At 39.2% G+C, this 144,179-nt stretch overlaps 2 protein-coding genes and 1 pseudogene across 6 annotated transcripts; 1 reads left to right on the forward strand and 2 right to left on the reverse strand.

The window, feature by feature from the left end:
* Positions 1-2,652: 2,652 nt before the first annotated feature.
* Positions 2,653-40,894, reverse strand: KCTD9 (potassium channel tetramerization domain containing 9). Its single transcript, XM_026007908.2, has 12 exons — positions 40,653-40,894; positions 31,033-31,154; positions 27,873-27,916; positions 24,316-24,412; positions 23,599-23,657; positions 23,272-23,400; positions 19,175-19,242; positions 18,986-19,081; positions 18,129-18,278; positions 7,439-7,544; positions 6,557-6,690; positions 2,653-4,557 (listed from the first exon to the last, which is right to left on the reverse strand). Exons 1-12 carry the CDS (start codon positions 40,698-40,700, stop codon positions 4,441-4,443), a joined length of 1,170 nt encoding a protein of 389 aa, XP_025863693.1. The 5' UTR covers positions 40,701-40,894; the 3' UTR covers positions 2,653-4,440.
* Positions 40,895-41,396: 502 nt separating this feature from the next.
* On the forward strand, positions 41,397-92,525 carry CDCA2 (cell division cycle associated 2). Of its 5 annotated transcripts, none has more exons than XM_026007907.2 (15): positions 41,397-41,550; positions 42,290-42,356; positions 42,446-42,625; positions 43,942-44,096; positions 56,379-56,529; positions 58,057-58,253; positions 60,060-60,144; positions 65,814-66,022; positions 68,264-68,348; positions 68,773-69,026; positions 73,175-73,253; positions 74,510-74,598; positions 75,726-75,863; positions 86,833-87,004; positions 89,651-92,525. In XM_026007907.2, the coding sequence occupies exons 2-15, from the start codon at positions 42,290-42,292 to the stop codon at positions 90,892-90,894; spliced, it is 3,105 nt and encodes a 1,034-aa protein (XP_025863692.1). In that variant the 5' UTR covers positions 41,397-41,550; the 3' UTR covers positions 90,895-92,525. The 5 variants fall into 5 exon arrangements, with proteins under 5 accessions (XP_025863692.1, XP_072575607.1, XP_072575606.1 ...); XM_072719506.1 differs by having other exon boundaries at positions 73,175-73,223; XM_072719505.1 differs by having other exon boundaries at positions 41,438-41,550; positions 42,452-42,625.
* Positions 49,398-49,881, reverse strand: LOC112926729 (large ribosomal subunit protein uL15-like; annotated as a pseudogene).
* Positions 92,526-144,179: the final 51,654 nt, after the last annotated feature.

Genomic DNA, 144,179 nt, shown 5'->3' on the forward strand with positions numbered 1-144,179 from the left:
CATGTGACTAAGACCAACCTCACTTATTATAACAGTCCTGCCAAATTTGGATAATGATATTATTATCGTTGCTATCGTTATCCAAATTTTAGAGATGTGTGTTCCAACCCAGTGGCTAACCCTTAGGATACTTTATTTACACAGTATGAACATTTACAAAGCAAGGAGAGAACCATTCATTACTCTTTATTACATTTATTTGAATACATGATTGTCTTCCCCTAATTTACCCCTGGTTTGTACTCATGATAGTCAAGGGTATTTGACTATCGTGACTACATTTTATTATCTTGTTTAAACACCTGTTAAATCCCTAGCATTGGGGATCCCTGGGTGGCGCAGCGGTTTGGCACCTGCCTTTGGCCCAGGGCACGACCCTGGAGACCCAGGATCGAATCCCACATCGGGCTCCCGGTGCATGGGGCCTGCTTCTCCCTCTGCCTGTGTCTCTGCCTCTCTCTCTCTCTGATTATCATGAATAAATAAAATCTTTAAAAAAAATAAATCCCTAGCATTTAGTCAGCATTGGATAAGTGTAAGTTTGAGCAAATGAATAAAGACCTTTACACCAGATTAGGTTTAATGCTTCCTCTATTTCTGCATCAAAGATGTTTTATCTGACATAGAATTAAACCTTCCTGTACAAATGTCTGTGAGGGCTGTTACATTAGCTAAGTAGTAAAATGGTTTAAAATAATTGGATATTTGCTCATTTTAGAGCTAGGATTGGCAAGTTCTCCTCTGGTAGAATCTAAACCAATCAGTCATTGCCCAATGTTTTCTGGAACAATTACATTTTCAAGGATGTCAGCATAAAGAGCCAGGCTGCCCTGCTTTACCCAGCCATTTCTGTGGAGGTTGTCAGAGTCTCATGATAGGGTGAAGGGGATAAGCCTTCAAGTATAATTGCAAACAGAGGGGAGTTTAAAAATATTAAGTGATGTATTTCATTTAAATTATTATTTCCTTAGACAATGATTTAAGTGCCATTCTGACATGAGCGTTATCTCACTATAATACAAAGGTAATGAGAAGCTTTTTCAAGAGTGCATTAGTTTGAACAGTGTTCAAATCGTCCAACTGACCTCCTATTTGCTGAAAGAGGTGCACCTCTAACAGTGTTGCTTAAGCAGATGTGGCCTTTGGTCAGGACTAAGGAAATGGGAGTTAAGACTTCTGACCCTTATAGTCAGCTTAAGCACTTTTCTTTGGATAAGCATCTGTGGATATCTTGTAGGTTATTTCTCCCAGTTGGTATTTCATTTTTGAAACATGTTTTGAAATTTTGGGATGAACACAGCCACATGGTGTATAAACATTCAATATGCTTTATGCCAAATCTGTGTTGTATACTTAGGTCACATAGCTCTCAAGGGCAAAGGCCAGATTTATTTTCTACAGTATCAAATAAGAGACTAAACATGCAATTAATGGAATTTTGATAGTGACAAACTTTGAACCTTTTTATAGTTCCAAGGATAGATCCATTTGTCATGAAGCTTAATTTAGTAAGCTGGGTTTAAGTAATTGGATTTTATAATTGTCATAATTTTTTATTAATTTAGAGACGTCCAGACCTTAAAGTGTATGGCTTTAGAGGGAAAATGGTTTCATTTTCAACATTAAAAGAAACACCTCAAAATTATAAGTGCTACAATAATGACTTCGTAATCTTGATGAGTGATGGATGCAAACCTCTTTTTTGCCCTAATGTAAAATCTCAGCAGGAAGAATGTGTGATGAACTCCTGCTGACATATTTAAAGGTTGTGAAAGGCTTTCAGAGAATTAATCCTTGAATAAGACGCTTTATACAGAAAATAATGTAACCACTTTTCTTTGTAGAGGTGTACTTTTTAATTTTAAAGATAACACCTCCTTGGAAATTTAATGAAATTCTAGGGCTTTTCATTAAACATGATTTGAAGTTGACATGGGGGTAGATTTACAGTATAAGTCACCAATTCATAAAATGAGCAACTGGAGAAAATATTCCAGGTCCTGATTTATGATAGTAACCTTCATAAGAAAATGAATTTGCAACATTTCCTACTAAAATTTTTTTGAAATTGTATTTGAAAGAACTAGATTATATTACAAAATACTATGTATGGCTCTCAACAATTACACGAGTACTGAATTTTATCCATGTAGGTAAACTAATTTAGGTTTCAAACCCTTTCCTAGTCCCCCACCTCCAACTGTATTTTTATCTGTGTGTACACACGTTCCATCAGTAGGTTTAATTTACAGTATTTACTATTTTGAAACTCCTCTGTCAAAATTCTCTCCTAGGCGTCAGGTGAAAATGTTTTGGGGACAATGTACTTAACTAACCTAATAAAGCTAACCTATAACGTTCATCAGCTAAAGAGTAACACAAATTAAATGAATTATTGGAAGGCAGTCTTGTTTTCTCAGAATTAATGAAATTTCTTTGTGCTGTTAACATGGTAGATTTTAAAAAGAGGGTCACAAAATAATCATGCTTTCAGAAGCAAGGTTACTTTAATGGCACTTTCAGAGATGAATCCATTATACTGATATGTTGCATTTTCTTTTCCACCCAGACTCTTGGGGCTGAACATATGTTGAAGAAATGTAAGCAAAATACAGTAAAGTGCTGATTTTCAAAAGTACGACAAGAAACTCCTTTTCAACATTTCACATCATTTATTAATGCAGTATACATTAGATCCAAAATCTGCAGTGTCTAAGCATACCATGTTTAGATCTTTCAGATTCTTCTGCAGTTTTAGGTTATGTATATGGAGGTACCCTTAAGTGGATGAAAACACATTCTATAATTATTGAAAATATAGTACAGAGTGAAATGATTTAAATATAATTTAGGCACATATTGATTATGAAAATAGATATCTCTCAATACAATACTTCTCTGTCTTGGTAAAAATAATAAAGCAAAGAAAATAATTCATTTCTGAAGTTGCTTTCCCTCACCTGTAAAGGTCCGATCGCCCACTATGCATATTGTACCCTTTACTGTTCAGGAAAGCTTTGCATATGTATATATAGAAGAATAAGCTACGTAAATATTGAAGACATGTCATTCTCCCAAAGGAGACAAAGTAGTTCTTAATGATTCATTGCTTCAATTTGATGAGTCTGTAGAATTCAGAACCTATTTGGACACAGCTTATATCCCTGCTCTTGGGGTAGACATAAGGACATGGGTCACTGGTAAGGAATACAGGCCCTATCTCTGTTACCATAGAGATCAGGACTCAAGAAAATCAGGCTAGAATTCATTTAAACAAAACCAGAAAATAGAAGTCAAAGATCCACAGGTGCTGACTGATTGGTATTACATCTTGAACCAACCAAATGCCTTTATTCTTATTTAAGTTTTTTGGTGGCTATAAACTGTCAGTTTAAAATCCCCTCATTCCCCATTGTAGGGTTTTAGCTGCAGTTACGTTCATGTCCAGAAGATGACTGCCAGATTCATTTGTATTTTATAGCCTGGATTGCAGTGGACTGGGATTTATTAATACCTATTTCTAAGTTTAAGCTATCTGGCATTTGAATTAAATTAACATTAATAATGCACCTACGGTTTTTGGTCTTGACATATCTTCCTATGCATGTTTTGACTGTACAGGAGGAAACAAGGCTAGTAGTGTAAAGTGATAAAATTGCTTGGTCTGGCGTTGAGTGGAACTTGCTTAGAATGAAATTCTAAGGATGCTCATTTAAAAGCTGTAGCAACAGGTATATTCTTTGTCCATCTGAAGAGTTCCACCTTAACTTGAGCTGACAATGAGGTCTTTCCTTTCACTCTGTCCCAATCAGTAAGAACTGAGGATTTAATTTAGCTACTGCTTTGTTCTAAAAAATAAACATTATAAAAATGAACCTGAAAAGAGAGCCTTGGGGAGTCTGATCTCACCATATTAACACGGCGTGACAGGTATTTAAAGTAGGGGAGCGCATCACTAAAGCTATTAATAAACCTGAACTTGTCAATATTTTCATAAAGTTTAACAATTTAAATATCCATACTGCATCTAGAGATTCAATAAATATAATTGCATATGTTGTGCTTTTCATAAATTAAAATCCTCAAAATACATTTCAAACCAAGATGGTATTTCCATATCATGCCTATATAAAAGCAAATATAATAGATCCTATTCCTGGTCATAAAGCCAGGCAAATCCCCCTACCTCCACTCAAAAGGCAGCAAGCTAATCTAGCTTCCCTATATCTATTACATGAGTGCTTCTCTGTTAAAATCAGAATGTGGAAAAAAGTTACTTTTTTCCTTTATGCACCGCTGAGAACAAGCATAATCCTCTAAATGTTTTGTTTTGTTTTTCCCTTACAGTGTTATTTCTTCTAGACAACTGAGTGGGTGGAGAAAAAAAGTGATAAGGAAAACATTTTGCATCTTGGGCTTCTTCCTCTAGCCCTGAAATTCTCATCTGACACTTTGTGACATATGTAGTGGTGTTAGCATCTCTTCAAATATAGCTCCCTTCACGTTGGAACCTCTCAGGTTGGCTTCTTGAAGATCACACCCAGACAGATCACAATTCTGCAGACAAAAACAATATTCATGAAAATAAGATGGAGGTTTAGGGCCTTTTTCTGTTCCCTCTAAAAATGATTCCTGGGGCACACGAAACTCACGTTATCATGAAAATCAGTTATTTCTGGAAAACTTCTGTTTTAGGAAAAAAGTCAGATTTTCTTCTACTGGATTTGCTTTCTCTAGGTGATACTCAGGCTGACTGTCACAAATATAGACAAAGGTTCAAGAGGAAGTGTGTCTCTCCCATTCGTACATTTTAAAATCAGTCATTTAAAACCCAGAATGGACTCCAATGTAGTAAATATTATCTATGCAAATTTACTGTATTTCATGAACAATAACAAAAGGCATGAACAAGGCTGGGAAACACTATTAAAAAAATCTGAATGAAAGAGATTTTACTTCCTAAATTAAATTATGAAATAGATTTTGCCATTCCTCAACTCGAATATTTCTAAAGCAGGGAAGTGCCTTTTTTTTTTTAACACCCAAATTACATGCACAATTCAATGAGTTTTAGCAAATGTATACAACAAACAGTTACTACCACCACAATTCGAAGCTGCTTTTAAATTTCTCAGGATCACAGACAGAGTGGCAGATGAGACCGATTTTGGATAGTCCCTGGGGATGGTAGGCGAATACACATAACCTTTTAGGACAGAATGTTACCAGCTTACTTCAACAGGGAACCTGATTAGTCTTTGCAATCAGTTGCAACCAGGAAGACTTTTGGTGTTTATCCACATTGGCTACATGGTAACTAAAACCAAGGGCGGGGGGAGAATCATCTTTGGTGACAGTACCAAATAATAAAAAATTAAATAACTGTGCTTATAATGGGTTTATACTTTTGGCCTTAGGCTGGTTCTTTTTGCTTTTAAGTTTAATGGGGCCTGCCACTCTTGCTAAGATCTATCAAGAGAACAGGCAAAACATTAAAAGAAAAAAAATCTATAACAGGCCTAAAATTAACCTAGACCTACTATTCTCTCCAATCCAACCTAGGCCAGATTTTCTTGGATAGGGCTATTCTGTTCAATATGATTGTAAGAGCCACATTTGGCTACTTAATTTTAAATGAATTTAAATAAAACTTTAAAAATCAATTTCTCAGTTGCACTGGCCATATTTCAAGTATTCAACAGGCATAGTGCTGATTACTACTATACAAAACAGATTTTTTTTTAAAAAAAGATTTTATTTGTTTATTCATGACGGACAGAGAGAGAGAGAGGCAGAGACAGGCAGAGGGAGAAGCAGGCTCCATGCCGGGAGCCTGACGCGGAACTTGATCCCGGGACTCCAGGATCACGCCCTGGGCCAAAGGCAGGCACTAAACTGCTGAGCCACCAGGGATCCCCTACAAAACAGATTTAGAACGTGTCTAGCCTCACAGAAAATGCTAGTGGACAGCACTGAGAGACCTATCAATAGCACGTGACTATACTAGCTACACTGCAAATCAAGACAACATATAGAATTCTGATGAAGGAGATGCACAGACAAAATTAAAATCTGAGGTTGAGATTCAAAAAGAACATAATTCCCACTTAGAACAGGCTTTCTCAGAACCTGGTTTCAAACCTGTATATCCTTTAAATCTCTCAAGTAGTTAAAAAAAAAAAAAAAAAACCTGGCCCCATTTAATTGTTTGGAATTAAAACTTACAAAAACCACAATAAATCAGATTTATAAAGCACCCATCAAACTGAGCTACTTGAAGGAGACCCAAAGAAAAGAGGGGAAATCAACTTAGAGTGAATGTCAGATGAATCTTCAAATCTGAAACTGGCATCTCTGACTTGTGTAACAGAATCCTGCTCTGGGATTCCAATTTGTTTAAAGAAGCAATCGATAAGAAAACATCCCTCCAGCTGTGCTGGCAGGCCACTTGGCAGTTTGTACCAGCCAACTACTTTGTTTATAATTTCAATAAATTTTGCATGAGATGCTCAGTAACTGTAGATCAACAAAAACTCTTTAGCAATTAGTGACTCACCTCTAAATCAGTTCCCGCCAGAGTTGCTCCTCTGAGGTTACAGTTCTTCAACTTGGCATTTTTTAAGGTGGCAACTCTCAGGTTAATTCCTGTCATTTGACTTCCTTCCATATCCACACCTTTCAGATTAGCACCTAAAGTTAACATACACGGGGAGTAGGTGAACTTAAAGATATTTATAGTCATCTACCTTCAAAAAACCACAAGATGACTTAATGGAGGTGACTGATGACAGGCTCCTTTAACTTTTGGAAAGAACTCTGTGAACCATAAATCTCAGTCTCTCAACCAACTTCTACATAGAAAGAGTTCATTGTTAAAAAACTGCTTGCTTATATTCTGAATTAAGAGTGTTTTAAGCTATATTTTGAAGGAGGAATTTAATTCGGTCTTAAGATAAACAGCACTTTTATAATAACCCCTGAAAGTTTATGATAAGGAAGGTAAGTATCCTGTATTCTAAACATACACATAAATGAAGTGACCAGTTCACTGACACAACAGAGCAATCGGAATTCATAAATATAACAGTAAATCTAACAATGATAAAAACTGCCTGGCTTTCTGCAAACTGAAATTCATTTTAGTCAGTTTAAGAGTATGCTGTTTAGTTTCAAAGTTTGGAGATGTTGATATGTAATTCTCCAACTAAAGCCTTAGCCTTATTCAATATTAGAGGCTGGATTTCCCCTGCCTTCTTGCCTAGCACATGACTGAGATCAAGACAAATTTACTCCTTTGCTAATTTTCCCAGTATGAGGACAGAAGAAATCTATATCCCCCTACAGTGATCATGACTTTCCCAAAACAATTATTTCACTGAGCCTTTTACTTCATGGTATGTTTTCACGTTAGAAAACGTACTTATAGGTAGAAGCTCACCTTCTAAATTGGCTTTAAGACCAGAAGGATCTTCAAAATTACACAGTTTCAGAGATGCTCCTTCTGCATTAGAACAGAGCATCTTGACTCCCTGGAGGTTTGCACACTGGCAAGAAAAAGAGAAGTCCATATTGTAACATTCAGAATTTTGTTTGGAAAAGAAAAAAATGGCTCAAGTAGTAAAATAAAAACCAGACAAGGAGTGGAAGCTCGGTTTCATACACTTACCATCAATTATTTTCTGTTTATAATGAAGATCTTTCCAACTAGACTCAATAAGAACTGAGAACTACTTCAAGAAAAAGTTCTTTTAAAAAAGCAGTTTTAAAAGAAACAGCAGCCCAATTAACAATAGCATGTCCATTTTACACAAAACTTAAGAGTTTAGATAAAACAAATGGAGAGTCAGACTATGACATCCTATTTCTATTTAGCCCTGGGTGTGACAATGTGAGAGCTGAAATGTATGAATAAGAAAAGCATAAACTTGTCAAGGGTAGGGATTTCTCTTCCTTATTTCTGTAGGAATCAACCAAATTCTTGATATTCAATCCTATTACTATCTTCATGTCAAAGGTCAGAATACTAAGGCCAGTAGTTCACAGCATCATCTGGCTACAAAATGCTACAAGTTGTTTGCTGGGTCTTTCTGTACCAATCACTAGTACACAACATTGTCAACTTTGAACACCCAAATTACAGTGCAATATACAAAGAGGAAAAAACTAAAAAATATATTTTAGAATTTTAAATTATGTTAATATATCTCAGAGAATTCTAAAATCCTAAGGCTGATCAAGTTATGTTATTGCCATATCTAACAAACACAATCCAGTTTTATATGTGCAATTTCATTCACCCTACAGTTATTTCTATCGAAAGGGAGATAAGCTACAGATCAAATCACAGACAACTGAGAAATGCACATGTACTTTCCACTTCTGCCTTTGCAATTACACAAGGTAGCACAGAAACTCAGACTCAGAGGTAAGATAAATGAGGACCTGGAAGGACCAAAATAACTAAAAGACAACTGTGTTTCAAATACTTGAAAATATTAACAAGACAGGAAGCTGATAATATGAAAATAAATGTCTTGTGTTCTCTGTGTTGTGAACCCAGGTAAAATAGACTGTAACTATCATCAAAAGTTCCCAAGGTGACACACAGGGGCAGTGCCCCCCAGTTAGGTGTGACTGCAGCACCAGCAAACAGACTGGGGCCAGGTATCTAGTCTGACCCATCTATAAACCCAACATGGCTCCCCACTGGCCCTTCACAGTACAGGGACCAAATCCTGCCCACAACAAGAAAATGCACTGAAGTAGCCAACTGGACTGAAAGAAAAGGCAGCTTAGCCACACCAGCAGGGCACATGCAACACATAGGAGACACCTCTGCCTGAAGTGCCAGGTTCTGGTGAACAAAGGATACTGAACTACAGGGCACTACAGGACTTCTTCATAAGGCCACTACTTTTAAGAGCAGGAGACAGGGGTGCTTGGGTGGCTCGGTTGGTTAAGCATCTGCCTTTGGCTCAGATCATGATTCCAGGGTCCCAGGATTGAGCCCCATGTCAGACTCCCTGCTCTGCAGGAAACCTACTTCCTCCTCTCTCTGCCCCTGCTCATGTGCTCTTTCTTTCTCTCTCTCTCACTCTCTCAAATAAATAAAAATTAAAAAACAAAAACGAAAACAAAACAAAACCAAAAACACAGAGGACAGAGCTGACTCTAATACAGATACAGAGAGTTAGACAAAATGAAGAAACAGAAAAATATGTCCCAAGTGAAAGGATAGGACAAAATCACAGCAAAAGAGCTAAATGAGATGGAGACAAGCTATATGCCTGATAGAGAAGTCAAAACAATGATCAAAAAGATATTTACTGGATTTGAGAAGATCTCAGTGAGACTCTTTTCTTTCTCAGTGAGACTCTTAACGAAGAGATAGAAAGTATAGAAGAATCAATCACAGATGAAGAAATGAAATTAAAAATACACAAGAGGGAATAAATAATAGACTAGAGGAAGCAGAAATACAGATCAGTGAGCTGGAGGACAAAGTAATGGAAAGCAACCAAGATGAACAGCAAAAAGAAAAAATAAAAAAACGCAACTAGATTAAGGGAACTCAGTGACATCAAGTGTAGTAATACGTATTACACAGATCTCAGAGAAGAAACGGGCAGAAAAGATCGAGGAGGCACAGAGACCTCAACAGAATCAACCCATGGACATCCACACCAAGACCAAAAAGTAGTGATAAAGAGAGAATTTAAAAGTAGCAAGAAAAAAGGAAACAGTTACATAAAAGGGAAACCAGGTAAAGTAATCTGCTGAATTTTTAGCAGACATGGGCAGCCAGAAGGGAGTGGCATGACATATTCAAAGTGCTGAAAGGAAAAAAACCTGAAACCAATTCTACTCTACCCAGCAAGGCTATCATTCAGAATAGAAGGAGAGATAAAAAGTTTCTCAGACAAACAAAAGTTAAAGCAGTTCATCACCATAAACCAGTTTTACAAGACATGTTAAAGGCGATTCTTTGAATGGAAAGGACATAATCAGGAGTAAAAAATTAGAAAACGTAAATACAAATATAATAAAAGCAGCAGATGAATCACTTATAAAAACCAGTATGGTGATTTAAAGCACCAAAACTCAGGTGATTCACAAAAATAAAAGGATATAAAGTATGACACCATATACATAAAATTGAGTGTTGGGATGGGGCATGGGTGAGTAAAAATTTAGTGCATTCAAAATGGGTTCAAACCTAAGCAACCATCAACTTTATATAGATACCAATACACATAAGATGTTATATATGAACCTAAAGGCAATCACAAATCAAAAAACCTGTCATGGATATGCAAAAAATAAAGAAAAAGAAATCCAAGTAAATCACTAAAGAAAGCAATCAAACCACAAGGGAAGAGAGCAAGAGAAAAAAGAAACAAAAAAGAACCCCAAAATCAACCATAAATAGGTAACAAGATGATATTAAGTACATACATATCAATAACTACTTTGAATGTAAATACACTAAATGCTCCCATCAAAAGATACAGGCTGGGGCACTTGGGTGGCTCAGTTGGTTGAGTGTCCAATACTTGGCTTTGGCTCAAGTCACAATCTGGGATTGAGCCCAGCTTTGGGCTCCCCTGTTCAGTGTGGAGTCTGCTTGAGGATTCTGTCTCCCACTCTCTCTGCCCCTCCCCCCACTCATTCACACTCTAATAAATCTTAAAAAAAAAAAAAAAAAAAGATACAGGCTGACTGGATAAAAAAGCAAGAACCACCTACATGCTGCCTACAAGAGATGGATTTCAGACCTAAAGATACATGCAGATTGAAAGTGGAGGGATGGAGAGGTGGCAAGGTGGTACACTTGGTTAAGCACCCAACTTTTTTTTTAAATTTTGTTTATTTATTCATAAGAAACACAGAGAAAGAGGGAGAGACATAGGCAGAGGGAGAAGCAGGCTCCTCGCAGGGAGCCTGATGCAGGACTCGATCCCTGGACTGGGATCATGCCTTGAGCTAAAGGCAGATGCTCAACTGATGAGCCACCCAGGAATCCCAAGCATCCAACTCTTAATTTTGGCTCATGTCATGATCTCAGGGTCCTGGGATTGAACCCTGTGTTGGACACTACACTCAGCAGGGAGTCAGTTTAAGGATTCTCTCCCCCCCCCACCCTTCCCTCCTGCTCTCTAAAACATACCTTACCAAAAAAGAGAGAGAGAAAGAGAGATGGGGGGGGGGGGGGGGCACCTGGGTGGCTCAGTCAGTTAAGTGTCTGCCTTTAGCTCAGGTCATGATCCCAGGGTCCTGGGATTGAGCCCCGCATCAGGCTCCCTGCTCAGCAGGGAGTCTGCTTCTCCCTCTGCCTCTTCCCCTCCCCTAACTTGTGCTCATTCTTTCTAATTAAAAAAATTATTTTAGAACATTCCCCCCCAAACAGTGGAATATACATTCTTTCCAAGTGCAATGAGAATAGATCATATGTTAGGCCACAAAAAAGTCTCAACAAATTCAAAAATATTGAAATCATATCATGCAACTTTTCTGATAATGGTATGAAACTAGAAAAAAGTAGAAAGAACACAAATACCTGGAGATTAAATAACATGCTACCAAACAGTAGGTTAACTAAGAACTCAAAGAGGGAATTAAAAACATACATGGAGAAAAACAAAATGAAAATACAATGGTCCAAAATCTTTGGGATGCAGCAAAAGCTGTTCTTAGGGGGAAGATATAGGCCCTACCTCAAGAAGAAAAAGCTCAAACAACCTAACCTTACACCTAAAGGAAGTGGAAAAAGAAGAATAAACAAAGCCCAAAGCCAGTAAAAGAAAGGAATAGTAACACTAAGACAGAAATAAATGAAATACAGACTAAAAGAGCAACAGAACAGATCAATGAAACTACGATCTCATTCTTAGAAAGGTTCAACAAAATTGATAAACCTTTAGCCAGACTCATAAAGAAAAAGAAAAGAGGACTTGAATAAAATAAAAAATGAAAGAGGAGAAATAAAAACTGACATCACAGAAATACTAAGGATTGTAAGAGAATATTATGAAAAATTATGTGCCAACAAATGGGACAACCTAGAAGAAATGAATAAATTCCTACAAATATATAACCTCCCAAAACGGAATCAGGAAGAAGAAGAAGAAAAAAAAAAACCTGAACAGATTGACTAGTAGTAATGAAATTGAGTAAGTAATTGAAAAACTCCCATCAAACAAAAAGCCAGGACCATATGGCTTCACAAGTGAATTCTACTAAACATTAAATAACAGTTAAGACCTATTCTTTTCAAACTATTCCAAAAACTGAAAGAGGAAAGAAAGACTCCAAATTCCTGCTATGAGGCTAGCATTACTATCCTGATACCAAAACTAGATAAAGAGACTACAAAAAAACCAAAAGCCAGAAGCCAATATCTCTGATGAACATAAATGCAAAAAGTCTTCAACATTACAGCAGCAAACCAAATCCAACAACACACTTATAAAACTGAATTCACCATGATCAAGTGGAATTTATTCCTGGCACACAAAAATACAAATAATATTTGCAAATCAACCAATATTAACAAGAGAAAAGATAGCCATATGACCAATTAAATAGATGCAGAAAAAGCATTTAGCAAGCACAATATTTATTTATGATCTCTCAACAAAGTAGGTTTAGAGGAACATAACTCAGCATATAAAAGGCCATACATGAAAATGTCACTCACAGCTAACATCATCCTTACTGGGGAAAAAACTGAGAGATTTTCCTCTAAGATCAGGAACAACACAAGGATGTCCACTCAAACCACTTTCATTTTCATTCTGGAAGTGCTAGCCATAGCAATCAAAGAAGAAAAAGAAATAAAAGGAATTTAAGCTGGTAAGGAATTTAAGCTGGTAAGAAGGTAAGGAAGGATATTTGCAGACAATGTGATACTCTATATAGAAAACTCAGGAGTCCACCCCCCCACCAAAAAAATAATAAAACTGGTAACTGAATTCAGTAAAGTCTCAGAATACAAAAATTTATACAGAAATCTGTTGTTTTTCTATACATTAATATCGAAGTAGTAAAGAGAATAGTAACAATCCTACTTATACAACTGCACCAAAAAGAATAAAATATCTAGGAATAAGCTTAATCAAGGAGATGACAGACCTGTACCCTGAAAACTATAAAACTGATGAAAGAAACTAAAAATGACATAAATAGATATTCCAAGCTCATGAATTGGGAGAAACAATATTGTTAAAATGTTCCTATTACTCAAAGCAATCTAGAGATTTAATGCAATCCCAATCAAAATACCAATAGCAGTTTCCATAGAACTAGAATAATCTTAAAATTTATATGGAAACATAAAAGACCCTGAATAGCCATAGCAGTTTTGAAAAAGAACAACAAAACCCTAGGTATCACATTCCCAGATTTCAAGATATACTACAGAGCTCTAGTAATCAAAATAGTATGATACTGACACAAAAACAGACACACAGATCTACAGAACAGAGTCCAGAAATAGGCCCATGCTTTTATTGTTGATTATGACAAGGGAGAGACGCCTGGGTGGCTCAGTTGGTTAAGCGTCTTACACTGGATTTCAGCTCAGGTCATGACCTCGGGGTCCTGAGATCAAGCCCCATGTCAGGCTCCATTGGTAATGGAGCCTGCTAAAGATTCTCTCTTTTCTTCTCCCTCTGCCCCTCCCTCCCTAAACAATCTATGACAAAGGAGGCAAGAATATACAATGGGAAAAAGACAGTCTCTCCAACAAATGGGAAACAACAAATGGGAAAACTGGACAACTTCATGCAAAAGGATGAAACTGGACCACTTTCCTATACCATACACAAAAATAAACTCAAAATGGATTAAAGACCTACATGTGATACCTGAAATCATAAAAATGCTAGAAGAGAAAACAGGCAGTGGTTTCTTAGATCTCAGCCATAAAAACATTTTTCTAAATAAATCTCCTTTGGCAAGGGAAACAAAAACAAAATTAAATTATTGAGGATACATAAAAATAAACTTCTGCACAGCAAAGGAAATAACAAAACAAAAGACACCCTACTGAATGGGAGAAGATATTTGCAAATAACATATCCAATAAGGGGTTAGTATACAAAATATATAAAGAACTTATACAACTCAACACCAAAACAACAAATAATCCAGTTAAAAAATGGACAGAAGACATGAACAGACATTTCTCCAAAGAAGACATCCAATATCCAACAGACACATGAAAAGATGCTCAACATCACTAATTATTAGGGAAATGCAAATCAAAACCATAATGAGATATCACCTCACACCTGTCAGAATGGCTAAAATAAAAAACATAAGAAATAACAAGTGTTGGTGAGGATGTGAAGAAAAAGGAACTCTCATGTACTGTTGGTGGGAAAACTGGTGAGCCACTGCGGAAAGCCACTGTGGTTCCTCAAAACATTAAAAATTATCATATGATCCAGCAATCTACTGACTAGGTATCTACTGAAAGAAAACAAAAATACTAATTCAAAAAGATATATACGTACCCCTAGGTTTATAGCAGCATTATTTACACAGCAAAGATATGGAAGCACCCAAGTGTCCATCAATAAATGAATGGATAAAGAAGATGTGGTATACACACACACACACACACACCACACTAATGTTAGCCACAAAATAGAGTGAAATCTTGTCATTTGTATCAAGAATGGAGGCAGAGGACATAATGCTAACTGAAACATATCAGAGAAAGAAAAATACCATATGATTTCATTCACATGTGGAATTTAAGAAATAAACAAATGGATGACATAGGTGAAGGGGATTAAGAGTAAACTTATCATGAAAAGGCGCCTGGGTGGCTGTCAGTTAGGCGTCCAACTTTGGTTGTTTTCGCTCAGGTCATGACCTCAGAGTCATGAGACTTAACCCTGCACTGGCTCCATCCTCAATGTGGAGTCTGCTTGAGATTCTTAACCTCCCTCTCCCTCCCCCTTTGTTTCTCACACCTGGTGCTCTCTCTCTTGCAAATAAATAAATAAAATCTAAAAAAAAAATACACTTATGATACTAATAAAACCAATATAACACTGTATGTTAACTATACTTAAAAACAGGGAAACAGCAGAAGTGGATGGGAGTATAGATTAGACCAGCTGATTTGGATGAATGGGTGATTGATACATGGGGGATTTTTTAAAAAACTAATGTTTGTTGCTTTAAATCTAATAACCACAACAACACAAGAAAATTCTAAGATTATTATAAGTACAGCTCTATACTGAAGGCTATACACTACGGAATCTCACAAACAGATTTGTAAGAAATTCAGTGAAGTTTTCTATCTTAACTACAGAACATATTTCACACTCTATCCATCAATGGTAAAGCAGGTCATCAACCCTAAAGATACAGAATTCAGCTACTCAGTAAACGAGCATTGCATCTCGAAGAGTTCTGCTATCTTACTGTATCAAGGGGCAAAGGGTTTTGATGAAAGTAGTTCAATTATTGCCATTATTTTTAAAGTATGATAAATGGCATTACGATTATGTCTTAAAAATGGTCTTTATCTTCTTTAAAAAAGATTTTATTTATTTGAAAAAAAGAGCAAGAGCACAAGTCAGGGAGAGGGGCAGTGGGAGGGAGAAGCAGACTCCTCGTTGAGCTGGGAGCATGCCCTGAGGCTTGATTCCAGGACCTTGAGTCCTGAGCCCAAGGCAGACACTGAACTGATTGAGCCCAAATGGTTTTAACTTTAAGAGATAAACAAAATGTTTATAGGTGAAATAATGAGTGGCTTCAAAATAATGTGAAAAGAGGTGCAGACAAAATTGTCTATGTGCTGATAATCTCTGTTGAAGCTGAGTAACGGAAGTAACAAGGGGGACTCATATTATTCTATTTTTGTATGTTTGTCATTTTCCACACGAAAAAGTCATTAAAAAAAGAAATAAGGAAGAGAAAACACATGCTATAGACTCAAGCTCCAACTATGCTAACAAACTAACCTTTCTGGGCTTGGGCAAATCTCTAGGTTTAAGTTTCTCAGTCAACCACACAACAGGATCACACTTGATGACCTTGCCAGCTCTTACCACGTATAAGTCTTGAATGAGAATGTGCAACGGATATGTAACAGCTAAATTATTACACCAGCTTCTACGCAGCAAGCTGAAGTCACTGATGGCACACAGAGCACGTAGAAGAAACACTTTAAAGCATGCTGACAGAATAGATAATGTGGCATGGACTTCTTAATAGGGACAGCAACTGACATCACCTTAGCTGGTAACAGAATTGCATGGTTCCTATGGAAAGACCTCACAGCCCATGAGGGATACATTGGGTGAGAAGTCCAAAAAGAGTGGTGGAAGCATTAGGTACATCTTGCATGGCAGAGTGCTTAGCACACATCATATTGTGTGGATACGACAGCTACTCATTAGCAATCATCCTCAAATGCCAAGGACAACTGACAATTAGTTTTGACTTCACAGCCTATACACCCTGGGCAATGACTCTCCCAACATGAGCCATTTCTATCATTAGTAATTAAACTTAATTCTATAGCACTTCAGCTTACCAATTATACACTATGGGTAGAACAAGTATTTACAGGTAAGAAAATTATTGTTCAGGTTTGGAGTACTACTACAATTCACAGAATTTAAAACCAGCTGAATTGAATGACCCAATCTGTCTTTTTATCTTTTTGTTCATTTGTTTTGTCCTTAACAAAAGCCACACAAGTGGTCTCTCAACATTTCACTATTTAAAGAGTAGGTCCTTCAAACCCTTTCTTTGTGCTGCTAGTCTTTTGCCTATTTTGCTACCAATGTGGTCCTTCCTCATAAGATGGGTCAAGGAGAGTTGAAATACTGGGAATGTATATTGGCAGATTTTGTTATAGATTTGATATTATAAACTTCATGGTAAAATAGGTTACAAGTAAGGAATACAACTAAAATGATAAAACTCAATGAATATTTATTCAATGACTACTAAAAGCAAGGTACTGGGGTGCCTGGGTGGCTCAGTTGGTTAAGTGTCTGACTTCGGCTTAGGTCATGATCCCAGAGTCCTGGGATGGATCCCTGAGTCGGACTCCACACTCAGCATGAAGTCTGCTTCTCCTCCTCCATTTGCTCCTCCCCCACTCATGTTCACTCTCTCTCTCAAATAAATAAAAGCTTAAAAAAAAAAAAGGCAAGGTACTATATTAGATGTTATTAATTCAAAAGACATATAGGGGGCAGCCCGGGTGGCTCAGCCCAGTGTGTGATCCTGGAGACCCAGGATCGAGTCCCACATCAGGCTCCCTGCATGGAACCTGCTTCTCCCTCTGCCTGTGTCTCTGCCTCTGTCTCTCTCATGAATGAATAAAATCTTTAAAAACAAAAAAAACCATATAGGGCTTTGGTATTAAGGAAATTAAAGTTATTAGAAGTTGGTAGATTTCACTGTTGTTTCTGCATCCATTCTCTAATCCCAAATTAGCACAGGCAATTGTTGTGTGTGTGTGTGTGTGTGTATGTGTATATATATAACAATTTTGTTTATATATATATTTGACTGCACAGAGGTCAGTGCCCCTAGCCCCAGCGCTGTGCAAGGGTCAACTGCATATACATACATATACATACATACATGTAAACACACACATGTGTATACATGTAGAGAGAAGGAGAGCCACTAGGATGCTGACTTACACAGATTGACACACATGTTTATTTCACAATATCTCTGCCAAATACCTTTAGAGCAGTAACATTTCTCTACTTCAGAAATGAAGTTGAACAGATTTCCAAGGTCTTTTTTAAGCTTTACCCTCCTAATTCACTGAAAATATAAGTCCTGATAAAGTACAAAATATTGAAGAGATGAAGATGTAGTGTCAAGATTTCTTAATAGTTGCTAATCTTTCACATCTCCACTTATTGAAGGATATCAAAATTACAAAACCAACACATTTCACTTTCAGAGCCTTGGGGTTTATCAACTTAATAAATTATCTGTTTTCAAGAAAAAGCTCTAGTGAGAACGAGATCGTTTCTGCTTGTTGAGACTGTTCAACAGACTGAACATTTAATTCTCTTATAACAAAAAATGAACACTTAATTCTCGTATAACAACAACAACAAAATGATTCTTACATCAAGCACTGATCCAGAGAGATCAGCTCGTTCAAGATTTGCACAGCAGAGATTAGCATGTGCAAGATTGCAGCGGCTCAAATTGGCCATTTTGAAGTTAATGTATCGAAGGTCCAAACGAGAAAGATCAGCACCACTGAAATTTAAACCCTAAAATTAAAAAAAGACAAACTGTCACAAACTATAAGCCATCTGTTATTATTACATTTAATTACTATAGCTAACCACCAAGTTTCTTAGATGCAATTAGAAGGTCAGTCTTTTGGAGCTTATTAGAAAACATGATCTGATAAAACCAGCGTCCTTAATGAGTTCTTAGTAAAAGAAATTCTAAACATAACATTAGACTCCAGCCTCATTTATGACCATACCTCATTTATGTGCAGAAATTTCTAAAGAGCAATCTCTCTTGGCCATGTATGTATTGATAGTTATTATTTAAATCTTTATTTTTATATATTTTATAAATATTCAATAATACAAGGTAGCTTTATTCTTACAAAGTGAATACTGTGGTTTTTAAAATCTTTAGTGCTATAATACATAAAAGTATCTGCCACTAACTGGCCATACAGAATAACTGTACCAACAACTGACTTTATATTTTAATTGCTGCAATTTTGATGCACTATTCAAACACAGCTACATAACACATATTAGATAATATAAAAGGCTATTATATCTCTTTTTTCGCTAACCATTCTGGAAATAAATCAATGCTATAAACCATAACTAAATTCTATCTTATTTTGAAAAAGGAATATAAGGCAACAATAAAAAAAATCCTACAAGAATGTAAAACTTTACTCACAGCTTTGCTGATACAAATAACTCATGTAAAAGCCTGCTTTAATTACCTGGCAACGCAATTCTGATTTGGTTGGAGTGGCTAGAAGAAATCGGACAAATTCCTTTCGAGATATTGGCGAATGATCCTCTGGTGGTTGAGAATTCTTAAAGAAGATATTAAGAAATCAGTGGAGTGAGCATTTTGGGAAACAGCTACAATAACTAAACACTGGTTAATGTAAAAAAGAAAGCCTTACCTTTATTGCCACTTCCAGGTGTTCAATCAATGAGTCAATTCCAAAAAATCTGGCTTCTTCTAACACACCTATCATAATAAAAATGATGTGACTTTTATAGAAAACTATTCATTTTAATTCTTTATAAAATTCTTTGTTAAATCCTCACAATACAAGTGAAATTCAAAAAGCAATCAATACAGAAGATATTTTAAAATATTCTGTATACATGTATAAGACACAATTTTTTTCTAAATAGTTTACATTCAGCAAAAGAAAAATATAGAAACCTAAACAGATTAGAATGAAAACCTTCTATATTTCAAAATTTTCTGAAAATCACTTTAAAAAGACCACAAGCAAAAACTAATTTCCCCAGTTCCTAAAATAACTGAAAAACATCTGATTGTAAATCTAATAATAAATGATCAGTTTACCTCATCTTAACATTTCATTGACTTCTTCAGAGAAGCAGATCTGAATGAGTTTGTCACAATTATCTTTTACTTACTGAATCAGAAAATTATAGAAATAAAAGTAAATAAACATTTCAAAATAAAATGCAACAGAATGACTCAGAAACCTCTTAAGGTGAATTAAAAAAAAAAAGGATTTCTAATGATAAAAGGGATTTTATATATGATTTGGTTTTCTTGGTAAAAAAAAAATCTGCACATTCTCTAGATGACTTGGTATGCATACTTATTTTCTTATATCTGTTAAATGTCTTCATCAGGGTATTTGGGAAGAAATTTGGAATCCATTTTCTTTCAAATGAAGACATCATTCATTCAGTTAGCTGAATTTTTTAATAAGTTAAAAAAGGACTCAGCAATTACAAAGAAAATAAAAGACATAACCTCTCCCTTCAAATAGTTCCAAGCTAATAAGGGTAACTATAGGTAGATATGGGAAGCTCAGCAGTTATCTGGGAAGATGATGGTCTTCTCAGGGAAAGACCAATTCCATCTCTAATATTCCAGTTGCAAAACAAAGGTCATCTAATGAACAGCACACTACTCAGGTAGGTGCTCTGGCACACTTTCCAGTCCACGCCAGAGTGGCCTCATCTTTGGATTCCTCATTAAGGGGTAGCCATATTTCATATCTGTCCCTGGTAGAAACCCACCATAAAAAGGGGTTTCTAGCTGGCTTCACTCTCCTTGTGTCAAGATCTTCAGAGTCAATCAGAACCTCCAAGGAATGTAGTAAGGATTTTTTTCTACTTCTGGGTTCAGAACCAAACCTTAACTTCCAGAAAGCCTTATTAATAGAAAAGGCATCTATGAGGGACAGATGAGAAAAGGAAGTAATATTTAGCATATTTTGTCAGCACCAGTAAGAAATAGATTTGAATCCCAGTTCTGCCCCTTACTTCCTTTTTTGTCTTAAACTATTTATTCTTTCTATTAAAGCTTCCGTTCACATTTGTGAAATGGAAGTATTACCACTTCACAAAGTTAACAGAAGTATTAAAAGATATATGCATATCTGGTATGATGTTTGGCACTTGATAGGTCCTCAATAAATGATTATCACGATCATTATTAAACTGTATGTTTTCTGATAAATATTTAAGACCATTCTCTTTTTACTGTATCAAACTGGGGTTTCAGAAGATTTATGTGAACTTCAAGGAAATAAATATTAAAATTCTAGAAAAGTTCTCAAGTTAGAGAATAATTGAAGTGAGATTTAGCTACAAGGTTGGGAAAGATGATTTAAAATGGGAAAAAAAAAAGGGGGCTCCTGGGTGGCTCAGTTGGTTAAGCATCTGCCTTTGGATCAGCTCGTGATCTCAGGGTCCTGGGATGGAGCCAGCTGCGAGTCTGGTTCTTTCTCCTCCCCCCCCCCTTTGCCCCTCTCCCCTGCTCGTGCTCTCTCTCTCAAATAAATAAAATCTTAAAAATAATAAGTCAGAAAGAGAAGGTTTTAAAGATAAATGAAAGCAGAAAAGGAAGACATGATTCATTGGAAAAAGTGAAGGTCATTAAAGGCAGAAATCAAAAGAAATAATGAAAGTAAGCAACATTCATTTGGGGAATATAAATAATAGTGAAAGGGAATAGAGGGGAAGGGAGAAGAAATGGGTAGGAAATATCAGAAAGGGAAACAGAACATGAGAGACTCCTAACTATGGGAAACGAACTAGGGGTGGTGGAAGGGGAGGAGGGCAGGGGATGGGGGTGACTGGGTGGCGGGCACTTAGGGGGGCACTTGATGGGATGAGCACTGGGTGTTATTCTGTATGTTGGCAAATTGAACACCAATAAAAAATAAATTTATTATTAAAAAAAGAAAGTAAGCAACAAATATATTTGCTGATAAAAGCACAAATTAGGAAGAGTAAGAAATAAAGTCATTTAAATAAATAGAAGGGAGGCAAATAAGTCAGTAGATTATTGGTAGATTATTGAAAGCATATAATTACCTGGGGCAATCTGTAGCTATTATATAGAGTTTGGATAGATTTTGTACTAATTAGAAGTAAAGCTTTATAAAATGAATTCAGTACAGAGCTCTGCTTGCTGAACAACTGAATAAATACAAGTAATGGCTGAGAAACCTGAAAAACAAAAAAGCATAGCTTGGCAAAAGCCTGTAGTGCTAAAGTCTGGGATAGTATGAGTATGTATTTCTGTTATTTCCCTAGGCAGGGAGGATATGAAACGCTATTAGTGATACAAAGAAAAATTAAACTGGGAAGCACTGAAGGAGCCCATAGGACATCTACAGTGAGGTTAAATGTCCTCAGAAGAAAAGAGTAGCCACTAGAGTATAGGCAGCAGAGTGATCTAGCTGCTGAAAAGCAAAAGACTGTGTAAGAGAAGACCATTGCTTCTTTCTGTGTGTGTTTTTTTTTTTTAAAGATTTTATTTATTTATTCATAAGAGACACAGAGAGAGAGAGAGAGGCAGAGAGACACAGGAGAGGGAGAAACAGGCTCCATGCAGGGAGCCCAACCTGGGACTCGATCCCGGGTCTCCAGGATCATGCTCTGGGCTGAAGGCGGCGCTAATCCACTACTGAGCCACCTGGGCTGCCCCATTGCTTATTTTTCTAATGATAGTTTCTGTAGAATGACTAAAATAAAAATAGGTTATACAGGGTTTTAAGCAACAGTCGCAGGTAAAAAATAAGAAAGTAACAAGAATTTGTTATGACTAGGTATTGAGCTAGATGAAAGATCAACTAAGATTATTTTTTTGCAATGGGTAAGCTTTAAAGGCAATATAGACTTTAACACAGCAACAACAAAAGTTACTGAGTATTATCTATTATACTCCAGAGACTGCAAGTTAGCCCCTTCCCCTACTACCACCCCAGGCTGAGTCTGATGTTTGGCATGTAGGATTTTCAAAATCAGAAGATTCCACATAAAATTTTAGATTTCCAGCTTTTCTTTAAAAATCAAGGCTCTGACCCCCTATGTCCACATCTCCAGATAGCAACAATCTGTCGAATGTGCACTCAAGATCACCACATGCCCCACCACTCATCAAGTTTGGTCACATAGAGGCCCACCACGAGCTTTGAATATGTATCTACTACTTTATAAGAGCTCTGGTTGACATCATCTTTTTTTTTTTTTTTTTGACATCATCTCCATGATGTGAAATCCCTATGATGTAATCAGAGATTTTAATAATTTTCAAAGGAGACTCAGAAAGGCTTTCCCCAAGTTAAAATTCTAGTAAGTTGTAGAACTGAATTTCTAATCTAGCCTTATGATTCTGAAGTATAATTTCCCCTTCTGATCACTCTACTCTCAATATAATGCGAAGGTTCATAATTTGAACTCAAGTCACAATTCAATTAAAAACAACAAAATCCTTTAAAGTACCTCATGATAAAATCTAAATCTATTTAGAATCTGAAATCATAATTTATGGTTAGACATATACTCATATACCCAAAGACTGTCTATCTGTGCCTATATGACTGTGCCTATATCTATTTCTATACCTATATAAACTCACATGTGTAAAAAAATTTAGTTTTAAAAGTGGAAAAGCTATACTTTCACTTTATGAAAATATACTATGTTACTAAGTAAATGAAAACAAAATAAAAATCCTAACGTTACAAAAATGTGAGGAATCATATTAAAAACTCACCCAATAAATTAATGCCATCATTTACAATGAGCTGTCCATGACGCAGGTAGTTCAAAATGGGTTCAAAGTACTCAGGACTTCGGTCAATTAAGAAAGCTCCTCTATGATCTTGCTTATTTCCCCAGACACCTGTGTCACCATTACAGCGAAGAGAACCCCCCATAAATGAAAAACAAAGTTAGAAATTTAGGAAGAAAAATTGTATAACATACTAGTTTTTTGCTCATGTAAAAATTATTGATATCATTAAAAAGTACAGGACAAGAGTTAAGTCAATATAACTACAAACAGGTTACACAAAATGTGAAAACAATGTGTTGCACTCACCTTTGTCCTTAAACATGTGGGCCAGCATACTGTCAGGTTCTTTATTCACTAAAGTGCTCCTAAGAATTCAGGGAAAAAAATTGATTTCTCCATTTGTCTTTATAAACAAACATATTTAAGTCAAGAGTATACTCGATCCCAGCTGCTCTCTCAAAAAGATGCATGCTATAACCTGGTAGGAGTGACGCTGGGAAACAAAAACGTGCAATAAGTTGCCATTTATCAAAATCCCTTCTAATCTGGCACTTCCTTTGATTCAAATATTGTTTTACATTCCTTTAACTTAAATGCTAATCTAACCTTCTAGCAAGCTATATCACAATATGCTGACCTAAACTTACATTGTTCTTATCTTTAACATAAGCAGTTGTAGTTGCTACAAATTTCAGTACCATTAATTTTTACTTGCGTTGCACGTCTATTACCTGACATCTAAAAAACATGTTCTAAAACCTTAAAGTACTTATGCTGATACTTATACTGATACTTATACTGATACTTATCAAGCATGTTCATGCTTTTTGTGCTTTCTCTGGAATGACCTGTTAATCATTTTTCTACTCTTTAAAAAAACTTTCTAAAAAATGGTTCAAGATCAGACAGTTCATTTAAGCAGTACTGGAGTATCTTCCAAGGGAATTGGCAAAACTGAAGGAAATAACAAATACTACGTAGTGCCCCTAACACACACATGTGCCCACTCTCACATGCACCTACCGTGTAGTTGTAAAGTACCGCCCTCCAACATTTAATGTCAGCCAGTCTGTGTGAGATCCTGACAACCCTTCAGGTAGTTTAGAATCTGTCTGAGGATCTAGAAATGATATGTAGAAAATAATAAAGAAATTAAGATTAGAGAATTGGGGAAGATGGCAATAAGCATAATTTTTTACACTTAAAAACACACATAAAAGTATACCAGAGCTACTAGAGACCAATTGATAGCATTTAAAACAACACTGATAAGGCATTCCTACCAACACTGACGGGCAGAAGAGCAACGTGGTATAAGCATCTTTGAAGGAAGAAGCTGAGAGAAACAACAGAGTATATGATGAACCTAAGAATCCCAAAGTATTTCATGCTCACTTCAAAGCTCAGAAAGTATATTTGAGAACAGGAGACTGAAAGTGGAAGGGGTATGTCCACTCCAATGGTGGGTGATGCAAGCAGTTTGCAGTAAGATCTTGGAAAAGCTAGACATGAACTCTCAAAACCCACCAGCCAAAACTCCCTTCCAGGACCAATACCAAGGATAAGATGTTGGAAAAAGAACCCAAGTTGAACAGAACAAAGACAACAAAGACAAAAGAAAAAGGAGTCCAGATAAAAGTTAAAAAGGTCTAACACAATTGGAATATAGCAAAAGGGGACTTCCATATTTAATAATTCACACAAATGACAGAAAAGGGAACTTTAGAGCTATGAAATTGGAAAACTTATCCTAAGTCAGCTCTCCCTTCTCAAGTTAAAGAAACTAATTTCACATTAAATGGGCAACTGCAAGAGAAAATCTCACACAAACATTTTAAATAAAGCAATGAAAATGTGCCAGAAAGAAATGCCCACAAAATAAAAACTATAATCAAATATTCCAAACACGCTAAAAGTAAATAATATAAAATATGAAAGAACATAACCCAGAATTACAAAATTCACAAATGAGGTGAGAGAACTCAAGAGAGAACTAAAACTACAATGAAAACTCCATTCAGAAATGAAGACCAAACTATAAGAACACAGGAGAGAATAAACAGGTAACACCTTAAGGGAAAGAAACAATGAAAAAGAGGAAAGCTTGAAAAAATCAGTAAGAAATGAAGGAAGAGATGAGAACGATTTCAGAGAAGATTTCTAATACAGAAAACAAGCGTAGAAGATCCAACATACAAACAATAGGACTGAAAGGAGAAAATGAAAATAAGGGGACAAAATAAATGCGTAATTTAAAGTTCAAGAAAACTTCCTGAAATTAAAAGACTTGCCAAGTACATATTGACAGGGTCCACCAGGTATCAGATAGAATCAGCCCAGAACACCCAAGAAGAGTCTACTAAAACTACTGTTTTAAAAAAGAGGGCAGGGGACACCTAGGTGGCTTAGTGATTGAGCGTCTGCCTTCAGCTCAGGTCATGATCCCAAGCTCCTGGGATCCAGTTCTGCGATGGGCTCCCTGCAGGGAGCCCGCATCTCCCTCTACCTGTGTCCCTGCCCCCCTCTCTCTCTCTGTCTCTCATTAATAAATAAATATTTAAAGTAAATAAAAAAGAGAGTAATCCTTTGAGTGACCTAGGAAAAATAATCATTATGAATGATCAGATTGTTTGGACATGGACATTTTATGCCAAAATAAGATGGAGTACAACATATTAAAGAGATTTAAAAAAGAAAATATGAACCAAGAATTTTAACAGCTTGAGGAATAACTGATACACAATAAACCATACATCATTAAAGTTTGCAATTTGTTCAGTTTTGACTGAACTTGTTCAGATTTTATATCTAGCCAAACTGATTTTCAAGTATAGAAACCACAAACTGTTATTAACGTGTGAATTGTCAGAGAACATTGTTCTCAGAAGTTCTTTGTAAAGAATCTACTAGAGAAAAATTTTCCGACAACCACTGGTGGCGTCAACACAGGGACTGAGGGTATTAAATACACCTGAAAGAGTAAAGCTAAGTGACAGTTTAAAGAGAGAATATAGAGAATATAATATATAATACCTATATAAGCTGATAACATAGAAACAATACCATTATTTTTTAAGTAAGGGAAGAAAGGAATGAGCATATGCAAAAAATGTTTAACTGTCTTTGGCAATCATCTCGGTACTGCCAAGTACTGGAATTGTTACTGACACTTTTATGTGTGTCTTGTGTGGGAGGATGTAATGAATACTTATGTGACATAATTCTCTCATTCCCTATGACCCCGAAAATCAGAATTATTGATGTGGAAGAAAGGAGACATAGGTGTAAGACAGAAAAAGTTAAATAATAAAAGTTAAATAAAATCAGTTACAATCCTGATTATAAACCAAAGTATGAGTATGAACCCATGAGCTATTTTACCTATAATTATATAAAACTTATTATCATATAATTTACATTACACATAAATTTCATCTCTAGCTAGCTATGTATTTCCAACTCCTTCCACCAAAAAGCCTAGTAAAAATAATGAACCCAGTAGCAATGAGCCTGTCTGGCATCCAGACTGTTTTGAAATGATATTTCCTACTAAAAGAAATTAAGGCTTCTTGGAAAAAACATTGATCTGGGTCTGCAACAGGAGAAGTATAAGATGAACACCCTGTTATTCCAGACAGTAAGGTAAGGAAGCTAAGACCCATGGGGTTGTATCAAAAGGAGTTGAAGAGGTTTCGACCAGACAAATGTAAAATAATATAGGATCAATAAACACAGAGCATGAAAACATATCAAATATTTTTAAATCCAAGCATTCATAACAATAAAAAAACATGAATTACTTTTTATTTTGTATGTGTGCACCAAACCAATTAAGTGACCACTGCCTGCTAACTACTCTGTTAAGCTAATGGATAAAAGATGTGGAAAAATTTGTGCTCATTGTTTTAAGGTAAGAGCATGTACTTCTAAGTTGGCAACTACTCATGTGATGATCTTGAGACCTCCCTCCTCTCTCCAAATACAGTAACTGTGATGGCTTACACAAATTATTAAATATTCAAGGTCAGGCTGTATGGAGCTAAATATATCAAATACTCATTAAAGAACAGGGATGTTATCTAAGCCTTATGTTTTCCTTTGAGATACAGAATTGTATAAACTTTCTTCCAAATCAAAAGATACCATATGTGTCCTTGTATGTGGTTGATACCAAGTCATTTCGACTGATTTGATCTGACCACTGTGAATGACTGTCAAACGCTAACTTGTGCAAGCACTACACACTTAAAAATCTGTAACCTAACACCTACAAGGAGAAAATATCAACACAAAAGTTGTAGTTTCCACAATCGGAATGACCTTATCATGTCATCTCTGATGAACGTGTGCGCTTCCAGAGCATTTTAAAAGCAAGTAAAAGATGAGGTATCCATACTAAAATATAATTCAAATTAAAACTTATATTTCGACACACATACCCAGTTTAGAATCAAAAAGGTATGACGATCTGAGTGCTGCCACAAGATCCTTGTCAATATTAAGCTTAGTAAGTGCATGTAAAATATTTGCCATTTTTTTCACTTTGGCAGATAAAATTGGCTTGTTAGGAAGTCACTTACCAATAAATGGTTCTCCTTCACACACAAACAAAACATCATCATCCCTGGGGAAATCAAAATTTAAAAGCCACCATCAAAATCCAGAAATCACATTAATTATCAGTTGACTAGAGGAGCTATACTTTAGAATTATGTAGAAGACAGATTTTGCTATTAATCTATATTGCAAAGACATTGACTAAGTGTCCAGTGCTTTGCTTAACTTCTTAACTGTCTTTGGATTTAAATTTAAGTAAGATCTTGTATATGGAAGAACTTTTAAAATGGAAAATACAAAACAAAACCCACTATGCAAATTATGTGAATTCCACCTTTGTTTTTTTTTTTTTTTTAAGATTTCATTCATTTATTCATGAGAGACACACAGAGAGAGGCTGAGACACAGGCAGAGGGAGAAGCAGGCTCCATGTAGGGAGCCCGATGTGGGACTTGATCCCAGGACCCCAGGATGACGCCCTAGGCCGAAGGCAGGTGCTAAATCGCTGAGCTACCCAGGGATCCCCTAAATTCCACTTTCTTATCAATTGAGGAATGTACTCTTACACTCAAGGGATAGGATTAAAGCCATAGCCAACTCTTCTTTTTATACTTTAATTCTGTAACCCTTAATAAATTATTGGGATTTTCTTCTAAATTATCAGCTGCTCTGTGCTTTGGAAATAAAAATACATTTTCATGTTACATCTAGGAAGAATATAATTCCAAGTATAACTTTGTTATAAAAACTCTCTAGGAAAAAACAAAAAACAAAAACCAAACTCACTAGGGACACCTGGGTGGCTCAGTGGTTGGGTGCCTGCCTTTGGCTGAGGGCATGATCCTGGGATCCAGGATCAAGTCCCACATCAGGCTCCTTGAGGGGAACCTGCTTTTCCCTCTGCCTGTGTCTCTACCTCTCTCTGTGTCTCTCATGAATAAATAAATCTTAAACAAAACAAAACAAACACCCACCACACGCTCAAAGGTCAAATGATTGCATGTAATCCAAAATTCTACATTATCAGTGTATATTTTCCTCCCCTACCTCAACATATCTCACCATTAGTGTAAATAAACGATCAGAGATTATACTGTGAGCCACAAATTCTTAAACAGGGAGATATTTTCTAGTTCAGAAGGCTTCACTTCCGACCTATGTTGTAGAAACTTTTATTTCCTATAAGGCCTCAGGAATACACTGAATGTTTCATAGAGGTAGTGTCTGGGTTAAGGAGAAATTTGGCTTGATGCAAAGCATCCAACAAGACTTAAATATCCATCGAAAGGAAAAGAAGCTGGGAGACAGATGCTGAAAAGCTAAGTTATTCTAATTGATTAGGATTTTAAAGCTGCATCTTTTAAGTCTGTAATCTCTTCTACTTGCTCACTATGCCAATTAACTTTTTAAGACTAGTATGAACATTTGTTTTCTTCTCTTAACATAAATCAACTACTAAACTGTATGACCCTGGTAAAACATTGAAATTCTCAGGTGTTTAGTTTTCTCATTTATAAAATGAAGAGATTAGAAATGATTACCTTCAAAAGCAGTATATAATGTTGAAAGGTCATTCTGACCTGAGTTTATTTATTTTTTTTATTTATTTATGATAGTCACAGAGAGAGAGAGAGAGAGGCAGAGACACAGGCAGAGGGAGAAGCAGGCTCCATGCACTGGGAGCCTGATGTGGGATTTGATCCCGGGTCTCCAGGATCGCGCCCTGGGCCAAAGGCAGGCGCCAAACCTCTGCGCCACCCAGGGATCCCCCTGACCTGAGTTTAAACAAAAACTAAGCTCTGTATTAGTTTTGTATTAGCTATTGTAGTTTTGTATTAGCTATTACAATTTAGCACATCATTGTCTTCATATCATCAATTTAAAAAACCTCATGCTGGGGATCCCTGGGTGGCTCAGCGGTTTAGGGCCTGCCTTCGGCCCAGGGCATGATTCTGGAGTCCCAAGATCAAGTCCCACATTGGGCTCCCTGCATGGAGCCTGCTTCTCCCTCTGCCCCGTGTCTCTACCTCTCTCTCTCTGTGTGTGTGTCTCATGAATAAATAAAATCTTAAAAAAAAAATAAGAAAAAACCCCAGGCCTCCCCAATTAAATGAGGTGACTTTGGCAAAGCCAATACAACACAACTGGCAGAGTCAGCACTTAGTGTTCCCTTCCCATCTTCTTTCTTAAGCCTCTTCTTGCTCCAAAATTCTATGATCCTATGAGGATGGAATGAGGTGAACAAACAGTTGTTTTAAAGAGATATATCTGCCTGGGATATTTAAAAAACAAAACCAAAACCCAATAAACAGAAAACCACTACTGTGGTGGATCACTGGTGAGTTAACCCTACTTAAAGCTCTACCTTACTTAGCAAGTTTTCACCAAAGTAGGTCATTGTGAGATTTATTAAATTCACAGCATTCTTAGGGAATGAATTGAACAATAAGCAGTAACATATAAAAATTAAAGAGATCAGTCATATTTCTAACATTAAAAAACGTATGTCTTCAGAATCAGAAATTCCAGAGGTTCTAGGCATCTGGATTTTGAAACATATCAATTGGATATTAGCTAAATCCAAATTATAAGCCAGTGGGAAAAGAGGTAGAAAAGATGCGGTGAAATTAATACCTGGAAAACACTTGGCAAATTGGTCATGTGACAAATTGATTTTTGGTGAACTGGCTTTGTGTCAATTAGTCATTTAGTAAATTAGCCTGCCTCTCTGTGAAGACTATTTTTTGTAAGAAGTAGAGAAGAATCAACATTTTAAATTTATCTTACAAAAGCACATGTTCAGAGGCAAGCAAATCATGAATTAATGTATGTACATCAATTTTGTAAACCAAAATAAGTTATGCACTTCCACAGCATTTTAAAGGCATGTCTCATCCCAAATTGCATGTCTTATTAGATCCATCTCTAATAACATAAAGAAAAAATTCCTTATAGCCATGTATGAAATATGCAGAAAGACTATCAGAATATTGGAATGTACTATGGATTTTCTATCTTATAGAGTAAGTTCAAATTATTTAAATTCCAAAGAGCAAATTTTAGGCAATCTTTTGCCAAAATTCTATATTCTTACCAATAATTAAACTACTACTTAAGGGAAACAGCAGAGCACCAAGATGTTGAGGGGACACTGTAGACAGCTTATAAAAAGGTGAAGGTTACCTGATCAAAGCAATATCATCAATCAGTCCACCTTTCCCATTATACACACTGGTGGCTTTTATGCCGAGTTTACTGCTGGCCACAGAAAGCAAATCAGATAAAGTTCCATATACAGCGACCACCTGTGAACACACCAGATTAACAACTTACATAATGAATTCATTATTTACAAATTATAAACCGCCACACTACAAACAAAACTAAAAATGAGACTATCAAATAAAAGGAGATTTTGAGAGGTTTTTATATCTAATATTGCTGAAATCCAGAACTAGAGTATAAGAAATGATCTCTGCACAAAAATAATCTACGGTCTTATATGTGTTAAATAATGCTCCAGTTCCAAAGACAGACCCACACCGGAATGCAGATTCTGACATTCTTCTAGCTGTGGACAAGATAAATTAACCTCTTTATGCTTCTGTTGCTTTAACCAGAAACCAGTAAGAGTCGCACCTACATCAGGTCATGAGGATGAAAGGAGTTAATGCATGGTAAGAGCTTAACAAAGCTTCTGAGACCTATTAAGTCTTTACAATGTTGCTTTTGTGTTATTCCTTTGTTATAGGATGCCTTACTTTAAAAACAGGAATGATTTACTGTTTATGATAACATTTACTACATCAGCTACCACATGAAAGGTAAGAACTTCCCACTTCACTTAATTCTTCTGTAATTACCTATATTATAAAAGCCAGATTTTAGCTAACATTCTAAATACAGCAAACAGCTGAGATGCAGTGAATTGCTCTCTCCTGCTTTATATCAGGCACAGTCTGATACATGTATAAGCAATGCAAATGCTCAGGTAGGGGGCTGAGAATCTCTACATGTAGTTAAGTTTCTTTTCGCTCCAGTATAATTTTAACTATGGGTTCCCGGTGGCCCGGTGGCTGAGTTGTATAGTTGTGCTATTATCAGTTAGGCTCTCTAAGAATTATGAATAAAATGTAGATGAGGGGCTGAACATGAAGAATGAACAGCCAGTCGACCTTCCACAGGATACTGGATCAAGGTGCCATATGAAATAAAAAAAAAACAAGGCTGAATCTTTGTTTACCAGTGACTAGAGTTTAGTAGACTTCGAATTTTTTTAGTTAAATAAATGAAATGAAGAGCAGAGTATGAAGGGAATTGTTTGCTAATATAGAAGTGTGCAAGAGTACTTATATTCCAATTGTTTTCTCTTGGACCATAAGGATAAAAGGACAGATACATATTGCAAGCTGGGGAGTTCTAGGGAAGGGTGATAGGCAAGCACAATTTAAAGGGAAGTAGGTGGATTAAAAGTCAGATACAATCCAAGTATCCTTAAACAGATGAGTGGATAAGCAAAATGTGGTACATACACACAATGGAATATTATTCAGCTATTAAAAGGAATGAAATTCTCATACAAGCTACAACATAGATGAATATTGAATCCATATGCTAAGTAAAATAAGACAGGTACATTAAAAGGGCAAATATGTGATCCCACTTATATGATATAGGCAAATCATAGAGGCAGAAAGTAGAATAAAGATAATCAGGGTGAAGGGTGAACTGCAAAGTCATTGCTTAATGGGTAGTTTATATTTGGTATGATAAAGTTTTGGAAGTAGTGGTGAGGCTACACCGTAAATGTACTTAATGCCAAAGAATTGTATGCTTAAAAACGGCTACAATGGTAACTTTTTGTATATCTTGCCGTGGTAAAAAATAATAATGCAAAGCACTAGGCACAGTGTCTTGACACAGCAAACATGCCATAAGTAACTGAAACCTGAATAAAATGTGTCTTCTATATTTCCTATCATTTTTTCACCTCTGTAATAGAGCCTGGAATTCTGTTACTGCAGATACACGTTCCTGGGAGAAAAGGAAGAGAGAATACATAAGGCTTTATGTACAAGCAAACCCACTTGTGCTAAGGGAGAGGGTATGGAGAGAAAACAGAAAAGAATCAAATGCATAGAAACACAAGAGACTGACCAAAGCAAATGCAGATTGACTTTTGTAGCCTGGAAATAACCCAGGGAGGGTAAGAAAATCCTTTCCCACATCAGCATTCTTGTGATAGTTTATTATATATATATATATATAATATATCTATTATATAAGAATTTTCTAAGTGACTTTTGCTTCTTATATTTCTTTACATGGCTTTAGTTGGCCTGACATCATCCCCTCCTTGCCAAAACATCAACTTTCTCCCATTTTTTTTTTAACTTTTCTCTCTCAACCAGCCATATCCTAAAATGGATGAAAATTTAATGTATCTGTGTTATGCAATTGATACTTTCTTTTAAATTAAATAATCAAAGGGTCATCAATTACAGAAAACAGTGAACTTATTGCAAAAAATCTTACAGTTCTGTAAATTTGAAAATTGCCCTTAAGTTGGGCCAACATACTTGACATCTAGGGGCAGTCTTGGCATTTGTTTTTTTATCTAGATCACTTTAGCTTTACTCTCTCAAGCACATTAACAAATAAGATGGGATTATATTGCAAAAATAAAATTCAAAATGTCTTTCATGTAAACAGAACCAGAATATCTGATTTAAAAATAGATATATCTCATTTAAAAATAGATATATACCAACATAAAAGATGTGATAGGCCTCGAAAAGATTTTAAGTTGGTAAGAAAGTCTCTAATAGACTGCCTTATATATCCTTCTTTATGTATCAACTCTGTTGGGGATAAAGCAGCAATGGAAATCTTGTAAATCGTGCATACGAGGTTTAATTGTTATATGTTAAGCTCATTTTAGACCTCAAAGAGGCCAATCATTTGTAAAATGGTCATGCTAAGAAAGGCTATTTGCTTTATGTGTGGTATGCCCCCCAGGGTGGACCTGGGGTTCCCACATCACTGTGATTACCCAATTTAATAAAGGAGGCACTATACTTAGAACGGAAGCATTCTATAGAGTAAATTGAGAAATGCCTCTAGTCAAGTTAATGACCATCATAATATACTACTATTAATCCTTTCTAAAGTTCAGACCCCAAGACAAGTGAAGACCATCAGTCAAATGGGACAGTAAATGTTTTACCATGTCTAAGAGGACAGATTAATTTAGTGAGTTTTAATTTGCCTTTAAACACCATTTTCAAATTTAAAAATTAAAACCCACACACATAGTATCTAAAGCATTTTTTCTTACATGCCCATGTTATCTGTTACCTAATACACTATCAATAAATACTTACTCAATTTATGCAGGCGGATTTACCCAACCAAACTACCAATCATAATTACTAAACACAGAATTCAATTTACTCTACCTACACTTTTAGTTTAACACATTTAAAATTGGGTGGGTGTTTTTTCTGGTGCAGGGTTTAAATTCCAGTTAATAGTTTAATATTAGTTTCAAGTGTACAATATAGTGATTCAACACTTGCACACAACACTGGCTACTCATCACAGGTGCACCCCATAATCCCCATCACCTATTTAACCCATCCTCCCTCTCATCTGGCAAACCATCAGTTTATTTTCTATAGTTAAGAGTTTGTTTCTTGGCTTCTCTCCCCCGCCCCACACTTTTGCTCTTTATTTTCTTAAATTCCACATATTTTTCAATTATTTTGTTCCTAAAAAAGATAACAACTAAACTCTAAGCTAAGAAGGCAAATATTAAAATAATAAATATTAAAAAGTTTGACAATATCAAGTGCTGAAGAGGATGTGGATCAGTGGCAAGGTTTATGCAATGCTAGTGGGATATAAATTACTGCAATGCCTCCAAAAACAACTTGACATTATAAAAAATTAAACATTAATGTACCCTAACACCCAATACACTGGACTCTCGAATAATGCAGGCTTTTGGGTGCCAACTCCCTCTCCCTTGAATAGTCAAAAATCCGCATATAATTTTTGACTCTTCAAACACTTAATAGCCTACTGTTAACCAGAAGCCTTACCAATAATATAAACAACTAATATATATTTTGTATGTTATTCTATTTTTACAATAAAGTATGCTAAAGAAAATACATTCATAGGGCTATAGTGTATTTATTGAAAAAGAAAATCTACACATAGTGGACCAATGTAGTTCAAATCCATGTTGTTCAAAGTGAACTGTTAGTACAACTTACATATATATTCATCAAAGCATTGGTTCTGAGAAATTTGGTCCCTAGACTGGCAGCGTTAGGATCACCCAGAAATATGTTAGAAATTCAAATTCTTAGCCCCATCCCAAATCTACCCAATCTGAAGCTCTGGGGATATAGCCCAGCAATGTGGTTTCTCAATTCCTCCAGCTGTTCCCAATGCATGCTAAAGTTTGCAATCCACTGCCCTAGAAAAATGCTTGCATGTGTGTACCAGGATAAGTACACAGGAACAGTCATAGCAACACTGTCAATTTAATAGCAAAATACAGAGAAACAACCCAAGTGTCCACTGACAGGAAGATAGATAAAATGGGATAGTACTTGTATACAATAAACTATTACAAAGCAGTGAAAAAAATTAAAGTATATAGAACATTATGGATGTAACCTTAGAAATATATTGAATGAAAAATATAAGTCCAAAAAGATTATATATGACACCAATTTAGGATATATCCCAAAGATGACAAAACAATATATAGGTTAGTTATACATATATATGTGGCCAAACTATTAAAGAAACATGGCAAAGAGGGATGCCTGGGTGGCTCAGTTGGTTGGGTGTCTGCCTTGGCTCAGGTCATGATTCTGGAGTCCTGGGATGGAGCCTGGCATCAGGCCCCTCACTCAGTGGGGAGTCTGCTTCTCCTTCTTCCTCTACCTCTCCCTCTTTCCCAAATAAAACCTTAAAAAAAAAAAAAAAAAGAACCATGGCAAAGAAAACTACAGCATTCATGAAACTGGCTGATTTTATGGATAAGCAGGGGGATAGGAAAGTGGACAAGAACATTAAGTTTTGGTAATACACTTTTTCTTTCATTGTGTGGCCGGTTTACTGATACTTGGTATATTATTTTCCTCTTAATTTTTATATGTTTTAATATTCTTTATATGTATCAAATATGTTTTTTAAATGTTTAAAGTTGAAAAGCAAAGTTCCTATTAATGTTTAGGTTTCAATAGGAAAAGATTGCATAGATTTTACTTTTCTTCAACTTAATGGATTCAAATCTGGATACTTAACACCAACAACGTATTTCTGACCTAATATCAAAGCCAGAAGAAAATAATTATGTCCTGGGCAAAGAGTGTAAACATCAGTACAGAATTTTATTTCACATTCCATTATGTCTGCCCTAAGTATGGCATGGTTCCTCATACAAAGATGGTACTAAATTTCAGTGTACAAAAGGTCTATGACTCGCACAGCCCACTGATAAATACTCTGAAGTTAAAAAAGGCAACTTCTATTCAAGATGTATAGAAATTTTGAATTGACATCAGGTTACTCAGAAGCCACTCACTACTGTCAGACGTCTGAGTCCTCATTTCAAATTCCTTAATGCTACTTACGGGAATATTAAAAAGAAAAAAATGAGAATTCTGAGGCATATGGAGAAATGATGAAAGGATACAACTGATTCTTTTGGAGCAACTAAAAAACCTAAAATTTGAAGATCCCAATTTTTTAGGATTATGGCCTTCAAATGTTTTAGACTGCGTACTCCATCAGTAAAACATTTTTGGGCATGTGCTCAAACATTTGTGTGTTTATTTACTCATTTATAAAGTTTATGCCACAATTAGAAAAAAAAATACAATTTCCCAAATGAGGACTTGTATCAATTTAGAATATGGAACTGGCCAGTAAAAATCCCCTATTTACCATTAAATTTAGTGAAATGCTGCTAAATATAAACTGATTTTAAACATTAAAAACAAACAAGAAAAGAAAATAAAAACATCTCAAGTTGTCTTCATCAGTTGGAAAATATTTTTAAACATCTTGCTACTTAGGATGACCTCATCTCACCATTGGCTAATGTTTCAAAGAACAATATGTACTTGGAGAGTAGCTTATTGTTAATAGTAGTTATTAAATAGGACTTCAAATAGTCTTCTTTAAAATTTGGCACTTTTGGGGGAAGCTGGGTGGCTCAGTCTGTTGAGTATCCAACTCTTGGTTTTGGCCCAGGTCATGATCTTAGGGTAGTGGGACTGAGCCCCAATTCCGGCTCCACACTCATTCCGGAGTCTGCTTGAAAGATTCTCTCCCTCTGTTCCTCCCCCACTTGTAATAAATAGGTAAATCTTAAAAAAAAAAAAAATGGTACTTTTTGATTTCTCAGATCCAGATATCCATTTCTTTTAAGTTTTAATTTTATTATTTTTTTAAAAAAATTTATTTGTTCATGAGAGAGACAGAGAGAGGGGGGCCAGGCAGAGATACAGGCAGAGGGAGAAGCAGGCTCCATGTGGGGAGCCTGATGTAGGACTTGATCCTGGGTCTCCAGGATCACACCCTGGGCTAAAGGCGGTGCTAAACCACTGAGCCACCCGGGCTGCCCTATTTTTTAATTTTTTAAAAAGATTTTGAGAGAGAGCAGGATCAGAGGGAGAGGGAGAAGCAGGCTCCCGGCTGAGCAGGGAGACCAATACATGGCTCTAACCCAGGGTCCTGGGGTCATGACCTAAGCTGAAGGCAGCAGGTTAGCTGACAGAGCCACCCAGGCACCCCCCATTTTTTTTTAAATCTCATAGTTTATATTTGGAGAAGTGGCAGCTCTGCCATTTTCTTACTGCTTACTTGTGTTCACATAACAGTCTTCAGTCTGCAGCTTCTTTGAAAGAATCTTTTAAAGCCACTTGGCATTTTGGTGAAGGTTAATTTAGTTAAAATTGGATAATTCAAATCTTAACATGCACTTGTATAATTCAGTAGGTCATAATTCAGAACCAACCAGTTAAGTAGTTTTCACATGTGAACAGACTCCCTTCTCTCAGTAGACCTGAGGCCACCTGACACATTGAGTAATTGAAAGCACTTGTGTCTTTATGGACTGAAAAACCACATTTTAAAATGATTTTAGATTTCTAAGTAAAAATATAAAAACTGTATTTCTTCTTAAAACTCTACTGGGTCCTCTTGCACACACTCTGTGGTGTATTATTGCACCATGGAAAGCACGGGTTTAGAAAATGCACAGCCCTCTCTACAACATCGAAGCATGCACTAGTTACACTTATGTTTATTCAGTATACAGAAAAGTCACGGAAAGCATATGATGTAGTTCCCTGCAGTATCTCTGTGTCTCTCCAAGCCCAGGCTTTATGGCCCAGTCTGGCAACCACTGAAGAAGCATTACAATAGGGAAACCTATTTGACAAAACGGATACTCATCTTTTGACCGAGAAGAAAAAATAGAAGCTTGGTCAAGAAGGAGATAATGGAAGCGACAGATATCCCAATATCAAACTCTAATGGTAGTGCTCTGTTTCAGCATGTTTTTCATGAACGTCATGTCATGATCACGCCAATTCTGGCTTAGTCATGTTATTTATACAAACATGTAACCTGTTATGTATTATTCTGGACTCTTTTGTCACACAAGAGTAATTATAGTACATATATATTTTTTAATCAGCTGGAAAGAGAGGAAAGGAAACAGAACTTTGGCATAGAGTATGTTTTCTGAGTAGTAAGGATTATAGTATAACTTGTTTTTACTATTATTGAATCATACTAGTAATTTTCCAACTTGGATTTTTTTTTTTTTTAAGATTTTATTTATTCATGAGAAACACAGAGAGAGAAACAGAGGCAGAGACATAGGCAGAGAGAGAAGCAGGACACATGCAGGGAGCCCGACATGGGACTTGATCCTGGGTCTCCAGGATCAGGCCCTGGGCTGAAGGCTGCGCTAAACCATTGAGCTACCAGGGCTGCCCCAGCTTGGATCTTCATATGATCTTTACTACTAGTATAAACATATTTATCTGTATTTACTTGAGATGTAATTTTCCCAATCTTTTGAGATTCCCTAGAAAATATTTTTAAAACAAGTACAACTTATTTTTTTTAAACAAGTACAATTTTATTTAAAAAAAAGGCTAACCTACCCTAGTCAAAACCAGATAACTTAAAAAAATATATATGGTAAGACTAACACAGCCAAGCTTTGAAAGAACAAAATTCAGTGGTTTCAGAGGAGAGTTAGCGCATAGTCAAATATCTATGACTTGGTCTAAACATCTTGTCTTTTAGAGAGGAACAAAGAGATGCTGGATAAAAATGTCAAAGGTCTGTTTTTGAGAACATATTACAACCGTCTGGATATACGAAGTTTTTTTTCCCCAGTACCAATAGAAGTTTTAGATTATCAGTAGCTAACGAAACAGGTTTAGAAAACGTTGATGTCAGAAGTCAGTCTTGAGAAGTAACATTTATGAAAACTCAAGAACTTGAATACATGCCAGTCGTTCTTAAGGTTATTAGATCTCCACACTCAGAAACATCAGAAAATTATAGTCAACACACTAGACCGTGGTTCAAATTTTTGGAGCAGATTTATTTAAAATCTCAGAGTAGCTGGAAAGCCTTTTTTTTTTTTTTTCTAAAATACTGGGGCACAATCACACTATTTAAAGACGTACTGTTTCCAAAGTATGCGGGAAATAAAGTACTGTATTCTGGCCAATACTCCAGTGAGGCCAATTTACCTTCACCTTAGCCTGTAAGGCACAGTCCTATGTAGATGTCATTTAGCCACATCATAAATGTCTGCTTTGGATACTCAAATTTTCCAAAGGGAGCCGAACTTTCATGGGTGGGGCAAGAGACTGAGAAGAAACAGGATTCGTTTTGGCTTGCTTCAGCCTTGGGGGGGGGGGGGGGGGGGAGGCGGGCAAATATTTGGTACCACACCCTCAACAAAGGCCTAACTCAGCAACGAGTCGTGTCCAATCAACCCACTTCTGGTCTACTGTGACAATCCCTAGGGAACTTAAAAAAAAAAAAAAAAAAAACGAGGCGAAATAGAAAAGTGAGCACGTTAAGTTTGGCGGCGGCGGGGCTGAGGGCGCCCAGAAGACCGAGGTGGGACAACACCGTCCAGGAAACGTCCCTCGTCCTCATTCTGCTAATGCACCTAGGGCAGAAGAATACCGTACCCCCCCCCCCCCCCCCCCATAAATAAAACCGTTTCAAGCCTCCTCCTTCTACCTTCCGCGTCTGCCTCGGTCGCTCACCTCTCACTTTCTGGGGCAGAGCATTACTCAGCACGAAGGTGGCAGCGAGCGAGCGCCCTCCTGGAGCCGGGGGCGGCGGGGTCGCCGGGGGTCGCCGGGGGCGAGGCGCCAAGGGGGCCGGCCGGACGGCGGGACGGCGGCCCGCCCCCGCCCCCGCCCCGCCCCCCGCGCTGCAGGACGCGCACCTGGACGTGGGAGCCGCACGGCACGAGCTGACCCGCCGCGGCCCCCGGGGACGGCGGGGGCGGCGGGGGCGCCGAGGGGCGGGCTGGGGCCGGCGGCCCCGCGGGCGGGGAGGAGGCCGCGCGGACCCGCCGCTCCCCTCGCGGGCGCTCCCCTCGCGGGCGCCCCCCGCCGCGGCGCACGCCCACCGCCCGGCCCCTCTCCCCAACTTCAGCCCTCTGCCCCGCCGGCCGCCCCGGGCTGCGCTGCCCTCCCCCGGCCAGGCGGCCCGCCTCCTCCCGACCCCCTTACCTTTCCATTTTTGGGGCTGCCGTTTAGGAAAAGGGTCACCCGCCTCATCGCGCTGCCCCCACTGGGTCCTGAGTGAGTCGCCACCCTCCCACCTGGCTCTCCTCCCACCTTCTTCTTCTCCCGCCCTTCCCCTCCCTCCACCCACGCGGACTCTCCTCCCTTCGCCACCTTCCTTCTCTGAGGGAGACACACTAGCACGCACTCCCGGTCCCACACCCCTGGCTCGGCCGGTCCTCCTTCCCACCCCGCCCCTGGGCTCCTCAGCCAGCCTGGGACCCTTCCCCCACCTCTCCCGGACTGACTCTAGGCTCCACCAATCACGCGGCAGCTCCGGCCAGGACTCAGCCAATCACCGCCCTGCATTGGGTGGGCTCATCCTAACCCAGCCCAGGTGGAGGGAGGGAAGAGAGGTTGCTGTGTTGCAGACGGGAAGGGTTATCAGCCAATCAGCACAACCTGCAGCCGAGCGGCGCCTCGAGGCGTTACTGAGCACGCGCAAACCCAACACCAGGTAGCGCTCATTTGCATAGGGGGGCGGGGCTGGAGGGAAAGAGGCGGAGCGCTGGCGGGGACGGACACGAGTCGCGGTCGCCGCTTCCCACTCTCGGAAACCGCGGACGAAACGGCTGCCGTCGGGACTGGATGATTGGGGAAGAGCCCGCCCGTCGTCCTGCCAGGATTGGCCCAATGATTCTTTTCGAAGTTCGCAGCGTCCAATTGAAAAGCGGGGGGGCGGGGCTAAATGCCTAACCGAAGGGTTCCTCCGCGAGACTCTCACGGGAAGTAGTCCCCTCGGGTGCGGGGCAGCAGTCGGGGCTCTGCGGTCGGGGCGTCCCCCCGCAGCTAGCGGGGGCCTCTCTGGAGCTCACGAAGCCCCTCCGGGTGCCGGGACGACGAGGTAGAGGCCCGGGAGAGTGCGGGGTGTGCGAGGACACGTGTGAACAGAGGCGGCGTAGAGATTCGCGGGGGCAACGCCGGTGCCAGGGGGCGGGGCTGGCGATTTGAATCTGGCGGCGGGCGGCGGCGGGCGGGCCGCGGGGGTCGGGGGTCCCCGGGCCTGACGAGGCAGCCTTTGGCGTCCGGGAGTCGCCTTCTCGAGCGAACCATCGGCGGCTGCTCGACACTCGGCCTGCGGTGGAGCGTTGCAGATAAGCCCGGCGGGAGCAGAGCCAGGCCGCGCGAGTGAGAGGTAGGGCGGCGGGGCGGCGGGGCGGCGAGGAGCGGGGTCCGGCAGAGCGGCGGCCTGGGGCGTGGTCTTCCTCCCTCGGCTCGGCGGACGCAGGCGTCCCCTTTGCGCCCTGAGCCCGGTGCCCCGCGTGCTTTCTAAAGTGCAGGTTGCCTGGAGCCCGGCCAGGCCTACTCCATGGGAATCCGCAAAGCTGGGTCTTTTAACCGAATCCCTAGACGATGCAGATGTTCGCCACGGTTGAAAAGCCATGACTTCTAGTGTGGGGTCTGCTTTGTTTGATCCCCAACAGCAGTTTCCTCCATTTCTCTCTTTTTTTTTTTTTTTAAGTTCTCAAGATACCCTCTCGACGTCTCTTTTCATGCCTATATAGGTTGTGTTAGGATTTAGTCTTGATCGAATCACGTTAATGGAATGGGGTTATTTCTTTCTTTCTTTTTTTTTTTTTTAGATGGATACCAACTCAAAGGACAGTAGTGAGCCTCTTGAAGCCAAGGAGCCTGCTATTCCTGATGCTGGTATGTAGTGATCTCTTGCCTCCTTGTGAAATGTAAGGATTAGGCGTTTGTTTGCCTAATGATGTTTAGCCCTCACTGTATGTTGTCAGTTGCAGAAAATACCTCTTTCATTTTGGGGAGTGGGAGTCTTGTAACTCCTCAGAAGCATACACCTGATGTGTTTCCTAGTGACTGCACAGCAGATACTTTCAAGACACCTTTGGACTTTTCCACGGTAACAGTAGAGCAATTGGGAATTACGCCTGAAAGCTTTGTAAAGAACTCTTCAGGTAAGAGAGGTTGTCATTCTGTTGCGGTGCTTTTAAACTTCAAAAATAACTTTAATATGACTCTGCTTTGTTCATCTGCTCTATCTCATTACTTTGACGCTGCAAACTGTTTGATTAGGGAGATTTCTGTGAACATGTGCAGTGCACCTAACATATAGCAGAATACCAGGTCCCCAGGGCACTCAGAGCGATAAGGTTGAGAAGTGTGCTCGGTTTCCCAGACTGGAAAGGAATCCATACGAGAGTCATTTTTTGACCTCACACTTGGGATTAGGATTCTGTATACTCTAGTTTTGAATTTTATACTTAGGAATGACAAAAATAAGGGAAAGGAGAAGAGCAATGAAGAAAGATTGGGGTGTGCCTCTTTGAAAATCACTAACAGAAAATTCACTGGGGCTTATCTTCAAGGAGTAGAGGTGAAATTCACCCGTGAAGTCTGATTTAGCTAGAGATGAAACAAACGTGGAAATGGAATTAAATTGGAGAACAGCCTTAAGAAATGGAGGGTGATAGAAGGCTGGAAAGTTAGAGGAACCATTAGATAATGCATGATTTGGACAACACCACAGTGCCATGCCATTCTGTGTTCCCTTGTCAAGAACATTATTCATAAGCCTTAAAAAAAAAAAAAAAACAAACAAGGGACGCCTGGGTGGCTCAGCAGTTGAGCATCTGCCTTTGGCTCAGGGCATGATTCCAAACTTCCAGGATCGGGCTCCCTGCATGGAGCATACTTTTCCCTCTGCCTCTGTCTCACGAATAAAAAAATAAAATCTTAAAAAAACAAAACAAAACAAAACTTGGAATTATTTTGTGCTCATCAGCATATGGCCAGAATTCAGTGTAGTATGCAGAAGGTAGATTGCTATCTCAGAGTAACAAATTACCTTGAAGAATTGAGAACATGAGGGTACATGTGCCTAAGTGCAAGTTTTCCTCTCAGTTCTTGGGGATAAGATGAACTAATTCAGAAAAAAAGAGAAGTTCTTGGTCCAGAGCAAGCCATTACCCATCCCTGTGAGCAGGACATAGGAAACAAAAATGATAACTATTAAAACGTATTCACATGTTCATTCCATAACTATCTGATCAATGCTTTGTGCTAGACACTTTCAGAAGTGTGGAATAAATCAATCGACAGCCCTATTCAATTACTTGTTTGTAAATAATATTGCCTGTAATTCTCTTTTTAGATTTCTGTAATAGGTGTTTATCATGTTCTCTCTTTGGCTGGTATGATACAGGGAATTCAGTACATGATTACTGATGATTGCCTTGTTTTGTTCCAATTTAAATGAGAATTTTCGTTATAGGAAAGTCATCATCCTACCTTAAAAAATCCAGACGACGCTCTACAATTGGTGCCCGGGGCTCCCCTGAAACAAACCATCTTATCCGTTTCATTGCTCAGCAGCGGAGTTTAAAGAATGCAGAGAAATCCCCTTTGACACAGAATTCCCCTTTTCCGGTATGATACTCTTCTAAGTTCAGTCATGAATTCTTCTGGGGAGAATGTTTCATTTTGTTACAAAGCTTTCTTAAGGTGTTTCCACCTTCTTGTGCATTTCATCTCTTTTGGATCTGGAGAAATATTTTCTGTCTTACAGAGAGTGTTGAGTTAGCGTTTATGGTGAGGTTGAATATGGCCATGTTAAGAATTAGGAAATCCTGGATAGAAATAGTTTTCTAGAGGAGCTATTTCATTTTGCAGGGCTTTTTGTTTTTTGTTTTTTTGTTTTTTTTTTTTTTTGCCGTTTAATGTTTTTCTCTCTAATGAAGTGAAGCAGTGTTTTTCAGTCTTTTTCTTTTAATACCTGTAAGTGTCTTAATTTTTTTTTTACTATAACATATTGGCATGTAGGGGTAAGAAATCCCCCAGGACAAAACATTTGGGATAGACTTTCAAAAAGGAAAAAAGTACTTGTCTGCTGATGAGAAAGGATGTAGATGTTTTTTGTGGATTTTTTTTCAGAATAACACGTGTTCCTAAAAAGTCAAATAGTGTACAAGGGTTACTATGAAAGACACAGTTAATGCTTCCCCTTCTTGAAGGACAACCACTTATTGTCTCTTTTGGTATTGGCCTTCCTATTTTAAAATGTACTTACATTGCCATTTCTATATTTTTCAGTTTTAGATGCTATGCACAAGGCTGCATCGTACGGTGGTTCTCAGAGATTATCTGCCCATCCTTGGGGATCCCTGAGTCCATTCAAGAGATCTAAGAGGTTAAACAGGGTTTTTGTGAAAGCACTGAGCCTTTTTCCACTATGTTGATGTTTGCACTCACATTGCAGAAGCAGCAGTCGGTCAAACTCATGGCACCATGCTGTCAGTTTATTCCACACTGCTAAGCCTTCACGGGAAATGATAATGCCAGGTTCACTTAATATCCTTGGGGATGCAGTGAAAACTGTAAATTTTATTAATTCTCCACCCTTGAGTATCATGTGTGATGCAATGGGAATTCTGCATCAGGCACTTCCAAAGTACGTACAGAAGTATGATGGATGTTTTGAAAAAAATCGTGTGTATGATTGTTTTGAGCTGTGAGCTGAACTCTGCCTGTGTTTTTTTCATAGAATGGCATTTTTACTTGAATGACTGACATCATGGTTAGACCTGGGATTGCGAACATTTTCTCAAAAATGAACAGTGAACCTGCCCTTTAAAGGAAAAACTGAAATATTTATTATTAATGAAAAAGCTTGAGTTTTCAGGAGAAAGTCAGAACTTTGGAATACTTCTGTACAGCACCATGAGCTTGAGAACTTCCCAGTAGCTAGACTTTTCTAATAAGATCAGTGGCCATATTAATGAATGTGATTTTTTGATATTATGTAATAACAGGTGTCAACATTGGAAGATTTGCATAACGAAGTGAACCAGTATTTTCCTAATGACTAGTGCGTGCACAAAATACCCTCAAATTGCAAGAGTCTCACAGATTTTAACATAACAATACAAAAAGTTCATAGGATTTCATATTTGATGTTGCAGCTAACCTTTAGGAAATCTTCATTGAATTTTGTGTTTCATTAAAGGAAGAATAGCCACAATTCTGAAAAGGCTAATAAATAATTTCAATAGCTATAATGCACATGAACTAAGAGATCCTTTGGTGATCTCTTAATTTTTAAGAGTGTAAAGACTTCCTAGGAACTGCTCTTGGGTAGATACGAACATGGACTGTGGAACCATTTGTTGAGGTTTGATCCTGGCTTTATTATTAATTAATTGTGCCTTTGGAAAGTTAATTTCTTTTTATTCAAATTTCATTTTTTTTAAAGTAATCTTTATACCCATTGTGGGGCTCCACCTTATAACCCTGAGATCAAGAGTTGGGTGGTGCTCTATGGACTGAGCCAGCGAAGTGCTTCAAGTTACTTAATTTGTTGCAGTTTTCTCTCATATAAAATGGAGGTGATGATAATAGCAAGATTTTTAAAGAGGGTGATTAAATTAGTAGAGGTGAAGTACTTAGACCTGTGCTTGGAACATGGTATGCTTTAGATTTACTGTTATTGTAATTATTTCTGTGAAAAGTAAGGATTTTGCTCTCTTATACCTCTTAGCTCTAGTTATCCTAACACGATCCCTTGTCCCCATCGTTCCAATACAATTACAATTTTTTCTTTTTTTATCTAAATTCGATTAACGTATAGTGTATTATTAGTCTCAGAGGTAGAGGTCAGTGATATATCAGTCTTATGTAACACCCAGCGCTCATCACATCCCATGCCCTCCTTAACGTCCATCACCCAGTTACCCCACTCCCCCTCTTCCAGCGACCCTCAATTTCCTATGATTAAGAGTCTCTTATGGTTTGTCTCCCTCTGATTTCAGCTTGCTTTATTTTCTCCCCTCTTTCTCTATGATTCTCTGCATTGTTTCTTCCACATATGAGTGAAATTGTATGATAATTGTCTGAGTTATTTTGCTTAGCATAACACCCTCTAGTTCCATCCACATGGTTGCAAATGGCAAGATTTCATTCTTTGATGGCTAAGTAGTAGTTCATTGTGTGTGTGTAGTGGTGAGTAGTAAACCACGTATTTATCCATTCATCTGTCAATGAACATCTGGGCTTTTTCCATAGTTTGGCTATTGTGGACGTTGCTGCTATGAACATTGAGCTGCAGGTGCCCCTTTTGATCACTACATTTATATCTTTGGGGTAAATACATAGTAGTTCAATTGCTGGGTCGTAGAGTAACTCTATTTTCAACTTTTTGAGGAATCTCTATTCTGTTTTCCAGGGTGTCTGTACCAACTTGTGTTGCCGCCAACAGCATAAGAGTGTTCCCCTTTCTCTGTATCTGTTGATTTTAGCCATTCTGACCAGTGTCAGGTGGTATCTCGTGGTTTTGATGTGTATTTCCCTGATGCTGAGTGAGCATTTTTTCATGTGCCTGTGGCCATTTGTATGTCTGCTTTGGAGAAGTATCTGTTCATGTCTTCTGCCTATTTCTTGGTTGGATTATTTGTTTTTTGGTTGTTAACTTTGGTAAGTTCTTTATAGGCTTTGGCCCTTTTACTTTATAAGACATTTGCAGATATCTTCTCCCATTCTGTTAGTTGTCTTTCAGTTTTGTCAATTGTTTCTTTTGCTGTGCAAAAACTTTATCTTGATGAAGTCCCAATAGTTGATTTTGCTTTTGTAGACATGTCTAGCAAGAAGCTGCAGCGGCTGAGGTCACAGAGGTTGCTCCCTGTGTTCTCCTCTAGGATTTTGATGAATTTTTGTCCCACGTTAGGTCTTTCAGCCATTTTAAGTGTATTGTTGTGCATGGTGTAAGAATATGGTCATTTCATTCTTTTGCATGTGGCTGTCCAGTTTCCCCAGCACTGTTTTCCATTGGATATTCCTTTCTGCTTTGTTGAAGATTAGTTGACCAGAGAGTTGAAGGTACATTTCTGGGTTCTCTATTCTGTTCCATTGATCTATGTGTTTGCTTTTGTGCCAATACCAAAGTGTTTTGATGATTACAGCTTTATAATAAAGCTTGCAGTCCAGAATTGTGATGCCACCAGCTTTGGTTTTCTTTTTCAATGTTGCTTTGGCTATTCGGGGTTTTCTGGTTCCATACAAATTTTAGGATTATTTGTTCCAGCTCTGTGAAAAATGTAAATGGTATTTTGATAGGGATTGCACTGAATGTATAGATTACTCTAGGTAGCAGATATTTTAACAATATTTGTTCTCCAATCTGTGAGCATGGAACATTTTTCCCTTTCTTTGTGTCTTCCTTAGGTTCTTTCATGGGCGTTCTATACTTTTCTGAGTAGATCCTTGGCCTCTTTGGTTAGGCTTATTCCTAGATATCTTATGGTTTTTGATGGAATTGTAAATGTGATGGACTCCTTAATTTGTCTTTCTTCCATCTCATCATTAATATATAGAAATGCAACTGATTCACGTGCATTATTTTTATATCTTGCCACTTTGCTGAATTCCTGTATGAGTTCTAGCAATTTGGGGGTGGAGTCTTTTGGTTTTCCACAGAGTATCATGTCATCTGCAAGGAGTGGAGAGCTTGACTTAGTCTTTGCCGATGCAGATGCCTTTTATTTCTTTTGGTTGTCTGATTGATGAGACTAGTAGGTACAATTTAAACAAAAAACAATTTTTGTTAATATTAGGACTTTGTGTGTTACTCAACCATGTAGATATTTTTCATAAGCTGTGTAGTATACGATGGTCCCATTTGTTTTCTTCCACAACTTTTGTTTTTACTCTAGTTAATGACTTGTTATTTTTTGGTTTAGTCTCTTAAGTTACTGCATAATCTCATCCTCAAACGTTGACAGATCTGCAAACCTTAAGAGCCTGTGGATTCTTTTCTTTTTCCTGGATGTTCTCTATCTTCCTTGGCTTGGTTGTCATCTGGGTCTGCTGGATAGCTGTCATTTTGTGACTTGCTTTCACCATCCTTAGTGATTCCCTTATGTTTCGATATTGTCTCCCTGACCTCATCTCTCTCTCTCTCTCTTTTTGGTTTACTATCTCATTTTTCTGGAACCTCTGTATATATGATGAAGTTTATTCTACTAGCACATTTGGATTATGGCTTGTCTTGGTATAGAAATCTAGGTTGCACATATTCTCCATCAAGATTTTGAAGGCATTGCTCCATCGTATTTTAGCTTCTAGAATTGAAGAATCCTATTCGTTCATTCATTCAACACATATTTTGACTCCCTATTTCTTGAATGGCCTGCTTTTTCATTTGTGAAGCTCTGTTCTTGGTATTAAAGAATATTGTGGGCTCTTGGGGACGTGATATTTTTATGGATGTATATTTCCTCCTGTTGCAGGATCTCTTTGCCTTCAGGTTCCATTTTCCTACCTGATTAGTTCAGGCTCTGTCTCATGCTGAAATCTTTTGATGTCTGGTGATCCTTGATACTCTTCATTTTTTAAAGCGAGACACTTTAAAAACTTGACTGGGAGCTCAATGTGCATGGCCTGGTTTTGTTCACTGGTGGATATTTATGTAGATGTGGCCACTTTTCATTGGAAGAACTCCCAAGTATCAGAATCCTGTGGCTATTTTCTTTTGGCAGGTCTGTTTTTCTCTGAAAGGAATTCTGCAGATATAAACCTGAGCCCTAGGACTCTGGAAGTCAAGTGTCAAAAATGACCAGAAGCCTAACTGTTCATTGAGAAGACTTGGACAGGCTCTGTTAGTGCAGACCCTCCTATCCTTAGCTGTTTGTGGAGTTCTCTCTCTCTCTCTTTTTTTTTTTTTTTTTTGAAAAGCATTTGTTAGCATGTAATGAACCTCCCCCTACATGGCTTCAACAAACTACTAGAACGTAGGCACCCCCCCATACCCTTTATCTTCTCCTCAGCTCTTCTACTGAAGAATTTGGCCTTTACGATGACAGGCTGTTTGGGGGAGCTTTCCCTTTCCCAAAACTTTGTAGTAGCCCAGTCGCACCACATCGATAATAGGAGCAGCTCCAGTCTTGTTTTTGGCGGCATTTACCCATGTCTGCTCACTGACTAAGGTCCACAGTTTATAAAGGTTGACAGTTTGGCAGAAGCTCTGGTTCCTCTTTAAGTGGTAATGTCTCATACCGACTTTTCCAAAGTAACCTGGGTGATATTTGTCAAAGTTAATCCTGTAATGATGCATGCCACCAGTATTACCCTGGCCTCCTGGGTGCTTCCGGTGCTTGCCGACACGGCCGTGGCCATGGCTCACGTGGCCCCAAAGTTTCTGGGTCTTCCTCAGTCTGGATGGCATGTTGGCAGCCCAGAGGAAAAAGGATGTTTGTGGAGTTCTCAATCTCATGGAATCTTAAGTCTCTGTGTTTTCTTCAAAATATAAAGGTCCTTTCTTATTTATGGAGAGGTCTGTGGGTTCAAGTGCTAATGATAGAGTTTCAGTGTTCCTGTTTTGAGTCCTGTCCTTTACCCTGGTTTTCAGAAATATCTGATGCTTTAGATGCCTGAACCTTTCTGAGGGTCTGCAGCAGCTTGGCTTGCTCCTGTTGTAAGGGGGCCCTAGAGAGTCCCTGTTGGTTTCAGCTTTCTCTGACCTAAGTCCATTTTTGTTTGTTGACATGCCATATCTGCTGTTGATTTTTTTCTTTTTTTAGTATATGTGCTGCCGAAGCGAGCACTGATTTTCTTTTCTAAGAGTGTGTGTGTGTGTGTGTGTGTGTGTGTGTATATTTATGAAAACACCCCACACCCATGTCATATGATTCTATGTATTAAAAGAATTCTTGAATATATAGCTCTAGTATCTAGCATCGTTAAAAGTAAGTGCTTTTTACTTGAGCAGTTATTCTGGATAATTAGCGCTATCCTTTGACTTTTGGAGATTTGCCTCCAGAGTAAATACCCTTAGTGGCTCTACTCTTTCAGTTCTCACTGTATCTGTTCGTTCCTTGCCCAAGAAATTTATTGACTGCATAAATAATATTACATGTTCTTATTTACTGAAATCTTTTTGTGAATATACTGTTAAGACTTATTTTTTTCTTTTTGTAAAGTGTAAGGGCCTTTATGCTTAAATAATTCTTATATTCTCTTCCTTCTGTTTTTATTTTTTTATTTATTTTAAAGATATTGTTTATGAAAGAAAGAGTGAGCGACACCAAGCGGTGGGAGATGGAGAAGGAGACTCCCTGTTCAGCAATGTTGGCCTTGATCCCAGGATCAATCCCAGGACCCTGGGATCATGGCCTAAGCTGAAGGCAGATGCTTAACCAACTGAGCCACCTAGGCACCCCTCCACCTTCTGTTTCAGAAAGAAAACATTTTAGAGAAAAATTGAAGGACATTGGCTCTCCATCTTTCCCCTACTTACCCTTGCCTTCATTCTTAAATATCTCAGTAAGGACATGGATGATCATCCACCATCCCAGCAGCCTCAGGTCCTTAACTTCTGTAGCTCCTACTTAGGTTTTTTCCTATTTGGGCTATTGCAAATAATGATGCAGTGAACATGGGGGTATGTTTAGTGTTTTCGTTTTCATTGCGTAAATACTCAGAAGTAGAAGTGCTGGATCATACGGTAGTTTTACTTTGAATTTTTTGAGGAATCTCCGTACTGTTTTTCATAGTGGGTGTGCCAATTCACATTCCTACCAACAGTGCATGAGGGTTCCCTTTTCTTCATACCCTTACCAACACTTATTATGGCTTATTTTTTTGATAACAGCCATTCTGACAAGTATGAGATAGTATCTCATTGGGTTTTGTTTTGCATTTTCCTGATAATGAGTGATGTTGAGCATCTTTTCACATGTCTGTTGGCCATCTGTGTCGTCTTTGGAAAAATGTCGATTCGGATCTCATTTTTAAAATAGATTGCTTGCTTTTTTGTCATTGAGTTATATGAATTCTTTATTTTTTTTATATCATCCCTTTATCAGAATGTGATTTGCACATATTTTCTCCTATCCAGTAGGTTGTTTTCTTGTTTTGTTGATGGTGTCCTTTGCTATACAGAAGCTTTTTAGTTTACTGTAGGAAATAGCAGTTATTTATTTTCACTTGTTGCTTGTGCTTTTGGTGTCAAATCCAAAAACTCCTTGGCAAGACTGATGTTAAGGAGCTCACTACCTGGGCAACCTGGGTGACTCAGCAGTTTAGTGCCTGCCCAGGGCGTGATCCTGGAGACCCGGGATCGAGTCCCACGTCAGGCTCCCTGCATGGAGCCTGCTTCTCTCTCTGCCTCTCTCTCTCTCTGTGTCTCTCCTGAATAAAAAAATAAAATCTTAAAAAAAAAAAAAAAAAAAAAAAGGAGCTAACTACCTGTTTAAGGATTGTTATGGTTTCATATCTTTCAAGTGTTTCAAACATTTGAGTTTTTTGTGTATCGTGTAAGGTAGTGGTTCAGTTTCATTGTTATGCACATGGCTATCCAGTTTTCCCCATGGACTGTTCTTTCCCTATTGGGTTTTCTTGGCTCTTTTGTCTTCGGTTAGTTGATTGACCATTCATGTGTGGATTTATTTCTGGACTGTCTGTTCTCTTCCATTTTTCTGTGTGTCCATTTCTATGCCAATACCATACTGTTTTGATGACTATTGCTTTGTAATATGGTTTGAAATTAGGGAACATGATGCTTCCAGCTCTTGTTCTCTAGAACTTCTCAAGATTGCTTTGGCTATTCATGATTTTTTATGACGATCCCATACAAATTTTAGGATCGTTTGTTATATGTGTTGGTAAATGCCATTGGAATTTTGATAGTGATTGCATTGAATCTGTAGACTGCTTTGGGTAGTGGGTAGTACAGTATTTTAATGAAATTCTTCCAGTCTATGAGCACAGAATCGTTTTCTGTATGTTTATGTCTTCAATTTCTTTCATCAGTTTCTTATGATTTTCCATGTACAGGTCTTTTACTTCCTTGGTTAAATTTATTTCTAGCTGTTTTAATTCTTTTGATGCAATTGTTTTCTTAATTTCAGTTTCTATTAGTTCATTATTAGCAGCTGGAAACACAACAGATGTTTGTTAGTTTTGTATCCTGCAACTTTACTGAAGTCATTTATTCTAACAGTTTTTTGGTGGAGTCTTTTAGTTTCCCATATTTAATATGCCATCTGCAAATAGCGACAGTTTTTCCTGTTTGTTTCTGATCTGGATGCCTTTTATTTTTTGCCTAATTGCTACTACTTAATCTTTCAGTGTAAAGGCATTAACTTGTCTTCCCACTGTGGATGATGGAGAATAAGCCTTCTTTCTTCGTTCTGTTTTTTATCATACGTACACAAATGTTCTGCCCATCCTCTACAACTTTCTAGTAGTTGAGTTATATAAGTATTCAAGTATTTATATTACTGTGACCACATAGGTCATTCTGAGCTTATTTTTCTTCTGCAATTATGTTATCCTTTTCTTTTGGGTGATTTTCCACTAGTACAAACAGATTTTCATATCTTTCTTTAACTCCTTCTAGATCTCCATGGCATCCCATTTCTGTGCCTCTTCATCATAGCAGAGTGCTGTGAGCATTTGTCTGTTCTGTCTTGCTCCACTTCCTTTCATCCTCTCTGCTACCTCTAGCTACTCCTCTAGCTAGCTATTCCTTTCATCCTCTCTGCTACCTCTAGCTAGCTGGCTTTGGTTTCTACCACTCCCATCAAGAAGACTCTTGTCACTGTTGGTCCCAAATGTCCTACACCTTGCCAAGACAAAGATTAAATCTAAGTTTACATCTTCCTCAGCCTTTCTTCAGGTTTTGATGTGTTCGACAACTCCCTCCTTGAAACGCTTTCTTTCCTTGGTTTCTGGGATTCCATCCCGACCTGATTTTCCTTCTGTGTTGTTGGTTATTCCCTTTATGTTTCAAGTGCTGATCCCACCCCTCTTCTAGTTTTTCCTCAAAAATGCTTGAGTGCGTGCCCCCAAGGCTCCCCTCTGCCCCCTTCTCTTTGCTTTCCTTAAGGACCCGATTCCTTCCCACAGCTTCCAGCATCAGCTGTAGACTGAATTCCCAAATGTCTTAACTTTGGCCCAGAGCTTCCTAGAACTCCAGATATAGGTATACAGTTGCCTGTTCAACATCTTCACTTGGGCCACAGCCAAGTTGTAGATTTCTCCTCCCCATCAGATCTTCCAGCCCACTTTGCTCTTGTAGTACATGTCATCATCATCTAGTTGTTCAGGACAACTACCTATTGATCTTCCTTGGTTCCTCTTTTCCACATCCAGCGCATCACTACCTTCCAGGTACCTCTCAGAAACCTTTCTATAATTCTACATGTCCCACAGCACCACTGCTATGACCCTAATGTGATTCCTGCCTAGATTACCACCTGCTCCTTCCTAACTGGTCCCCTTACTTGCCTCCTTCCCTAATCCACCCAGCATCCCACAGAATGGTCAGAGATAGACTGAATCAGATCATTCTGCTGCTTAAAACCTTCCAGTGGCTTTCTGTTATGCTTTGAACTAAACCCAGACCCCTTCTTTAAAGCCTTCATCGCCCTTCCTGATGTGAGCCCTGCCCACCATTAGCTTCAAGTCCCCATCTCCTTCCATTTTCTGGGCATGGTTGGTTTTTTTCCTGTTGTGTCCTGTTTCCTTCTTAAGCTTTTGTTCTTATTCAGCCTTGTATTGCAGAATGCCTTTCTCCCCCAACATCTTTGCTCCACCACCACTTTCTCCTTGTTTTGGTTTCATCTCTGCTATTGCTTTAGATAGAATGCTGTTCTGACTAAAGTGAAAGCAGCTCTTTACCTTATTGCATCACATTCCTTTTTTTTTCTTCTCAATAGCACTTATTGTACCTGTAAGTATATTAATATGGTTTTCAGAATTTCAGTTTAGAATGTAATTCTAGAATGTAATCCCCTGTGTCCTTAGCCCTTGGGACAGTTATCTGGTACACGGGAGGAATGTTGTTGACTGACCAAGAGAATTCCTGACAAAAGAATAAAGCAGTGCATTTTGAATGTCTCGTTTCCCTTGTAATATTCCTGTTCTCCATCAGGAAATAGGGGAAAACGATTCTAACTGGGGAACCTTTCATTTGTTTTAGGCAACATTTCAAAGTACTTTAAATTCCTAGGACATTAAACCTACCCCCCTACCATGTTCAAATAGGAGTACAAAAAAAGTCTGTTGGTGGTAAATGGTATGACTTTGGGATAATCCATTTCTTTTTTCCATATCTCATAGATAAAAGTTGGCCACCAACTTTTTATGAATGCTAAGTGTTATGTCATAAAGGTTTACATCATCAACCATATTTGGATTTAAAATATCCTGTTATTATGTAACAGTTTGCTTTGTGAATGTATTTAACTGGGAATAGAATCAAATGTGTGAGCAGATCCACCATCAAACATGGCTTCAAGCTTTTAACTGATTTTCCTCCATATGATGTTGTAAAGGGAGGTAATTTTTTACTTTACTTTTGCATAGTGTACTTCTTAAATTGTTACAAGCTCCAAATTAGTGGAAATACATTAGTCTAAATAATAAAGGGGGGGGAAAGCACCTGGATGGAGAATTTAATAATTTATGAATTTAATAAATTGTATGTTACTTGCATGTTTCTGGCACTTCTATCCCTGCCAGTGTCAGTTTTGCTTGATGATGCCTTGGTTGAAATCCCATTAGGGTTTCCAGAGCACTCTTATGCAGACCATCTAACTTTGGCTTTGTAGTTTTAGCGAATGGCCAGCTTTTAGCTCTAATGAAATAAGGTCTCATGAAATCAGGAAAATTTAGCTAGGGAGAGGTTGAGTGTGAAGCTGGATATCTGGGCTACTACGGAACATCTGTGTCTCATCCAAGCCTACCGGGGAGAGGGTGTGTATGGATGGAAATGAGCTGTCACACCATCTTGGTGTAACACTAGGTATGTTGAGACCTACATGTGTCACGCAGATAATTTTCAATGGATTCTTTTTAGCAACTCTGGTGAACTTTGCAAAGTGGCAGGTTCTTCCGTCCGTCCTTTCTTGCCTCGTCTCCAGGATTTGGTTATTTCCTGTGTTCTCCATATAATTGCTTTGACTGGCTTCTCAAGCATTTTTGTGCTAAACTTTCCCTTTCCAATTTGATTTGCTGAGGCTGCCTCAGGCTATGGACTCTGAGTTATGGACTCTAAAAGAGAGGCCTTAAACTCCCCAGAAGAAATCCTTTTAAAGAGTTGTTTAGTCCCCGAACAACAATTGGGGATGTGTTTTGCATGAGTGCTTTCTTTTTTTTTTTTTTTAAATTTTCTTTCAATTTATTTGTTTGTGATAGTCACAGAGAGAGAGAGAGAGAGAGGCAGAGACACAGGCAGAGGGAGAAGCAGGCTCCATGCACCGGGAGCCTGATGTGGGATTCGATCCCGGGTCTCCAGGATTGCGCCCTGGGCCAAAGGCAGGCGCCAAACTGCTGCGCCACCCAGGGATCCCGCATGAGTGCTTTCTTAAAGTTCTTCCCCACCTACTCCAGACTTCTGTCATGTGTGTGGCCTGACTAATAACAGTATTGAGCCCGCCTGTAGCTACACATCTAGACGTACCACGCAGCTCTTCTCTGTGCTGGTTCAAAACTGAGGAAGATGTAGAGGAAGAAACTAGGATGATGGCAGCACCCAAAATACTCAAACTGAAAATACGTGATTCAAAGGAGAAGAGGCTCTGCTACACTCGTTTATCACATCTGATCTTCAAAAAGCCCTTATGTATTTAGTCCTGGATGCAGTGGTTATAGGGCTAGAGTAGAGAGATTGTGTTCAATTTCATTTATAATACATTGCATGTCTCTGTATTTTAACAGGGCAGTCCTGTACTGTATCGGAATGTTAATTCCTTAAGGGAGCAAATGTCTGCCTTCCAGTCAGCTTTCCACTGCATAAAGGAGAATGAAAACATGACTGACCCTCCTGGATTCTCAGAGGCAGAAGGAGAGTTCAAGACAACATGCTCGAGTGAGTAGAAACCATGCAGTCGGTTTGGACTACTGTATTTATTCAGAGAAGCCTGTGCGGGATAAAAAAATTTAGTTCCACAGTGTGAAGACAGTCTTTTCTGAGCAGAGCTGTATTTTTAAATGGAGCCTAACATTTAAAATTTGGAAAATTTCACACAAAAATTTGGATTTCTGGTTTGTCTAGAAAAAAACCTGATGTCAAACAGTCCCAAGCCTGCATTTCCACATGGCCACAGTTGAGTTTTAAGTGTTAACATGTCAGAGCTGGTTGACTGTTTCGTCTTTAGAATAAGGACATGTGGCAAATTGGAGCATTCAAACCTTGATTTTTAGAGGTTTATTATTAAGTTTGGCAAGCATTTCTATGAATACCATACACCCAACTGTGATGTTATAAGCAGATATATCTAATCCGACATCTTAATAGCCTGTCCTATTCTCTACCATAACTTTTAGATTGTAATTCATTTGGTTATTTTGTCCTGTCACTTTTGATTTTCCAATCCTAAAGCATTTGAAAAACCAGAATTAGACAAAATCTTGACCTCACCATAATCATCATAATCATTCCTCTGGTGCTTTGCACACTGAGGTTTCAAATGATTTTGTTTTGGTTTCTTGAACGATCTTCAGGTACATTTCAACACCTCCTCTTGTTCAGTGTGCACCATTATTCAAGACAAGTCCAGTTCCTCTCCTCCTCTGGCCCGTGACCCACTCCAACGTACTTGTTTGTAGTTTGTAACTTACCTGTCTTTCACTTTTGACCTGCATTTTAAAATAATTTACTGACCTGATTGCTATAGTTCTGCAGGTGACTACATTCAGTTTTTGTAGCTAAGAGGAACTGAGGTGCATTTTGGCTGTATATTTCAGAAAATCATACATAGTCAAAGCAGAACCAGTATTAGAACATAACTACATCCGTTAAAATGTTCAAAAGAGGGGCACCGGGGTGGCTCAGTTGGTTAAGTGTCTGCCTTCGGCTCAGATCATGATCCTGAAGTCCTGGGATCCAGTCCCATGTCAGGCTTCATCTCTGTGGAGAGCCTGTTCCCTCTTCCCCTCCACCCACTCATGTGCGCACACACTCTCTCTCTTTCTCTCTCTCTCACTCTCCCTCCCTCCCTCTCCTTCTCTCTCCCTCCCTCCCTCCCTCCCTCTCCCCCTCTCCCTCTCCTCCTTTCTCCCTCCCTTCCTCCCTCAGATAAATCTTTAAAAAGTTCAAGAGAAAAGGCCTCATTGTAAATTTTAAAATAGAGTAAGATACTCTATCAGAAATGGAAATGCATATTAGCATATCTTTGTATATTTTTAAAGTCTAGAAAAAAAATTTAATGTTTACCTTTTTAGTAGTGTTGCTTTCTTGCCTTTCAGTTAGATTTCTTCTGAAGAGAAAAATGTACTTTTAATTGATGAAGCGTTTAGACTCAAGCATTACATTTCACTAAGATTATTTGTAATGTTTAAAAGTGAACATTTATGCCTGCCTGCATTATGTTTTTATTTTGTTTTGTATATATAGCCAAAAAGGAAAGTCTTGGTGAATGTCAAGAGTCTGCATTCCGTGCAAACTTATCATCCAAACGTCGAAGGATATGCTCTCAGAGTAACTTTGATGAAGATCTAAGTGATGCGGTTCATCTGCAGATATTCAGTAGTGCCACTTCCAATGCAGGCAAAATGTGTGCTGTTGATTCTGCTTTTGCAGATTTTTCTGAGGTAATTCACTGATCAGAATCCTAGGAAAATGAAGCTTTGGTTTCTGGCTAGACAGTTTTAAGACCGTCAGAAACTTTTTTTCAGTTATGGTACCTGGTACTTAGATATTACAGCGGAGTTTTAAGTTATACTGTGTGTGTATATGTGTGTGTGTATTTCTTGTCAGGTTTTTTTTTGTTGTTAGCTTATTGATTATTTGATGATTTTGATTAGTATGTTGCTTTTGATTATGAAAAACACTTTATGAAACTACTAAGCTCTCTGGTCTTCTGCCTGTGAGGTATTGTTCTAGATACCGATGGTACAACAGAAAATCATGGTCCAGCCCTTGAACAAATTTTAGTCAGTTGGAGGAGACAGACACAGGATCGGTTATTTACACTTAACTGGCAAATGAGTTGAAGACTCTGTATGGGCTGTGCAGCTCAGGTCTGGGGGTCTTACACTTTGACCTTTTCTGCCCCTAAGTGGTTCAGTACTGGCTGGGAAGCAGGGTGCTGTTTAGCCATTCCTCCTTTGTTCTGTTCACTTCTTTCAAGTGGCAGTAGGGATTTTTGTTCCCTACTTAAAGCCTGTCAAGATTATCAAAAGACGATAAACAACATAATTAAATACTACCATTGAGGATCCCTGACCTTCTCATCACATGTGAATGGGAAGCTAGTTCTCATCACTGGCTTTCCTTGCTTTAGTTCTGGTATGACCCAGCAGGTTCCCGTATCTTTAGTGAGAGGGGACACCTGACACCAGCAGATCTGAAACTTTTTTCTGTAGCTTCTCTGTCACAAAGATTCAGTACATATCCTGTTGATCTTATTAGACTAATATAATAAATGTTTGATAGTCATTAAAGATTTCTCAGGGTCTAATAGGTTTCACTTGGGAGTCACTTATAATCTCTGCTCCCTCTGTTTTTTTCTAGTTGTTATGAAATCATCCAGCAAAACCAATAGTTTCTCATCAGAACTTTGATTGTTTGGACATATATTACGATTTGAAAATGGTGTCCACGTTATTATGAGTGTTTTCTATCCTAGCCATTAATAGTTTTTCTATCCTAGCTATCGATACCTTGTTTAATAATTAACGTTTTTCATTATTTTTTTTAAAGATGTATTTATTTATTTTAAGAAGGGGGCAGGGGAGAGCATGAGTGGGAAGGGCAGAGGGAGAAGGAGGGAGTATCTCAAGCAGGCTCCACAGTGAGCGGGGAGCTTAGCATGGGGCTCGATCTCGTGACCCTGAGATCTGACCTGAGCCGAAACCAAGAGTTGGATGCTTAACTGACTATACCACCCAGGTGCCCTCATTTTTCATTATTTTTGTGATTTTCCTCTTTAAAATCCATCAATATAGTTTTCTGGACTTCAGACAGTAAGGCAACAAAAGTGTGTCCTATAAACTTTTCTTAAGGAGCTGAAATCTGGGGATGCCTGGATGGCTCAGCGGTTGAGCATCTGCCTTTGGCTGAGGGCGTGATCCCGGAGTTCTGGGATTGAATTCCACATTGGGCTTCCTGCATGGAGTCTGCTTTTCCCTCTGCCTATGTCTCTGCCTCTCTCTGTGTCTCTCGTGAATAAATAAATAAAAATCTTTAAAAAAAAAAAAGCTGAAATTTGTTTGATAGGATGTTTAGGCTGCAGTTACAGTGAATACTGTGTTTTTAGTTCAATTGCTGTGGACTTTCATAATAATCAGCTAGGTCATGATTTGACATCAGATTTCCAGATAGTCTCTAATGCTTACAAAGATCTCCATACTCCTGTGAGTAGTAAGATTTAACATTTCTTTAATTTTTCCCTCAAGAAATCTTTTGAATCTGGCTTAACACAGTCTGGATATTTAGTCGAAGAGTCTGTTTCACTTCTAGAGCTCACAGAGGCTTCAAATGGTAAGTATTTAATCTTTCCTTAGTACTTGTGCCAGTTGATCTATGTGCTAAACTTTGGGGAAACCGAATCCATGCCCTGTATTTTAGGAGTTCTTGGTCTAGTTGGAATGTTTCAGAATTCCTGTTATATGAGAGGATAACTTTTTTTTTTTACTTTAACTGCCACTGATAAGAATAAGTGAAATATTTCCAAGTTGATAGAATCTATTGTAAAAAACAGGATGTCTGAACGCACAAGTGTATTTTGTAAGAGAAAACACATGCGTTGTTTTTTGTTTTATTTTCTTGTTTTATTTTGTTTTTAAGTGTGGAAAGGGACTAGTGTTTATAACTTTCCCTGAATCAATACGCTTGTATTGAGTGAAAGTCACCAGTTAAGGTATTAGGTTTACTTTCAACCCACCTGTGTCTTTATCTTTAAAGTAAGACTTACAGATATATATAGACTTCTCCCTTGTTCTCTTCATCTACCTGTTGATTCGTAACCCTTATCTTTCCTTTAGTAAACTGGCAAACAGTAGTTCCCTGAATTCTGTATGCTGCTCTGGAAAAGTTAAAAGAACATTAAGGAGGAGGTCCTGAGAACCTCTTGATTGATAGCCATTCTGTCAGAAGTATAGGTAACAATCTGGACTTGTGACTGACATCTGAAGTCTAAGGAGGAGGTTGTTGGAACTCCAGTCTGTAGCATGTCAGTCAGAAGCACAGGTGACAGCCTGGCACTTGGGGCTGGCATCTTAAATTGGAGGTAGGGGACACTCTTATAGGATTGAGCCCTTAACCTGTGGAACCTGATGCTATCTCTGGGTAGTGTCAGAATTGGGTTGAATTCTTGGATACCCTGCTGGTCTAAGAATGCCTTGGTGGTATTGTGTGTTAGAAAATCCCTTCCCCCCATGTTGGAATTGAGTCCTGGAACCCAAAAAAGAGTTGTTAGGGGAAATAGATCTGGACAGTTTGTAAAGTTTCTATATCCTATCCGCCCAGCCACGTTTTTTATGGTCATTTACAGTATAGATATACTCTACGTTACTTTTCTATTCATTTTAAGTCCCACAGTGTTTTTCCTTGACACAGTCACGTGTATTGGGAGCAGAATCTTTTATGATTACCCAGATAGACACCATTTCTGATGCTCTTCATTCCTTGGTGAAGATCTGAGTTTCCCTCTGCTGTCATTTACCTTCAACCTGAAAAAGAACTTCCTTTAGCATCTTGTAATGTATGCCTGCTCCGACTTAATTTGAATCATAAAATGGATGGGTCACAGAGCCAGGTTTATAAACTGGTTACCCAGATGAAATGAAATAGTCTTACCTTCATTATTTCTTAACAATTCTCTTGCTTTCCTCCTGTGGGACTTCGTCTTAAATGACAGATTCTTTGATAGTAGTTATAGAATGTATGAGGTATGGTCATTAAAACCTGTCACTAAATAAGACACCTCCCTCTACAATCTTTTTCAAGTGGGAACATCACAAGAGCCAACATATCCCATTTTAACACCTCAGTAGGCTCTAAGCAGAAATATTGTATGACAGGAAAGAAGAGCTTTGATTAAAGGAGTCTGGTCAGCACCAGTTTAGCACTCCATGTGCTAAACTGGTTTTTTAGTGGCACCCCAGAGTTAATTCTGCCCCAAATAGTCCACCTTTCGGAAGGGTGAAAAGATTTTGTAAAGGAGGATAGACGACACTTGGAGGAAGGCTTGCAGAGGAGAACCCGCAGGATAGCTCCACGATGTCCTTGCCTACTCCACTTCAACTGTTTCACCCACCTAGCTGGAACTCTGACCCAGAGACCTGTGTATCTGCTCTGTTCCTGCCCCACATATGTCTGTGCAGAGTCTTGTGTGTGCTGATAGCCTCACCGCATGTTTTGTCTCCTTAGGGAACCTCAGTGCTGCCTGGCTGTCCCTTCTGTTCCTTGATCACCTCATTTTTGAACCTCCTCTTTTCACTCGGGCTTCTAATCCTCTAATCCTCCTTCCCTTGCTTCCCTTTTTTTTTTTTAAAGATATTTATTTATTGCAAAAAATAATTCTTCAGTATAAGCATGTTTCATGCAGTATTTTTTTCCATATCAGCATACATACACATAATTAGATATCATTCAAAATTGAACTGGACCTCATGCATTTGTATTTGTTAAATCTGGCAGCCCTACTCATGAATGACTGATATAAGTTTCTTGTGCCTCTTTGTAGTCCATGGCTGCTTCTGTCACCAAGAGAACAGAAGATGTCAGAAGCAAGTGGCCTGGGGCAATCCCCACCACACTCGTGCCTCTCCAAACAAGTGTGCCCCTCCCCTTCCTTCTATTATGGTAGATCTCCATGCTCTGATCCAAGGGTAATCCCTTCCTCTTCGAGGACCTTCTGCTTGAGGTGTTTCCTCTTCTCCTTTTTTTTTTTTTTCCTCTTCTCCTTTTAACACAATCTGTGCTATATTATCTCCCATCTTCAATTGGCCCTTGTCCCAGTTTCCTTTCCAGCCAAAACCCCATGTCTTTGCTTTCCTCTATAGGAAAGCTCCCTTTAAGACCAGGTCATGCTCTGTCTCCTAGTCTCCCATTCTCTCTCATTCTCTCTCTCTTTTTTTTTTTTAAGATTTTATTTATTTATTCATGAGAGATGCAGAAAGAGAGAGAGAGGCAGAGACATAGGCAAAGGGAGAAGCAGGCTCCATGCAGGAAGCCCGATGTTGCACTCGATCCCGGGACTCCAGGATCACGCCCTGGGCTGAAGGCAGGCACTAAACCCCTGAGCTACCCGGGTATCCCTCCCATTCTGTCTTGACCCAGCTCCAAACAGGCTTTGGTCACCAATAGCCTCTTTGCTATCCCAGTAATTCCTCTCAATAGAACCTCTTCTCGGGGTCCCAGTGTGGCAAGCAGAGCTGCCAGGGCCTACCAGGAGAAATCATGTCTTCACTGGGCATCGGGACACCATTCTCTCTTGTTTTCCCTTCTTCTACTGATCATTCCTTGTCTGTTTTCTTTATTTCTTCTCTTCTATCCTTTAACTTTTCAACACTTGAATGCCCTGGGTTCAGTGCTCAGACTTTTCTTCTCTGCACTCACTCCCTAGGTGATTGTGGGTATTCTCACAACGTTAAATGCTATCCACAATGCTGTTGACTCCGAAACTTAAATACCTCTCTTTGGCCTCCTCCCTGAACTCTCAGGTGCCCAATTGCCTTTTCCTGTCTCCACAAGAGTGTCTGATGAACATCTCAGACTTACCATACTCAAACAGGTCTCAATTACTTTTCCTTCCCAATCTGCTCATCTCATTTTCTTTTCTCTTTTTTCATCTCAAAAACGATACTGCCATTCACCCAGTTGCTTGTATCAAAAATCTTGGAGTAACCTTGGCCACCTCCCTTATAAAGGTTTAAACTTCAGGGGGCCCCTGAGTCACCCAGTTGCCTAAATGTCCGGCTCTAATTTTGGGCTCAGGTCAGGATCTCAGAGTCCTGGGATTGAGCCACACGTCGGGCCCCACACTCAGTGGGGAGTCTGCTTCAAGATTCTTTCTCCCTTTCCCCATGCTGCCGCCCCCCCCCCATATGCACACACACACACCCCCCCCCCACGTAAATCTTAAAAAAGAAAAGAAAAAGTTAGACTTTAATATGATTAACAAGTGCTGTTGGGTTTATCTTGACGATCTATCAAATGTCTAACTGCTTCCTACTCCCTAACTATTATCACTGTGGTCCAGGCTACCATCTTATCTTGCCTGGATTGTTTTGTGTCTCCTCTTATGTGATTTCCCTCCTTCCACCCTGGTGGACCACCCCCCCCCTTTCAGGGTTTTCTACATGGCAGCCAGGGTGCTCCTTTTAAAATGCTAGTTACTATGTTATTCTCTTTCTCAGGATCTTTCATTGACCTCCCACTTATTTACAACAGTACCCAGTCCACACCTGACCTAGTCTTTAGTCTTCTCTTGGAGCTTCTTAGCTCTCTTCTCTTTGCTCATGCTGTTCCAGCCACAGTGGCCTTGTTCTACCTCTGTGTGTTGGTATAATTCTGTCTCAGATCTCTGCACTTGGCTTTTTGCATGTAGTGTTCTTCCCTAGATACATGCATGGCTCACTTCCTCACTTCATTCAGGTGCCTGCTTGATCCCTCAACACCTCAAAACAGCAACTTTCCCCTCCCACCTTATCCTACCACATCTCCTTAATTTCTACATTATTTCCTTTAAAGGCATATATTACTACTTGTTAACTATACACTTCTTTAACTTTTTATTTTGAGAATGACTGTAGAGTCATAGGCAGCAGTACAAAATAATATATAAAGGGATCCAGTGTTCCCTTCCCCAATGTTCTGCCAATTGTAACATCTTGAGTAGCGATAATAGAGTGTCACAACCAGGAAATTGTCACTGATACAATCCATGGACTTTCCCCCCCCCCAGATTTCATCAGTTATACCTGCACTTATTTGTGTTTATATTTAGTTCCATGTACATTTATGACATATAAACTTAACGTGACCACACTGCAGACAAGATAGAGAAAGGTTCACCATGGGTCCCTCACACTATGCTCCCCTTCATTAGCCATCACTCCCTCTCTCCTACCCCTCCTGTGTTTTTTATGGTCTGTTTATCACCCAAAGGCTGGGGGCCTTTGTGTGTTTTGTTCATTGTTGTATCTTTAGCACCTAGAAAAGAGTGCCTGTCACATGATAAGTGCCCACTATATATTTGTTAAATGTTGATCGTAAAGGAAGTGCTCTCTCGTGAGGAAAAAAATATACACCAGTAAGCCTTGCCTTGTTTGAGGGCATACACAGCATATACCAGTTTCGATTTAATTTCTCCTCACATCCCATCTTCTCCCTCCCACCACCCTTGCGGGCTGAAATTCCTCTGACTCCAGCAGTGAAATTGATCATCATTCATTGCTCAACTCATGGTAGTTTTATGGTGCAAGACCTAGGAGTCTTGAGTAAAGGCAGACTAATAGTTGCTGTTTCATGGGCATTTTCTTTCTTTTTTTTTTTTTTTTTTTTTCCTTAAAGATTTATTTATTCATGAGAGACAGAGAGAGAGGCAGAGACATAGGTAGAGGGAGAAGCAAGCTGGTGGGAGAGGAACCTGATACAGGACTCGATCCTAGGACCCCGGGATCATACCCTCAGCCATGGGAAGACACTCAACCACTGAGCCACCCAGGCATCCCTCATGGGCATTTTCTTAAATTTGTTGGGTGGCCAGAACTCCTTGCTCACCTTCACCCACAGTAGTTAGTTTTGAATTGAAAGTTGTGGCCAGTGCCATTTCTCTTTATGTATCCAAATGAAATTCCAGATGTTATTCCCTAAGCAGGATATGTTAGGGTCAAATTTTTTTCTTTTCTTTCCTTTTTTTTTTTAAGATTTTTTCTATTTATTTATTCATGAGAGACAGAAGGGGGGCCAGAGACACAGAGGGAGAAGCAGGCTCCATGCAGGGAGCCTGATGCGGGACTCGATCCTGGATCTCCAGGATCAGGCCCTGGGCCAAAGCCAGATGCTCAACCACTGAGCCACCTTTGCTGCCCAGGATCAAATTTCTTATAGCATGTTAGTCTCTTTGCAAAGACATATTTTTGCTGTAGAACAACCTGATTCAGATGTCTTCTGCCTCTCTTGTTTACATGCTTCCTTTGAAGGAGTCAAGGTTGCTGAGTGTATAGAGGGCAAAATATCAAGTGATGCTCTTCCACCTGACAACTTTATAGAAGTGAGTGCAGACCCAGCTCCTGAAGTCAGGTCCCTGGTCTCTCCACTGTGCAGAAGGGACGTTCCATCCTCTGAGACCTTTGTACTTCGTTCTGTGCTGAAGAAACCCTCTGTTAAGCTGTTTCCAGAAAGCCTGCAGGTAAGTTTAGATCTACTTCTCCTAAAGCAAATTGAATAAAAATTCATTTTGGTTTAAAACAATTCTTGTGATATGTTGTATGTGTCATACTGGTTTAAAAGAAGCTATCTTGCCCTAATGTTTTCCCCTCCTTTTCTTACAGCACTATGCAGAGATCCTTCCTGCCTGCCTGCCTTTCTACCTACCTACCTTCCCTTTTTCTAAACTCAGTATGGAATATAACTTGTAGAATTTACTGTGGGTAGCTATATTTTGAGTTTCAGAGTTATTGATGTGTGAGTCTGTTAATTATTTCCACCTAAAATATTTGGTCTTAGAGATAGCTTTTTTATAGGCATGTACCTTTCTCTAAACTCAGCTAGTATGAGCTAAGAGTAGGTTGGTGGGAATAGGCTGGCGCTTACTATTAAGTACTTCCTTTTTTTTCTTTCTTTTTTGTGCCTGTACATGCACACAAACTATGGTGGGGAAGGGTAGAAGGAGAGAGAGAATCTTAGGCAGGCTCCATGCTCAGCATGGAGCTCAAGAGAGATCATGACCGAAGCCAAAATCAAAAGTCAGATGCTTAACTCACCGAGCCACCCAGGTGCTCCTTATTGAGTTCTTTCTACAGACAGTTCTGGTTATCATGTACATGCAGCACTGGTACTCCAAGGAGCCCAGTGCTGCATTAGCCCCATTCTATATAAACTTACGCTTGAGGCTGTTAAATGAACCCAGGTAAATCTGATAGTGAAATCCATGGCAGGCTGTAAATGTTGTGAGAGGTTGAGGGGGTGGCCTCTGGAGTCCACATGCCTGATTTCAGATCCTCACTCTGAAGTTTTAAGAAGTAGGCAGATTATTAACCTTTTTGTACCCTGGTTTCCTTATCTTTGAAACGACAATGTTAGTAACTACATTACATGGTGATTTGAGCATTTTAACTGGGATAATAATTTGAAATTAGCACAATGCCTGGCAAATGAGAAGTAATTTTTTTTTCAATCCGTAGACATTTAAGTATAGAACCATGCCTATACATCTTTAAAGCCAAAATGAACTAGACTACCTTCTGTCTATCTACAGGAATAGTTAATGGTCAATGGCTGTTTAAATGTTTAATAGTTTTTCTGGTTAAAGAGCTGACGTGAGTCTCTGCAGCACTGCTCATTCATATCTTGTATTCATTTTATCTTCTCCTCAAACAGACTTAGCATCTTCATGATCCAAATAACCCTTACTGATTAACAGCATTACATAGCAAACATCAAGTCCTACCACTAAAATTCTATGAAGATTTTTATAATCCAAGGTTTGTGGGTGTATACAATTTGAATTGTTTGCTAATTTTCATGGTGGTTTTAATTAAAGATAGCCTAAAAGTTCACAAGAATTTTATTTTCTAAGCTCATTTATTTCACAAATACTGATATGGGCATTCTCCTCGTCAGGAAAATAAAATAGACTTGAGAGAGAGTTGCTCAAGAAGATTGGTTTGGGGCAGGACAGTTGCTTAGAAATGGTGCTGCTCTTGGAGCAGGTGCACTGGAGAAAATGAATAGCTCTAGAGAACAAGGGCTGGTCCGGGATGTAGGAAGCAGATGAGGATTTGGAGGTGACTTATGGACCCCACAGCCCTGGCTCTGTCCTGCTTGACTCCAGTGGGCCTGAATTGAGTTTGGCCATGTCTGGTGCTTCAGGACTTGCACTGGCCCTTCCTCACCAGCTTGCCTACTCTTTCATCTTTTGCTAAGTAGAGAAGGACAAATACTATCTTCTTTTCTTGTTCCTAACTCAAGAATATAGTAATGTGGACAAGAGGTTTACATATTTATCAAAAGTGTGAGTCACGTATTTAAAGACAAAACACCCCATTATGTCATTTACCTATTTGTTTTCTTGTTTTTGTGCAATTCTTATAATGTAGTTAGTCTGCGTCATCTGGCACCATTTGTAGTATGACTCTAGCCACTCACATTTTCCATAACTTCATTTGCCAGATTAAAAATGATGAAGTGAATTTAGCCCATATTATGGATTTCTGTTCTTTAATTTTGGCCTAAAATACTATTTACTGAACTAATGTTTAGGGCATCCAGTTTTTCTTTGTGGCTCATCATTAACCCCAAACCATTATGAAAGTGAATGTAATCTGCAATGCTAAATAGTATCTAGATCTTGGCAGAAAAAGAAGTTCAAATTGTTCTTAATGACTGTGCATATGCATTTATATGTGTAAAATTTTTCATTGATATTTAGGAACACTGTGACAATCTCTGTGATGATGGGACTCATCCAAGCTTAATCTCAAATCGTGCAAACTGTTGCAAAGAACAAAAAGCAGGTAAGAAATTCACATTTATTTTGAAGCCTGAGGATATCATTTCCTTGTGAATCATTTCATGGTAGTATGTGGTATTTTCAGTGATCTGCTAAATGCCGTGGTGCTTCTCACATTCTATGGGAATGGAGAACAGTTGGTTTGAATCTCTTTGGAGAGTTTCACAGTCGGTCTGTCCATTTTGCCTTGTGCTTAATGGTAACACTTGTAAAGGAACTTATTATGCCAATTTTGTAAACTTCTAAGATACTTATGCAAAATTTACTTTAAAATCTATTACCATATTTAGAACTGCTTCCTTTTCCATTTTGAATTTATGTTTTCTACAAACTATTTTCTATGATAAAAGCTGTATCTAATTATGTTAAAAGATCCTAGTTTATGCATTTTTAGATAATTTTTTTATCTACTCATTTATTATCTATAGAAGGTCAAGAAAATTGTAAAGTGCCAGCCTTTCTAAATATAAGGAAGAGGAAGAGAGTTACTTTTGGAGAGGATCTAAGCCCTGAGGTGTTTGATGAGTCTTTGCCGGCAAATACTCCGTTGCGAAAAGGAGGAACACCTGGTCGAAAAAAGGATTTAAGTAGTATCAGTCCCCTGCTGCTTGAGCAATCACCACCAGTTCCTGTGCAGTTGCAGTTATCACAACCAAATTTTGATGAGAAGGGGGAGAATCTTGTAAGTGTGAAAAATGTGGAACAAACTTGTTTATATTTTCATCAGACCTCGCCTGTTTTGTGTGAACAATAATTATGCTTTGAAATCATGCAATGGACTAATGATGTGTCATGGTAGAAATTAATGTGTTTTTCTAGGTTTCTAGGTAGGTTTTTTTTTTTTTTTTTTTTTTAAACCCTGTGCTCATCATGACAAGTGCATGGGGTATTAGCTGTGTTCTCATACTTGCATGACTCCTTGTACATGGCATATTTCTTGGAACCTAAATACCATTGACTGACAATGTACCATTGTTTTATGGACCACCAAGAAAAGATGCTAGAAGTTAAGCTGTCACACACCATGAATTGTAAGCTGCACTCAGGTTTCAGAAGTGGGAAAATGTGAAAGAGCAACAACCTTAGAACTGATATGCTGTAAATATAAACTTTTTCCCTCTAAGATGAATTTCTCTAGGTAGAATTAATTGATGAAAAAATAGGAGTGTTTTTTACCTTTTTAATATGTATTGCTGAGTATCCAGAAATTGTACCAATTTGGACTTAACAGCAGTATAAATGGTTTTATTTTACCATACTTTGTAAACTTTGGGTATGAACTTGTACTTTTTAAAATAGCTTAATAGGAGAAAAAGATGACTTGAAAATTTAGTTTCCTAATGAGGTTTGAACGTTTTTCATGTTTATAAGCCATTTGAATTTCTTCTCTAGAGAATTGCCTATTAATCTTTGCCCGTTTTTATATTGGAACCATCATTCATCCTCTCCCTTGCCTTACACTTTGGAATAAGAATATTCCACTTTTAGCCAATGTGGAGTAACAGGGACCTAATTTATGTTTTCAAGAAGAACAACTAAAACAAAACAAAACCCAAAATATACAAAAATGGTTGTTCTGAGACATTGACCCTCAGGATGGGCAGGATAGTGACAAATGAGGCAAACTGCACAAGAGCCCCAACTTAACTGCCCAAGCTGGGTGTCCAGGCCACAGCACAGGAGGGGTTTACCTGGTGGAGCCTGGCATTTTCCATGAGCTGAGAAAATGGAGTTGGAGTCTGGGAAAACAGAGGGGCTAGAGCTCATGGCAAAAGACCAGAAAGGAGAGAGCTGCACAGAGAGCTCTGGAGATCTGCAAAGGTTTTCACTGGAGACTTAGCTGAGCAGCTAAGTACTGGTCAGTGCATGCTTGTGAATAAACTGCCTGAAGCCAGGGAAAGGACTACCCAAATGGAGCAGAGGAAACAGTCCCTACAGCTACAGGGAAGAAGGAAGTGTTACCACCAACCTAAGTGGTAGAAACACCTTATATTTCAGAGGGCATCCAATACTCAGGAGCGTATTGCCTCACTAGTAGAACAGAATTAGCAAGCTTTGAAAGGACACAACTTTACTGCATTGTACAACCTAGCTCAAAAACAGCAAGACTATCCAGTGTCAAATAACATTAAACTCAAAATGTCTGACTTTTCAATAAAAAACTAATGGACATGTAAGAAAAGATACCCCATGATGAGGAGGAAAATCAGTCAAGAAAAGTAGATCCAGAAATGACACATGTGGTAGAATTTATAGACGAAGACATTGAAAAAGTTACTTTAACTATCTTTGATATGTTCAAGGTGGAGGAAAGATTGGACATGCTGAGAACATGAAGGATACAGAAAAGATCCAACCTGAATTCTATACATTATAGTCACTGAAAATTTTAAACTGCTGGAAGAAAAATATGTTGAATGAGAGTAAGCATATTAAAGACTCCAAAGGAAAGATTAGCAAACCTAGAGATGTAGCAATAGAAATGATTCCCCATGAAAGAGTAGAAACGACTGAATAAAAATGAGCAATTGGTGAGCCTAGGACAACTTTAGGTGGCATAATATGCAATTAGAGTCCCCAAAGAGGAGAAATCAGAAAGAACAGAAAAAAATACTTAAATGGCTGAAAATTTTCCAATTTGATAAAATCATAAACTCACAGATCCTAAAGTTCAAATTCCCAGTGCAAGAAATATGAAATTGTACACAAAGACACATCATTGCTTAGAATCCATGATAATCAACAAAAACGAGAGGCAACAGAACTCTCATTAGAAACTGCTAGCTAAAGGACAGTGCAGCAGCATTTACTTGGAGCAAAAAAGCAAAACAGTAACAGCAACAAAACATGTTAATCCAGTGAGGGATCCCTGGGTGGTGCAGCGGTTTAGCGCCTGCCTTTGGCCCGGGGCCCGATCCTGGAGACCCGGGATCGAATCCCATGTCGGGCTCCCGGTGCATAGAGCCTGCTTCTCCCTCTGCCTATGTCTCTGCCTCTCTCTCTCTCTCTATGTGACTATCATAAATAAATAAAAATTAAAAAAAAAAAATCCAGTGAAACCATCTTTCAAAACAAAGGTGAAGGACAGGCTTTTTCCGACATCTGGAAGCTGAGAGGATTCATTGCCATAGCAGGTTAGCATTAGAAGAAATGTTAGAGGAAGTCCTTTGGTCAAAAAAAGAAAAAAAAAATTCCCAATTCAATCTAAAAAAGGAATGAAGAGCACTAAGGATGCTCACTCATCTTCAGTGGGCAGATTGTAACAGACTTTTAAAAAATTATTATTAATCTCTATAAAAGATTGTTAAAACAAGAATAATAATAGCATGTGTTTTGGTTTATAGCATATGTCAGTAAGATCTACAACAGAAGTAACACGGTGTAGAGTCTGGGAGGGGTTTTTAGGGTGTACATAAAGTGGTGGGAGTTAAACATGTATGCTGTAAACCCTAAACACGACAAAACAACAAAAATATGTGGGATGCACTGAAGCAGGCTTAGAGGGAAATAATTAAAGGCTGTATTTCAACATTAGAGACGTCTCAAATTAATGATTTCAACTTCCACTTTAAGAAACTAATAGAAGAAAGCAAATTAAAGCCAAAATAAACAGAAGGAATTAATAAAGACAAATGCAGAAATCAATGAACTAAAAAAATTGAGAAAAAATCATCGAAATAAAAAGATAATGCTTTAGAAAAATAATATGGGTAAACTTCTAATCACACTATTCAGGGGAAATACTCAAATTACCAATATAAGGAAAGAAAGGTGGTTTGACCACATACTCTAACAGGTTTTAGAAGGATAATACAGATAAAAGGATAATAAGTATTATGAAAAACTTAATGCCAATAAATTCAACAACATAAACTAGACATGTTCTTTGAAACATACAAACAGCCACACCTCATGCTAGGAGAAATAAATTACTTCATTAGCCCTATATCAACTGAAGAAATTTTAAGTTGTAGTTGAAACCTTCCCACAAAGAAAACTGCATATCCAGATGATTTTGCTAATAAATTCTACCATGTTCTTAAGGAAGACCTAAATTTATGTATATTCTTTCAGACAATTTGAGGAGGTAGGAGTAATTCCCAGCTCGTTAATGTCAGCATTAATTTAATATCATAATCAGACATCATAAAACTAGAGCTCAATATCCTCATGAACGTAATATATAAAAAAGTACTACATCATGACCAAGTGAGATTTAACCCAGAGATGCCAGTTGGTTTGATATTTGAAAAAAAAAACAATCTATAATTTACATTATTAACAAACTAAGAAAAACCATGTGGTCACTTCTGATAAGTCTGAGCAAACTGGTGATTAAAGAAGATTTCTTCAAACTGACAACTTCTATTTATGAAAAGCCAACAGCTACTATCGTACTGGTAATTAGGTGGGAAAGAAAAGTTTTGGCATCTGCATTTATATTGCCGTTCCCCTGAATAATATTGAAATGTTAGGTTGTGCTTATTAATGGAATGTCCTATTTACTGTAGAGTTAGGACATGTGATTTTAAGTAAACCGAAGAGGAACTTGTTAGTGGATCATTATGGCTACTTCCATTTAATATTTCATTTGTTAGACTGTAGTTAGTAAACATAGTTTCGTTAAAGATTGGTAAATATTATAAAATCTTTTTATATTCAATATCTTTGTTTTGCTTTGACCTTTTTTCTTAATCTTTTATTGGTTCCCCATCCCTATGCTTCCTGCAGTTCCACCTACAAAAATAAATCCTTATTTTCTTTTGGGCATATTACATGTCCACTGAATTTAAGGATGTCTAATTTCTATTCTTGTTTTTCTTTGTTTAGGAAAACATAGAACCTCTTCAGGAATCATTTGCAGTTCTGAGTCCTCTTAGTAAGTCTTCAATCTCTGAGACTCTTTCAGGTAGTAACTTTTATTTATCTTAAAATCAGACAAGTGTCATTTTCAGTATTTATATCTATGAAACTAAATCTTAATTTCTTTTTTAAATTTTTATTATAACAATGCATTTTTGGTTTTTAAAAACCATGTAGTATAGAAAAGCTTATAAGAAGTCTCTTGGGATACCTCGGTGGCTCAGTCCATTAAGTGTCTGACTCTTGATTTCAGCTCAGGTCGTGATCTCAGGGTCGTGAGATCCAAGCTCAGCAAGGAGTTGGAGCCTGCTTGAGATTCTCTCCCTCTCCTGCCCCTCCCCCTGCTTGTGTGTTCTCTCTCTCTCAAATAAATGAGTCATAAAAAAAAAAAGAAGAATTTTTTCTACATCCAGGTCCCGCACCTTGTAATCACCTGCAGTTAACTTCTGTAGGCGGTAGCCCCATTTTTCAGGTCTTTGCAGGCAGTGGAGTTGCCCTCCCAACTCTTGTCAACAGTAAATTCCTTGTGACAATTGGGAAAACTGAACGATGTGGATCATAAGGGTCATTTTTCAATTTCCAGAAGTGTTCACCAACATTAAGTTGACCTTTTGGGCCCATGTACCTTTTGAGGTCCCTGGCTTGTTTATGGTCATGACAAGGTAAGCCAGGACTTGGGTGGCAAATATCATGGGGACCATTATTCTTGTCTCTCCCCTGACGGAGATCTGTTAATGGCTTCTCATTAGCTGGAAGAGACAAACCAGGTTCACAGGAACAGAATCCAAGACATGGAGTGTGAAGTTAGAGCTAAACCTAGAAGTGTAGTCTGTCATGTTCCAAAGCCCATGCTCTTTTACACATTATACTACCTTTCATTTATACCATTAAAAGGTACCAAATGAAAAAGTACCTGAATTTTGTAAGTTAAAAAAATTACTTTCATGATCATTTTAATGCCCTTTTTTTGCAATTTCATTGTACAAAATGTAGCTTGGAATAAAGTGAACATCAGCGAGAATATGGTATTTACTGTAATGTGATTTAATCTGTTTTCTTAGGGTAATATGGTATGCTTTCTCCATGGGAAGTGGTAAAAGTTTCTGGATTTTCAGTAAACTTTAAGTTTTAAAACATGTATCTGAATCTCAAAATTTATTCTTAGTAATTAATTATGTTTAGATACTATCTTCTGCTAAAAGCAGAGGTGAGTATCCAAAGCAGTATCCAGTGTATTTGAAAAATGATGGCTCTTACAACTTTTTGTTGGCTACCTAATTTTGCTTGTGTCTTCCTCATCAGGCACTGATAGCTTTAGCTCTTCAAAAAACCATGAGAAAATAGCCTCCTGTAAAGTTGATAGAATCACACGGGCCTCTAACAGAAGAAATGTAAGTGTTGTATTTGGCACAATGTATTTGTTTTTAAATCTTTAACTAGAGATTTTTTCTGTCTTTATGATCACATCATTTTGAGTAAAATCTTGATTAAATTAGTGTCACTGAGAGCTAATAGCCTATAACCAATGGTAATGTTCTTTTTCTGATTTGATTTTAATTCTGTTAGAAAAAAATACAATAAAACAAGATGCTTTCAGAGTTTGTGTTAATGTAGAAGGTAATCCATTTGGCACATTTATTTGGGATCTGTATGGTTTTATGAATTTTACTGAAGTACACAGTGGAGAAGAGTAGTGTGTAATTACAAGAGCCAGAAAATGGCATAATTATAACTTTTTTTTACAAAAACATTGCATTTTTTTGTTTTGTTTTTTTAACACTGTTTTTTTTTTTGTTTTTTTGTTGTTTTTTTTTTATAAATATTTTTTATTTATTTATTATAGTCACACAGAGAGAGGGAGAGGCAGAGACATAGACAGAGGGAGAAGCAGGCTCCATGCACCAGGAGCCTGACGTGGGATTCGATCCTTGGTCTCCAGGATCGCGCCCTGGGCCAAAGGCAGGCACCAAACCGCTGCGCCACCCAGGGATCCCTAACACTGGGTTTTAATTCTTTTCAGTAGTAGTATAACTCTCATTGGGTGTGTGTCTTTTCCTATTTCATTAAATAAAATTGGATTTTTGTCTAAATTCACAAATATATACCATTATAGGGCTTTTAGCTGACATTGTTGGATGATAAACCCAGGATTCACATTTAGATAATCTAAGTGCATATCCCCCCTGCCATAACTCAATAGCAGTTAGCTAATAAGTTGTAGATGCTTAGTAAATATTTCATAAATGAATAAATCAACTGATTTTAAACTTTTTTTCTCCCTTAAAATAATGGACAGAGTGCATATGCTTCTGGTTCTAAGTTTAATAAGATCAGAAATTAGTAATTACTGAGCTCCTTCATTTGAATTTAAGATGGTTAAAATACTTCTAATAGAATTGGTCAATTAGAACTGGGATAGAAAACGTAGAAGCAGCGTGGGGAGGAAAATATGAGAAACACATGTCAAAACGCACTTGCTTGTGTTTTATGGTATCCCTCCTCTAAATTTGCTTTATAGCAATTGACCACTTTTGCAGAAGAGAATGTTTGCAACTTACTTAATACAGAAGCTCAGCCTTGCAAAGAAAAGAAAATGAATAGGAGGAAATCTCAGGAAAGGAAGCTCACAAGAAAAGTACTTCCTAAAAAGAATACGGTAAGTGTGTGTTTAAAGGTATAGTAAGAGTGGAAGTCATACATTTCTTTGTTGTAGGATTAGGAAAGCAAGGAAACAGAATTCTTCCGGTTAACGTTGAATCAAGAGTATTAAAATCATCATTATCATCATTAAATAGAAAGGGTCAGAGGCAGTTATATACCCAGCTGTAATTACCCGAGGATCATTTTTGTGTTGTCTTCATTGTGTCATGTACATTCAGCACAGTAGAACACGAGCACCCCGATGTTAAATTGATTCTTACCTTTGAATCTAATCTAACCTCACCCTATGAGAGAAATCTTAATAATTTCTTAGAGATGAGTGTGCCATCTGCTGCTTGTTTGACTTAGCTTCTGCCAATGGCTGGATCTCTTGCTGTATTTAAAGAAGAATGTAGAAACGGGCTCTTCATCTTCCTCAACACTTTAGGGCCTGTGCTGGCTCAGGTGACTTCACTGTGTCTTTGTGGATAGCTGATCCAGCAACTTGACCCAGTGGACCCCCTCCACTTCAGTGATCCACGTACCTTCCTCTGCCATACCCCACAGCTTGTTGGTACCTAAGACCTTCCCACTTTTAGTAGTACACACTTCTGTGTCCCATTCTCTGACCCCAGCTGCCTCTCTATCCAGCCTTCTCACTCCCTTACTCACATGCGTCATCTGGCCCCTCTGCGTACCCTCCAGCATTCAGATATCCTGTCATTTCCTCCGTTTCCTTGTTCACCCTAAATTGCATGAGCAGTTTCACCAACTCTTGTCAGTAACCTCAGTCCTCTATCCCTTTCATTCCACTTCAACTCTGGATTAATCCACCACTGTCCCCTCTCCCATCTAACATTGCTCCTGGAGAGGCTCACAAAGGTGCTCCTGCTGCAGAGTCATAGTTTCAGATATTGTCTGAAGTTAGCTCCTATTTTCCCCCTCTTCACTCTAATCTTTTTCCCAAGGTATTGAGTTAACTAGTGACTAAACTCCAGTGCAACCTTTGAGCTCTTGTGCTTGGTTGCCACCTCCACAGTATTTGACATAATTGAGAACATCCCTTTACAGTCTCTATTAAAGGTTTATTTTTTTTTTCCACCCACCCTTAGTTTGTACTACCCAGAGTTCTACTCTCTGCCTTTCTAAATCGTGTATTTTCTGGGTAATGTCATAGGTGGCATGGCTGATGCCTCCCAAATCTTTCTAATGTATAAACATAATTAGTGGCCTACTATATTTCTCTTCTTTAACCATCCTACAAGCACCTCAGATATCAGCTTTTCTAAAACTAAACTCAATTTTATCCCATTATCCTGGCCATCAAAACCGTAAACTTCCATCCTGTTCCATGAAGCAAAAACTGGTTTAAACATGGCCCAAACATCTGCAGTCAGCAAAGCCAGAAAAAAGCTGGAAGTTTTCCTGGTTTAATCTCTCTTTTAGATCCCAATCTTTTGAAAGATCCCCTTGCTGAAAAAAACACATATGTTCAGAAATATGCATGTACCTCTATTACTGTATCAGAAATTGGTTTTCTTTATACTCTTTAAAAAACACTGCTACAAAGAATGTACACATACTTTTTGACATAAAATCAATAGCCAGAAAGTTCAGGGAGCATTGAGCATTAAGGTTTGTTTCAACCCCTCCCAGGACCCCATGGAATTAAAATAATAGATATAATAAAGAGACTAGACTCAGAATAGCACTGAGAAGAGGAAGGAAGTAAGGAGGGATATTAAGCAACAGATGACAGCCTTCAATGAATCTCTGGAAGACAAGGTGGATGAGGGCACATTAACAGATGAAAGAGGTGGATTTACAGCCCAGAATGTTCTTAGAGGGAGCCAGAGAGGCATTGGGAGCCAGCCTGCACGTGGCAATCCCAGGAGACTTTGGGCCCAGTATTGGCAGATCCAGTGGATGGTGAGAGTGAGGAGTGGTAGTAGGTAACAGAGTAAACGAAGTTCTGTATTTGAGACTGTTTGCACCAGTTGGCACTCCACCCCTGTCCCTCCATGTTCTCCCATCTCAGAACAGATGTTATCATGCAAGTGAAAGCCCTCATTCTGGCATTTAGAAAGTCCCATAGTCCTGACAGCCTGTTCTTGCCCTAATGCACAGCCTACCACTGATACTCCTCATTCTGCCCTGCCCCACCCTGCACAGAGTTGCCAATAGAATTTCCATGCAGGAAAGAGACTGAGATGGAACGCAGAGGAAGCTCAGACCAATTTATCCAGTCTTTCCTTATGTAAAACCAGACAACTGAGTAGGAACAAGAGACGAAAGATCAATATTTAAAAGTTGAAAAACTTACCCCAGAAAGAGATGCTATTCTGGGAATGGACGGAAACTTTATTGAAAAAATTCTAATCTACTCAGATTTAAGAAAATGTTATCTGCATGAAACTAAGAAGAGGATCTTATGAAATAGGAGCAGAGGAAAAATAGTCATATATATGTAAAATCTAGTAGTTGGACTAGACAATAAAGTTAAGGAAAGTCTCCTAGGAGGTAGAGCAAAAGAGAAATAGACTAGTAATAAGAGATGTAAAAACTGAATCTAGGAGACTATGTAGGTATCTCAGAAAGAAGAAGAAGATAGAATGAGAGAAATTGTCAAAAGAAGGGATTTCCCACAACAGAAAGGAGTCTTCGGGTTAGAAGGACCTACTGAATGCCTAATAAAATGTAAAAAAAGAAAAAAAGGGCAAGTCTTCAGCCTGTCGGTATGAAACTGAGCAATAAGGATAACAAGAAAAGTGGACTTTTCCTCCCTGGAAACAAGAATCTGAGTAGTAAGTATCAAGTTTAACAGTAGTCGGAATGCTGAAAGATGATTGAACAGGATCTTTAAAGTTTTGAACGAAACTTGATTTCAGCCCAATACTTTGTACCCAGTCAAATTCAATTAAGTGTAGAAGAAAAATTAAAGACATTTAGACACTCAAGGACTTTGAAAGTTTTTCAAAGAAAACTTGAAAACTTTGGAGGAGAGGAGATACTCTAGGAAACTGGAGGAGATACTCTAGGAAACTGAGGAAGTAAGCTTAAGGATTCAGAACACACTGGATCTAATGATATGGGAGAGCAGTATGAGGGAAATCTCTGAACATGGTTGTTCAGCCAGCCTAGAAGAGCAACCAGGCCAAATTTGAGCAAGAAGAAAGGGTGCTCCAGGGAGAAGGTCTTTGGAGAGAAAAACAAAAAGACCAATGGTTGAGAAAGGAGAAGGTGTATCATATAAGAAGAAAAAGAAAGGTAATTACATACGTATACCATTTCAAATAAAAGCCTGTGTATAAAAGTTTTGGAGTAAATATGAAGCACACATTCATGTGATTACAAGCAAGTGTAAGGGAAAGTATGTTTTACAGTGCTAGGAATCATCTACAGGGGGCACCAGAGGAAAGGAATATGAGCTTTGTCCTTGGCAGAGCAATGAAAAAAATTTTACACAGTCATGATGTGAGTGCTATTTGTTTTCAACTAAGAGCAAAGCTTTAAGAACTGGATTGTGTAAGACGATCTAAGTGTAGCTGCTAGCAGAAGGTGAAAAGTGGATAGAGAAGATGTGAGGATGTTAGTTAGCATTCACTCTAAGGGGATTAACAGTGGAGGTTCTATAGCCAGACAACCTAGATTCTAAATTCTGGCTTGACCACTTCCTACCAGTGGAATGGCAGGCAAGATTCTTGATTTCTCCATTGTTTTTAAAATAAAGGGAATAGTGGTACTTAAATTTAAAAGCCTATTGTGTGCATTAAACAAGTTAATATATATAATGTGCCGGTGCCTGGCCATAGTAGGCACTGTGGCTGTCGTTAGGATTATTTTACAGATTAGGGGTTCAGGGTATATTTTGAACATTGATGAAAAGAAACATTTACCTTTTGACCCAGCAATCTTGTTTCTGGGAATCTGTCTCAGATCCAATGACAGAAACACAAAAAGGCATATGAGCAAAGATATTTTTTTGAAGTACCCTGTGTAATGCAAAAAACACAAAAACTAAATACCTATCAGTATGAGACTGGTTGAATAAACTATGGTGTGTTGACAAAGTATTTTATAGCTGTAGAAAAAATAGTGAAGAGAATTTCCAATGATGGAATGATGTCAGGATGTCTTTACTGTTGAGTGAAAAAAAAAACAAGGTGTAAAAATAACATATAGAGTAGGCTTCTTGGTACTGAATTGTGATCCCACTCCCACACCGCCCCCAAAATATTTCTTTTTTTTTTTAATTTTTATTTATTTATGATAGTCACACAGAGAGAGAGAGAGCGAGAGAGGCAGAGACATAGGCAGAGGAAGAAGCAGGCTCCATGCACCGGGAGCCCGATGTGGGATTCAATCCCAGGTCTCCAGGATCGCGCCCTGGGCCAAAGGCAGGCACCAAACCGCTGCGCCACCCAGGGATCCCCCCCCAAAATATTTCTTTGTTGAAACCCTAACCTCAGGACACTTAGGTGGCTCAGTGGTTGCGCATCTGCCTTCGGCATGATCCTGGGATTCTGGGATTGAGTCCCACATCAGGCTTCCAGCAGGGAGCCTGCTTCTCTCTCTGTGTCTCTGCCTTTCTCTCTCTGTCTCTAATGAGTAAATAAATCTTTAAAAAAAAAAGGGGGAAGAAACTCTAAGTTAACATGAGACCATTGGGATGGTCTCTATTCCAATGTGACATGTGTCCTTATAAGAGGAAGTTTGGACACAAAAGGAGACCCTAAGTGTGCACACAGCCAGGGAGAAGACCAGCTAAAGAGGCAGCAGGAAGGGGATCCCTCGGTAGCTCAGTGGTTTAGCGCCTGCCTTCGACCCAGGGTGTGATCCTGGAGTCTGGGGATCAAGTCCCACATCGGGCTCCCTGCATGGAGCCTGCTTTTCCCTCTGCCTTTGTCTCTGCCTCTCTCTCTCTCTGTGTGTGTGTGTCTCTCATGAATAAATAAATAAAATCTTAAAAAAAAAAAAAAAAGGCAGCAGGAAGTTGCCATCTGCATACCGAGGAAGAAGACCTCCTCCGAGACCAACTCTGCAAGCACCTTGATCTTGGACCTCCAGTCCCCAAAACTGTGAGGAAATAGACTAAGATTGTTGAAACCACCTAGTCTGAGGTATTTTGTGATGGCAGCTAATATGGCAATCGAATGTACTGTGTTTTATCTAAGAAAGTAGGGAACGTTAAACACGTATTTGTATGAACAGGTGTATATATTGATATACACCTACAAAATCTTTTCATAAAAGTGAGAGAATAAGCCAAAGGCCAAAACCAATTATCTCTAGGGAGAGGAGACAGAGGAAGGAATAGGAAAGACTCAAAGCCAGACTTTCCTGAGCATGTTTTGGACTTTTGACTTTGAACTGTGTCAGTGTGGCACAGGATACAGTAAATCAGAATTATGAGAAAGAGAACAGTCCTTAAAAATTGGAAATAAAGGGGATCCCTGGGTGGCTCAGTGGTTTAGCGCCTGCATTTGGCCCAGGGGGTGATCCTGGAGTCCTGGGATTGAGTCCCACATCAGGCTTCCTACATAGAGCCTGCTTCTCCCTCTGTGCCTCTCCCTCTCCCGCGCGCTCTCTTTCTCTTTTATGAATAAATAAATAAATAAATAAAATCTTTTTAAAAAAAATTGGAAATAAAAGGAAGCCAAATCATCTGGGTGTCAAATTATTGGCTTAACCTCACAAAGAATAATTTCAAACCTAGAACTTAAAGGGTCCTTTCAGAAAGCATCCTCAGGACAAGAGTGACTACAAAGGAAGTGAGCTTAATCAAACAAAAGGAAGGACTCCTACTGAGAGGGGAGTGTAATGTAGAATAAAGAAATTAAGAGTTCTTGTGAAGTTTTTTTTTTTTCTTGCTTTTTTTTTTTTTTTTTTTTTTTTTTTTTTTTTTTTTTTACTTACTAGAAATCCAGACCTGACCATTAGATAAAAAATAAGAATTAAAAATCAAATTCAGAACCTTGTTAGGCCAAATTTGAATTGGAAACATCAGTACGGACTCAGATTTTATTCCTTTAAGAAGATATCCTAGCTCTTTCAAGGCTTAGAAGCAATGAGCACCCCTGGGACCCAGACTGCCATTTCTGAATACCATCTTCAACTAAGTGGTGAGGGTTCCGTAGTGAAATGGCTGCTTGCAGGTTTATGAACAGCACACATAGGGAACGAGCCTGGGTCAGTACCAGTGTGCAGTGAAGGAATAAGCTTAAGAAACCCCTGCGGCCATGGGGAAGGACCGCAAACCATCTCGAAGGGGCTCCACTGACCAAAGGTGAGACACTGTGATTATCAGAAATAACAGTTGTGGTGGATTGAAACACAGACTTCAAAAGTGAAAAGACACTTCAAGTTCATAATAGTTAAAAAATCTTAAAGGTCACCTTAGAAGCTTTCTAGGACACCAACTCATTTTTGTGAAAACTAGAAAATAAGGGAGTTCTATTTTCAAGTAAACACATAGTTGATGAGGGGAAGTTATTTATAGGAAAATTTCTACTAAGTTAAAAAGACACATTCATGAAAGTTGCTGATCATGGGGTAGAAGGCTGAGGGGGGAGCCAGAGTGGATGGATCGGACTGAGCACTTGAGCCTACAAAGGTCACAGGGGAGAGAACACAGTCCTTCCAATGCAATGAGGAAGGGTACAAGCACCCACAAAGTGCTCTTTTCAAAAAAAAAAAAAAGCTGAATCTAATCAAGCCTAGATCTAACAACTAGTGTTAGGAAGTGTAGGGGAGAGGGGAAAATAAAGACCTTGATTGCAGTCAACCAAATCCAGAGTTTGACTAATTCTCTGAGGCCGGTGCCTCAGTTTACTCATCAAATAAATGGCAAGGGAAGAAAGTTAACCATAGATTCAAAGATCTGTCAACCAAATGGAATGTGTGACGACCTTATTGGGATCCTGATTTGAACACCTGTAAAAAGACACGGGCCAAATGGAGAAATTAAATCTCTGAGGAAATAACTAGGGTAAATTGCTCTTTTTGTTCTTTGTGTCTAAGCTGTATATTTTGAGGTCATTTTATTTATTTATTTTAAGGATTTTATTTATTCATGAGAGACCGAGAGAGAGACAGGCAGAGGGAGAAGCAGGCTCCACGCAGGGAGCTTGATGTTTGACTCGATCCCAGGTCTCCAGGACACTTGGTTCCGGGATTCCAAGATCACTGCCTGAGCCGAAGGCAGACGCTTAACCACTGAGACACTCAGGAGTCCCTATTTTGAGGGTAGGCTGTTGTAACAAGAATTAGAGATTTCCCAGGTACCCTTTACCCAGTTTCCCCCAGTAAAACTTCAATAGTATCACATAGAAAAATACCAACACAGTCAAGATAAAGAACATTTCCGTTGCCACAGGGATTTCTTCCCCTTTTGTAGCCCTGCCTATTTCCACACCTGTCCCCATCATTAGTGGCAACCACTAATTTGTTCTCCATTTCTTTAATTTTGTCATTTCCAGAATGTTATGTAAATGTAATCACACTCTAACTTCTTAGGACTGTTTTTTTTTTTCACTATTATATGGAGATTTATCCAGGTTGTGTATGTCAACAGTTCCTTTTATTCCTGAATAGTATTTGTTACTATAAAAAAAAAGATAATTATTTTGCAATATATACATATATCAAGTCATTACATTGTGTATTTTACACTTAAATTTTATCTATCTGTTTTATCTCAATATATTAAGTTAGGGGGGAAATGGCATTGTAAAAAGAAAAAAATCAACAATAAAATATAATGCCAGGTAATAAAATGTTTCATTTTATTATGGGGGGGAGGGAGGAGCTCTGTATCTTAGGGATACTGAAGGATTTTCACATGAAATGAAGTGATGCCTGGGATTTGCTTTAAAATCTGAGGGAGGGAGTTATAAATGAATCCTGATTTCTATATGTTAGTAATTGTTGAAGCTAGATCATAGGTACCTGGGGTTCAATATGCTATTTTACCTGTTGTGTGTTAGAAACTTTCCATTATCGAAGGTTTAAAAAATGACAGTATGAGCTTCTTATTTAGAGAGGTGGAGCTAGCTATAAGAACTAAAAGTTGAACCAATAAATAAATGAAAAGTGTAGGGAAGGGTGTGCTTTTCATCATAAGCTTTCCTGTGCAATGTGATTTGTTGCTATGTACATGAATTGTTTTAAAATAATTTTAAAGCTATTCACAGGAAGCAAATTAAGTATTGTTTATGCAAACAAAAGACAAGTATTTACATCTATTTAGTGATCTCCTTCGCTGGGAAGAACTGTTGATGATTCTGGAGTGATTGGAATCACTTTGGGGCTAGTATGTTCAGTTGTCCTTTATCTGCCTCAAGTCTTATACGAGCCTAACCGTTTGTAATCAGTGGCTTCCCTAGGATTCCAGTGACATGCAGCTTTTTTATTGCAGTATAAAAGCAAGGCTGTTTTGTATTGGAACAAATTTAAATTCTGATAAGATTTTAGCCTTTGCAGATGAAACCTCCTAATAGGCAAGCAATATTAGAGGTATGTTCATGACAGAGTGCAAGTGCTTTAATAATCTTTGGTCTTTTCTCGGTTGGTGTACTACTGGCCCATAACAATGAAAAAGCAATATTAGTTTTTCATTATGTGTAGCAAATTTTATGAAGTTTTAAATATACCTTTTCTTTTACATTTATTCATTCATTTGTTCATTCTTGTTTATCGGGAAGTCATTGTGTTTCGGGAAGTGTTGCAGGTATGGGAGACATCTTATATGAACAAAGATGTCCAAAATCTTGCTAGAAGGGTATTTTCTGTACCTATGAATCCCATACTATTCTAGAAGTTATAACTGATGACAATGACCATAGGGTATTAACTGTGTAGTGCCTGTGTCACACAATAACACTAAGCATACTTTGGAATCAAAAAAATTTTCCCTATATTGATTCTCATAGTACTAGGAAGGAATTAAAAAAAAACAAGAATAGCTGACACATAGCTCTTCTGTGTATGGCTCAAGCCTTATTTTAACCATTTCACTTACATCAACTAACAAAACTCGCTGCAGTAGTGTGTGCCAGTGTGGTTTCCATTTTGCAGAAGAGGGGGTATAGAGAGGTGAGGTAACTTGCCTAAGATCGCAAAGCAGTTAGGTGACAGAGTCAGGCATCTGGCACCAGAGGTTGTGTGTTCTCTTTCACAGCTCATCTGAGGAGCCCAAGTTAAGATTTTTTCTTTTGGTTTCCACATCCATTGACCAAGCTGTCATTTCCCCAACTGTTCATGGAATCTCAACAGATGTTCCATCAGTGTGTATATATATATATATATATGTATTTCATGGAAAAATAGTTAACCCAGCATTTCCCTAATGTGTATGAAGATTATTTATACTGAGGACTTCTCATAGAATTTAATGTTGAATGTATATTGTAAATCACCAAGAGGAACATTTATCTTGTACGGTTCTAAAATTATTTTTCCATGGAATGTCTTATTTTGTTTTGTTTTTACAGGATATCTATACATATCTCAGGGAACATTCAGTTCTGTGCCGTTTTTGTACTCTTGAATATCATCTGTTCTTTCACGTCATCAGTTTATATGCTTTCACCCAAATAATCTTTCTTAAATGTAAAATCAAATGTTGTCATTCCCTGAATCACCGTGCAGTGAACCTTCATTGTTTTCAGGCTCATACTCATTGCGTACAAGGTCCTTGCTTGCCTTGGGGAGCAATCTTGAAAGCCCCCTGTAGGCCACATACCAATCTGAGTCCATAGAGAGCCTGTCATGGTTTGTATGTACTACAGTTACTTGCCCTTAGACTGGGAGCCCCTTAAAGACCACATCCTGTTTGTTTTTTGTTTCCTACCTAGCCAGTTACTACATGTACATAGTGGTTTCTCAATAAATGTTTGCATGGATTCCATTTTCTGGCATCTTTAATTGCTGAAAACATGTTCCTTATGTTGACCTAAAGTCTGGTTCTCTCCAATATTATCACACTGAGTGTACTTCTTTTTGCTCATAACAATACAGTGTTTGAGTTTCACTGAAGTCTTTTCCATATGGAACTTTTTTTTTTTTTAACAGAGAACATTAGTTCTCAGTTGCTAACATGGCAGTCAAAATTGAATTTAATACTACATTCCAGATAGTATTAGAACAGTTTCAATTTTCTATGGAAAGCCACATGTCCATCAGTTATTACCAGACCATTGTCTGTCATCTGCTTGTGCTTGTTAACCCATCTCATTTTGACCTACTCATTTCAATTTTGGTTAAATCATCTTTTGTTTGAAGTAGTTCAGCTAGCTTTGTGTTATCTTTTAACTTTTATGTATGCAACTGTTGTTTCTTCATCCAAACCTATGAGCAGAGGACAGTCTCCCATAGTTTCCAGTAGATACCTCATTCTAGGTTAATCATGAGTCATTCTAGAACTATATCTGATTTACAAATATCTCATGTCTTAAGTCTGTCAGCTTTACAGCATCTAATCCATCTCTCACTTACCCAGAACTTATTTTGGCAAATGTTTTGTGGAAATGTAGACCATTAGTTACCATATAATCTGTAAACTGAGTTCTGCTTCGTATTCTGTTTGACTTTGTATGAACTACCCAGGCCTGACTCAGAATTTCTAAAAACTTATTTTTTTAAGATTTTTATTTATTCATGGTATATGTGTATGTGTGTGTGTATATATATATATATATATACAGAGAGAGAGAGAGAGAGGCGTGCACAGAGACAAAGAGACATAGGCAGAAGGAGAAGCAGGCTCCATGCAGGGAGCCTGATGTGGGACTTGATCCGGGGACTCCGGGATCACACCCTGAGCCAAAAGCAGACGCTCAACCACTGAGCCACCCAGGCATCCCAGAATTTCTAAAATTTTAAATGGCATAACTAATCTCAGGTTTTTCTGTAAGAATCAATTAAAGGTTCAGAAGTTCAATGGTGTGACGTCTTTCCCAATTACGGCATTTTACTACATTTCACAGGCTTTAAAAAGTTGCAGGAAGAAGAAAGCAAAGAGAAAGAGGAGTGTTCAGAAGTCTTTATATGGGGAAAGAGACTTCGCTTCGAAGAAGCCGCTCCTCAGTCCTATTTCTGAGCTGCCTGAGCTCTCTGAGGGGATGCCTGCCACTCTAGGCGCCGGAAGGATGTGCTCAGGTATCCTGCTCTTTTCCTGTTGATATTTTTGTCTTCTCCATCACTTTCTTGCTGTTGCACCCTCTTTTGCCTTTTTCCCATTCACTGTTAAAGAACATATAAATAAAAATAACAACCTTCTGTCGTACTACCATGAGATTTTGAAGTTAAGGAAGCAGTAGTTGGTAACTTTTACCCTCATCAGAAACTGATGGAATCTCTGGATCTTCTCCCCAGAGAAACAAAGACACAAGATAGTACAAGTACATATAATTTTAGGGGAAATAATTTCCTTCCATCCTTTTTCTTTTTAAAGCATTTTAATGTTTTAATTTTTTTATAGCATGCTGTTAAAGTAAAATGAATTCTGTGTGGTATTATGGTCCATCATGAAAAGTAAACAAGGTGATGGCTCAGTAACAGATGGACAAAAATTTAAAAAATAATAATTGCCCTATGATGTTCCAGTAGAATTGGCACTGCCAAGCATCTATTAAAAATAACATTTATGAATTGAACTTGATTACCTTGAAACAGTTATGTTGGCAAACAAGGATTAAGTCAGTTGACATCCTAGTTAGATAAAAATTGGAGTTACCTGTCTTATAATGCCTGAGTTTTAAGATTGACTAAATCATGCTGAAATTAATAAGAGTATGTGTTCATTTGGTGTGTTAATTTTGTATAGAATAATTTCTAAAGATAGCTGTCTTTGTCAGTCATCAAATGTATATAGCCTGCATTCCATTTGCAATATATCTATAGGATTTATAATAGATCCTAGGACGAATACAGTATATGCCACCTTGGACTGTTGGCTTCAACCTGCTTCTTAACTTCAGAAAAGCACAGAGTTAAAGCACACACAGGTAGCCCATCATCACCTACGCTCCTCCAGCCCCTGGGCACCATCGACACCCCAGCCGCTTTATGTACTGTGTCTTGAGACAGGGGGTTGGCCACTGCACCTCTTTTTAATCTGGCCCCAGTGCTGCTTAGCCTTTAAGATTTAGCTCCACTAGCTGCCTTTCAGGGAGAGTCTTTGTTCACACTGCACCTTTACCGTCTAGTTTGTAATGTTCCATCTGCCTCCCTCCCCTGCAAGTTGCAGTCACATTGACACTGAAGACCAAGTCTTATTTCATTATATCTCCAGTTCCTGACAGGAGTTTTTCCAAAGATGTTTAAACGAAGACTCTTAGTGTATGTTTTCCATCTTGCATCTTATTAGAGAACTTCTTTTTAAAAACACCTGAAGGATTATTTTTTTCTCTATCCAATGGCATCATGTTTTAAAGGTTTAAAGCAAATTATTCTTCCTCCCTTTTCCATTTCCCCCATCCCTTTCTTTTTTCCTCCCTCCATCCCTGACCCCTGTGTTTCTTCCCTAGCATGTCAAATACATAAACATTGATTTTTAAAGTTGTATGAAAATCCCAAATGACATATCAGTTGGTTGCCACCAAGTGGACCCTCTGTTAATCTCTGCCTCGTGTGACCTGATTTTAAGTACCTAAATCATAAAATACTGGTTTTTAGATTTTTAGCTCAGCTGATGATTTGTATACCCTACAGTTCTGATTTTGTTTAAAATATTTTTTATACTTATTTGGCCATTTAAAAACTTTACTCTCTGAGATAACAAGAGAGATGGGATCCAGTAGTACTGAGTACTGAAAGCCTGAATTTGTTTACGCTGTGTTACACAGCTTAAAATCTTAAAAAAGTATTTGTTTTAGAGAGAGCGTGCATACATGGGAACTGGGGGAGGGGCAGAGAGAGGAAGAGAATCTTAGGCAGACTCCCTGCTGAGCACAGAGCCAGACCCCAGGTTCCATCTCACGACCCTGGTATCATGACCTGAACCAAATCAAGAGTTGGAGGCTTCACAGACTGAGCCACCCAGGTGCCCCATTTAAAAATAAAAAAATAAAAAATAAATAAATTTTTTTTTTTTTAAGATTTATCTATTTAAGGCTGTGTTCCATAGCTTTAAAACCTCAATGATGTTTTTTTCACCTGTGTGATGTGACACAGTGTGTCAGAAACACCGGGCACCTCCACCTGGCATATCTTCCTAGAGTCTGACTTTGAGATTGAGGTGGAAGGGACAGATTTTTTAGAATATTGAAACAAAGCTCTATGTGACAGTATAGTGCAGTTTAAATTATATTAATTTTTAAACACAGGGCCTAAGACGTAAGTGTCTGCAGAAGTACCCTCAGATCTGCCGGAATTCCAAGTTTTCTTTTCTCTATTTCAGGGGAAATGTAGCTAGAAAAGTTTCAGAAGCACGGCGGTGCCCACTTTCAGTGATTCATTTTTTGTGAAATGGGAAATGTGGCCGCCTTGTGCTGATTGACCTTGTAGTGTGGAAAGTACATTACAGGAAGCAATTTGAGATACACTTCTCATTTTCATGGTCTGAGATTATGTACTTTATCCACTCATGTATTAAATACATATTTTCTTAACCTGTGGCTTGGAGAAGAACTAGAAAGGAAAGAGGAAGATGACAGATGGGGGCACGTACAGGGCAGCATTTGCTAAGTCTTGTGAGTTTTGAAAGCTTAACACAGAATAGATGATATGGCACCTGTTTGATATGTTGGCTTTTATTTCCATTGTTACTTTTTAGTGAGACTTAAACTTATTTACATCCCTTAGATGATTTCAACTCCAACGGTGAACTTGAAGAAGAACTTGAAGAAGCAAAGCCTCCTAAAGGAAAGACTTTTTTGCCCCAGAGCCCCGAAGATTTGCAGATGAATCAGGGCTTTAATAAATACGAACTGTCTGCATTCTGCAGCTCTTACACCAAAAGTTCCTTGTCGCTTATTAACTCTGCTTTAGATCAAGATTTAAATATAAATGCTGTAGCAACTAGTGAACATAAAATAATTCCAAAAGCAGAAATTAAGTCAGAAGGTGCAGATGAACTGAAGACGGGCCCTGAGAGCGAAAGCAGTCATGTTTTTTGTGCTTCTGTGACAGCAGAGCCCCTGGCAGCCGATGACGCAGAATCCAATGTTATCCTGCCGTCTCGGGAACTGGCTACTGCCAGTCAAAATGTGGAAAACATTTTCCAAATCTTTAAAATTTCAGAAGATGTAAACATAAAGTATGAAAAACAGGATGACATTTTCATAGCTACAGAAGGAAAAGTGCAGACCATGCATTTAACGTCTGACTTCCAGAATGAAGAGGTCTTAATCAACAACGTAAAAGAAAGTAAAAGTCCGAGTGCAGATTTGAGAAGAAACTCCATAAAAGGTAGAAGTGGCACTGGTATGCGTGGTGGAGAAAAGAAGCACAGAAGGCGCTCTTTATGTTATTCCGATGGGCAGAGTTTATATTTGGAAGAAAATGGAAATCACGAATCTCCCTACCTTGCGAGCAGCTCTGTAGAAATTGGTCTAGAAAATTCTGAACTGTATAAAGATTTATCTGACTCCATCGAGCAAACCTTTCAGCGAACAAACGGCGAAACAAAAGTAAGACGCAGCACACGGCTACGGAAAGATTTGGAAGATGAAGGGCTTGTGTGGATTTCACTTCCATGTCCTTCCACTTCCTGCACTTCCCAGAAAACGAAAAGGAGAACAATATGTACAGTTGACAGCAGAGGATTTGGAGGCCTGTCCCTCTCTAAAGAAACTGTGTCTTCTGGACAGAAACCGAGTATGCCATTCCCTGTATCAGGTAAAGAAAACAGAGAGGGCTTTGCTGCTGGTTCTTCCAGTTTACCTGGAAAGAGGAGGAAGAGTGTCTGCACATCTGTGCTCGCAAATACGAGAGATACTACTACTCAGGCAAAATGCTACAAAAGAAGAACCTCTCTCAGCCAGAAGGGAGAGAGCTCTCCGAAGGACTTCCAAAGAATCGAACATGTCCAGGAACTAAAGCAGTAGCTGGCATTTCCTACAGAACGCAGGGCAGCAGAGAAGGTAACCATCTGTGCTCAAAAGATTCATTCATTCCAGTTCATGTCCCTTGTTCAGCTTTGGTGTTTTAAAAGTTTCAAATAAAATCATTTGAGTTGAACTTATTTTTAAGTAGAAATAAGTGATTTTCTTCATTGAAAAGGAAAACATTCTATTTAATATTGTTCTTCTCTCCCCAAATAGTACACACTTACTGAAGCTTTCACATTGGTACATGTTCACTGAAGCGTTTAAGACTCTGTTGCAAAAAAAGAAAACAAAAACAAACAAACAAAAACCTTGTCTTTTAGAATTGACTCATTCTGTCTGGATGAGAAGAGTTTAAAAAACAAAATGATAGAATTAATGTAATCTTGTGAAGATGGAAGGTAATACAAGGTTAAAAACTGTTAGAAAAAGAGAAAAGATGTGTTTTAAAATGCAAAAAAAAAAGGTTAAAAAATGTTAACAGGAAAGATGGAAATCATAAGACGTTTTAAAGTTGAGAAGTTTTAATTTACTTTGTCTCAAATGAAAATTTTGTATTAATAGGTTAAAACCAAAACTTAAACATGGCACCTTGGAAAATTCCTTCAATAATCAGAATATTATAAATCTAGCATTCTAAAATGAATATTTAGTTTATGAATGAATACGGTGAAAACATTCTGTTCTTCAAACAAGCCTCTTACATGGTTTGTGGGGTGGGACATGCAGGTTTGGTTTTTGGTGAAAACAGAGCAGTTTAGTTGAATCATCTTCCATATCATTCCATTTAGTCACATTTAGGATTTATTCAAAGAAACCCCAAATTACTGATTTGGGAATTAATTCATGGTTCTCGATTTAAAAAAAAAAAAAATTTTTTTTTTTTTTAATCCAGAAACTCCTATGAAAGGGCCCTGGAAAATTAGGTTACTAACACAAAGATGGTGGTAGATGGCTGATTTTTTTATTTAATCTGGCCTTTTCCAGCAGTTCTCTTTATTTCACGATCTCAAGTACAATCACTTGTCTTGGATTTTCCGGTTACATTTCAGCAGCGTCCTCTCCTGTTACCCTTTTGATGACAGCAGTTTGAAAATCTAAATTGCTATATATCTGGAATTTGTGAATGCACATAAATCATTGTATCATTAAACAATTGTCTTTGAAATCCTTTAAATCATTAAACTCTCCGTCTCCCTGATAGCAGAAACATGTTAACAAATAGAGCTCTCTATAAATAACACAACAGGGAAGAAAGCTCCTGCTGAGTGCCCATTTCCCCCGCCTCAGATAGAGACTATTTGTTACCTTCTTGGCACCAATAGGTCTGGAACTCCTGCTGCTAAAGACTAAATGTATTTTACATTAACACTCAAAGTGATCCCCAATTTCTTCTGCTGAAGGCTGGATTGTTTTAAAAATTCTTTTATCTTTACACGTAAATTATTTATGGGCTTTTTCCCTCCCCGTTTATAGTTTGGTATAGTTGGCAAATCTCTACCACTGAAAACTGAAAACAACACCCCCCCCCACACACACACACACTCCCCTATTCTGAAGCTTTTTGGTTTTGGTAATTTAAAAAGAAAAGAACAAAAACTTTCAGAAACATACAATGTTAAGGGTTTGTTTTTTAAAAACTTCTTGTTCTCTTCCTTTCATGTGAAGGCTAAAACTACTGGTATTTTTTTTTCCTCCCCTTGTTGCTGTATGATGATGTGTGATCTCCGTTGTATTTGAATTTTAAGAATCTCACCCGCTTTGTTGTGTTTCTCAAACCGTGCTAATGCGGACGAGGGACACATTTGATCTGTGGGGTTTTTTGGCTTGAGTTTTCAAATGTTAAATTCTTGTTTTCTGGCATCTCCAGTTAAGAATGTAAACACTTGATGTATTTTGTTAGTTTCGGGATGTATCAGTATAAATGTTCTGTTGATTATCTGTAAATAACAGATAGGCAGTTTTCCTAAAAAGAAGAGGTCTGAGAAATCAAACCAATTGGGACATAATTTTATCCACTGTCTCATTTGTATTCCTAAGATTTGTGAAAAGTTAATTATTTCTGTACTTGATCATGCTTGCTTGTTTTTAGCTGTTTCTGTTCATTAACGGTCGAATCGGAAAGTGGGCTTTGGAAGAGTTTGTTCTTGCCTTAATCTTTTTTTACTGCAGCAGCCCATCGCTCCTGTCGATGCTTGTTTGCTCCAGAAGATGGCAGCATGACATCTGGATACATTAACTTGGAGCCCCGGCAGCCCTTCGTTGTTGCTGTGGGTGCTTCTCTGTCACTTTAATTTTCACCCATTTTTATCATGGGAGTGATATGTGTCTATTGGAAAAAAGTGGAGAACTGTACACCATTCCAGACTGTCTCCCTGCAGCCACACCTGCCCCTCCCCAGCTTTCCGTGTGAACACGGTTAACAACTGGCCTACGTCTTCCAGACCTTTGCTTGTATACCCACAAGCGTAGGTTTTGTTGTTTTCTGATGGGATCGCTATAATGTGCCGTTTTGCAGCTTGATTTTCTTATTCACCAAAACACCAGGATTGAACTTCCATGTTGTTATGGGGAATCTTAGTGCAGCCTCAGTCTTTTGAATCCCTGCAGAGTCGTACACTCTGCACGTCTATAACTTAGTTAGCCTCTCCTTACTAACAAGTCTGGTTGTCTCCACTTTTTTGTGATTGAAAATTACGCCATACTGGGCTTGTGTCAAAAATGTCCCTAAGACAAATTCCTTGAAATTAAAATTAAATGGATATCAAGTTATCTTCCCTGGTTCATATGTGATAGAGTTCTATAAACATTCTGGCATGCATTTCCTTCATTCTGCCGTCACCTCAGTGCCACTCTGCTTCCTTTTTCTCTTGCTGCCCCCCATGGCATTTGAGCTGTGGAATTGAGTGTGGGGCGTAAGACTTAGCGTGATAAGGAGGAAATGGTTATTAGCGCCTGGTTCATGCTTTAGATTCAAAGAACTCTTTTTTTTTTTTGAAATCAGACTTATTGAGGTGTAATTAACTATAGTAAACTATAGTGAAGTTTACCTTGTTAAATGTACAGTGTGAATTTTGGCAAATTCATACAGTCCTAGAACAGCTGCCACCGTTACATAAGAGAACACTTCCATCACCCCAGAACACCTCTTACCTCTTTGTTGCCGTCAGACCCTCTCTCCCCCAACCCCAACCTCTCACAACCACTTAGCAAATTTCTATCCCTCTAGTTTTGTCTTTTCCACGATGTTGTATAAATGGATATGAGTTATATCCTTCTGTGTCTCTTTTGAAATTTAGCAAAATGCCTTAGAGATTCATCTATGTTTCATGTTATAAGTAGTTGATTGCTGTTTCTCACTAAGTAGTAAAAGTCTGTTTAATGGATGTACCAGTTTTCTTTACTTATTCACCAATGGAATGGATATTTGGATTGTTTGTTTTTTTACCATTACAAATAAAGCTGCTATAAACATTCACAGATGGACGTTTTTTCTTTAAACACATTTTCATTTCTCTTGGGCCAATATCTAGGAGTGGGGATTCCTGAGGTGTGTGGTTGAGATATGTTTAACTTTTTGAGAAACTGCCAAACTTTTCCATTGTGGTTGCACCATTGTGCGTGCTGCTCACCTGCAACACATTCAATTGCTCCACATTTTCACCAGCACCCAATGTTGTCTTTTTCATTTTAGAATTCTCCGTATCCCTAACAGCTAAAAATTTAGAACATCTCTTCCTGCACTTGTTTGCCATCCTTATATCCTCTTTAGTGAAGTGTCTATTCAGATGTTTCTCCCACATTTTATTTATTTATTGATGTTTTCCTATCGAATGAAAGAGTTCTGTGTATATTTGGATACAAATTCTTTTTTTTTTTTTTTTTTAAGATTTTATTATTCATGAAAGACACAGAGAGAGGCAGAGACACAGGCAGAGGGAGAAGCAGGCTCCTCCTCACAGGGAGCCCGATTGTGGGACTTGATCCCAGAACTCTGGGATCATGCCCCCAGCTGAAGGCAGGTATCAACCGCTGAACCACCCAGGCATCCCTGGACACAAATTATTGGATGTATCTTGCAGATATTTTTCCCCAGGTGTGACTTGTCTTTTTATTTCTTAGCACTGTCTTTTAATTTCAGTGTAATCTACAACTATCTTTTTTTTTTTTCTTTAGTGGCTCATGCTTTTGTGTTTTTTTTTTTTATGCTTTTGTGTTTTATCTAAGAAATCTTTGCCTAATTCAAAAACAAAGATTTTCCCCTGTGTTTTCTTGTAGAAGTTTTAGAGTTTTAACCCTCAGGTATTAGATGCATTTTGAATTAATTTTTGTATATTATGTAAGGTCAGGGGTTTTTTTTAATGGAAATTATTCACCATTTGTTGAAAAGATTATACATTTTTCATTGAATTTCTGTGACACTTTTGTTAAAATTGTTTGACCTTATATGTACAAACCTATTTCCAGACTTCATTCTTTTCCATTGATCTCTGTTCTTAAACCAACATCACACCATCTTGATTACTATGGAAGGTTTTTTTTTTTTTTTCTTAACTATGATTCTTTATCATAGTTTATATTTAAAAGTTCTTGTTTTGTGAGGCCAGTAGAAGCAAAAGATTGACCAACCAATTCTATCTGGAGCCTACAATTATACCCAGACTTGCATTACCATTTAGGGGAAAGAATCAATAATAAGCTATCAGAAATATAGGAAGGAAACAAACTTCATTGAGTCCATGTACATTCAGCCCAGTGCTCTTGTTCAGTTCATGATTCTAAATTGTCACCCTGAGCCCCACTCTAAGATTTAGTCATTGAGAAAGAATTCTCTTTTTGAACACTACCATATAAAATCGGCAAGAAAATAAAGTGAATTGGATTAAAATAAGGTTCAAAAGCCTTCGCCAAAAATATTAAATTATAAATCTGATTCATTTCTTCTCATAAATAAAGTTTTTACTATAGTTTGGTTTTTGTATAAAAACTGCCACTACCTTCACTCATAAAGTAGCCTTAGCATTTGAGAATTATTTCTTAAGCATAGGAATATTTTCCTGTACCAGGTCACCCTAAGTAGACAGACTGTAGATTCAATAATATGTATGCCAGGCATTAATTTCTAATGTGATCACTCTCTTCGAGATACTCCATTTTCTCTAAGGGGCAGAATTACAGTCCAGGGTGATTTGAAAGGAACATTTTGGTACTCTGAAGTGATACCACCTGGAGATCAGGTAAGTTTGATTTCTTTCTAGAAGTGATGCTTGAACAAAATATACTAACAGGAGTTTTAGAGGAATGGGGATCCAAAAGGCATATTCTTTTCCAAATGTGATTATCTTATTTTGTAATTTCTGCAATTTTTTGCTGTGTTGAGGCACGTACTCATACACATTTTTGCTTTCAGTATTTTTCTTAATTTCCCATTAGATTCTAACCTATGAATAAATCTGGACAAAGCTTGGATTTGAAACTAGAGAGTATGAACGTACATAACAAAGTTTTAAAGGAGTCTCTCCTCCTTGAATGCTGATGCATTTCTGTCTTTTGTATTACCAGATTTCTTGGTAGTGTGTCAAAGGGTTGACCCGGGACTTAGAATCCATGATCAAGTGAACAGAACTGCAATGAAATTAAATCACAATAAATAATTGTACATACCAAAAAAAAAAAAAAGTGTTGGGTGTTTCCTGTTTTGTTTTGTGGTTGGTTTTTGTTGGTGGTCATAGTGTGTGTGTGTGTGTGTGTGTGTGTGTGTGTGTGTGTGTGTTTAACCTTTAATTTATTGGAGATTATTTCCCCTTTTTTTTTTTTTTTTTGAGATTATTTTGTAACCTTAACTTGGCTCTAGAACAGATTAATTACCAATGTACTGTGGCCTAACAATTTCAAATTTGTCTACTGTTGTACTGGTGTGTTCATCTTTGTACATTCTTTGATGCTTCTCTGTTTTTTATTAAATCATGATACAGACTGCAAGTAACATAATAGCTTTGGTGAGAAGATGAGTAATTACTGCCATTCTCCTGATACATAGTTTTGTCCCACATCTTCAACCAAAATCCTACTTAGCCTGGGGGTGACCTTAATTTTAAGATTTATTAGGACTTTGGAAAATTTTAGGATACTGAGAAGCAAGTGTTTTCTGGAGCTGCTATTTGTAGATAACATAAGTGTTATATCAGTTATATGAAAATGGAGAATACATGAGCATGCACACTAAAGAAAAATACCAGTTTGCATTTTCTAAGGGGCAGGTTGGGATGTCCAAAATATCCAAAGTCCAGCTGTAGAGCAGTTTTCTTAAGGCTTCCTTCTCATCTGTCCACAAAATACACAGTGTCTGATAAATGGTTTAATTTATATTAATCTGTGAATAAAAGTGGCCTGTGAAGGTGCAAACACCTGGCATTTTGGTTTTAGATGTAATTTAAGAAAATTCCAATTACATATTTTTTATTTAGAGTTCCAAATTCCTGAGGGTATTTGTGAATTTTTAAGCTCTGAAATGTAAAGATAGCTCTTATATATACTTACTACGTATAATAATTTTTTTTATTCTCATGGCTTTACTTACCTAACTTAACATTTGCTTTTTAAAAAAAATTTTCCCACTTGTTTGAATGTTAAATATGGTGATTTGCTAGTGACATTTCTATTTTTGCTGCTTAAAAACAAACTACATTTCCAGTGTTGTGGGGTCTGGTAAGCATGAAGTAAACGTCAGTTTTTTTTCTCTCTCTAGGCATATCAAATAACTGCTAAGTAGCATCAGGTGTTTGCAAAAATAGGTTCTTCCACATGTATGGCCCAAACAGTGACATAATTTTTGTTTAGTATAAAATTGGTGTCAAACTGTTGAAACTTGATAGAGAGCAAAAGGATTTTTCGGTTCAAGTAAGTTTAGTTAAGATGCCAGGCACTTGGATGTAAAGTGTGTGATTTTTATGCCTAACATTTGAACACGGACAATGTGTTCATTTTCTAATTGTTCATAACAGAACAACAATCCAAAACCACCAGTCTTTTTCTTGTTTTAAGTATACGTTGGGAATGAAGATTTCAGAAGTATTCCCTAACTCAAACCTGAAAAACCTGGTGTTGGTCTTGGGTGATTTCCAGTGACCCTGTGACTCCCTTCTTCCTGCCCCCTGTGTAGATTTGGAACTGGGCAGCCATTTTTGTTTTTGGAAGGGAAAGGAGACAGATATAATGAATGACTTTTATTGTGCAATATTTCAAACTCTCTTGAATGCATTCGAATGGGATGGAAAGTGTTCTGCCCTATGTCATAGCCAAAACAAACAAAACATATTCCCTAAACCTGCATGTGTGTTTTTCTCAAACTGGCAGTAGTTAGAGCTCTAGCTCTCAAACAAGAATTTGGTTTGACAATTTTTAGCCCTTGTTCAGCTGAGTATTAGGATAGGTCACAGCCAAAGCAAATATTGTGGGGAAAAATTAATACACATATTTACAGCTTGCAGGTGGCTTTTTTTTTTTTTTCTTAAATGGTATTTGTCTTAAGTAATTGCATTTGTAGTAATACTTTTAAATAGGCTACCTTTTTTTGGCTGATATTTTTTAAATGAACTTCTCTCCGATAATAGTAACTCCAAATGTAAATAAATTCTACAGAGGTCCCCACAGAGTGATAAATGTTTGAATTTAAGTATTTAAACATTTAGAAAGACCACTAAGAATCTGAGAATTCTAGGAATATCAGACCCAGCAAATATGCAGTAAAACTCCCTTGATGGTAGCCTTCTATGGCCCCCGAAGAATTCCTTCTAGCGAGTATCAATGACTCCTTTATGATGATGCTTCCAACATTGTTTACTGACTCCAATAACTCCCTCTTAAGTATTCCCACCCTTTGGATCTGTGGGGAGAAAGTACTCTGCACAATCAAGATAATTCATTTTGTAATGCACCATTGTGCTTCATAACCCTGGCAAAATACATTTTTTATTAGAATAATAACTTTAAATTTATGGTCACCCGTGACCATGGTTTGTGCCTTAACCAAAGAAATACTGGAAACATAAATTTTTTGAGCCAGGCAGTCTGCCTCAGAAAATGGTAGCAAAGACTTCATTCAATCCACCTTTAGGTCCTTCCTTTGAAATATAAAATTCAAACTTTCATCAAATGTTTTATTGAACAATATCAGACATCTGTGCGAATGGACATAAGCCATTGGATAATTTCATTGACCGTTAACTTTTTGTACAATAAACACTCCAGACAGAATACTGCCTTCATCTTGCATTTCAGTTAGTAACATTGCACATTGACGCAAAGATAGCTATTTCCCAAGCACTGCAAAGTCCAATTGTATTCCTATCAAGCAGCCGACTGGCATGTTCCAGACATAAATCATTGGAAGGAGCGGGTGCTTAGCGTGGTGCAGCGTGTCTGAATGGTGGGAAGTGGAAGGACCTCTGTGTTGGGTAAGTACATCCACGAGGTCCACGGCTCTCAGGCTGTAGAGAAGCAAATATGAGTGTTACGATTTAAGAGGGGAGGGGAGGAGGGTGAAGTGCAAACTTCTTGGTAAAAAAATAAGCTGTTTTCCATTTTAAATGTTGCTCTAAGTTTTTCGACTTAAGTATTCAAACTTAAATGCGGGTACATAGGGTTCTTTCACTGGGTCGCGTAGGAATAATTGGACACCGATCTATCGAAGTTCTACTATTTGTTTTTTTTTTCAACTCCGTGAGAGCTGAGGGATCCTTTTTTTTTTTAACCTAAAACTAAGTAAGCTTATTGTAAGATTTTTTAAAATGTACATTTCTCAGTCAAATTGGAAACAATGTGCACTGTGGCTTCATTCCCCCCTCAGAAACCAGCTTTTCTTTAGGTACATTGCCTGAGCCTACCTGCCTTCTACTCATAACCCTTAAGGTTTTCACACTCCACTTTGTGAGTTGGTTTGGTTTTTTTCAACCCACATTTCAGTAAAACATACAAAACACCCTTCTGAGGTAGTCTATCTCTCAAAGTTCATAGCAAGACATACGATGTTTTCCCATCTTATAAATAAGATAATCAAGAGGGAAGTGGTTTTCTCTGCCTACAGAGAGAGAGAGAGAGATGCCATAATAAGACCTGGAAAGATCGGAGGCCTTCTGCAATAATAAGACCTGGAAAGATCGGAGGCCTTCTGATACTGGGCCCGTGGCTTATTTCACTTGCCTCAGCGGCCTCCTCCGTTTTCTACCTGCATCCTTAGGAGGTCAGGCCATTTGGGTACTTGCTGGCTGTTCTTGTAAGAGTTTAGTTGGAGGAGCCCTTGAAATCAATAGCTACCATGGGGTTTTGAAGCCATCCAGACTCTCACAAATAATCAAAAGCTGCATCTCTCTTCTTAAAACGACGTGAATCATGAGTGTTGATTTACCATTTCTTCTATAATATATTTGGGGGCAGGAGGGGTGTGGAGGAGGAGAGGGGATTGGGAACAGGAAAGAAGCCAGAAGAAATAGCGTTCGAACCAGAAACCAGGACTGCATGTGCGTTTAGATGCCAACACTTGGAACAAGCAGCACTCTCCACCAGACTCCTGAAGCATGTGCCCAGCGTCCCGCTGCTGTCCTGTAACCATCTGCCGGGATTTATATCCTGTATTTCCCCACGAGGGGCAAACAGTTCTGGCCGTACCCAGACCACTTCCGAGGCGTGAGTCCTTCGGACCTTTCCTGCCTTCCCTGCCGGCCGGTGCTCTGCCATCTGGGCAAAGCAAAGAGCTGTTACCGCCAGGCCAAAGCTGTAACAATATTAAGATGTTTTCCTCAACCTTGTCCCCAGAAAGATACTCTCTTTCCAGAAGACTCTTCTCCCCTGGGCATTACATCATGAATTGATTCAGTTCTTGGAGGAAGAAATTGGACAAAATATAATAGATTACCTCCTGGGGAAACATACTTAGGTTGTTAAGTATTCCCATCAGAAAACTAAGAAACTGCTTATATATGACTGCTCTGTCCACATTTAACCTTTCACCTTATCGCGGCTGAGCAGGGTGCTTTTTTCTGTAAAGGTTTTTGTTTTAGCGGGGGTCAGAGAGAACATTTTGCCTTTATTTTTTTAAGGAATACAAGTATGCTTTGTCTTTGCCATCCCCTGGCCTACACGAGTTTCCTGAGCCGGGGTGCACCACCAGACCCGGGGGCAGACGAGGCTGCACAGCCGCAGAGGGCGTCCTTTCCAGGCGGAGGCTCTGGCTCCCAGTGGGCAGCGGGGAGCAGTGGGGGCACAGCTGGGCTGCAGGACAGTGGGGTGCAGCTGGGTCGATTTAATTCTCCTTAAGGGTTTCTGGCCTCTCGGGCATCGTGGCCCAAGATGGAAAGACAGCCTCCCACGTGGAACTTTCAGGAGGCATCACCTGGGTCGCGTAGACAGCAAAGCCCTGCAAGGGGTATCTGTGTCGAAGGAAAAGGATCGAGTTTCCTCTCTTCCTGGGAACCAGCTCTCGGAGAAGGATGTTTATGATTGATGAAGTGACTCCCATCCAACAAATAGCACAGTAACAAATGTGGGAGCTATTTTCTCTTCCAAGTTCGAAAGTTGGAGTGCAGGAGGGGCCGGGTAGGCTTGGCCATATACATTTGCTGGCTTTGGATTGGGGTAACTTGGAACAGTAAGCAGAGTGCATGGAAGAGCAGAGGAGCCGGAGGGACCGGTAATAAAGTAGGAAGCCTTTCATCACCACATGCCCAGCTGGTCACTGGAAGCCAGTCAGTATCCAGAGCCTCGTTAGCAGATTAGAGGACCATGTTAGGGAGCTGGCCGCCTCCACCGGCGGGATCACGGACGATCCCGGCTGGTAGGGCCAGTGTCCTCTTCTGAGGCAGAAGCAGCCAAACCTTGTCCGTGAACCTCAATGACTGTCTTGTCTCATAAATCTCCAATCAGGAGATTAGTGCGGGCTCCCCGAGCACTGACATCTATTCCTTCATCCCATAGCCTTCCCAAATGTCCTCCAGTGGCCCCAACCACGCTCCCAACTGTCAGCCTCAGAAGGCTAGGCTCCCCCGAGGAAATAGGAAGAGCCACCCTGCTGGGGTAAGACGCAGCCATGGGGGGAGCTAGGGAAAGGGGACACGGGACCTCTACTATTTGTGCAACTTCCTGTGAATCTGTCATTACAGTTGAGCCTTGAATGCCGTGGGTTTGAACTGCCTGAGCCCACTTATACATGGATTTCTTTTTTTTTCTTTTTTTTATACATGTGGATTTCTGACAATAAATCCATTACTAAAAGTATTTCCTGATTCTATTATTTTCTTTTTCTCTAGCTTACTGTATTAGGAGAATACAATCTATAACACACATAACATATACAATAGGTGTTAATCGACTGTTTGGGTATCCGTAAGGCTTCTGGTCAGCAGTAGGCTATTTGTAGTAGAGTTTTTTGAGAGTCAAAAGTTAACACATGGGGCAGCCCCAATGGCCCAGCGGTTTAGCACCACCTTCAGCCCAGGGCATGATCCTGGAGTCCCAGGATCAAGTCCCACGTCAGGCTCCCTGCATGGAGCCTGCTTCTCCCGCTGCCCCTGCCCCCTCTCTGTCATGAATAAATAAAATCTTAAAAAAAAAAAGTTAGCACATGGATTTTCAACTGGGTTGGAGGGAGGCAGTGCTGGCGCCCCTAATCCCTGTGTTGTTCAAGGGTCAACTGTGATAAGTTTAAAAACTTAAAGGGCTTAGAAAATTAACAGCAAAAGTGTCCATTAGTTACCTTATCTGTAAAATGGGCATGTTAGGGGTACCTGCTTTATGTGGGTGCTATAAAAATCAGTTAATACAGACATGGTGCCCCTTGTTTTCTCATCCTTCTACACTTTCTTATTATGGGAGCCTATTTCCTTTCTCGTGTGTCTATCCGCGGTGTTATCACTGTAGGGGTTTCTCACAGGGTCTTGTTTTACGTGGTCTCATTATTATGCCCATATTACAAAGAAGGAAGCTGACTTTAAGGTGTTCATGTGACTTGCTCAAGATCACATAGCTACTAAGTGACAGAGCTGGAATTAGGAGTTTGCCGTGCTCTCGAGTCCATTCTCCTTTGAGGAAGATGTTGTAAATAGGCAAGGTTTTGAAGGTGAGAATTTTCTCTGTGTTAGACTTGCTCATGTTATTAGAAATGCCCCTGATGGAAAGCTGATGCCCTCTACTCAGGATTACAGACACAAGTGTCCTCTTTGTTCCATTTCGGGGGCATCTTCCCGCTTCTAGTCTTGCTCTCATGTCCTTTGCCCATAGCCTCGTCCTACATGTCCTCCAAAGAAAATCAGTCCCTAAACTTCAACCACTGCACCACCTACTGCACCCCTCACTCCTAGTTTAGATATTTCTGTATCAAAAGGGGGTTAGGGCAAGCATGCGTAAGCAGCAAGGCTGTTGGTTGTGTAATCCTGCACTGAATGCACTGGCTTGCTGAAATTTCATATTATCTTACTCAAACCTTTCCCTAGGGTTTTCCTAGCCATGGAAATCAAATACAGGGATATTTTCATCACCCAAAATATATTCACCTATGATTTCACAGCAAGGGGTCAGGTGTGCATTTTAGCCAGAAAAAAGTAAGAAGTTTGGTAGAGGTTCTCTCTAGAGTCTGACAGAAGAACAGAGTTTCCATGAGGGGGGTCTTGTCTATCCTAAATCCAGTTCTGGGGATAGTTTGAGTAATATAGACTCTCCTCCATCCTGCTGGGCACCTCAACCCCAAGAAGAAATCTATCTGAGCTGCTGGCTGTCATTTGTGTCCAGAGACCCAGAAGGAGGAACTGGCATAAGTCCTGTGTCAAGGGCTTGGGGCAGCAAGTGCCAAAAGAAATGTTTAGTAAATGATCATTAATTACTAGATAGTGAGTAGAGCATACATTTAGTTGGCATGCTAGCTTTAAGTTGAGAGGCTGGTTAAATTTAAAGGGGGGGGGCCCAATCTCATTGCTCTGGTTCAGGCAGTGGTACCAAGATATTTCAGGGTGGGAATGGGAGCTTCCTTCTAAAGGAGTTAGTATCCAAATTTGGGGAGAGTTACCCTGCTTTCCCCAAAAGCTTCTGCAACGGGAATTGGAGAAGGACGTTTTTAAACATTTATTTTATACTGCCTCATGACCCCATTTCCCCTGTATGTAATATGTGCCATGGACAGTGACACCATAAAATGTCAGTTAAAAAATTTCAAGACATATATTATTTTGTGCTTGTAGTTTGGAAGCCTTGAGATACAAAGTGTATAAAACAATTTTAGAAAATTACAGAAGGATAGAGATTAAAAACAAAATAAGGACTATCTTTTCTTTTTTTCCTACCTTCTAACTTTGTATGTAAGGAAACTGATAGGAGAGGAGTTGCAACCACTTGCCCACCACCTGCTAAGATAAGGTCTCCCAGATATAGGGCATTTGTCTACTCCCTCTCCATGTCACTTTTGTGGGATTGATGATATTCTATCACCTAACCATGTTTTAACCTTCTTGAAATGACCACCAACTGGGCTTTCTCTCTTTTGTATGTTGACCACAGCAACAGGCTGGTCACATAACATATGTCATAGATGCTTGTTGAGGGATTGAGAGGGTGTACTATGCAATGATATACCTGCATTAAGTATTGAGACTATTATTTCTGTTAGAAAAACATGTAATCCAAAGTCATTCTACATGCCTGGGACAGATGTTGAGCAGGAGGGGCTGGCTAAGTCTCCTGCAATCATTCCAGTATTTCTCGAAGCATGCTCCACTTCAAACAAATCAGGGAACTTATTTAAAAAGGAAATGACAATAATTTTGTCCCATTTGAAGGTCAGCATTTTACCCAATGACAGTGTCCCTTTGACCCACTGTTTCAAGCAGCTGCTGGACCCTGAGACAAAGTGATCTCAAGTTTCTTACGCTCTCTGCTTCCTAATCATTTTGTGAGCTTTGCCTTTGATGCCAGTTGCCAGCGAGACCTCCCTGAGTTAAGAGCAGGGGATTTGAGGTTAGTCCTGAGTTTGAATCTCAGGCCCCAGTTACTGTATTATTTGCTGAATTACATATCCTCTTGGGAACTCTCAGTTGCTGCATCTATGAAATGAGGGTAATAATATTTTCTCTTACAGGGACGCTTGGGTGGCTCAGCGGTTGAGTGCCTGCTTTCGGCCCAGGGTGTGATCCTGGAGTTCCCAGATCGAGTCCCATATCAGGTTCCCTACATGAAGCCTGCTTCTCCCTCTGCCTATGTTTCTGCCTCTCTCTCTCTCTCTGTGTCTCTCATGAATAAATAAATAAAATCTTTAAAATATATGTATATATTTTTTCTCTTACAGTAATTGTGAGGATTGGATTATGTAGTGATTATGTGTAAAGTTGTTTAGTGTTAGGCATACGATAGGGATTGAATAAGAGAATATTAATTTTTACTTTTCCTAACGTGATTTCAGACTTAGAGAAATTTCAGACTTAAAGAAAAGTTAATAGAAATACTACAAATCGCCTTCACTAAGATTCCCAAAATACTAGTATTTTACTGTATCTGCTTTCTCTCAAGAAAAGTATATCTATATAGATAGATAAATTGATACATAGATCTGTGTAGATCTATGTCTATATAGATTTAGATCTTTGACTTACAATCAGCCTACCTCCCAATAAATTCATCCTAAATTGGAAATCTCCTAGGTCAAAATGCACTTAATGCACCTAACCTACCGATCATCAGAGCTCATCCTAGCTGAACTTAAACGTGCTCAGAACACTTACAATAAATAGCCTACAGTCGGGCAAAATCATCTGACACATCTAAAAGCCTGCTTGATAATAAAGTTTTGACTATTTCATACCGTACTGAAAACGATCAAAGAATAGTTGTGTGGGTACGAATGGTGGTAAACGTACTGGTTGTTCATCCTTATGGCGTGGCTGACAGGGAGCTGCCGCTGCCCCACATCATGAGACAGGACTGTGCTCTTGCTACTTAGCCTAGGGAAAGATCCAAATCCCAAATTTGAAGTATGGTTTCTATCGAACACGTATCACTTTTCCACTATCGTAAAGTCCAATCATTGAGTTGAAACATCCTAAGTTGGGGACTGTAATATCTATCTATCTCTCCATCCATCTCTATATTCATATTTGTCTATCTACCTATAAATATATATTTTTTTCTGAACCACTTAATAAGGGTACAGATGTGATGCCTCCATCCCCTAAATGCCTCAGTGTAAATCTAAAAATACAAGATAATGTGCTCCAACGATTATTATTAAGGGGCTGTAATTATAGCAATGGGAATATTTACATAGTTCCACAGTGTTTCTCTGACTCAGATTCAGATCAGGAGCCAACCGTCTTTTACTGAGCATGTATTATGTGCCAGCCATAGTGCTGAATGCTTTGGAAAATATTCCATCAAATTCTCTCAACAGCATCACGAAGCAGATGTTATTAACAACATTTAAGAGACTCAAGGAGTTAGTAAATTGCTCGCAGGAACGTAATAAGTGTAAGATCTGGGATTTGAACCCATTTTTGAGGACTCCAAGCCAAAAGTTTCCAAAGTTTCCAAAACTACACTCTTAACAAATCAGTGTTCTTTGTTCTAGACTGCTGAACACATTGTATTATAAAAATGAGAAAACTAAGAAAAACTAGGAAGCAACCCTACTGGGGCCCCTAGATCTGCATGTGCTAATCTTGGCTCAACTGTCAAGTGATTCTGTGGCTGAGCTTTAGGGGTTTTGTTTCCACAGTCCTTTCTAATTCTGATGAGCTCTCCAGAACTCTATTTCAAAGTCATTGTCATTCTTTTGCACGGTTTTGCTGCTGGCTGGAAACCAACCCTTTATCTTCTGATACCTTTAGTCAGGTTTGTTTTTGAAAGGAAGGTTTATTTTCTCAGGGAGTGCTGACGATATTGTTAACATATTGGTGGTTAGGACTTGAGAAACTGGCAATGTCATCCATTGGCATGACTTTGGCTCTGGCCAGACTCTAGCAGAGATCAAGAGCTGTCGATCTGCTCTCCTCCTCAGCCAACCGTTGCTGATTGGCCTGACTCAATGTCCTCCTGCCTAGACACAGAGGACAATAACAGCACAATCCACTGGGGTGACAGATGCCTTACAGAATTTCAGTATACTGAGGAATTCTGGGGTGACCCTTTCCGTCCCAGGATTAATTCAAGTAAAATCCTGAGTTTTAATCAGCAGTCCTGACTTTCAGATGGGTTAGAAATTCAAAGTCAGTGGGAAAAGAATATTAATTCACAGACCAGACACTTTATTTTATTTTGAAGATTTTATTTTATTTATTCATGAGAGACACAGAGAGAGAGGCAGAGACACGGGCAGAGGGAGAAGCAGACTCCCCACTGAGTGGGGAGCCTGATGCAGGACTCAATCCCAGGACCCTAGGATCACACCCTGAGCCGAAGGCAGACACTTAACCACTGAGCCACACAGGCATCCTAGAGAGGGCATCTGGGAATATTTGAAGTCCCTGCCTACAGAACTTGGAAATGGAGAAACGGTCTTCCTCAGAGGCTCAAGTTCCACACACTGACCCGGGTTTGGATTCAGCTCCACTGCCTAGCTTTGCGACTCTGAGCAAGGTCATCTCAAATTCGTTGTCTGAAATGATGGCACTGTTTTTCTTTCAAGTGTTTTTTTTGTGAGACTCAATGTAAATAAAACACCTCATCTATAGACGGTGGCCCTCAGGAGATTCTCAAAAATGGTGGCCAACTAGAATAACGATAAATGTGAGTGGGGTCAACCCCAAATTCTTCTATATTCCTTTTCTTCCTCTGCTCCTTCTTTCTCCTTTCCTGTTCTCTCCCTTATCCTTCTCACACCCTCCTGGCTCCTCCTCTCCACCCTCATCCCCATACTGGAGGATCTGAAGAAAGACGTTAATTATTAAAGAACATCCAGTTCTTGACATTCTATGTAGAAGAAATCAGTGATTTTGAGGACCCTAAAGAGAATCACTGATTTTGCAAAGGCTTAATAAAAAGTCAACAATCAAACAAAAACTTTTTCCCCTCTGAATCATTATATTCTGTTGTTCCTGAACATCTGGGCAGAGGGGAGGGCTGCCTTTGCTGGGGCCTCACAACACAGCTTCTTGGGCTGTAGCTATGTCTCTGTTTATGCCTCATTTGGAACATAAGCCATCATTCCAGGATTCTCTTTCTGGAGCTGCCACTAACTATGTGGGTGAATTATTTTCCAACTTTGAACTTCAGTTTTTAAAATGGAACAAGTCAGGCGAGACTTGCTATAATTGATGGAAGTCGATGAACATACCACTCAGATTTAATGCTTAATCGTATACTCTTATTTCGTTTCCTGTGTATCCATCTTATCTTGACAGTCAGCTCTTCAAGCAGGGGGACAGTGTCACACTCCATAGGAAAAAGCATAAGGTTTAGAAGTAGAGGCGCCGGGTTCAAGCCCCAGCTCTGTAACCTACCAGCTTGCATGACCTTGGGTGAGTCGCTGCACCCTCACCGTCTGTGCTTTCCTCTGCTATAAAACGGGGCTGATGTCCCCTTTTAAAACACAAGGTTATTGTGAGAACTAAGTAAGGTAATCATTAATATAGCATTTGGTAGGCTTAAAAAAAGAGTTTCATTATTGTACATTGTATCACCCACGGGGCCTACCACTGTGCAACTTAAGTAAGTTTTTGTCAAATGCTGTCTAAGAACAAAGCTAAGACTTGCTATCATTGCTTTTAAAATCACTGAAGAAGAGTACAGTTGGTATATCAGAAAAACATTTCCTTTCCAATGCACAATTTTAAATACAAAAAAAGATGCTTTCGAAACCAGGAAAGGCTTTGAGTAATGTTATGTAAATAATATTGATGTTAATATTCTCTAGGTGCCTTAAGATTTATGTGGTAAGAATAAATATTGAAATTAAACATGAAATGAAATACTAGTGCTCTCAGTGGGATTAATTTTGTGAGGTTCTCTTTGCATAGTACATAGTTCTTAAATTTGCATAGATACATTTTAAAAGTTATTTTCTAATTATAAAAATAATATTGCAGAAGATAGTAAAGTATAAATGCAAAACTAGTTGCATTACTTGGAGAGTTCTCCAGAGAAACAGAACTAATAGGATATATTTTATATATAGATATATATAAAGAGATTTATTATAAGAAATTGGCTCATGCAATTATGGAGAAAATGCCCTAAGATCTGCAGTTGGCAAGGTAGAGACCCAGGAGAACCAGTAATGTAGTTTCATTCTGAGTCTGTGTCAGGAGACAGGAGAAGACCAATGTCCCAGGTCAAAGACAGTCAGGCAGAGAGGGTCCCTCTTACTGAGCCTTGTTATTCTATTCAGGTCTTCAACTGATTGGATGAGGCCCACCCACACTGGGGAGAGCAATCTGCTTTACTCAGTCTACCAATTCAGATATCAATCTCATCCAAAACCACCCTCACAGATACACCCAGAATAATGTTTAGCCAAATATCTGGCCAAGTCAAGCTGACACATAAAAGTTAGCATCACACCTAATATAATAGACTATCTAGGAAATTCAGGAAAGGAGAAAAAGAAGTCCCCAAATTCCACCACCCAAAGATAACCATAATTAGAGTTTGACCTGTTGCTTTTCAATCTTTTCTCTCTGTGTTTTGTTCAGTGTGCCACTGACCAGTTTTTAAACCACTTATTCTACTTGACTAGAGATTTCATGTTGTCTCTTCTTATTTACCTAGAAAAGCATCTAAAATTTTCCATGCCTCTGGTTTTGCACTTATAGAACAATCATCATTGGAAAATTTGCCTTGGGTATATAAGGTGCTGTTATTATAACCAAATGAAATAAGCATGACCCAGCACCTCACATCTTACCCTAAGGAAAAAGAAGTGATGCCCCAGTTAAGGAGGCAGAGGTGGGGTGGAAATAGGCATCAGGAATTCCTGAGAGATAACCAGGGAATTCCATCCAAGCTGATGCCTACCTCGGAAATGTCCCCAGACAGCCAGCTTATTGCTTTTTCCCTTGGCCCAGCACTGAAGGTGTTAATAGTACCCTCCTGGTGTCCCAAGGCTGAGGTGTGAGCAACTAGGGAACCCCCAATAAATTAAGGGCGGCAGCCTCTCTGAGGAGGGAAAGGTGGCTTGTTCAGCATTTTAAGCCTTTTTTGTTGGTGTCCTTTATCACTGATTGATTTATTGGATATTTGTGCAGCGGGCAGGGGATTTGAAATATAACATAAGCGCTTCCTGAGATGTCAGTACTCTAACGTTAGTGGTCTACATGAGGATGTAATTCATATCTGCAGGTGCCTACTCTGGTATCAAATACTTCAATAACATCATGCCTGTGGAATCCACTGCTCCCAAGTGCCCTATTTGTATTCTGATATGCCCACGTCTTTTCCTATGTGTGTTTTCCTTTCTTAAGGAGCTCTCATTTCCTTCAATAGGATATGTTTTATTTCATCTCTTTTCCTGCATTTACTCATATTAATGTCACCGCATTCACTGGTAATGGCTGGGCCTGGAAATAGCCCGCACGGCCACGTAAATACTAGCCTGCAGTGCGTTACTATGAGAGAAAGGAATGGAACCCTTGGAAGGAACAGTTTCTTTTGGAATTCTAACTAAATGTTGCCTTGTGAGAGAACACTTGAGGAAACAAGTCAAGAGAACATGGTGGCCTCTCCCTGGAGCTGGCAGGGTTGGGAGCCAGGAAGGAGAGTTTAGAGTTGTGGATACTTCACTTCCAGTTAGGAAGTTCTTGGTTGGTTGATAGAAGTATAGCACAGTCAAAACATCCTTTTGGGGTTTGCGTTTATTGCTCTGTCGTAGTTCAATAGGTGAATGACTCTGATTGGCCAAAGCAGAAGACTTTGAACTACTTAAACCCCTAGATCGGCAGGGTGGGACCATGGTGATAAAGTGCTGTGTTCTGGGCAAGGTCCACTCTCCTTCTCTTTTTCCAACTCTTCACTTATGTATTTGGGAGACTGACGTGTACAGGCAAGCAGTCCTTGCTTAGCAGAAGGAAAATCTGCTCTGGACCTCGGCTGAATTTGTTTTATCTTCTCTGTAGCTTCCAAATTTTCCATTTCTACCATGAGCTAGCACTTTGCCTGCAATTTATCTCGCAAGAAAGTGTAGAGAGAAAGCATATTTTTTGGAATGTTCCAGGATATAGTACATCATCAGCATGTAGAAAGGCACAAAGGATTGTGTTCAACGTTACTTGTTTAGAACACAAGATGAATTTTCCTCCAGAAATTATTTTGCAGTGTGGGATGCAGATAATTACTACACTCCTCTAGTACTAATATGCTGATAGAGTTACAGATGCTTTAATTCAAATGGTATGTGTTTGCTCTTCCATAAAATTGTTAAATTCTGATTTCATCTGCTGATATAAATGTAGGGTAGAGGCACCCTTCTCCCACTGTTTGGAATAGAGATCCTGGAGGGAAGTCTTGAGGATATGGGGGGACAGGAAAGGACAGCCATTCATAGGTATGGGCTGTTGTAAGTCAGCAAACATAATATGTAGTGTATTATATATTATCTATAATACATGTATATCATGATATAATTAAATCATTTTATATATCATATATAAAAATCCTGTGTGTGTGTGTGTGTGTGTGTGTGTGTGTGTGTGTGTATCCTATAATAAGATACAGGCTAGAATCTCTGGGGTTTGCCGTGGGTGGCCAGCTTCCCATTTTAGGCTGCGGGTTTAGAAATATTTCCTTTTTGTATGAACTGCTGAGGTGTCTGTAGGGGAAAGACAAAAACAGATACTGTGAACTTGAGCCTTGCCAAAGAATTAGTCCTTGGGATCTTGGAAACTTTAGGAAAAATATACTTTTAGAAGATGGGGTCTTGAAGAATTTTAGGACAAATATTTCTTGGTTGCAGGAAAACTAGCTTAGCGGGACCTTGGTTTTTGCAAACTTAAAGATCTTTTCCTTCTTGGAAAGGATAGTTTTCAAGTAAATCAGAGTCTTTAAGAAGAATAAGATGTTCTGCAGAACAATGTAGAAGGTTTTTCTTGTGGGTAAGCCATATCTCCACAGATTACTTTCTTTTTTTAGGAAAAAAATTCCCTGCATACAGATTTTGATAACCCTCTCACTAAAAATGATTGTTGGCTCCTGATAAAGGCATTCCTCAGCCGGAAGATCAGGAGCAAGCCCCAGACAAGGTTGATAGAGGGGCCTTGAGATGAGACCAAACTGAGGGCTTAAAACTCTATGTGTGAAAGGCCCACAGGAATGTTATTCCAAACTAAATAATCCAGCCCTGTGCAGCACGCTGATGGAGGATTACTGGGCTCCTCCAGATGGGACAGATTTAGGGTGAGCCACCTTGAGGACAGGGGGCTTTTTCCCTGACAATGAAAATTCCTGCAGTCAATCCTCAGAAAGGGGACAGATCCAGAGGTGGAGAAGGAAGATGGAGTTGGTGTTGGGGTTCGAAGGAGATGGGGCATTGAAGAGACAAGTTTTTGTGGAAAAGAGGGATGCTATAGGAGGCCCCCTTGCACCAGTAGTGGAGGGCACTCAAAAGGAGGTAGGATCTTGGGATAGGTTTCAGGCTGGTGGAAAAGAGGTAGGAGAGTGGGGGAACCAAGGACTTAATTAGATTGGGGGGTGAAGGGGGAATCGAGTTTGTCCAGGCAAGGTGCTTTCTGTTGACTGAGTTCATCATGGAGTATGTTCTGAGAGTTGTTTGGAGTATGCAAGTCTTGCATATCTTTTGTTAAATTTATCTGTATTTCATATTTTTTATTATTATAAATGGCATTGTTTTAAATTTCATTTTCCAATTGTTCCTTGCTACTTTTGTTTATTAATTTTTCATCCGGAAACCTTTGCCAAATTCACTTATTACTTCTAGCAGTTTTCTTGTATTTATTCCAATAACTTTCTCATTTTGGGTCTTTTAAAATAGCTTCTATGTCTCAGAGTGCCTGGGTGGCATGATCAGTTGAGTATCCAATTCTTGGTTTTGGCTCAGATCTAATCTCAGAGTTGTGAGATCAAATTCTGTGTCAGGCTCTGCACTCAGCACAGAGTCTGCTTGTATTTCTCTCTCCATCTCCCTCTGCCCTCCCCACCACACCCTATCTCTCTTTAAAATAAATAAAGTACACTTTAAAAATAAATAAAGTATATTCTATGTCTCTATTTAGCTTGTTCTATCATTCCTCTAGCATCTTGAATATATGGAATACAGTTATAAAATTTCTTTTGTTCTTTTTTATTGTCCTTTTCTACTGATGCTACCATCTGTGTCATTTCTGGGTGAGTTTCAATTGATTTTTTTCTTCTTATCATGAGTCGTATATTTTTTCTTTGTATGCCTAGCAATTTTTGTTGGATGCTAGACGTGAGTTTTATATTATTTGGTGATAGATATTTTTTCATTCTAACAAATGGCCTTGAGCTTTGTCCTGGGATGCTATTGCTTAAAAATAGTTTGATCCTGGGATCCCTGGGTGGTGCAGCGGTTTGGTGCCTGCCTTTGGCCCCGGGGCGCAATCCTGGAGACCCAGGATCGAATCCCACATCGGGCTCTTGGAGCATGGAGCCTGCTTCTCCCTCTGCCTGTGTCTCTGCCTCTCTCTCTCTCTCTCTCTCTGTGTGACTATCATAAATAAATAAAAGGAAATAAAAAAAATAGTTTGATCCTTTTTTTTTCCAAGTAGAGCTTGAACTCACAACCCTGAGATTAAGGCCTGAGCTAAAATCAAGAGTCAGACTCTTAACCCACTGAGCCACCCAGGGGCCCCAATGTGATCCTTTTGGATAAGCCTTTTTAGGTGAGACCACCTAAAGATTAATTTAAGATTAATCTTTCTTCAGTTGTGAGGAAAGGCTCTTTTTAGTATTCTGATGTTTCATGTACTATGAGATTTTCCACTGGAAAAGGTATTGATCCCAGCCCTGTGTGTCCTCTGAGCATTGTTCTGTCTAATTCTTTAGAGTGATTCCTGGCCTTGGGTAGTTGACTTATACACATGTACTAAGTAATACTCAATTGAGTACTCAGTGGAGACTGTCTGCAGAGCCCCAGAGTTCTCTCTCTGTACAGCACCCTCCCTCCTCTCCCGTATTCTGGCCTATGGACTCTAGCTGCTTTGGCTTCCCCAGACTCCCAACTCCATATCCTCAATTCAGGGAGATGGGGTCTCAGCTTGGATCCCCCCTCCCAGTGGTGGTACACATTGGAAACTTTCTCTATGTGGTAAAGTTTGGGCAATCATTGGGCTTACCTCACTTTTTCTGATCACTCAGGGATTATTGCCCTTTGTTTTTTGATGTCCCATGTCTTGAGAACCATTGCTTTGTATACATTGTCTGACATTTTAGTTGTTTGGGACATGAGGATAAATCTAGTCCCTGCTACTGTATTTTGGCCAGAAGCAGGAGTGCATGCCCACTGTCTAAAAGCCCAAGCGTGTACAACTCCATTGAATTTCTGTTGGTGAATACTAGTCATATCGGTTCATTTTGGTACAAGAAGAGTGGGGAAATCGAGTTTCTGGCTGAATGATTACTTCCCAGCAACAACTCCGCACAAATTCGGTGGCCAGCTAGCTGTTTCTATCACAGTATTCTTGTCCTTATCTTGCAGATGAGCAAGCTAAGGCCTGGTAGAGTGAAAGAAAGCTTCAACCAGGGGAAATTAGGATGTGGTCATAATGGAGTTGTACCTGTAGCTCCTACAGGCTTGCCTCCTAAACTGTGTTTCTGTTCTGGGTATTCAGAAAGCCATAAAATCAGCCAGCCTCATCCACTATCAAGAGCCAAGAGGAGCTTTGATTGTGAGAAGAAATCTCTCAGTATTCAAAGTGGGGTTGCATATGTAGTGAAAAGAATTTTAAAAGCAAAACAGAGTTCAATGTCTATGGAGCTTAGCTTTGTTTTCTTTGTTTGACTAAAACCTCAAGTAAGTGGGGGGGCACGTATTGGGAATAATTAGCCACAACGGGTGGTATAAATCCAAGGAGAAAAATAATTCATCAGCTTTAAAGCAACTCATTTAAAACTGTGAGTGTAGTTTATTTGACCTGCATTTGGGAGCAAATATTAATGAAGAAGTAAAGGCAGCTTATGGCTTTTTCAGTTCTTTCATTTCCCACTAGATGTCTTTGATAGAAACTAATTATCAATGCTCTTGATTTAATTTGGAAAAAAATTGGATGAAGGTTTTCCTTTGGTCCCAAGTCAGTGTTCACAACCCAGGAGAACCGAAATTAACCCCTGATCCTTCCTTAGTAACTGCTCTAGCCAGTAAGGTCCAAGGAGTCTACTTTAGAAAATAAGAAAAATTATGATTATTATTATGGTGATTATTATTTTTTAAATAAAAATTTCTTGTGGGAATGCAGGAAGACAAGATGAAGTTTTCCCAGTGCTAAAGTTGCTTTTATTAAACCACTAAGCAGATACCACAAAACTTTCATTAATTGAAACCCAACTAAATTGAACTCATTTTTATCCCACATTCCACTTTCAAGAAAAAAAGAGTCAAAGGCAAGAAAGCAAGATGCTGCCAGCAACTTATATATTTTTTTAAAAAAAGATTTATTTATTTATTTGAGAGAGAGAGCAGAGGGAGGGGCAAAGGAAGAGGGACAGAGAGTATCTCAAGCAGACTCCCTGGTGAGCATGAAGCCTAACACAGGGCTCTATCTCATTACTTTGAGATCATGACCTGAGCTGAAATCAAGAGTTGAATGCTCAACCAACTGTCATCCAGGCACCCCTGTCAGCAACTTATCTTAAAATAAACTTTCAAGACCATACTTAGGATCCGTTACCTGTATCTCAGTGATGTACAATTTCTATAGTTTCTCCACAGTATGTTCTTAATAATGATGTTCTCCGGGATTATATTTTACCTTCTCTTTTTTTGGTAGCCTAAGCTTGGGATTAAGAGTGTGGGCTCTGGGCAGCCTGAGTGGCTCAGCGGTTTAGCACCACCTTCAACCCAGGTCATGATCCTGGAGACCCAGGATCGAGTCCCGTGTCGGGCTCCCTGCATGGAGCCTGCTTCTCCCTCTGCCCATGTCTCTGCCCCTCTCTCTGTGTCTTTCATGAATGAATAAATAAAATCTTAAAAAAAAAAAAAAAAGAATGTGGGCTCTGGATTTCAATCCTGGTACCATCATTATGTTGTGTGATGTCATCTGTAGAATAGGAAAAATATTAATACCTACAAATAATGAGTGGATACATGTCATGTGCTAGAGTAGTGGCTTGCCAGCTACTCCATAGAGTAAATGCTCAATAAATTTTTCTATCATTATTATTATTGTTATAACTAATGATATTTTTATTTTTTTGAGGGAGACAGAGTAGGTGGGAGGGTAGGGTAAAGGGAGAGGGAGAGAGAGAAACCCAAGCAGGCTCCATGCCCAGTACAGAGCCCAATGCAGGACTCCATCTCATGACCCTGAGGTCATGACTTGAGCTGAAATCAAGAGTCTGACACTTAACTGACTGAAGCACCTAGGTGCCCCTCTAGTGCCATCTTTACATGGCACTTTGCCTTCTCTATAACCATTGCTTTAACTTTCATTTATATGCTAATACTGATAGCACCCAAAATAAATATAAAATTGTATGTGTGTATCGAGAATTATGACTCTTTGTCCATGTTTTAACTGTGCTGGACTTTTCTTTCCATTGACCTTCACCCCTGAGGGACTCACAATACCATTTCTAAGTAGTCACTTGTACTTGTATAGGGTTCCACATCTCCTTAAATTCCACTGCAGGACAGTATAATAGTATCTACAGAGAACCCATATCATCCGTCTTTATGCTGTCTTATTCCAGTGAAGCCAGAATCTACTCATCCAGCAGAGTAGACCTCCTTTGCAAGTGGCATCCATCCAGGTCCCGGATGACTCAAGGTCTGAATGTCCCTCTCTCCATCCACCAGGAGACTGCTATGACTTATTCTTGCAAGAAATGCACCACCAGTAAATCCATCATGTCTCCCTTCTCTGTTATCCTTGGTTACCATCCAGGTAACTTCCTCTCATCTTTATAGCTCTCTGCTCTGACTCCCCAGCCCACCTTCCCTTTGCTCTCCTTTCCAAGCCTTCTGTGGTCTCATAGGAAGCAAATTCTCTGCATCCTCAATATTTTCACTAAAGATTATCTCTCTTTCCATTCCTTAACTGAAACCAGGCTCTCTCCTAAGGACACTACTTCTCTTGGTAGCTATCTCAGACAGATAATGCTCATTGCCTCCAGGGGAAAGAAAAGCCCTGCTTTCTTCCAGGCTTTGCCATAGGGCCATCCCCTCTGGTTCTATCACGCACTGTCCTCTGGACGTATATCCTTCATTCAGTGAAGACACTGGTATGGGGTTCATCCTCCTAATTTCTGCTCTAAGTCCAGCTCATCTTTGGAAGCTTTACTCTACTCCTCATCAGCTGTTCTTTCCATAAACACACCATGTACCCTATTGCGACCCATGGCTATTCCATCCCAGAATAAGTGTAGACATTCCACTATCGACCGGACCTGTTAATTTCACACCTATCTTGTGCAGTTACTCCCTCTACCTGTTCCTTGGTCCTATGGCCTTGTTATTATTGTCCTCCTTGAATTTCTTGAAGCCCGGACCTTCTCCCTATCCACCGTTCACTTTATTTCCTCCCAACTTAGACTTCCTGGTTCCACTGTTTTCACGTTTCTCTTGCCAGTTAAATTCCTTGCCCCCTCTTTTTTTTCTGTTCTGTCCACTCTAAAAGCCTCTGGATCATTCGAGTGTCTGACTTCAATTTGCCTAAACTGGGACTACTGCATTGCTAAAGAAAATAGCATTATCTTAGAGGCTGGTGCACTCTACACTTAGGTTTTTCAGCCCCCTGATTCTATGAATTAATTTTTTCAAAACTTTTTTATTCTTCTCATTGATCTACAACACCCTGCATTTCAAGCTGTCACCTCTTACTGCTCCTTTGCCCATACCCATCCAGCCACAGTGACCTCTTTGCTGAATTTTGAATGCATCTGTGATGGTTGGTGTATGTGTTAACTTGAATAAGCTATTATTCCCAGTTATTCAAACACCAATCTTGGTATTGCTGTGACAGTATTTTGTTGGTGTGATTAAAGCTCATAATCAGCTGACTTTAAGTAAGGGAGATTATCTTAGGTACTCTGGTCAGAACTTATTCAATGAGTGAAAGATTGTAAGAGCAGAACTGAGGCTTTCTTGCAGATTGCAGTGTTAGCTCATATCTGAAAGTTCCAGTCTACCATCCTGATAGTCTGTCCTACAGATTTAGGACTTGCCTACCCAACTTTCTGACTGACTGTCTGCTGGACTTTCCTTTCTATTGACCTTCATCCCTGAGGGGTTTACAATATCATTTCCAAGTAGTGCCTTCAACATCTTGCTTCAACGTCAAATAAGCCAATTCCTTGAAATAAATCTCTTAATATATATCTGCTCTACCAGTTGTATTTCTCTGGTTGAACTCTGGCATGGATTTTCATACCCTGAAAATGGGATGCTGCTCTAACAAATACCTAAAAATATGGAAGTGGCTTTGGAATTAGGCAGTGGGCAGAAGCCAGAAAAATTTTGAAGGGCATGTTAGAAAAAGCCTAGACAGATTGACTTCAACAGACTCTTAGAAGAAACATGGATGTTAAAACTCTGCCTGTGAGGGGTCAGAAGAAAGTGGGAAACCCCTTCACTAGTAAAGAAAGTCCATATTGTCTTGGAGAATACACAAATACCCATAAACAAATTGGTAGAAATATGGACATTAGGGATCCCTGGGTGGCGCAGCGGTTTGGCGCCTGCCTTTGGCCCAGGGCGCGATCCTGGAGACCCCGGATGGAATCCCACATCGGGCTCCTGGTGCATGGAGCCTGCTTCTCCCTCTGCCTGTGTCTCTGCCTCTCTCTCTCTTTCTCTCTGTGACTATCATAAATAAATAAAAATTAAAAAAAAAAGAAATATGGACATTAAAGGTGCTACCAATGTGGACTTCAAAGGAAATGAGGAACATATTTTTGGAAACCAGAGAAAAAAGGAGCTTTGATATAAAGCAGCAGAAAGTTTAGCAGAGTTGAGTGCCATAGTTTTGTGGAAAGCAGAATTGTTAAACAATGAATGCAGATAGTTGAGATTCCTGAGCAAGATGTTGAAGGCACAGCCTTCTGTGAAACAAGAACTATTAAGAAAAATGAACAGGACCTGTTGATTTGGGAAATAGCCTAGCTAGATGGCAACAAATGCTAAAATTAGGAGATTTGCTATCAGGAAAGCTGTGCTCTGGAGAGAAAGCCCAGGGTGTGACTGGGCAAACTTTACCTCACTATTTAGAGTATTTGGTCATACAGACAGCACTTTGAAGAGTTTAGATGTGTGACTCCACCATCTCCACAGAAGCCAGGAACAGAGAAGAGATTACCAGGAAAAACCTATGGAAGGGTCTAATGGAATCTAGTGGATCCCCATGACATCCATAGGAGACCTGCAAGGTTTCCAAGAACGTCACACCAGCAGAAATACCACCAGCTTGAACTGAGAGGACAAAATGAAAGAGGACTGTAGGACTCCCCAAATTCTATAGGCAGAAAGCAGGCTAATAAAACCAGTCAGCTACAAACACATGCCACTCTGCATGAAAAAGGATGGCTCACAAAGCAGAACCTTGAGTCCACAGCATAAAGTCTCAAGCCATAGGATATTATTTAAGGCCTTGAAAACTATTGGAGTTTTCCCTACTGGATTACAAAATTGTCTAGGACCAGGGATTTTTTTTTAAATCCATTTTCTCCCTTTTTGAATGGGAATATCTATACCTGGCAGCCTATGACTGTCTCACCATCGAATTTTAGGAACCGATAACTTGTTTTCTAGTTTTACAAGTCCATTGATGGAAGGGAAATTTGCGTCAGAATTTTTATCATATCCAGAGTTCTATCTGTACCTGACTTAGACAAAATTTGAGATTTTTGAGTTGATAACTAGATCAAATTTTGGACTTTGAATTGATGCTGTAAAGGACTGAGACTTTTAGGAATGTTGTGATGGGGGTACATGTATTTTGCATATTGGATGGATGTGAATCTCTGGGAGCCAGAGTATGGATTGTGGTAGGCTGATGAATGGCCCCCAAATATATGCAGGGCCTAATTCCTGTGAATATTACTTTACATGGCAAAGGGACTTTACAATTATAATTGAGGATCTTGAGTTAGGGAGATTATTCTGGATTATCTTGGTGGGCTCTAAATGTAATCACAAGGTTCCAGAGGGAGATTTGACTACAGAAGAGGAAGTAGAAGATCCTAGATGGAAGCAAGAGGTTGGGGTGATATGGGAGGGGTCATGAGTGAAGAAATTCAGGCAGCCTGCAGAAGCTAGAAGAGGCAAGGAAACAGAGTTCCCCTAATGACTCCAAAAAGAACTAGCCCTGCTGACACTTTGACTTTAACCCTGTGAAACTGATCTTAGATGTCTGCTTCCAGAATTGTAAGAGAATAAATTTTGTGTGTGTGTGTGTTTTTAAAAAAATTATTTATTTTGGGCAGACAGAGCAGTGCACGAATGGGGGCAGGGACAGAGGGAGAGAGGGAGAGAGCCTCAAGCAGACACCTCACTGAGTGCAGAGCCTGATGTGGAGCTCAGTCCCACCACCTATGCGATCATGACTGAACTGAAACCAAGAGTTGGACACTTAACCAAGTGAGCCACTCAGGTGCTCCAATTTTGTGTTGTTTTAAACCACAAAGTTTATGGTAATTTGTCACAGCAGCAATGGGAAACTTATACAGGGTCCAATATGTTCCCACCTTAAAACTTCTGTAGTATTTCTTCTTCTTCAAATGCTCTTCCTCTGGATACCCATCTAATTCCTTCATCATATTCAAATATTTTCTCACACTTCCTATTCTCGTGAAGCTCACCTTTACTTCTCTGTTGGACATTGTAAACTGCTCTCTGCCTTCCTGCTGGACACTCTCTATCTCCTTCTTCCTCTACTTTCTTATATATGTACATACATATATAAATATATATATTTAAGATTTTATTTATTTATTCATGAGAGACACACAGAGAGAGGTGGAGACATAGACAGGGAAAAAGAAGCAGGCTCCCTGCAAGGAGCCTGATGTGGGACTCAATCCCAGGACCCTAGGATCATGACCTGAGCCAATGGTAGATGCTCAATCACTGAGCTATCCAGGCGCCCCCTATATATTAGGTTTATAACCTAACACACTATATAACTTATTTATTATGTTCATTGTTTATTACCTACCTTCGCATGCTAGAATATAAACTCCACAATAACAGGCATCTTTGTTTTTTTCATTAATCTATTCCAAGTATCCAAGATGGTGCCTGAGCACTGTAGGTCCCCAATAAATATTTGTGAAGTGGATAAATAAAACTTATCCAATTACTTCATAGGTTCTCCTCAGTAGATCTCACTTCCAATTTCATAAGAAAAAATAGCATGAGAGAAAGCATCAAGTTTCTCTGATCATGCCTATTCATGGTCTTTTCTCTTCTCTACCTTTTGTAATAGAATTAAGAATTTCCCCTCCCAGTCAAGGTAAATCCCTCCATCCACTCAGGAAGATGGAATATAAGTTATCCCCTTTCCTACATTATCATTATTTACCCCTCTCTCTTTCTTGGCTTCTCCCTATCAGTATTTAACCATGTTCATGTCTCTCCCAATATAAAAACTGTGAAAGCCTCCTTCCTCTATTTGGGGCCCCCTTACTGCCAGACACTTAGAGTTGTCATTATTGTAAGCTCTACTACTGTTGTACCACCCATTCATTCCTCATCCCTCCATCTGGCTTTCACCCACAATCCTTCAATGAATCGGCTCTTGTGAAAGTAGAGGATGACCTCTTTCTAAGTTCAAGAGACACTCGTTAGTCCTTATCTTAGATGAACTCTTGGCAGCATTGGGAATGACTGCCTCGCCCTCCTTGAAATAATCTCATCTTTTGCCTTTTGCTTTTTGCAAGAGCTACTCTTCTGATTCACTCTCTGCTTCTTTCTCTGTACTTTCTCAGTTACCCTTTTTCCTTCTTTTTAATAGACTTTACTTTTTTGGAGCAGTTTTAGTTTCACAGCAAAATTAAGAGAAAGATACAGACAGTTCCTATTTACCCCCTGCCCCCACACATCCCCAGTGGGGCCCTCCCCCATTATCAATGTCCCTCACCAGCACTGCATATTTGTTACAATTTATGAACCTACATTGATACGTTATCATCAAAGTCCAGATAGTTTATATTCGCGTTCACTCCTGGTATTGTGCTTTTTATGGATTTAGACAAAAGCATAATGGCATGTATCCACCCTCGTAGTCTCATTGCCTTCATCATCATCTGCACTTTGCCTAGTCATTTCCCCTTCCCTCAACTCCCTGCAACCACTAATCTTTTTCTGGCTCTGTAATTTTGAGCTGTATAGTTGGAATCATACAGTATGTATGTAGCCCTTTCAGACTGGTTTCTTCATTCTATTAAGTTTCCTCCATGTTTCTCCATGGCTTGATAGCTCTCTCTCTTTCTTTTTTTTTTAAGCACTAAATACTATTCCATTATCTGGATGTACCACAGTTTATTTATCCATTAACCTCCTGAAGGACATTTGGTTGCTTCCAAGTGTTAGTAATCATGAGTAAAGCTGCTATACTTATCTGTGTACAAGTTCTTATGTAGACATAAATTTTCAACTGCTTTGGATATATACCAAAGAGCATGACTGCTGCTGGCTCTTAGTAAGGATATGCTGATAAGAGTATGTTTAGTTTTGTAAGAAACCTCCAAACTGTCTTCCAAAGTGGCTATTCCATTTTGCACTCCCGCCAGAGGTGAATGAGGTCTGTTCCTCTACATCCTTACCAAAATTTGATACTTCAATTAGCTCTTTATTATTTTTATTTTTTAATAAATTTATTTTTTATTGGTGTTCAATTTGCCAACATATAAAATAACACCCAGTGCTCATCCTGTCAAGTGCCCACCTCAGTGTCCATCACCCACAATTAGCTCTTTATATTCCTCTTCCCCCGCTAAATATTGTTGTCTTTCAGAGTTTTGTCCTATGCTAGATTTTCTTTTCATATTATCCATTCTTTGAAGCACACAGCTTCAATGACAATGTATAACTCGATTATTCCCAAACACATTATTTTATCAGACATGTGCCAGTTGCTGTTATAGGTGCTATAGCAAGAACAGTGAATAAGATGGACACAGTGCATGGATTTTCTAGGTAGGGGGTGGGAGACAGAACCTAAGAAAAAAAATTAAAAGCTAAATAAAATGATTTAGAATAATAGAATTACTTTTAAAACTAAATCAGGGTAACAGTAGACAAAGAAACTGGGCAGGTGCAGGATTGGAAGGCTACTTTGAATAGAGGGTCAGAGAAGGCATCTTTGAGGAGAAGGCCTTTGAGCTGAATGGGCCTGTGACCATGTGAGGCTGGTAAGTACAGAATTCAGCACAGAATTTGTGTGTGTGTATGGGGGGGGGGCACATAAATCTCAGTAATCAAAATAAATACTATATTAAGGAAATATTTTTAAAAACAAAATTAATGCCAAAAACACGAGGAACAAAATATCAAAACTTTAAACAAAAAGGATCAGTAAGGTGAAGCTAATTAAAAATTATTTAAGATCATCACTTGATCAAGAGATGTTGTCAAATATGGCAATTCTCTCAATTGAAAATGAGATCATGGGAATCCCTGGGTGGCTCAGTGGTTTAGCGCCTGCCTTTGGCCCAGGGCGTGGTCCTGGAGACCTGGGATCGAGTCCCATGTCGGGCTCCCTGCATGGAGCCTGCTTCTCCTTCTGCCTGTGTCTTCTCTGTCTCTCCTCTCTCTCTGTCTTTCATGAATAAATAAATAAAATCTAAAAAAAAAAAAAAAAAAAAGAATGAAAATGATATCATCTAAGAAATTTTGAACATCTTCTTGGAGAGTTTGCTTCTGTTGAAGCCAATAAATTCTGGCTTGGGTATAAATAAAATGTTTAAGCTTAAAATTATGTGAATTTTAATATACTTTTGAAGTTTTTGATATTTTACAAACCATTAAAAAATATGAAAACATAAAGAGGGGAGCATATATCTGCTGTATGGTTCTGGACAGCACTGGAGCTGAGACTTGAATGACATGTGGAAGTGTGGGGAAAGCCATGTGGGATCCAGTCACATGTAGAATAGAGGAAGAAGTGTGGGTGTTTTTTCTGGTTGCCTTAGGGAGTCATAGAAAGGTTTTTAGCAGGAGAGTGGTATAATTTTTTTTTGTTGAGATATAGTTGACATTTAATATTATGTTCGTTTCAGCTGTACAACATAATGATCCAATATTTGTAAATATTATGAAGTGAGCACCACAGTGAGTCTACTTCACATCCATCACTGCATATAATTACAATTTCTTTTTTCTTGTGATGGGAATTTTTAAGATGTACTTTCTTAGTAACTTTCAAATATGCCACAGAGCCTTGTTAACCAGTCATTATGCTATACATTTGCATCCCACGACTTACTTATCTTATAACTAGAAGTTTGTATCTTTTCACCCCTTTCACTTATTTGGCCCACTCCTCCCCCTGCCTTGTTTCTGGCAACCACTGATCTATTCTCTGTATCAATCAGTTCAGTTTGTTTGTTTGTTTAGATTTTATATGTGAGGAGATCATACAGTATTTTGTCTTTCTCTGTCTGACTTACTTCACTCCAGGTCTATCCATGTTATTGCAAATGGCAGGACTTCCTTCTTTTTTATAGCTGAGAGATATTCCATTGTATTTATATACCACATTTTCTTTATGTATACATCCCCTGGTGGACGCTTCGGTTGCTTCCACATCTTGACCATTGTGAGTAATGTTACAATAAACACGAGAGTGCAGATCTTTTTGACTCAGTGTCATCATTTTCTTCAGATGAATACGCACAAGTAGAATTGTGGGATCTTATGGTATTTCTATTTTTAATTTTTTGAATAACCTCTACACAGTTTCCTATAATGGCTGAACCAATTTGTATTTGTCTCACAATTTCATGGCAATTACGGTAATAGCATTTACTTGCCTGCAAAACCACTGCTCTATAAGCTCTGTGAGGACAGAGTATTTCTTACTTCGTGTGTATCCCAAGCACACTGACTGAACCTCTCATATTTTCTTTTTCCTTTTTTTTTTTAAGATTTTATTTATCAATTTATGAGAGACACAGAGACAGAGAGAAGAAGCAGAGACACAGGCAGAGGGAGAAGCAGGCTCCATGCAGGGAGCCCGATGTGGGACTCGATCCTGGGACTCCAGGATCACGCCCTGGGCTGAAGGCCGGTGCTAAACCACTGAGCCACCCCAGGGATCCCTCAGATTTTCTTTTTCAAATTAGATTGCTTATTACCTTGTGGTAAACTGTTTTCTTCCAGACAACCTCACTGATTGGGATCAGTCTAGAGGTTGGCCGACATTGGATCAGGTGCCCATTTCTGGTGCAATTAAGGCTATCCCTTGCTTAGGACACATATTTCATCACTAGAGGTCTATAGGTGCTTAGGTCTCCTTTAAAATTGCTGATAGCGTTAAGCATTCGGAGTGATCTATAACAGCTTTGGAATGGGAAACTGAACTCAGCTCACCTTCTCTTTATTTCATAGTATTTTTTCTTTCCAAAAGAGAGTATGCAGCTGGATCATGTTGTTACCATTCAATTGAGGGAAGTTTCATTGAGCAGTGTTTACCCACCAGTCCTTAGAGGTAGCTGGCCTTTAAGCCTAGAGGATGTGTTTCCTGTTATTTGCATGGAGATTTGATTCCTAATGGCCCATGTGGGTTTCCTTAACTGAAAGGCAAGACAAGGAGGGGGGAAAAGACCCTCTTGGAGTTTACTTCCCCTCCCCTGAAAAGATGCAGTACACGCAGAGCTGAACTTTCTGGAACTCTGCTATACTTATTTATCAGGCATCATTGGAAAATAAGGGTTCTGCATCAGTGGGTTTTCCAGACAACTGAGTGTGTTCCATTTCAAATGCCAACCTAGACAGAAATTTAAAGCATTTTATGAGAATATTTCTGAAAAGTATTTGATACTTTCTTCTTTCATCAACTAAGAACATTGAACGTTATTTAACTTGTTAAATGATGCTTTGATGACTTGATTATGTGCATCAGTCATTGTTCCAGGCCCTCAGGGCCTGTTGAGCCATGAAGAGCTATTTGCTCCAGCACTAAATGGTCTCAGCCTGCTGACTTTTATTAGTTTTGTATATGCTTTTAATCATTATCCAATATCTCTTCTAGGCTCTGTGTCTTAGCCTAACATCTTTTCCCTGCCATGTCCTACTCTCTTCAGATGCGCTGTTCTGAATCTATTGTTGGCTGAGAACCCAGAAAACCAAGGCTGGGATGGACGGGTGGCTGTCGAGTGTTGCTAATTGCTGGAGTGAGGAGTGAGGAGATTCTCTTGATTATGAGAATTATGACTTTCCTGCTGAGATGCATGTCTTCCGTCTTTCCTCACTTACTTTCACATCATTTCTCAGATCCTATGGCCTACATATTAACTATGTGCTGATTCTTAGAAGTTCTAACGAAAATCATAGAGTCAAATCTAGCTTTGAAAAAAAAATCTTTTTCTTCATTTTTAAAATTGTGGTAAGGGGGATCCCTGGGTGGCTCAGTGGTTTAGTGCCTGCCTTTGGTCCAGAGTGTGATCCTGGAGTCCCAGGATCGAGTACCACATCAGGCTCCCTGCATGGAGCCTGCTTCTCCCTCTGCCTGTGTCTCTGCCTCTCTCTCTCTCTCTCTCATGAATAAATAAATAAAATCTTTAAAAATAAAACAAAATAAAATTGTGGTAAAATACATCTAACGTAAAATTTACTATTTTAACTATTTCTAAGTGTACAATTCAGTGGTATAAACTATGTCCACATTGTTGTGCCACTGTTGCCATAATCCATCTGTATAACTCATCACACCTTCTACATCTGAAACTCTGTCCCCTTAAACAATGACTCCCCGTGGGCTCTTCTCATCAGTCCCTGGCGACCATTCCACTTTCTGTTTTTTCCCTTTCTTCCCTCTTTCCCTTTCCCCTTCCTTCCTTCCTTCCTTCCTTCCTTCCTTCCTTCCTTCCTTCCTTCTTTCCTTCCTTCCTTCCTTCCTTCCTTCCTTCCTTCCTTCCTTCCTTCCTTCCTTTTTTTTTCTTTCTTTCTTCTTTCTTTCTTTCTTCCTTTTCTTCCTTCTTTCCTTCCTTCCTTCCTTTTTCTTTCTTTCTTTCTTTCTTTCTTTCTTTCTTTCTTTCTTTCTTTCTTTCTTTCTTTCTTCTTTTTCTGTGTCCTTAGATTTGAAAAGATCTTTCTAACCTGGTTTCACCTTCTATCCACATATTTTAGGTTCTCTCGAGAGCATGCTCTGACACTAGTCAATTATTCAATATTCTTTATCATGGCCTACTTCCTCATCTGTTAAAGGAAGTAACATAAAGGGTTGACACTGTAAGTTTTCAGGAAACAGGGATGGTAACAAGAATAATTAAAATAACCATACCTTCGAGCCACCTGGTTCAGTGGTTGAGCATCTGCCTTTGGCTCAGGTCTTGGTCCTGGGGTCCTGGGACTGAGTCCTGCATCAGGCTCCCCATGGAGAGCCTGCCTCTCCCTCTGCCTATGTCTCTGCTTCTGTCTCTCTGTGTCTCCATGAATACATAAATAAAAATCTTAAAAAAATAATCATACCTTCTCTGCCTAAAGACAATAAACTGAAAGATGTATGAAAGGTGAAAGATGTGTGGTTTTGGACAGAGATTGCTAGTGATGCAGACAGAATGCTTATTTGAGAAGGGTGGCCCAAAGCCATGGGAGAGAGATGGGAGTCACCTTGAGGCTCTTTAGTGGAAAGATAGGCCCAGGGATGGAAAGAAGCCCAGGAGCAGAATGGCCATGGGCTGATGCAGGAAGATGGATGAGCCTAGTCAGCTTCTTCTGTGTTATGACTCCCTCCTTTCTCTGTCCCCCTTCTCATGCTGGGATAAGAAGGAGCCAATCAGGTGGTTGTGTGGGTTTCAGTGGCTGAGTAAGCAAGGCCCCCTCCACCACACTTGGCCACAGTGTCCTGGAGTGCTTATCTGTGAAGAGGAGGGCTTGGGAGGAAAACTGACCTGTTGTCCAGAGTCTGATAACAGAACAGAATTGAAGTCATATTTCAAAGGACCCAAGGGAGTCGGGTGGGGGCAAGGATTGTTACAAATGATGAGCAGAATTTTGTAGACCCCAGCAGATACTTACCAGCTGTATCTTTAAATAAGGATTAATCTTGGTCTTCCCCAATTTTCCTCTGCCTGGCCTCACAAACTTAAAAAGAGAGGCCATATATCTTCTCTAGAATATATTCTTGAAATAGTAGACAGGGAGAATTAGGAAAAAATAGCCCAAGTTAAATCAGACATATAGTTATAAAATCATAGGCCTAGGATATAAAGGGCATTGAAGATTTCCTAGTTAACTAGATGCTAGCTTGTGCTTTTCAACTGTAACAATATAAGTAACACTCTCTTCTTGAGCACCTCTAGCAACAGAGAATTAAGAACATCCCAGGGTAGCTTAGAGCTGGCCTTGGACAGTTCTAATTGTTAGAGATTGTTGTAAGAAATCTGATTTTCTGGACTTTTCATCTACTGATGCTTGCTTTGTCTGGTCGAGCAATCCCAATCCTTTATAAACCAGATCTAAATTCTGTGGGCAACTATTATGGTCTTTTCAGAGCTAAACACTCACCCCAAGTTTTCAATGTTTGTCTTATTTACTTGATGTCAAGTGTCTTAACTGTGCTAGCCATTCTTCTCCAAGGAAGTTTCAATTAGATGATAGTGTTTCTCCATGAATTACCCAGCATGGTCTACTCAGTATAAAGAAGAGCAAGAGGATCACTTCCTTTATGATAGACTTGTTATGTCTGATAGCACCTCTTAGGTATCATGTTGGTTTTTGGGTCCATAATCAATTGAACACAGCTACTTCTGCCTTAGTGCTTATCTTATTGATTTTAAAAATGCAACCAGTTACCTTTATCTATCATATGTCACAGGGGCCACAGTCCCAAAGTGTCAAGGAGCAAAGAAGGGTTGGCTTTTAGATGACATGAGAGATCAAACAGCCCAGGAGGATCACTGAGGACAAAAGCCCTCTTAGTCTCATCACAGGACAAATTGCAAGAGTTGAACTGTGACTTCCTCATCAGGAAAGGGAGTAAAGTACTACGAGCTCCACGTGGAGGTAGAGACTTGGAAACTTCTTATTGGTGCACAGAGTATGGAGACAAGGGCCTAAGGAGTTATTCAAGAGGTCAGTCCTAACAAGAAGCAGGTGATGACATTGATGTTCTGTGATGTTATTCTGACCACAAAACAAAACAGTCCAGAGATTGGAAAGCAAATTGTTTTTGGTGGTCTGATCATGGAAAATGGTGGAAGCTGGGTTTTCAATCACTCAAGCAAAGTTTTCCTGGCTTTATCCCATCTGGTCTTTCAAGGAGCTGAAAGGGGTGTTTGTCAACATGGACTAGGGCAGATCCTCATACTGATAATTTATTAAAGTTGGCCCATTTTCTCAGACTGAGAAAATTTGGGGCCTGAAATCTGTTATCTATCCCTCCTAGTTTCCTGTCATCTGCTGATTTAATGAACATACCATCACTGTCCTCATCTAAGTCATGCACATGTTTAGCAGAGCATGCCAAGGACAAATAGTTCTATGGCATGATATTAAAGCCTCCCTTCAGGTTGACAGTCATCTATTAATCACAACTTTTTGAGGATAGCCATCCAAGTGCTTATTAATCTATCCAATGGTACCAGCATTTAGCTCAAATTTCTAAATCTTGTCCAAGGTATCTAATGAGAGACCCCGTCAAAAGCCTCACTGAAGTCCAACTTAATGTGTGTTTTTGCGATTCTCTGTCCCAAAAGCAGAATGGAGGTAGACTGGCATAATTTATTCTCAGTGAACCCATTCTGACTCTTGGTGATCACTGTTTTCCTTTCAAAGTGTGTCCACAAACCATTTCCCTTCAAACTCACTTCAAAATTATTCTAGAGATTGTGGTCAAGCCTATTGGTTGTCATTTTATGGATCCTTTTTTCTACCCTTTCTTGAAGTCTGGGAAAATGTTGAATCCAGCCCACTGATACTTCTCTCATTCTCCATAGTTGTTCAGAAGGTATCTACAGCATTTCAGCTTTCATTATTTCTACGAGATGCTGGTGGTGTAATTTGTGTAGACCTGAACTCACTGAGGGCAATGAAGTATGTTATAATAACCAACTTTGGCTTATCGCTTACAATGTTTGTATTTTCCTTTCTCACATGAAGATTGATCTCCTTAAGATAAAATAGGTGGGAAAAAAATGAACAGGAGCCAAGTAGTTCTATTTTTATCCATGAGCACTGAACATGGACCTCTGCCCCAAACATGAAGACTTCCTTATTCTTCTTATCATTGATATACCCTTTAAATGCCATTTTTATAATTTTATCATTGACATTTATCAGTGCCTACACTCAGAAAAGTGCTTATATAATTTTTATAGGTGTTCAGCATCACGTTGTTGAAAAAATTGTGAAAATGTATTCCAGAGCCTCCCAATCACTGTGAGACCCAGCTGTCTTTAGCTGATCTGAGAGATCTGAAAGATCACACCCCCTGTATAGAATAAGTACAGCTTTTCTACAACAACTGCCATCCTTTGCTCAAGCTGATGTGAGTGTGTGTCTGTTCCTTTTCATAACCAAACCAGCCTAGCCTGAACCTGTAGCAACCATTAACCCATCCAGTGAAGTTTTGGAGACTTGTATGCCAGGGCCGCCTGAAACTGCCTAAGACTAAACTCCCTCCTTTCTTGTTTTGGCATCTCTGCTCTTAAAAATCCCACAATTCAGAGTTTGATTACCCTTAAATTCTCCATCATCTGATTCAAGGTTACCTGATGTCCAGTGTACATATTTGTTCTATCCAGTCTAGAAGTCCTATGTCCTTTCCCATGAGCTTCTAATATTCCACAACTGTGCTCTCCCATGTGGTAGCCAATAGCTTCATGTGGTGTTGGACAGCACAGATATAGAACATTCCCAGGATCCTAGAGTTCTGTTGGACAGCACTGGTGTAGTTATTTTCAAGCCCTTTGGAATTTTTCAAGCAGGAAGGCTGGATGTGTTAGACATACACAGAGCTGGCACTTGCCAGTGGTCCTTGCTTGCAAGCCATTGGAATCACCTCTATGGGAAGGCTGTGATGGGCTCCTGAGGCTGTCACTTTTAAAGTAGTCCATGTACTTGGTTTGGGCATTCCTTAGAGGCAGATGATTACAATGAGCTCCTTGGGTTCCCCCAAGGGACCACAGTTTGCATATCTGTGAACAAATATTCCCCAGATCCACTGGTGATACTTGTCATTTACCATGGCTAACAAAGTGCTGGCACTTGCAGACACTCAGACAGTTTACCCAAATGAACAAATGAATTAAGAGAGGTTTCTTTAGTCCCTGAAAAGCCAAAGAAAAGTATCATGGGGTTGGGAAGGAAAGAAAGAAGGAAGGAAGGAAGGAAGGAAGGAAGGAAGGAAGGAAGGAAGGAAGAAAGAAAGATCCCATCATCTAGGAATTTCTCTTCTCTATCTTTGTCTCTCTGCTTTGAGCCAGAGAGAGCCTCAGAAGTAGACTGGAATGAGGTTACAGAAGAAGGAAGTATAGAGAGAGAAGGAAGATGATGAGAAAGAGGAGGACAGGAGCATCACACCAGAGGGAGAGAGTCATAGTATTTTCAACCTAGAAAGAACGGCAGAGTCCAACTGGCCTAATTCCTCATGTCGCCTATGAAATATGAGCATTTCATTTGGCGTTTAATACAAATCTGCAGGAAAAAATGAAGCAATGAGGTCGAAAGACATAGGTTAAGCGACTTGTCTAGAGTTACAAAGCTAGTGAGTGTCAGAGCAAGGGCTAGAAGCCAGCCCACCTAGCCAGTGATTTCCCACCATCCCAGCGTGGCTGAGGAAGGAGAGAGACGGGAGGGAACATGGGCCAGGGAGGGGATTCCATGGGGCGGGTGGCAACTGAGGGGAGGGTGGATATGTCTATCAGCTGTCAGCCTCCCTTGCGACTTTATCCTAGGAGAAGAGGGTTTCATGGTCACTTCACTTAATCCATCTGAACTTCATGGTTTCCCCATCCCAAGGGAGACTTCTAGCTGGCAGGAGACTTGCCTAGACTGCACAACCCATTGCCACACCCCCAGGCATGGTACTTACTGCTTGACTAACCTACGGGACTAGGTTGCATTTAGTCTAGTAACTGCTGGTCCCTCATAAGCATGGTCCAGATACACACTAATTTCTGAAGCAGCTTGGTGTACCTCAAATTTCACCCACGCCAGAATATAAAAACACACCGAAACAGAATTTGGCAAGGATTTTAAACAGAGCTCTCAAGGGACTTTGTCACATTCCCTCCCCAGTTGATCCTTAGACAGTCAAGTCCTGGAGCAAACTTTTGAAAATGTTTCACATTCCCTTTACTTCTCCTCTCTAGAAAACCCTCTAGGTCAAGAACTTTGGCCCCGGAGGGGGGAGCTGGAGGTCAGACACAACTGATTTCTTTTCTTTCTTTCTTTCTCTTTCTTTCTTTCTTTCTTTCTTTCTTTCTTTCTTTCTTTCTTTCTTTCTTTCTCTTTCTTTCTTTCTTTCTTCTTCTTCTTCTTCTTCTTCTTCTTCTTCTTCTTCTTCTTCTTCTTCTTCTTTCTTCTTCTTCTTCTCTTTCTTTCTTTCTTTCTTTTTCTTTTTCTTTTTTTTTTTTTTTGGACACAACTGATTTCAAATGCAGGCTGCCACCTGTTATCCTGGGGAGGGAACTTAGTTTCTCCAATACAATTTCAATAGTAAGAGTAACGTGTGAGGACCGTGGAGACCGTCCTTATCCTGTGGGACCCCGGTGCCTGGGAACCATCATGTGACCCGCAGATGTTAATTGCACCTGCAGCTCAGAGTGATGAGCCCTGGCTGTGAATCCTGGCACCCTGGCTTTGCAGCAGTGTGACCTGGGGGCGAGTTAGTTGGTTTCTTTCCTGCCTTGGCTTTCTTATCTGTATCACAGGATTACAAATTGAGATAATGCATGTAGAACGCTTAGCACAGAACCTGGCACATGATATAAACATCGGCTATCACTACCACCTCCTAACGTCACGTGATTTCTTTATGTACACTTCATTGTCCTCGGGGGCACCGAGCAAGCTGGTTTAAAATCTTTGGTCAAAAACATCTGCCAAGTGGCAGCATTCACACCACACTTGGCGATAAATGTCCTAACTCCAACATAGCTTCAGCTGGCCTAAGTGAGGCCAGCATCAGGTTTTATGGGTCTGACGAAGATGTTTGAAATATTGTAGGAGACTGTCAAAGAATACTTAGACCCACTCCGAAAAGGGGCCGTTCTTAATTTTCATCTTTCCTGCAAGTCAGAAAGATATATACTCTCCAAATAAAGGCAGTTTCCTCGTCCTGAAGTTATGGCAGCTTGGTCATACAATAAACAGCACCCTGTCATAAGGACCGCATAAAACATGGTCTGACAGTTCTTTAAAAGTAAAAAGAAACACGACTGCAGCCGATGACCTTTCCTCCGAGGGCACAGCTGTTTTGTGTGGTTGGAGGGACCCGTGGTTTCATACTTAGGGGCTACGATATATGACTGGCTTTTCACAAAGTGTTTCCATGAGAAATTACAGTACGTTCTAAAGGGGAGCGCCAATTCTACTGCATTCACATTAGGCAGGAGGACTGGTTTTTTTTTTTTTTTTTTTCCTCCCCTCTTGATGTTTTCCAAATGATATCGTGCTGAATGCTGGTGATTAGAAACTTCTTTAGTAGGTGAAGTGTAAGCAGTCTCGAGGATACCGGGGCATCTTCGACTTCCTGGGGGATTTTAATTATGGGCCTTTTGTCGGGTTGGTGGGTCAGCGCCTTTGAGGACTTCTGCATTTATGAGGAGTTACTCAAAACACAGCGCTTCTGTGGGTGAGGACTGGAAATCGGCGGGGAAAATTTAAAATCGTAGCTTTGTTAGAGATGGTAGGTGATTTCCATTTTCTTGCAAAATGTTTCTTTCTCCTGTAAAATGTTATTTGTGCAACGCGTTGAAATGATAAGGAAAAAGTAATGTCTAAAATTTCGAATTGTGCATGTGCTGTGTGGGTGAGGATGGATGTTTTTGTCCTTTGCTTGTTTTCCAAGTTATCTTTAACATGTTTCAGTGACTTCATAATGAAATTAAAAAGAAGCGTTGCCTCTCCATTTAATTTTTTGATTTCCCCCTAGGTATACTGGAATATTCCTGTTAAAGCATCGGATCCTATCCCCCACCCTTCACCCCTCCAATCTCTATCCTCTAAATTAGAATAATAAGTCCTTTGAGATGGGACTTTGGCAGCCTCTCTGCAGGATGGGGTGGAGAATATGCCAATTACCGAAGGCTGTCATTCCAGTATAAAAATGTGCTCTCCTTGCTCGTATCCAAAACCGTGCTACTGACCTGCCAACAGCAGGGCATTGAGAGCACGTCCCAGTACAGTGGGAGATTTGTTCTGATTTATCTGTGCTCTCTCACCTTGTCCCCTGAGTGACCAAGCCTGGGCATATGCAAAATGGCTGGCTTGGTATAGAAATACAAGTGGAGGCCCTGAAACAGTTGACTTATTGGTAATTAGACCACACTGGTATTGAACCCATGACCTCAGTCTCATTAGAGCTGCATTTGGGCCAACTGAGTTGACCAGAAACAGATTCAAAACAGTGAGTGATAGAGGTCTTTGGTGCAGGGTCAAAGGCCTATTTACACTACCCAATATCATAAGTGGATTCTCACTTTGCCATGTTAAAGGAGCAGCAACAGACGAAAATGGCCATATGGATAGGTCACTGCTCTCTGCTTCATAGATGTGGCTACTATAGCATTGCTATTCTGGCCAACTCCCTTCCTTTAACTGCATCTCCATGTAACTTAAGGGTTAACAAAGAGAGAGACAAGTGTTTTAGCAGGACTTGCCACCACCACCACCTCTTTTCAGTTGCTAATAGCTAATAGTACAAAATCATGGGATTAAAGCCCATTTCTTTAGGAATGATTTCCTTTGAAATGGCACTCTTCAATTAAAAAATATCCGTAGTTGATCATTATTTTCACTCTTTTGCTTTTCAAGGAGAGCTGAAAACAGGTGACTTGTCTTCATTTTGTGTAGCAAAGGAATCCGTTTCCTGGTGATGGAGCAGGATAAATGGAAAAGGCAGGGCATAAGAATGATGAGAGACACTATGTGTGAAATCAATGAAATGGAATAGAAAGAGACTCCAAACATAACAGAATTTTTTACGTGGTAACACTGGCCTTTTAGGTCAGTGGGAAGAGAATGGATTACCTGAGAATGACTAACCATTTAATAAAGATAGGTTTCTGCTTCGGACCACACCCAAAGTCAAGATTTAAATGTGAAAAAAAACTTTACAGCTCTAAAAAATAATGAAGCAAATTAAAAAAAAAAAAAATCCTGGAAGGCCTTTCTAAGTGTCCTGGAAAGTACAAAAATCATAAAGAAAAATACAGAATAACTTGACTCCATAAAAATTTATCATGAAAACTTATGTATACCAAATACTAAATTATCTTAAAAAGCAAACTGAGAGACAATATTTTTGGTTCCTGGGAAAGAGTTACAAGAGATTTCTGATACGTATGGGAGATTTAATAATTAAGCATTTAGATATCAACAAGAAAAAGGGGAACAAGCTAATACAAAGCAGACAAAAAAAATGAACATCACTTTACATAAGAAGAAATGTAAATAAATAGCCAGTGAACCCATGCAAAATATATTTAACCTCCCTGGCAAATGTCTAGAATTACACATTTTAAACAACTGAAAGTTAATTTTTCTTCCAAAAAATTGTCAAAGATAAAAATAAAAATGCTGGCAGTGTTGCAGGGAAATTAGTACTTGTTTTTATACCACTTGTAGCCATGTAAATTGCTAGAACTTTTCTAGAGGGATATTTGCCAATATGGGAGAAAAGCCTTCAGATTTTACTGTGCTGTGACCCAGAAATTCTACTTGTACGAATTATTCCGAAAGGAATAATCATGGATATGTGTGAAGATTTTGCTTTTAGGATGTTTTTATAATAAGAAAAAATTGGACGCAGCTGAAGTCCCCAACAATAGAGAATCAGTTAAATTATCGTGATGTATAGTGTATGATGGAACTTCATGCAAACTTATCATGTTGTAGAAGAAAATTATATTTCATGTCACAGAAAAATATTCATTATTCAGAAAAAAACAGCTTTAAAATTGTAGTATTATAAAGTTATATGTTGTATATGTGTAGGAAAAGATGATAGAATAATAAATATCATATATATTGAACTATTAAAATATTTTTCTCTAGACATAGGAATAATAGATAATTTTAACATGTCTCCTTTCATCAGTTTTTTATCTTAGAGTGAACATGTATTGCTTGGAGAACAAAAGATAAAGCAATATATTTTGTTTCAAATGTCATAGGTAGCACAGTTTCATCCTGGAGATTCTATGAGATAATATATAAGAAAGTTCCTAACACAAGATTAGAAAGATAGGGGGGGCCTTGGTACTAAAAACTTGAATTGGAATATAAAAAGTTACTATATAGTATAAGAACTTGTAGCACTCTCCTAAAGACTGACTTCTCTAGTTCGTGGATTGTATGAGTCCCAACCCACTCTGTCTCTTTTGCTTTGTAGCTAAACTTTCTATCTTAATGGTTCGAACATATCTTCATAAGATGTCAGGGAAGGAACAGACAAAAAAAAATCAGCCTGTTATTTAAATAAAAAAATATTTTATTTATATATTTACTTGAGAAAGCAAGTGAGCAAACATGGGGGTAGGTAAGGGTAGAGGGAGAAGGAGATGCAGACTCCCTGCTGAACAGGCAGCCGGACACAGGACTCGATTCCAGGACCCTGAGATCATGACTTGAGCCAAAGGCAGACTGAGCTACCCAGGCACCCCTCCAGCCTGTTATCTTAAGATGATTTCTATCATATTCATCTTCTCCACTATAGTGTGAGGCCTGCTGGACTGTGACCCTTTCTTTAAGGTGAGCTGAGGCAATGAGTCTTTTTTCACAAGTGTTCCTGGACTCCGTAGCAGTTGCTGTATTATCTATCATGCAATGCAAAAAATAGGAATTATGTACATGCAACTGAAACATCAAAGTGAAGCCCAAAGCTTGTGCCCTATGGATTGATTCTGGAACCCTGGGGATGTTTTGGATAACAGGAGGGAGAGGAGTGTTTGGTAAGTGAAGTGTGTGCTCAGGCTGTAGGAGGCATGGGGTGAGAGCGTTGGAGTTGTTCTGGAGCCCCGTTCCCTGTTAGCACCATGGATTTACGTCTGGGTCCATGGGAAATAAAAGAAGTACACAGGGGAATGGAAAAGTGTGCTATATGTAAAGGAGCCCTTTAAGATTTGGCATATAACACAGCACTAATGTGGGGTCATTTTGACAGACCTTGTCACTAAGGGGTGTGTGCATGTATGCACGTGTGTGTGTCCATGCATGCTCAGAGGGTACGCTAATGGTTCCTGGAGGTGGGTGTCAGGAACTAGAGTAAGGATTTTCCTTATATCTGTGGAGTGTGGTGTTGCTACATTGCGAGGATCCGTAGGACACAATGGCAATCCTTTTGGTGACATTAAGGGGATAGGGAAAGAGGATGGAAAAAAAGAATATGGAGGTGATCTCCATACTGAAGCTGACAGGGCTTATTTTTGTATAGACTAAAATCCCCTCAGAGGTCCTAAGACATAATTTGGGGGAACTTGTTAAGAAGTTGGATATTCTGTTAGAGCAAGCAAAGGTGGAGAAACTCAGCAAGATATGGATTGCGAGTATTAATGTAACTTCCCTTTAAGCCCAGAGCATAAGTGCCCTGGGAAAATGTGTCTTACATAGACAAGTGTTCATTTTTATGATTAATTCAGCTGGCTAGAGCTTGGTACTAATGAGACCAAGGCCAAGGCTGCTGGCTCTATCCCCATAGGAGCTGTTAGTGTCTCACGGCTCTAAAACTGAGGTGACACCTTTCACCCTTGCACATAGTGGGGATTGGGTGAGAGAGTATGATGTCTGAGTCCACTTTTAATGCTTCTCCAATCTCCACACTTTCCCCTCTAACACAATGCCGCCTCTCTGAGTACACTTGCAGCTGGGATTTTGTAACGTGCCAATCGAATCAATGCTATCGTCTTCAGAGCCACATTGCACTTGGAAATCAGGGACTGCCCAAATTAGAGACATCACAGTTTACTCTGTTAGCTAGTCACTTCAGCTCTTACAGGTCGCTGTACCAGTTGGTTTTCAGAGATGAATGCAGCTTGAAAGAAACCATACCCAGGTCACCGTGCTGCCCGAGAGTTTGGGATCTTGCATAAAACAAGCCTACATGCTTTGTCCACCTTGCAAGAAGTAGTTGGCAATCTGTAGCCATATACATTTGGAAAGGAATCAAGTTGGATATTTTGCCTGGGTCCCCTAGATCCTCTGTCTTGAGGTGTCCCATCACTTCAGTCCAAAATCTTTCATCCTTAGCTTTTATTACTCATCCCCCACCCTCTCCATCTCTGTATTTATCAGGCTTGTCTGAGTTGCAAGTAACTGAAACTCAACGCATCTTTGTTTATTAGCTCACGTGCCTGGGAAGGATATTAGGTTTTGTTCACAGAATTTAGAGAAGAGTTGCAGAGATCAGAGCCTCAGAAATTGGAACTGGGACACAACTCTAACTGGAGACCTTTCACTTTCTTTCTTTCTCCTTATCTCATCTTGGCTTCTTTTTGAGAAAGTTTCCATCTGTGTGGTAGCCAGTATCCCCAAATGCACATTCTCTTGGGTAAACAAACACAGCCGTTGAAGTCCCTTCTCCAAAATCTTTAAGATAATCCAAGGGAAGGGCTCTCCTCTGTCCATTTTTTGGCCCAAACCTTGTTTGCTGAAGGATTAAAGTACTAAGATTGGCTGGGTTTAGGTCATGTGTTCATTCCTTTAGCTTGTGTGCATGTGTTGAGGGGTGGGGGAAACAGAAATTGTGTTAAAAAAATAATAAAAAGAATGGGAATTGTGCAGATTTAAGAAAGTGCAGTTCTTAACCTTCCCTAAGATTCAGCTGGTCAGTCTCCTCTGTTTAGAGGCCCGCAAAAACAGTGGAATCTTTTGAGGGAGCCCAGAGTAATACAGATGCAAATATGAGGAGAAAAGTAGTCTCTTTTTGATAAATTTGAAATTTAATTCTTATGTTGTCATAAGGACTACCATTTAGGTCCTTCTTTAATAGATAAGGAAAGTAATTCACAGATAATTGAAGTGAATTGCCCAAGCCAAATTGCCCAATTGGTGAGTAACTGGGCAAAAAACCCCAAAGTTCCTTCATCCAGGTTAGTTATTTTTTTCCTATGTTGGCCTACCTTCAACAGACTGGTCATCAAACTCATTACTGACTTTAATGGTGAGAATTTCAAGGAGTACATGAAGGCCAGCCTCAAAGGTCTTTAAATCCCATTGTTACGGCAACTCTCTTTTCTTGCCTCTAGGTCAGTAGGTAAATGGACTATGTGGGGCCAGTCGGCTATGGACCTTGTACTCAAAGAGTGAATCCAAGCCTCCTCGTCTCCTTGGTTGTGTGGGTGTTCTGGGACCTGTGTCACAGTACCTGGTCAGAAGGAAAAGAAGGGAGAGATCAAAATTCAAACCCAATCTGGGGTTTCATTTTTACCTAAGATGCAGAGAGCCACAGAGAAAGAACATTGCTTCGGCCCTAACAGTAAGAAAAAGCTGGATATTCAATAAAATCATGACTTTTTTTTGAGCCTGTTAGAGGTCATAGGGCAACCCAAACTGAATTCCACGTTAGAGGGTACTAAGCCCCTCCCAGGAGACATGGAGACACATGAAGAGGTACTGCCATAAACAACAGATACTTTTAGCAAATTCTTATAGACCAAATGTGGGCTGACCTTACTTGTTCCTTATTTGGCCACTGACCATTCCAAAGTGGTCAGCCTGCTTTTGACTCTTTTCCTTCTACAGTACTGGAAGGTGAGTATATTGCTTCTGGATTTCTGTGTAACAAATTACCATTTAAATTACCACTTTAAGCAGCTTAAAACACCAAACATTTATTATCTCAGTTTCTGTGAGTCAGGAAACCTGGTGTAGCTTAGCCGGGGATTTCTGGCTCAGAACCTCTCTCATAAGGCTGCAAGGAAGGCACAGATCATGGCTCTGATCATCTCAAGGCATATTGGGGGAAGGATAATCCAAGCTCATGCACCTGGCTGTTGGCAGGGCTTAGGTCTCTATTGGCAGCTGGTTCGAGGCAGAAGTTCCTTGCTACGTGGGCTCTCCACAGGACAGCTCGCAACATAGTAGCTGGCTGCCTTCCAAGTGAGTGGGTGAGAGAGCCAGAGAAGATACCCAAGAAGAAAACCACGGGCTTTTTGTCACCTAATCTCAGAAGTGACATCCCATCATTTCTGCTATCTTCTTTTCATTAGGAGTGAGTCACTAGATCCATCTAAAACTCAAGGGAAGGGAATTAGGCAGGAACATACCAGGAGACAGAGATCATTGGTGGCCATCTTAGTGGCTGCCTACCACAGAGAAGACTTTTTTGGGGCACGCGTAGCTAACTATTATACCTTTTGGTAGGAAGCGGTAAGTAGGAGTGAAAGGTATTACAATGCAAAGTTTTTCAAGGACTGGAGCTTTGACAGGAAAGTTGGAGCTGCAAGTATCCAGGATTTGAGACTTGATTGGGTTAGGGTAGAAGGACATCAAGAATGAGAGAAGGAAGAAAACAAACACATGAGCCATGTGCTTTATGTTATACCATTAAATTCTCAAACAAACCCATGTAGAAGGTATTAGCTCCATTTTACAGATGAGGAAATTAAGGCCCAGAGAAGTTCAGTATCTCTCTCAAGATTACAAAGGTTTTGTGATCATGGTTGCACAACTCTGTAACACACTAAAAAACATTAGATCGTACACTTAAGCCAGATACATTCTGTGATATGTAAATTATATTTTAATAAGCTACTAAAAAAAAAAAAAAAAGACCACACAGGTAATATGTGGTAGGATGGGAATTTCAGACCTAATTGTTTTCAGCTCTGTATTAGTCTGCTTGGGCTGCCATCATAAAATGGCACAGATTGGCTGGCTTCAACAGACATTTCTTTTCCCATAGTTCTGGAGGTCAGCAGTCTGAGATTCAGGTATTGGCACAATTGGTATCTTCTATGGCCTCTCTCCTTGGCTTGCAGACCACTGGCTTCTCCTCTGTCTTCACACACTGTCTCTCCTCCGTGAACACACATCCCTGGTGCCTCTTTCTCCATCCAAATCCCCTCTTCTTATAAGGATGCAAGTGAGATTGGATTAGGACCCACCCTTACGGCCTCATTTTAACTTAATGACCTCTTTAAAAACTTTATCTCCAAATATGGTTATATTCTAAGCTGGTGGGTATTAGAACTTCAAAGTATGAATTACAGTTGGAGCGGGGTGTGTGATTCAGCCCATGACAGACTCCAAAGCTTATCCTCTTTCATATACACTTTTTCAGACAACAGAAGTCTACTGTCTGTTAATGAGATCTGCTGATAAATATTATCCTGGCTTTATTAGTACAGTATTTGTTTTGTTCGGTTAAAACAGTGTTGGGAAAATTCTAATTCACACAGATAAGTATCTGCAAATGGTAACAGTTTTAAATTAGCTCATATTGTGATCTCCAGATACTCTTCAAATAAATTGATGCAAAGCCCAAAAGAGGAATAGTTGGATTTAAAATAAAAATTAAATTGAATCACTACCAATATTTAACATCTGTTAATATCATTTATCACAGAGAGAGAACTTAAATAAAAAGCATCCAGAATGTATAAAAATTGCTAAAACTATTTTTAATGTGATGTTATCATAAGTCTTATCATCTCTTTACTTGTTACTACACAACTAACAGTATATTGGGAGAACACATTCTCTGAGCAGACGTGGATGAGCCTGTCCTGATGGAGCTTGAGCACAGCCAATTTTACTAAAAGAACATATGTGTGCAATATCACATGAGGAGACATGCATAGGCCTAGGTTTTTAAAAAGTCCAGACATACAAGTTAACTTATTGGTCTCCTGGTGTGTTAAATTTGACGTACAAGACATTTGAGAAGGCATTTTTTTTTTTTTAAAGGTAAAACTGATATTTTTTGAACTGGGTGCGTGGGTGGCTCAGTGGGTTAAGTGTCTGCCTTCAGCTCAGGTCCTGATCTCAGGGTCCTGGGATTGAGCCCTTTGTCATACTCCCTGCTCAGTGGGGAATCTGCTTGTCCTTCTCCCTCTGTCCCCTGCTGTGCTCTCTCTCTCTCAAATGAATAAATAAAATCTTAAAAAAAAAAAATACTTGAATCAAACTTTTGTGGGACCCCAGTGTCACTAGGGGTCAGGAACACACAGTTTGAAACTACCTGCGATATATCCTAAGGCATCTCATGCCTCCTGGGCCATTGGCAACTGACCTGGGGACCCATCTGGCACAGGCACCATGGACCCTGGCTGCTGGGCTTAGATCAGCTGCATACAGAATGGGAGACCCACTGAGGGAAACACCAGGTATGTGCTTGAAGGACACATTTTGGACAATGTGAACTAAACTACCACCTCTTGGGTTAGCAAACCCATGGATTTAAAGAGTGACTCCAGAATCTCTACTATCTCCTCTCCAGATCAACCACAAACCTTAGCATTCCTCAGGAAGAATCGAATGTCACTTACAACTGCCTTTTTGTCTGCTTCCTCCCTCAATTAGAGAAGCCTTTGTAGCACTGAGACCAAATGAGTCCATAAAAAGGGCTTATTTACCATTTGGCACTCAGATAAAGCCAGAGTCTCTCACTCTCTCCCTGGTTCTCATTTATCCTCCACACCCCTCTCGCCAGTCTTTTAAGCCAATTAAGGGAACAGCAGATTTCAGGCAGATTTTGTTCAAGGGCCACAAAAGTTTGTTCTTTTTTTGAGTATTGAGTTTTTCAGTCAACAAGGAGAATCCAATCAAGATGCCTTTATCTCAAAGACAAACAAATGCAGCTAATGAGGGAATGGGGAGGACTAGGGGAAAGGACATTCTGGAAGCTTTAGTAATTCTTTGGAGGAGACAACATGATTTCATGAGGACTGAATTTTATGTATGGAATCATTTCGGTGAAGAATCTCCCCATCACACAGCACTCATCCACTGGATGGCAACAGAGAGCCACGTATGCCTTTATCCCTGTTCTGGCATAACTTTGCCTCTTACCTTGCTGAAGTTTAAAATCCCCTCTGTTTATTGAGTGGACTAATACCAAGAATTTCGCTTAAGAAATGTCTGATTCTTGGCCATTTGGACCCTTCTTTCTCGGCCTTTGCCCTGATCCTCATCCTACATCTTCATAGGCAACTGTAAGTGCATCTGTACTGTTCACTACTATACCGGATACATACTGTCACTCATGTTTTAGACTTCAGGAGAAACTGCCAAGTAACATTTCCCTCTTTCTCTTTTATACAAGAGGTTTCGTTGTTCTTTGAAAATCTTGTGTGTGTGTGTGTGTGTGTGTGTGTGTGTGTGGCTTGTTTCCAGTTGAGAAGAACTAAGTAGCCAGCCTTGCTGGGTATGAAATTGTTTGCCACCTACCTGCAGACAACAGTCAGACTCTACACTAAGGGGCTCCTGCCTTGAGAACATTGTTCCCTCCTGGCTTTGTCTGATTACTGAGGGGGGCCACATGGGGTTCTGTGGGAGGTGGGGAGAAGAGAGGGTGGCTCAAATGCCTTCCTGCTCACTGAAGAGAAAGCTTGAGTTGAAAGGGGTACACCAAGGCCCATGGATGTTGATGCTGTCCTGGGATTGAATTCATGAGGTTGTTCTAAAAACCAAAGAATTGCTGAGAGGGAGCTGCAGCAAGATGGGGACAGAGGAAAAAACAGGGGCTTCTTGCAGCCACATTGCAAATTTGAAATAGAAAGCCCTTTGGCTCTGTGTGTGATGGGTAAGTGGAGGTACCCCTGGCTTGCCTATCATCTAGGAAAGGAGAGAGAAGAAAAGAGAAAGC

The sequence above is a fragment of the Vulpes vulpes genome, chromosome 9, assembly GCF_048418805.1.
Source record: "Vulpes vulpes isolate BD-2025 chromosome 9, VulVul3, whole genome shotgun sequence".
Taxonomy (NCBI): domain Eukaryota; kingdom Metazoa; phylum Chordata; class Mammalia; order Carnivora; family Canidae; genus Vulpes; species Vulpes vulpes.

Bases quoted from the DNA above. Each gene is read 5' to 3' on its own strand.
- CDCA2 (XM_026007907.2), top strand. From the start codon at position 42,290: ATGGATACCAACTCAAAGGACAGTAGTGAGCCTCTTGAAGCCAAGGAG. The intron at 42,626-43,941 runs GTAAGAGAGGTT...TTTTCGTTATAG, and splicing joins CTTTGTAAAGAACTCTTCAG to GAAAGTCATCATCCTACCTT. The intron at 44,097-56,378 runs GTATGATACTCT...GTATTTTAACAG, and splicing joins CACAGAATTCCCCTTTTCCG to GGCAGTCCTGTACTGTATCG.
- KCTD9 (XM_026007908.2), bottom strand. From the start codon at position 40,700: ATGAGGCGGGTGACCCTTTTCCTAAACGGCAGCCCCAAAAATGGAAAG. The intron at 18,279-18,985 runs GTAATTAAAGCA...TTTTAATTTTAG, and splicing joins AATCAGAATTGCGTTGCCAG to GGTTTAAATTTCAGTGGTGC. The intron at 6,691-7,438 runs GTGAGCTTCTAC...TGTTAACTTTAG, and splicing joins TCTTAAAGCCAATTTAGAAG to GTGCTAATCTGAAAGGTGTG.